Below are 144179 nucleotides of genomic sequence, written 5' to 3'. Positions count from 1 at the left end.
GCATTGTCCCTTTTAAAGACGAGGGAACTAAGATTCAGAGAGGTTAAGTAACTCATCCAAGGTCACACAGTCATTCATGGCAGAGTTGGGCTTGGCCAAGTGGGCTGGCTTCAGATTTTGTGCTCTTAGCCCTGCTTAGGTAGGGACAGCTGTGAGCTATTAGCACTCCAGCTATCACAGCAGCTGCAGGGTGAGTGCACCAGCCAGCAAAAAGGACCTGAGAAAAGCCCTAGCAGCATCCACTGCAAGGAATGTGGAGAGCTGCATACTGATCCTTACATGTTTCTGCCCCGAAGTGATACGTATCGCTTCCAGTCATATTCCATTGGTCAAAACAAGTCATATGGTCACATCGAACATCAAAGGTTCTGGGTCCAGACGAAAGAAACCTACAAATACTGGTGAGTAGCACTAATGTCTGGTGAGCATTATTAATATAAAGGGAAAAGTGTCTTCTTAAAAGTCTAGAAGTACTTGGTTCATATTGAGATGGAAGTTGAGAAAATAATTATCATATGATTATAGAAAAATGTAAAAATTATTATAGCAATAACTGAATAAGTGAATATCCAGTGGGAAAAAGACAGTCTCTTCAATGGTGTTGGGGAAACTGGACAGCTACCTGCAGAAGAATGAAACTGGACCACCTCCTTACACCACACACAAAAATAAACTCAAAATGGATTAAAGACCTAAATGTAAACCTGAAACCATAAAAATCCTAGAAGAGAGCACAGGCAGTAATTTCTCTGACATTGGCTGTAGCAACATTTTTCTAGATATGTCTTCTGAGGCAAGGGACATAAAAGCAAAAATGAATTATTGGGCTACAACAAAATAAAAACCTTCTGCACAGCAAAGGAAACAATCAACAAAACTAAAAGGCAACCTACCAAATGGGAGAAGATACTTGCAAATGACATACCTGATAAAGGTTTAGTATCCAAAATATATAAAGAATTGATGCAACTCAACACCCAAAAAACAATCCAATTTAAAAATGGGCAGAAGATATGAACAGACATTTCTCCAAAGAAGATACAGATGGCCAAAAGACACATGAAAAGATGTTTAATATCACTTATCATCAGGGAAATGCAAATCAAAACTACAATGAAAGATCACCTCACACCTGTCAGAATGGCTAAAATCAAAAACACAAGAAACAAGTGTTGGCAAGGACGTGGAGAAAAAGGAACCCTCTTGCACTGTCGGTGGGAAGGCAAATCGGTGCAGTCACTATGGAATACAGTAGGGAAGTTCCTCAAAAAACTAAAAATAGAACTATCCTATGATCCAGAAATCACACTACTTGGTATTTAACCCAAGAATACAAAAACACGAATTCAAAGGGATACATGCACCCCTATGTTTATAGCAGCATTATTTATAATAGCCAAGCTATGGAAACAGTCCAAGTGTCCTTCGATAGATGAATGGATAAAGAAAAGGTGGTATATATATATATATATATATATACAATGGGATATTATTCAGCCATAAAAACGAATGAAATCTTGCCATTTATAACAACATGGATGGATCTAGAGAGTATAATGCTAAGCACAATAAGTCTAAGAAAGACAAATACCAGATGATCTCACTCATATGTGGAATTTAAGAAACAAACAAACCAGCAGAAAAAAAAGGGTGGGGGGAGAGAGAGAGAGACACCAAGAAACAGATTCTTTTTTCAAAAAGATTTTATTTATTCATTTGAGAGAGACAGAGCACAAGTAGGGAGAGAGGCAGAGGGAGAGGGAGAAGCTCCTGGGCTGAGCTGGGAGCCCAAAATAGTGCTCAATCCCAGGACCTAGAGATCATGACCTGAGCCAAAAGCAGACGCTTAACAAACTGAGCCTCCCAGGCACCCCAAGAAACAGACTCTTAACTATAGAGAATAAACCAATGGTTACCGGAGGGGAGGTGGGTGGGGGGATGGGGAAATAGGGGATGGGGATTAAAGAGTGCACTTAGCATGATAAAAAAAGAAATAAATAAAATGAAAAAAGGTCTAGAAACATTTGGTTTATATTGAGACGGAAGTTGATATAATAATGATTATATGATTATATAAAAACAATAATTATATTAATAGTTGTTGCTATAATTTTTAACAGTTTTAACAATCCTCTTCCTGAAATATCTACAAGTTCCATCACTTATTAATTATGTGACTGTCTAACATGACAACCATTCCAAGTTGCCCAGGAATGAGAGTTTCCAAAGACAGGGGACTTGGCATGCTGAAATCGGAAAAGTCCAGGGCAAACCAGGACACTTGGTCCTCTTACCTTTGACAAGTCTCTTAACCTCTCTCAGCCCATTTTTTACATTTGTAATATGGTAGATAATAAGTCTGTATATGTAAAGACACACTCCCTGCGTATTCCTTGTACATAGTAAATTCATTACATTCTGGTGATATTGCTTTTGTTGTTGTTGTTGTTAAACTCCCAACAGCTGGTTGAAATAAAGGTCATTCTTTCTGCTTTATAGATGAAGACACTGAACCCTCAGCAGGAAATGAGTCACTCATGGTGCACAAGTGCAGGTTCACGCTTGTTCTTTGGGCTGCAGGGCCAGCCACTGCCCTCTGGCCTGCCCTGCCAGGGTCCTGCCAGCAGGAAGGTGCTCTTGGGTTCAAGCCCCTCTCAGACCCCAGGGGGAAGTGTTTTCTTGTGGCATCCTGATGGTCTCCCGCTCTGTGATTCACACCTCCCGAGGGAAGCTTGCACATGTGCTCTTGTTCTCGCATCTATGGGAAATGACTCTTGCTATTGGATTTAGAAACCTGGGTGTGTGGGTAGTGACTTCTCTGAAAAACTTCTCCCGGAGAAATGGGCACTTTCCTTCAGGTAGTGATGAATTATAGTTCCCCCGGAAGGAAGAGTCACCACCAGAGCTTAGAAAGCCCAAGTGCCTGGCAAAGACCTTCCATCACAATCATTCCACGGCTATCCCCAACAACCCACGAGGAGGCAGAACAGCCACCACCTCCTTCATTCCAGATAGGGAAGGTCAAGCCCAGGGGGTGAAGTGACTCCCAAAAACACCTTACCAGAGTTCTCTCAAAGTCAGATCCTCAGATGGCACTACAGAAGTCACCTTCTGCTAGGGGGACCAGCCATCCTGATTTGCCTGAGACTGTCCCAGTTTGGGCAGTTAAAGTCATCAATTAAAAGGACACCCCCAGGCCTGGGCAAACCAGGATGGTTGGTCTACAGCTTCCCTGAGTGCCCCAAATGACCTCCCTTATCCTGTTAAGTAAATTTATATGCATCCTGTGCTTCCCTTTTGTAGCACTCATCACAGCTGTAATTAAGCAATCAATTGGGAAATTTGTGATTTAATTTTGTCTTGTCCACTAGACAATAGTTTTAGGCAGGCATCGATCAAATCTGCACCCCTTGCTCCTAGTCCGTTACATTATGCAGAATAGTCTCTCAATAGATCTTTCTCAAATAAATGAATGACTACATGAATAAATGAATTAATTAATTAATTAATTGCTCAGTAAATATTATGTAAGAATAACTATTAACCACCCTTGCTCAGATTGGCATTTCCCAAAATGTCTTCCTTCCAGGGGTTGTTAAGAATAGTTACAAAAAATAATGGTTTCCTGGGTGAAATAAGCATCAGAATTCCAGGTTAAACCAAATTAATCAGGTTTTGTTATTTTTCAGGGACCTTTGCATTTACTGAGTGAAGTACATACTATGTTTTCCAAATAGTTTAACCATGAACGCTTTTAGCAAAGAGCATTCAGGGGACTTAGGCTCTACAGAGCCTCTTTTGAGAAATGCTGGACTAGATAACTAAGCACGAATACTTGCTGCCAACTCCAGTTCTAGTCTCCTCTGACGCTGCAGTGTTATTACTGTTGTCACTGATGACATTGTCGTTCCTTGCTGACCATTAAGAGAAAGCGGAGGATAAGCCCCACCACCCTCACTACAAGCTCTGATTCTCCAAACGCCCATATCTTCACCTACAAGGCAAACTAACACTTCATAAGAATAAATCACTATGCCATGCTAGCTTGTTTCCCCAAAATACTGGTGAGGGTTGACAAAGCTATTCCAGCTTTCTTTTCCCAAAGCTCCCATATCCAACCCCCACCCGCCCCCCACCCCCGCCAGTCACAAGCCCATGATCCCTACTGGATAATGGAAGGCAACTCTTTGGATATCCTGTTAGGATGCTGTTGAAGACATTTCTCTAGCTAAAAACTGAGGGCTCAGTGCAAGGTAGCCAGATTCCTACGTGGTTTAGCAGCCTCCCTGGTCATTATCCACAAGTAATGACTGATCAGTCTCCTAGAGCCTGCTGAAGGAGAAAAATCAAAGAAGGGGTTTGCTTAGCTGTCATGAATACTAAAAAACCAGTAGCAAGAGGGGAGATGGGGAGGAATACCACCTGCTCCTGAGGGGATGAAATAATGGTGCATTTCAAAGTACATTTAAAACTGTTTTGAAATACATCAGCCAATGACTGGGTACAAAGTTATTTGTTAAAATGAAAAATAAGTAGAGAGTTAATCAACTTTTCAATCTCAGAACAGGCATGAAGGTAGACTTTCCTGCTACATGCCAGTTCTATTCTTTATATATTCATGTATTAATTTATTCTTTCATTCAACAAATATTTATTGAAGACTGATTAGATGTTGGGCACTATGCTAGCCACGGGAAACACAATGGTCAAAACAGGAACACCACCTCTTTCTTCACAGATCCTAGAGATTAGTGAAGGGGAATGTAAACAATCAAGTAAACAAACTGAGACAAGTGCCATAAAGAAAAAGAAAGATACGTGGTGCTAGTGACTAATGTATGACAGGGTGATATGACCTACTACAAGCAATCAGGGAAGGCTTTCTTGGGGAGGTGACATTTGGGCTGGGATCTAAAGAGTGAGCAAAAAGTTTCTCATTTAAACCTTGCAAGGTTTGGAAGATTTATAGGAATTCTAATACCACATATCAGGATGATTTTGGCTGTGAGTAGCAGAAAACTCAACTGAAAAATGACAAGCAAAAGGAAATTTATCTTGAACAATACGTAAAGTGAAGGAAGCACACTTTCTGGGTTGCTCCATAAAGTGGCTTAACAATGTCATCCAGAACTAGGCTTTCTTATCTCTCTGCCCTGCCATCTTCCTCAGGGTTTGGGTTTGTCCTTTTGTACACCGTGCAGCCTCCTACTTTGGCTATTCCAGCTCCAGGCATCACATGAGAGACAACATTTTGAGGCAGATTCGTGAGTGTTTCTTTCACCGAGGCTCCTTTTCCATTGAAGAAATCCATTCCCAAAGCCCCCAGCAGACATCCCCCTCCTGCTTCATGGGCCCGAATTTCATCCCATGCCCTTCCCTAAAACAATTGCTGGCAAGAGGAAAGGAATTACTGCGATCAGCTTCGACCAACACGAACCCACTGGAGGCTTCAACTCCCTCCCTAGAAGTTTGTGATTGCTCAACATCTGAACAAAAACGGGATTCTATTAGCAAAGTGGAAGACAGGAATTTTGCCCATAATCAATTTTACGTTTAGAAAATTGATATCGAAGAGTTAAACAATTTGTCTCACAATATTTTATATTGGAGCACAGGTAAACCTGATCCCAAATTCATGTTTTATTTTGTTTGGCGTCCATCTTGAAGGATGCAGTGAGGACTAGACCAGATCCAGAGCAGGGCGAATAGGATGATGTCCGAGGTTGTGCCGAAGATGTGGGGCTGGTCCTGGTGTTGAGTCTGCAGGTGAAGGAGCCCCAGTTACGGGAAGCGACAAGAAGTGGGGAACAGGAGGGCCAAACACATTTTAACGGGGGAAACTTGGGGACAAGAAACATGAACAGAAGAAACTACTATAATAGGGTCTCAGAAATGAGGCCAAGTCACAGCTAGGAGAGTGGAGGCACGAGCAGCCAAGCTAAGTGCCTGAGTAGAAGCCCGTGTAATCCCCCCTCTCAGTGCTGGGCTGCACAGCTGCCTCAGCTGGGAGGACGAGAGGGCTAGAGGAGGAGCGGGCAGGGCAGATCGTGAGGACAGTTCAAAGGTAAGCCATCGACACTTATACTCAGGGGAAAAGAAAGAGAATCCATCAAAAGAAACAGAAAGGGATGGTTAGGTGAAAAAAGAATAGGAATAGTGTAGAAGGCAAAGCAAGACTTTCATAGGAAAGCAATAGTTAAATCGAGGTCTGGCATAAAGTACGAGTAAGAATACACTTGGATGTATCCATGCATGTATGAATGAATAAATGACTGAATGAATGATCAAATATAGGAAAAAGGCCAGACAAAATGCAAGATATATATATATATATATATATATATATATATATATATATATATATATATATATATATATCAGAGGATGAATACAGGGGCTCTGAGTCTCCAGGGTTTGGGATCCAAAGAAGGAGATGAAAGGTCATTGAAGATGAATGGTAAATCTCAGCACTTGGCTCCTTTTGAACATGAACATCAGTGAGAATCAGGTTACTCCCCCACCCCTACTCCCATTTTCCAGATACAGCTGCAGAGGCAGGCTCTGCTGCCTTCCCACCCCTTACAGAATGCAGATGAGCCCTGTGACAGACTGGCCAGGCTCCTTGGAGCAAAGCTTATATTTTTTCAAATGATACAACACCAAGCAGATGGAACCCACCAGGATGAGTAAGAATTAGATCGAAGAGACCATCAAATACCAATTTCCTAAACTAAGGGGTTATCTTGGAGGAGTCCTTGTGTTCCATCCTTGGATGGTTTTCAGGCACATGCGTGTTCTGAAATCCTAGGGATGCTGAGGTCAAAGACAAGGGACTTCAATTCTTCAAACATGCCCCCTTCATCACCCAATCTCATGCTTTTTAGTTCATGCTGTCCTTTCCAAGTGAAATGTCTGCAGACCTCAAATTCATCTGTCTCCAAAAAAAGACAACTTCCTGAAGCCAGGCTGCCTTCTTACAGATCCCCTCACTTAAGGCAGCTGGTTTTTCCCACAACTCATTCCACTACATATTTATTTGCTAATCTGCTTTCTCTCTAGCCCAAGATTATTTTCAGACAGAAATTATACCCATTTCTTATCTGTATCTGCAGTGACTTGCATACCACTTGAATAAACTAAGTGCTCAAAGTAGGTGTATTGATTGAAGTACATATGACTTATGAGAAGTAAGTAACAATGAATGACAGAATTAACAAATAAGGGATACACAAATGAGTAAATGAGAGTGAGTGAGGAATTAGTGAATAAAAAGTAAATGAGTGATTTCTGGCTCTAGTCAAGATGGAGTGCGCACGCTCTACTCTGCCCCACTCCTGGTGAAAGCAAATGAAACCCCAGACAGCAAGCATGGGGCAGCTCTCTGAGGACTCTGAAAAGTAAACAGTAGTAGGCAAATCTGCAAAGAAGTGCCAAACTGGTGCTGAATTTGCTGTTGATTTTTTCTCCAGTCTTGCCCTGCCCAGACTAAAAGGCAGTCCAAAATCTAGACCCATGCACTGGATGAACATAAAAGAAGCTCCTTCTAATTCTGGTTCAAAGACTGGTTTCCCACAGCAGGAGCTAGAGCTTAATTCCTCTCCCCTCAAGGGTGGGCTGGCTTTAGTGACTCATTTCCAAAGAACAGACTATAGGAAGGGGGGAAAAAGTAATTTGACAGTGGAGGACTTTGGCAGACAGTACTGTAAGCAAGTGATCCAGGTTAATATGCAGTGATAAGTCAGGTAGGAGTCCTGTACCCCTGATATAATACCATGAGAAGGACCTTCACCTGTGCAACCCCAGTCTACCACCAGAAAATATCAGGCAAATACAAATTGAGAGATATTTTACAAAGGACCTAGACTAGCACTCATCGAGGTCAGGAAAAACAAGGAAAGCCTGGGAAACTGTACAAATCAGAGAAGACCAAAGAGGCATGATCTCTAAATGTAATGTGGGATCCTGAATTCGATCCCAGAAGAGAAAACAGACATTAGTGGAGAAATTGGTAGATCCAAATAAAGTCTGTAATTTGGTTAATAGTATTTACCAGTGTTAATTTCCTAGTTTTGACAAATGTACCATGGTATTGTATGAAGTTAATATGAAGGAAAGCTGAGTGAAGGATATATGAGTAATCTCTGAAAATCTAAAATTATCCCAAAATAAAAAGTACGTTTTTAATTAAAAACAAAGAAAAAAAAGATACCATACAAATACTAATCATAAGAAAGCTGGAGGGGATAGATTCCTATCAAAGTAGAAACATGGATAAGAAAAACTACCAGAGATAGAGATCATGATGATAAAAGGGGGCAATAAAAAACAAAAGATAGGGCTCCTGGGTGGCTCAGATGGTTAAGCAACTGCCTTCGGCTCGGGTCATGATCCCAGGGTCCTGGGATCAAGTTCCGCATCGGGCTCCCGGCTCCCTGGGAGCCAGCTTCTCCCTCTGCCTCTCTCTCTCTCTCTCTCTCTCACTGTCTCTCATGAATAAATAAATAAAATCTTTAAAAAAAAGATAAACTAAAGTCTGGAAGAAAATATGTGCAACTCACATATCCAAAAAGGATTTCTACTCAGAATATATAAAGAAGTCTTAAACCTCCAACAGCAAGGAAACAAATGACCAATTAAAAAGTGAACAAAACATTGGGTCAGAGAAATGACTTTCTACCCCAAGATTGAACCGTAAGGTAGACTATCAACTTTGGGTGATTGTGATGTGTCAGTCTCGCTTCATTCATTGTAACAGACACACCTCTTTGGTGGGGGATAGTGATAAAAAACAGGCTGTGCATGTGTGGGGGCAGGGAGTATATGCGAAATCTCTAACTTTCTCTCAATTTTATTTTAAACCTAAAACTGCTCTAAAAAAATTGAATCCATATATATATATATATATGAATTTGTATACATGTGTGTATGTATATATATATATTTGAATATACACTTCACCAAAGAAGCTATGCATATGGCAAATAAGCACATGAAACATCATCAGCCTTTAGGAAAATGCAAATTAAAACCACAATGAGATACCACTACACCCCTATGAGCATGATATCGTAGTCTATTTGGACTGCTATAACAAAATTTATATATACTGAATGGCTTATAAACAACAGAAATTCATTTCTGACAGCTCTGGAGGCTGGAAGTTCAAGATCAGGGTACCAGCATAGTTTGGATGAGGGCCTGCTTCCTAGTTGATAGCTGACACCTTCCCTCTGTGTCCTTACATGATGGACAGAGACAAGGGGAGCTTTCTAGGGTCACTTTTATAAGGGCATTAATCTCATTCATGAGAACTGTGCTCTCATGACCTAATCATCTCTCAGAGAGCCCACCTACTAAAATCACATCAGGCATTAGGATTTCAACATATGAATTTGGAGGGACATAAACATACAGACCATAGCAAATGGCTCCGTTTTTCTAAAAAATAAATGACAAAACCAGATGTTGACAAGGACATAGAGCAGCTGGAATTTTCACTGATTGCTGGTGGAAATGCAGAATGGTCCGGCCACTCTGCAAAGCAGTCCACAGTTTCTTACAAAGTGAAGCCTACAATTACCACATGATCCATGAAGTGCCACTCCCAGGTATTTGCAATAGAGAAATAAAAACATGCTCATCCAAAAACGTGCACATACATGTTATCACAACTCTATTCATCATTACCTAAGCCAGGAAATGACGTGGAAAGGATGCACAATTCGTGGTATAGCCATACAAGGGGATACTGCTCAGCAGCTAAAAACACACGACAGGGATGAATGTCAAAAACATTATGCTAAGTGAAAGAAAACAGTCTCTAAAGGCTACCTGCTGTATGATTCCCTTTATATGACATTCTGAAAAAGGCAAAACTGCAGCGACTGAGAACCCTGGGGTTAGAGGTGGGAGGAAGGCTTGACCACAAAGGGGCACGAGGGAGTTTCTGGAGGGATAAACCGCTCTGTGTTTGGATTGTGGAGTGTGGTTACATAAATCTATACATGTATTAAAACTCCTAGAACTGTAAACCCAGAAAAAGAAAGCCAGTTTGACTGTATGTAAACTTATATAATAATAATAATAATAATAATAATAATAATAATAAATGTATTCATCTTTCCAAGTGTTTGCTCCCACTATCCCCTCTCAGAAAGGACTTTTTCCCCTCCTCTCAGCGTATCTGAATCTACAGCCATTTCCACTAATCACCTGGAATCCCACCTCTCAAGATTCTCGTCTGTGTGCATCTCAGCTGTCCCTCGTGACCTGAGGCATGCTGCAGAAACTTTAGGAAGACCGGGTGCAGTAAGCCAGCCTGGAGCCAGCTCTTCTTACCTCCCCCAGGTGGCTCTCCACGACGACTGCTTGTCAGTGTGGCAGCTTCCCTCATGTTCTATTTCCATCAAGAAAGAGAAACCCACTGGAGCCTGCCAGGGTCAAAAGTTCTGGAGGATTGTGCTCAGAGGTCTCAGGGAACTTGACAGGAAATCAAGCACAGCTAGTCCCCAGGGAAACTGAGGTGTGGCCGCCAGCTCACAGGACCTGCAGGTCTCTGCTTTTCTTCCTGGGTCTGTCCATTATTCAGACCTTTCCTTCTTTTTTCTGCCTGCACATCTGCTGGTACGGGTCCCCTCAATCCTCCAGCTGCGGGTCCATGGAAACGTTCCTGCTCCGGGGCCTACCACATACTGGCAGCAGTCTCTCCAAGTTTCCAACTCCAAACTTGGGGGAAATAAATCAGTTGGCTCCGCTCAACATTTTAAGTCTGCCACACAATTCTGGGCTGGGGTGACGTGCCCGCCTCTGGCTCAGGAAGCAGTCTGGTGAAGTAGAGGGTCAAATGGACCATGAGCTCCTCCTTCCAGAGCCTGTGGCCAGGGCAGGCACTTTGAAAAGTGCCCCTTGAAGTCATTCACCACAATGTTGAGCTATTGATAGACAAAAGCCCCACGGGCACAAAGTCAAAACCATGCATCCAGCTGCAGGGACAACTGCAGTGGTGGGGCAGCCAAGGAAGCCTCCATATTAAGACACAGTGACCAGAAGCACCTTTCAGACGAGCCAGAGCCAGAGGATTCAGGGAGGGTGAGCCCAGGAGGCCTGCTGCAGGAGTCGCTGACCCAGACTCCAAGTTCACCTTGAGCAAAGGTGGCCACAGCGACACGGAGCAGCTTTGCTGACAGCTGAAGGGGCTGGCTAGGGAAGGGAGCGGGAGGGCAGATCTGTGAGGGGCAAGCAGGCGCCGGGGCCGGAAAGGAGAGGAAACCAGAGTTTGAGGGGCACACCCCCTGCTTTCAGAGTGACAGCCTCCTCCTCCCCACGACCTCGGGACCCTCTGTTCTCACCCACATCTTGATGGAGAGGCTGCCGCCTTGTCACCTCTGGCACAGACTTTTCTGAGACTTCATGCTGCCTGCTCCCAGACACCATGATCCTCCAGACCCAGTCTGTGACAGTCAAGTGCTATCCTCCTTTCTGGGGAAAGGAGATATTTTGTAATCCACTCTTCCCACCTTCAAATATTCGTTTGTTCTGTAAAACTCCAATCCTCTCCTTCCCTACCACCTCATGATCTCTACAACGTGATATCCAAAACTGATATAAAAAAAAGGATGAATGCTATTCTGTTTAATTCTTCATGAGTTTGCTGGGAAATCTCAGGCTGGTTATTCAAACATTCTGTTCCCTCCTACCTGTCCTTCCTCAAAAAAAAAAAAAAAAGAAGCCACATTATATCCCCTAATTTGATATCTGTCACCCAACAGAGAGCTGATTCTGAAGCTGCGGTCAAACAAGAGGGTGGGTGTGGGTGACTCCTTCCTCCCCTGCTCTACGCCAGGCATTGTGAGGTCAATCAAAGCAGAGGAATGTCCCCAAAGGGATGGCCCTTCTTTTTACATCAGAAGCCCACAGCATGGATTCTGGAGTCAAACAGTCTTGGGCAGGAGGACCCTGGCTCGGTTTCTATTCACTGCATGACTTTGGGCAGGTTAAATAACTCTTCTGTGCCTCGCATTTGTCTTCTGCAAAACAGGCATATGTATCTTTCTTGCTTCTGGGGGGATGAAATGACATAGGGCTGGAAAATATTCCACGTTATGCTTAATACCTCTATTGTTCAATTTTCTTTCCTTCTCCTAATAAGGGCAACACTGTGAGAGGGTCGCATAGAGGAGAAAAACTGATTTCAAACAAAGATTGGGATCCTTGGGTCCCTAGTAATCAGATTAGGGAACTGAGCACAGAAAGGTTTAAAAAAGCATCCAAGGCCACACAACTAGTAAATAGCTCAGCTGGGATTAGAACCCAGTGTGGCTCCACAGTCTATGTTCATATCATAGTGTCTTCCTGATCCATCTGAGAATGAATGCTGGAAGTGGGAAGATAATTTAATAGGCTAGTAAAGAATCCAGAAGTACATTAATGGTGGTCCAGAGCACCGCAGGCATGGCTGGGGTGGAGGAGTCTGAGGACGAGGTAAGATGGGAGACGGAAGGACCGATGGGGATTTCTATTTCACAAGCCTGGGGCTGGTTTTTGGCATGTGTAATTTAGGGCCAGACAGCCAGGTTTGGAGAAAGATGTGACACAAATGATCTTAAAAATATCCACTAAATCACCAAATGCTAAATTCCTGCTATATATGAGCACCCCCCATTAGGCCATAAGTATGATTCAGAAGCACCTGAGCAGCTGCTTTTTTCAATCCCAGCACTTAGACCTCACCACAGACAATTAAGTCACTATCTCTTATAGTGAGGTTGTAGGCACTGTTATTTTTTTAAAAGCACCCCAGGTGATTCTTATATGCAGCCAGGATTGAGGCCACTGAAATTCATTAGCTCATCTAATCCTCAAGGCATCCCTCTGAGGTTCTATTATTATTGTCCCAGAGAGGCTCAGGAACAGCTAAGAAGGAGCAGAGCCAGGGTTCAAACTTTACTTTATGTAACTTCAAAGTCCATACTTTTAGCTACCATGTAAGCTTAGAGCTTAAAGAGGTTTTCAGGATTGCCATGTCCAATCCCCTCCCGTTTTGCAGAGGAGAAAACTGAGGTTCAGGGATGGAAAGTGAATTGCCAGAGGTCAGCCACACCCGTGGCATCAGAGTCCAGACTACCTGTGTCTCCGGACCCCTGGCCCAGAGCTCACTGTGCTCCCAGCCATGACTCCTTCTGTTTTACACTGGGATATTGATCTAGAGAAGAAGTAGCAAGGAGGGGAAAAACAAAAACAAAAACAACCCAGTGCTGGGTCAGAGTGTCAGACATCGCTCTCTCGCTCCCAGGACTGGAAAGACAGACGCTGCATAACAGGGAGGAAACCAGGAAGGGAGCCCCACCAGACAACCCTCACCCCACCACCTCTTCATGTCTGCACAACAGCTCCTGCTCAGTGACAGCCAAACCCCTTATTAAGCGGCCTGTGCCTTCTTGTCTCCTGCCCTCGATGAACTTACACCACTCATGTTGTAGGGATTAGGGGAAAAAAATCCCTCCACCCTGAGGCAGAACAGTAACAACATGGAAGCTGACTGGGAAGGCAGTTCATCGTGCTGGCTTGAAAAATAACGAAGGTGACATTTAGGGGGCTGCTCTGGCCTCCCTGTCACTGAGCCTCATCATTAATTTAACCATCTCTGTTACAGACAAACTTTCTAGTCAGCCTTGGAGGGATGAGGAAGAGGGCTTCTTGTCCTCTGTGGCCCATTAGAGATGTAGGGGGCTTCTCTCCCTCGGTGCCCCCAGTCACCTGAAATCGAGTCTCTGTCCAATTCCTGGCTCCAATGACATTTCTGCAGGAGAGCATAATTGGCTGCTGTTGATGAGAGGAGAAAATACGAGATGCGCACAGGAAGGAGGGGTCTGCTAAACATCAATGTTCTGCCCAGTGGATAGATACCATTTATCAAATGCCCACAATGGACTGCTCACTCATTTGTACATCCATTCTTTCATTCAACAATTAACTACAGGGGCCTCTTTTGTGCCAGGCGCTGTGACAATTGCTGAATACGCTGTGGTGAGCCAAACTGGGATGGTCCCTGCCTTCCTATAGCTTACAGTTTGGTACTATGCCGCCCAGTATGGTGGCCCCTCACCATGCGTGGCTACTTAAATTTAAACTGATCTTAATTAAATACAATGAAAAATTCAATTCCTCATTTCTATGAGCCACATTAAAGTGCTCAATAGATACATGTGGCTAGCGGCTACCATAATGGAGAGACAGGAAACACTTCCACCATCACAGAAACTTCTATTGGACAGCACTGGTTTAGTGGGACAGGTGGACACTTCACATATCTTCCTGCATCTAGTCCTCATAGAACCTTTTGAGGTGGATGTTGGTTCCCTATTTTAGAGAGGAGGGAACAGTGATCACCTGGTGAGCTGTGGAGCCAGGGATTGTTCTACTCTAAAACCTATAAGTAAATGAGAGGAACCAGGATCAAAGCTGCAGGTAGAAAGGCAAAGTAGTTTAGAGCATATGGCTTGCAGTGTGACCTATGTTTAAATACTAATGTGGGCCAGTTGTTTCTTTAACCTCTCTGAGCCCTGGTTTATTCATCATGTGGGGGTAATCATATGGTCTTCACTTCATATGCTGGTAGAGATGAGTGGCAGGATAGCGTAGGTGCGCACATCCTTAGAATGGGATGACTGCTAAATATTCGGTAGCCGCTGTTGTTTTGGATGAGGAAATTGAGCTCTAAACAAGGGAGGTAGCAACACTGGTTTGGCACCAGAAACAGGCAAGAAAATCAGAAATCATTTGTTTTAGAAAACTCAAGAAAGCAAAAATTAAAATCAGTAAGGAAAAAAGAAAGCGGGCCTAGGATTTTGAACTTTTTTTTAAAGATTTTGTTTATTTTTATTTTATTTGAGAGAGAGAGAGAATGAGAGATAGAGAGCACAAGAGGGAAGAGGGTCAAAGGGAGAAGCAGACTCCCTGCTGAGCAGGGAGTCCAATGCGGGACTCAATCCCGGGACTCCAGGATCATGACCTGAGCCGAAGGCAGTCGCTTAACCAACTGAGCCACCCAGGCGCCCAATTTTGAACATTTTATTATGTATCATTTTCTGTGTAACGAATTACCCAAAAATTCAGTGCCTTAAAACAACAAATATTATTATCTTCTAGTTTCTGAGGGTCATGAATTTGGAAGCACTTGAGCTGGGTGGTTCTGGCTCAGGATCTCTTACAAGGTTACAGCCAAGCTATTGGCTGGGCTGCATTATCTGAAGGCTCGACTCAGGCAGGAGAATCAACTTGTAAAAAGACTTAATCACAAGGCTGTTGGCAGAAGGCCTTGGTTTCTCTCTGACTGTTGGCTGGTCATGTTGGATATTTGCCATATGGGCCTCTACACAAGGCTCCCTCAGTGTTCTTAAGACATGGAAGCTGACTTTCCCCATGGCAATTACCCAAGGGGGAGAGACAGCAAATGAGAAAGAATCACAGTTGCTTTTTTTTTTAATAATACAGTCTCATGAATGACATACCATCACTTCTGCCATATTCTAGCTTATTAAAATCAAGTCACTAGATCCAGCCCACTCTGGACCAAGAGATGAGCCAAGCTCCACATCTTAAAAAGAGAAATATCAAAGAATTTGTGGACATACGTTAAAACTATCACAAGTATGAACTGGGCTGAGTGCCCAGAGCTCTCTTCAAACAGAATGCATAGATGGATCAACCAGAGTTAAAGACACAAAATCTAGGAGAGGAAAAGATGGTGGAGGAGTAGGGGACCCTATTACAACCAGTCCCCAGAATTGAGCTGGATATCTATCAGACCACTCTGAACACCCAGAAAATCAGCCTGAGGTATAAGAAGATATATCTGGATCTCTACAAACAGAATATCGCAGGTGGTTGGTTTCAAGGTATGAAGCAGGGAGCCGTGATTCCACGGGCACATATCTGAAGATAAACAGAAGGGGGAGGGAGCTGTGGCGATCCTACACCACTAGTGAGTGATAGCCTCCTGCACTGGGGATGGGGCACAGACTCGCAGACTGGTAGCGGTGGGGAAAGGACTTTAGGGCAGCCCCCCAGACTGAAACCCGGAGTGGCAAGCCACTTGAGCGAACTGGGGGCAGCTGACGGTTTTCGAAGCACAAAGACATGAGACATGTCTTTGAACAAGCACACGTCTGTGCTTTGAACAAGACATGTCTGAACCAAGCACAAAGCACAGAGACATGCCCTGACCTGGAGGCAAGGACTGGGAGCACTGCTGAGGGGCGCACAACTCAGGATGCTGCAGTTTTTAGCAGCATAGACAGAAATGGAGATAGTGAGGCCTGGAGAGCTCACTGAAGAACAGACTGTGATCTCTATGTTCTGAAGCAGAGGGTTGGAAATGGTCTCTTCTGCTCTGGCTCTCGGAAGAGACATGGAACACCACCAGGGAAAGTCACCAGAGAACAAAAGTCCCAAAAAAACGGTTTTCACTGAGTCCATCCTCCCCCACACTGGACAGGGCAACTATGCCCAAACAGGGTTGCCTGAGTAACAGCACGGCAGGCCCCTCCCCGAGAAGACAGGCTGGGAAAACAAGAGGCCTAAGGTCCCTAGAAAACAGGTGTGTCTTGCTTGGGTTGTGGTCAATAATTTGGACTCTGTACATTCCCTCAACCACCCCTCAACAGAATGACTAGGAGGAGGAACCCCCAAAATAGGAAAGACTCAGAGATTGTGACTTCTGCCACAGATTTACAAATAGATACAGATACAACCAAGTTGTCGCAAACGGAATTCAGGGTAGCAGTTGTGAAGACAATAGCTAGAATAGAGAAATTGATTAATGGCAACATAGAGTCTCTAAGGGCAGAAATGAAAGCTGAACTGGCAGAACTTAAAAATGCTATCAATGAGATCAATCTAATCTAGATAATCTAACAGCTAGGGTAAGCAAGGCAGAAGAACGAATTAGTGATCTAGAAGGCCAACTGATAGAAAAGAAGGAAAAAGAGGAGGTCAGGGAGAAAAAAACTCAAAATCCATGAAAACAGAATCAGAGAAATAAATGACACAATGAAACATTCCAATGTCAGAATTATTGGGATCCCTGAGGAGGTGGAGAGAGAGAGAGGACTAGAAGACATATTTGAGCAAATCGTAGCTGAGAACTTCCCTAATCTGGGGAATGAAACAAACATTCGTGTCCTAGAGGCAGAGAGGACCCCTCCCAAGATCAAGGAAAACAGGCCAATGCCCCGGCATGTAATAGTAAAACTCTCAAATCTTAGAACCAAGGAAACCATCTTAAGGGCAGTTAGGGGGAAGAGATTCCTTACCTACAGAGGGAAGAACATCAGATGACATCAGACCTATCCACAGAGACCTGGCAAGCCAGAAAGGGCTGGCAAGACATATTCATGGTACTAAACAAGAAGAACATGCAACCAAGAATACTTTATACAGCAAGGCTGTCATTTAGAATGGATGGAGAGATACAGAGCTTCCAGGACTGGCAGAAACTGAAAGAATGTGTGACTGCTAAGCTGGCCCTGCAAGAAATATTAAGAGGGTTCTATAAAAGGAGAAAGACCCCAAGAGTGATACAGAATAGAAATTACAGGGACAATCTATAGAAACAAGGACTTCACTGGCAACATGATGACAATAAATTCATATCTTTCAATAATCACTATCAACGTGAATGGCCTAAATGCTCCCATAAAATGGCACAGGGATGCAAATTGGATAAAAAGACAGGACCCATCCATATGCTGTCTATAAGAGACTCATTTTGAACCTAAAGATACATCCAGACTGAGGGTGAAGGGATGGAGATCCATCTTCCATGCCAACAGGCCTCAAAAGAAAGCTGGAGTAGCAATTCTTATATCAGACAATTTAGATTTTAAACTAAAGGCTGTAGTTAGAGACACAGAAGGACACTATATCATTCTTAAAGGGTCTATCCAACAAGAAGATCTAACAATTGTAAATATCTGTGCCCCCAACATGGGAGCAGCCATCTACATAAGCCAACTGTTAACCAAAATAGTCATATTGATAATAATATGTTACCTGTAGGAGACCTCAATACTCCACTCTCAGCAACAGACAGATCATCTAAGCAGAAAATCAACAAAGAAACAAGAGCTTTGAATGACACACTGGACCAGATGGACTTCATAGATACATAGAGACATTCTACCCTAAAACAACAAAATACTCATTCTTCTCGTGCGCACATGGAACTTTCTCCAGAATAAACCACAAACAGGTTCACAAATCAGGTCTCAACTGATACCAAAAGACTGAGATTATTCCCTGCATATTCTCAGACCATAGTGCTTTAAAACTGGAACTCAAACACAACAAAAAATTTGGAAGAAATTCAAACACTGGAAGCTAAAGACCACTCTGCTCAAGAATGTTTGAGTCAACCAGGAAATCAAAGAAGAACTTAAACAATTCATGGAAACCATGAGAATGAAAACATATTGGTCCGCAACGTATGAAATACGGGAAAGGCGGTCCTAAGGGGGAAATACATAGCCATCCAAGCCTCACTCAACAAAATAGAAAAATCCTGAATTCACCAACTCCAACTAACTTTACACCTTAAAGAACGAGAGAAAAAGCAACAAACAATGCCTAAGTCATGCATTAGAAGAGAAATAATTAAGATTAGAGCAGAGATCAATGCATTAGAAACTAGAAACACAATAGATCAGATCAATGAAACTAGAAGCAGGTTCTTTGAAAGAATTAATAAAATCGATAAACCACTGGTCAGACTTATCCAAAAGAAAAGAGAAAGGGCCCAAATTAATAAAATTATGCATGAAAGGGGAGAGATCATGACTAACACCAAGGAAATAGAAACAATTACTAGAAATTATTATCAACAACTATATGCCAATAAATTAAGCAACCTGGAAGAAATGGATGCCTTCCTGGAAACCTATAAACTACCAAGATTGAAACAGGAAGAAATTGACAACCTCAATAGACCAATAACCAGTTAACGAGATTGAAGCAATGATCAAAAACCTCCTAAAAAACAAGAGTCCAGGACCCAATGGATACCCTGGGGAATTCTACCAAACATTCAAAGAAGAAATAATACCTATTCTGAAGCTGTTTCAAAAAATAGAAACAGAAGGAAAGCTTCCAGACTCATTCTTTGAGGCCAGCATTACCTTAATCCCCAAACGAGGCAAAGACCCCATCAAAAAGGAGAATTTCAGACCAATATCCCTGATGAATATGGATTCCAAAATTCTCAACAAAATCCTAGCTAATAGGATCCAACAGTACATTAAAAGGATCATCCACCACGACCAAGTGGAATTTATCCCCGGGATGCAAGTGTGCTTTGACATTCGCAAATCAATCAATGTGATAGAACACATTAATAAGAGGAGAGAAGAACCATATGGTCCTCTCAATTGATGCAAAAAAAGCATTTGACAAAATACAGCATCCTTTCCTGTTTAAAACTCCTCAGAATATAGGGATAGAGTGAACATTCCTCAAATTCATAAAATCCACCTATGAAAAACCCACAGCAAATATCATCCTCAATGGGGAAAAGCTGAGAGCATTTCCCTTAAGATCAGGAACACAACAAGGATGCTCACTCTCACCACTATTATTCAACATAGTACTAGAAGTCCTAGCAACAGCAATCAGACAACAAAAAGAAATAAAAGGTATTCAAATTGGCAAAGAAGAAGTAAAACTCTCTCTTTTCGCAGACGACATGATACTTTATGTGGGAACCCAAAAGACTCCACCCCCAAATTACTAAAACTCATATAGCCATTCAGTAATGTGGCAGGATACAAAATCAATGCACAGAAATCAGCTGCTTTCTTATACACTAACAACGCAACTGTAGAAAGAGAAATTAGAGAATCAACTCCATTTACAGTAGCACCAGAAAACCATAAGATACTTCAGAATAAACCTAACCAAAGAGGTAAAGGATCTATACTCTAGGAACTACAGAACACTCCTGAAAGAAATTGAAGAAGACACAAAAAGATGGAAAAACATTCCATGCTCATGGATTGGAAGAATAAACATTGTTAAAATGTCTATGCTATCCAGAGCAGTCTATACCTTCAATGCCATCCCGATCAAAGTTCCAATGACATTTTTTAAAGTGCTGGAACAAACAATCCTAAAATTTGTATGGAATCAGAAAAGACCCCCGAATCACCAAGGAAATGTTGAAAAAAATAAAAAAACAAAGCTGGGGACACCACGTTGCCAGATTTCAAGCTATATTACAAAGCAATGATCACCAAGACAGCTTGGTACTGGCACAAAAACAGACACATAGACCAACGGAACAGAATAGAGAGCCCAGATATAGACCCTCAACTCTATGGTCAAATAATCTTTGACAAACCAGGAAAAAATATGGAATGGAAAAAAGACAGTCTCTTCAATAAATGGTGCTGGGAAAATTGGACAGCTATATACAGAAGAATGAAACTCGACCATTCTCTAACACCATACACAAAGATAAACTCAAAATGGATGAAAGACCTCAATGTGAGACAGGAATTCATCAAAATTCTAGAGGAGAACATAGGCAGTAACCTCTTTGACATTGGCCACAGCAACTTCTTTCAAGATACATCTCCAAAGGCTAGTGAAACAAAAGCCAAAATGAACTTTTGGGACTTCATCAAAATAAAAATCTTCTGCACAGCAAAGGAAAATAGTCAACAAAACAAAGAGGCAACCCACGGAATGGGAGAAGATTTTTGCAAATGACACTACAGACAAAGCACTGATTTCCAAGATGTATAAAGAACTTCTCAAACTCAACACCCACAAAACAAATAATCAAGCCAAAAAATGGGCAGAAGACATGAACAGACACTTCTCCAGAGAAGACATACAAAAGGCAAACAGACACATGAAAAAAGTTTCATCATCATTAGCCATCAGGGAAATTTAAATCAAAACCACATTTAGATACCACCTTACACCAGTTAGAATGGCAGAAATTGACAAGGCAAGAAACAACAAGTGTTGGTGAGGATGTGGAGAAAGGGGAACCCTCTTACACTGTTGGTGGGAATGCAAGTTGGTACAGCCACTTTGGAAAACAGTGTGGAGATTCCTCAAGAAATTAAAAATAGTGCTATCCTATGACCCAGCAATTGCACTACTGGGTATTTACCCCAAAGACATGGATGAAGTGAAAAGAAGGGCCATATCACCCCAATGTTCATAGCAGCAATGTCCGCAATAGCCAAATTGTGGAAAGAGCCGAGATGCCCTTCAACAGATGAATGGATATAGAAGATGTGGTCCATATATACAATGGAATATTACTCAGCCATCAGAAAGGATGAATACTTTTACATCAACACAGATGGGACTGGAGGAGATTATGCCAAGTGAAATAAGTCAAGCAGAGAGTCGACTATCATATGGTTTCACTCATTTGTGGAACATAAGGAATAGCATGGAGGACATTAGGAGAAGGAAGGGAAAAATGAAGGGGGGGAAATTGGAGGGAGAGATGAACCATGAGAGACTATGGACTCTGAGAAACAAACTGAGGGTCTTAGAGGGAGGGTGGTGGGGGGATGGGTTAGCCCGGTGATGGGTATTAAGGAGGGCATGTACTGCATGGAGCACTGGGTTTTATATGAAAACAAGGAATTATGGATCACTACATCAAAAACTGATGATGTATTATATAGTGACTAACATAAAATAAAATGAAATAAAATAAGAAAAATTTTAAAAAAGGAAAAAAAATAGAAGTTCTAGTTATAAAAAAAAAAAAAGACACAAAATCTACATACATAAACATCACTTTACCATCCAGGAGCTTGAGTCAGGTCTAGGAGGGTAGCGAAAGGCCTGACCTTATCAGATGAAGAAATTAGCACCAGTGGGAAATACCAGCAGTACATGTTTATGTGGGGCAGGGTAGGAAGGGCACATCATCTGTATTGTAATAGGATATGAACTTATTGTGCAGGCCTTTCTCCTAATTGGGGCATTGTGTTCATGGAAGAACCACCAGAAAGACCAACACAGAAACACTTCCAAAATTATACTGTTTTATTTCTGGCCAGAATTATCTTCTCTGAATCCATCTCCTTTCTTTCACTTGGCCTCAGGTTGAGTAGCAGAGAACCGGAAGGAAGGAATCAATATTCATTGAACATTTACCATACCATTTTATTTATTTCTCATAATTATTCTATCAGATAGGTGTCAAGGGTACATTATTAAAATATGGTGCCCTCCCACTTGAGTATGTAGCTGTCCATAGTCCTGAATCTCATTCTCTAGCACAGTGGTCTCCAAAATGAGGTTGACCTACCCAGACAGCATGCACAATGATTCATGGAAGCTTTGGGGGAAAAAATATATTAGCCCTCTATTTATATATTTAAATATAAAATAAGTAAAATATTAAGGTTTACTAAGGTGTAACATACAGATGGACACCGCTGCTGTGATATCCTATTTGTTACCTATTCTCTGTGAGGGATCCTGAGGAAACTGTAAGTGTCTTACAATGAAGAAGGGCTACCTATGGAGTCCTCATTCAATTCTTGGTTTTCAGTATTTCATGGTTTATTTTAGTTGGCATATGCACAGTTAAGTGGATTTACAGATTATGTTATCTGAATTACTAGAGCTAGGTGAAGATAATGAAAATCTTCTATACCAAATAGAGGTTCACTAGTTATCCCAAAGCTAAGTGGTTGAGGGAGTTGTCTAAAGTAAAGATGGGGCGCCTGGGTGGCTCAGTTGGTTAAGCGACTGCCTTCGGCTCAGGTCATGATCCTGGAGTCCCGGGATCGAGTCCCACATCGGGCTCCCTGCTCAGCAGGGAGTCTGCTTCTCCCTCTGACCCTCTTCCCTCTCGTGCTCTCTATCTCTCAGTCTCTCTCAAATAAATAAATAAAATCTTTAAAAAAAAAAAAAAAATAAAGTAAAGATGAGATATGCAAATGTTTTTCAAAAAGTCAAGAGTTTGCAACATTTTTGCAAACATTTTCTGTGATGAAACCAGCTATCGGTAGTCTTTTACAGCTTAGACAATGATTAAATTCAACCTCTGGTATAAATTAAACATTGGACTAGATCTTTGAATAACTATCTCAGAAAGTGTTAAACCAAGATTTTCAAAAACATAATATTTTAGTGTGAACAAACATTTTTGTCTCATTAATAATTTTTAAATTATTGTTTATTTTTATCTCATGCTTTTTTAAAAAAGCCCCATCTTAGAAATCTCCATTTGTATATGTCTCATGCATAAAGTACTAGTAGAGAAGTAACAATATAATTTGTGAACAAAGCGATATGCATCCACTGGTACTAGATGCTCAAAATTTCCAAGGCCAATAGAGGCTCGTGATCAAAAAAGATTAACCTAGAAACCAGTTGTTTCTCCTAAAGTGGTTGAGACTTGCACTCATTCTCATAAAAGAATTCTAAATAAGAAAAAGACAAGGTGGGTGAGAAAGGAGAGACCAAGGATGGAGATACATCACAGATGGAGGCTTTGGAAGGCCATAGCTCCTCAGGGATTGGCAAAGAGAAAGCAAGATTTGTTCTTAAGTTGTTTTCACATAAGCACAATAACTAAGGACAAAACCACAACCAACTCTTGTTAAACTACTAAGTAGCTAAAAGAGTCCGAAGATGTACCTCCAGTGACACAGAGGCAGGCAAGCATCAAGATGAGCAATGGTGGTCCTGTGAGAGCCCCAATAGAGTGCCCATGAAGAGAATGAAGTCTCTCTGCAGCTGAGTTATTCCAAAGAGCTCCTGGTTTTTCTCTGTTCTTATTTTCTATCCTGATGAGAAATGTGCTGATTTCCACCCTGTCTCAGGGCAAATAGAACTTTGACGTACAGTTCACAATTTACGTAACTGATATCATATACTTCTGCCGGCTGTATCGTGTTTCTGACAATTATAAATACTGCTTTCCTCACTCGGAGGTGTTGTGGGGGATCTGTGATCACTCTCCTGTGCCTTGATGCTCCAGTTACAGGTGCTATGGTTTCCATCGGACACTGCAGGGAAGCGAACCAAGACTCAGACAGGTATGTTACTTGCCCAAGGACACAAAAGGGGTAAATGGCAGAAGCAGGATTTGAACCCAGGTCAATCTTAGGAAGTACCTTAACTAAATTCTCTTCCATATCTTAGGTGTCTCCAGCCTGGATCCCCTCGATCCCAAGGCATCTCAATCAGTAGCAATGTTTGGGAGGTCCAGGGTACCCCAAATTATTTTCAAAACTTCAAAAGTCTCATAGAAATGGCATAAGGCAAGCTATTTCTTTAAAAAAATATATTTATTTATTTACTTATTTGAGGGGGGGAGAGGCAGAGGGAGAGAGAAGCTCAAGCAGACTCCATGCTGAGCACAGAGACTGACACGGGGCTCAATCCCATGACCCTGAGATCATGACCTGAGCCACAGCCAAGAGTCAGAGGCTTAACCTACTGAGCCACCCAGGTGCCCCAAGATAAGCTATTTCTTAATGATTATAATGAATAAAATCTTTTAAGGGTGGAGTCAGCAATGTATGAAAATCCTATATGTGGTCATTGGTGGTCAGAGCATGGGGAGTCATTGCTTTAGATTTTTACCCAAAAGACAAATACCCTGTGCCAAGTCCCTTTAACTGCATACAGCACCTGACACAGCCAGACTGCTTACCAGGTAGGTGACCTCAATCTGTTCACATGACCTTACTGTGCTTCAGTTTCCTCCCTGTAAAATAAGAATGACGACAGACCTACCTCTTAGTAATACCATAAGAATTTTTTAAAAATTGAAACATGCAAATTACTTAGAACAAGGGCCTGACACACAGTAGAAAGTCAGTGACAGCTATTTTTGCTGTTTTGGCCTCGCTGTCCTCGTCTGTAGAATGGACTTAACACCACCTTTCCCATAGGCTTATTGTAAAACTCAAATGCCTTACAAGCAGAGCAGGCTCTGAAGATGGGAGCGTGTGCTGTAATTTTTACTCTTATGACTCACACACGAAACAAGTCTAAGAACAGCATATTCCAGCCGGGAAATTAAAAGCTTTGTTCCTTCGGAGTCAGAGCGTGCCCCTGTATAGATCAATGTTGCTGAAGCAAAGAGAGAGATTTAATTACCTCAAGCCTTAGTGCCTTCCCTGCTGAGAGCAAAGAGTGCCTGGTGAGAGGAGTGGCTGAATGTGGAGGTGACAGGCCAGCATGTGGCACCTGGGGAACCCCGGACCACAAGTTCTGGCTCTGTTCCTAGGGCCAGACAACCTGGAAAAGGCAGAGCTGGCCCCAAGGAGAAGGTGGGAGCCTGTGTCTTCCATGCTGTGACGGAATCTTCCTTGGGAGGAGTAGGTTACAGCTCCCTTCCTTGCCCTTCCACACATGCGTGTGTCTCCACGTAAGTGCATGTGGAGCTGGGTTTGCACACACTGGTATCCACATGTGGAGGGGGATGTGCACCACAGACCCAGTCTCAGTGGCACATGGTCACGTGAACATTTGAGAGTCTTGTGCGTACCCGTACCTGTGCATCTGGGCATGCCTGTTGTGTATAAAAACATGAGTGGGTTTGCACGTGGGCCCTTTGCCCCCAAGGGCACAAGTGCGTGTCTCTGTCTCTGCTCTTGGCCCACTGGACCCATCTGTGTAAGTCCCCAGCTTCACAGGTATAAATGAGTCTGTACCTGCACTTGACGTGTGTCTCAGGAGTGCCCAAGAATCTGAGACAGGGCAGACTGTGGAGCTGCCCATGGGACATCTGTGGAGCGGGCTCTGGAAGATTCTGGGTGGATGCCCTAAAGCTAGGAAGAGGCAAGTTTAGAAGAGAGAAACTGAGCTCACAGCTGGAGGGGTCAAGGAAGTGTGGATACTAAGTGAGAGGAGATGCAGAGCCTGGGCTGTGGGGAGGAGAGAACAGGGAAGAACACAATGCAGAAATAGGGAAGCAAAGCATCTGGCTAACAAATCCATAGCCACTGGTGGCAAAGACAGGAGAGCTGGTTTTTGTTTTTTTAAACAGAGTTGTCTCCTTAAAAATGGTGTCATCCCAGCTGCACCAGGCACATGTATAGAAGGTATCAGCTTGAGTGATGTCATACACGCATGGAGTCTGTATTTGCACAGGGCTTTTCTAGAGCTTGACATATGATGGGATTGCATCTCAAGAATGTTGGCACTTAGTACCTACTGTGTACATGAGGTGTTTGGGAGGAATTAGAATGAAGTGGAATCATGTTCTTATATTCTAAATGGAGGAATGAAACATGCAATGCAAAGAAAAACTATAAGCAACATAAAAAAGGTGGGTAGGAATTCTAATTTCTAGATTTGTGTTCCAGTCTGAACTCTGCCTTTTACTAGCTGTGTGGTCTTGGGAAAGTTATTTAACTTCTCCGAGTTTCATTTCCCTCATCAATAAGATGAGATGGTAACACCAACATCACTAGGTTGTTGTGAGAATTACAGGAAGTAATGTATATAAAGTCAACTAATGAACTATAAAGTACAAAGCAAATGTGGTAGATGTGGGCTTGGTCAGGCAGGCTCCCTGGAGGAGGAAGGAGCAAGGCTCACCCCTTCCGCAAGAGAGGATGTGAGCAATCCTAAATTCCCACACCTTAGTAGGCTCCAAATACCTGCTCTCGCAAAACCTTAAATGTCAGGTCAGAAGAGTTTCCTTAGAACACAAATAGAACCCCTCATGTTACACAGGCAGAAACAGACTCAGGAGGGTTTATCCAGAAGTTTCTAGGAGAGCTAATATGCTGTGAGGCACTGTGCCATACTCTTGCACACGTTCTGAGCCCTGCTGATTGCCAGAGCTTCTGTTTGCTGACACAGCACCTTTTACAAATAAGAAAAGAGCCCTTCTCTGGGTAGGTGCAGCTCAATGATGCCCAGTTTAGCAAGCTGTCAGCAACTCTGTGTGAATGCAAATTAGAACAGTGTGCCTCCTTCAGGCAGACACAGTGACCCTGAGCACACTGCATGGCATCCAGAGCATGAGCAAGATGGCAGCCTCACTCCCCTCTCAGGTAGACGCCCTGTGAGACCATGCAGGATGACCCTGTGTCTGAGCCTTGCGAGGGTTGGGATGAGGCAGCATGCCAAGCTCTGAAGATGCATCAGTGAACAGGACACTGCTCCCACCACACAGGAACTCTCAGTTTAGTGGAGGAAATGACAGCAATGAGGAAATTGCAACCAGTCATTGTGAAAAGTTCCATGGGAGAGGAGACTGCAGGATCAAAGGACCCCAAACCAAGCCTCAGGGTCAGGAGAAGCTTTGCAGAGACATGGACAAAGGGTCAAGGACAGAGTGAAGCTCCAGTGAGTCTGGCATTTGTAGGGGTACATAAAGGGTTTTTACATTTTGATGCAGCCTTGTCAATCCAATGCATTGAAACAGCCTCTGAATCAAAATGGCTCCATTAAAATAATAATGGATAATGCTTATTAAGCATTCACCATGTATTTTAATTCATTCACTCCTACAACAATCCTACGAGATAGGAAATGCTATCATCCACATTTTCAGATGAGGAAACCGGGGGGTCAGGTACCCAGCCGGTAAGTGGCAGAGCTGGGGGGATGGCTCCAAGCTACCCTCCTTACTACCTTACACCACCTCTGCTCAGATGTGTTTCCCCTGTTGCAACTCAGGAATAGGGACCAAAGGAGAGCTGGACTTTGGGATGAAAGACCTAGGGCGGCATGGTGGCCTCAAGAACGTGCCTCTTGGATGTCCAACTTCAGACAGTATAACTGACCAATGGTGCCACCAACTGCTCTTGGAAACTAGGCACCGCCTTTGCACCATGCTTGCCCCTCACCTCTCCCTGCCAGTGGCCGAGCCAGGGAGGGACACTCATGCAGGGCCACTCCTGGAAGACTCAGCTCTCTCACAGGCAACTTTATCTCAAGGACTCGCAGGCAGACTTGCCAAACCTAGCACTGTCTAAGACATTTCCTCCCAACCTTCCTTCACCCTCTCCCTCACTCGGGGTCAGATCAGCATCACAGACTACAGCTCACCCGGCCTTCCCTGGCCTCCCCCTCATTTTCTCTCACAGGTGGTTACCCTTCTGGATGTCTGCACATGTGATCCTGTCTCAGTTTCTGCTCTCTGCCTTCTCAGAGGACCTGGCCTCACACAGCTAGGGGTGAGTAGGTCTAAGTAGAAGCAAAGTGGGTGCCCAGGAAAGGTCCCTGAAGCCTAGGATCCTGAACCTGGAGGGCAGATGAGAGGGATACTCCAGGAGGATGCCCAAATGGTTGTCATGTAAAGCCCTGACACTTTACTTTCCCATCTTCAGACTTCAGAGAGGCTATTCTTTCTTAAAGGAACCATTTCCCTCCCCTGCCACACACCCTCTCTTGCCTTCACCTGGGTTTACCTGGGTCTCATCTGGAGATCATTTTTTCTAGAAAGACTTGACACCTTCTCTGGGTGATGCGCCACGTCTTCGTTCTGCCACTGCCCCCTGACCGTCCCCTATTATGCAACTCACCCCACAGCACTGGCAACCTGCTTATGGCAACCTGGACAACCTCTGTCTGCCCTGGTAGGTGGGGAGCTCTTTGAGGGCTGAGTATGTGCTGTTTATCACTGTATTCTGGTGTTTGTCGCAGCAGCACCTGCAAGGTAGGAGTGTTGGATGGAAGAGTGGCCTCCCAGCAGATAGACACATCCTGCCTCCTGCAAAACAGACACCTGACCTGGATGCAGAGCCCCACGGTGGACAACTGAGACCACCAAGACTTTTGTGTGAACCTGGCCCTGCTCACTGGCCGCTGGGTGGTTCTGGTGGCTCTCCACTTTGCCAAGCTTCCCAGTGTCTTTCTCTGTAGAAAGGGGTGATGATGCCCAACTCTCTGAGTGGGGAAGACTGAGAGTAAAACACATGATGCTGTTGATAAAGTGGCTGGTAAAGTAACAGGAAGTCAAGTATGTCAGCCCCTCCAGCCTGGCCCCAGAGGCACGTCACTGCAGATCCCACGCACACGTGCAGTGGGGCTCAGACCAGGGCTCAGTGCCTTCCTGGCCACGTGGAAGCCCTTGGTTATGTGTGCTCTGCCGTCTCCTCCACCTGCCTGCCTTCTCTCTTGACAATCCCGTTTTCTCATCTCCTGATTATTAAACACACAATAATATATATACTGCTCCCCTGCTACTGTCATAGCCAATGTGGATTCTGAAATAAGGAGTTGACCATCTTCCTTCTTAAAGCTCATGGTCCAGCAAGGGCTGGGAGAGGGAGAGAGTAGAATCAAGCACAAAAATAAGTAATTGCTGCTCAGGGCAGGACCAGCCACGAGAGACGAAGCCCCAGCTGCTGGCAGGTGACAACACGGATCCCCGATTTTCCATGAAAGCCAGTTCCAAATCATTTTAATATTTTTTTTCAAAAGAGGCCCTGGGTTGGGTGTGATTTAATATGTATTAATTTTTTATGGAATGCTTCAGGCATATAAAAGGTGTAAGTACAATGCACAACCATGTACCCATGATCCAGCTTAAAACAGGAAACCTGATTGCCTTCTCCTTTCTTTATCCCCAGTGGTCACCTCTCTCCTGAATTTGGTGCTTATCATTTCCTGGTGTGTCTTTTATACTTTTATTGCATGTGTGCGTATCTACAAACAAGGTATCACCTTGTTTTACACATTCACTTTTTTGCCTTCCAGGTATTTATTTCCATCCTTTTGCCTTTTTTCAAATGAAGTTCTCCTACACATTTTTAAAACTGTATATAAACGTTACACACTGCATGTATCACTCTGCACCATTTTTTTGGGTTTTGCTCAACATTATATTTTTGAGATGTTTCGGTGTTGATACCTATATCTCTAAGACCTTCATTTTCATTGCTCTATAGTATTCCATTCCATGACAATATCGCCCCATTGATCTGTTTTCCCGGCAGTAGACAGTGGGTTGAGGAAACAGAATCACTAAGTCTGTCCTCCCTTAGAGCTCTCCAAGGAGCAGACACTGAGATGGGATCAGATGTGCAAGAGAGTCATTGGGGAAACATGTGAGTGATGAGGAGTGGGGTAGGTGGGAGTAGGAAGGGAGAGCCTTCAGACCACAGTGCAGGGGAGCAGGGAGGAAGGAGGATGGAATCAGAAGAGCTTCTGACTGTAGCACAGTTCTAAGAGGCTCAGCAAGGCCAACAGGAAGTCCCTGAGCAAAAGTCGCCCATTCCAAGTACCTCACGGGAGGCAGGAGTGGCCCAGCTCAGCCCTGGCACCCCTGCTGTGCTCAGTCACCTGCTGGGGGCAGTCCAGGTTAAGCATCAGTGGTGGATCTGGAGTAGTGGCAGCGGGAGCATTGGTCTCCCGTGTTCCCCAGAATGGGTTCTCTTAAGGAGGGGAGGGGTCTGAGTGGTGTCACACCTTTCATGACTGCCATACTGTAAACGAGCAGAGAGGAGGTAGATTCTTACTCTGTCTGGCAGACTTTCATTCATTCATTCATTCATTCATTCATTCATTCACTCATCCACTACCTTTGGAAAAAAAGTGAGATGTTCAAGAAGGCCATCATAGAAGGGTCATTAATGATGGGTCCTGAGGGACTGTTTCAAACATCACTGCTGGAACCAGCAATCTCAGTAAGCACTTCCATTGATTTCTTGGTGATTACATGGAGCTCGGCTGCCAGGGATCTACAGTTAAGGTTACAAGAGGCTCTGTGCTAAGGTTCTAGAGTCAAGCAGACCTACATTTCATTCTCTTCTCTGTCACCTGGTCATTTATACAAGTCATTTCACTGCTATAGATCTCACTCATCTCATCTGTAAAATGAGGATAACCAGACCTATCTCATAGAATTGTTATGGGGACTAAAAGAGATGCTATAAGCACAGTGTTTTGTACACATAGTAGGTGATTTCAAAAGCCTTAGTTCATTCTCCTGTCCCTCTAGGTCATTGTTAGAGATAATTTTTGGATGCAATATATTTTCTCAAATTGAGAAATATTAAAAAACTTAGAACCCTAGCTCTGCAAACTCCAGATATCTATAGCAATCGGGGTGAATCAAAATGATGTCCACGGAACCTTCTTATTCATACCCATCACTCTTTCTAAAGCAGCATTTGTGATTAATCTCACTCTAGGGCTAAATCGGTCCCAAGCGTTTCCAAGGCACTTGATAAAGAAGCTCTCTGATTTATAGCAAACACCATTATTGAGCGGTGGCAGAGAGAGGCCATTGGGGGATTTATCTTGCTGGAAACTCTGTCTATTGGAGCCATTTCTTCTATTTTCCTGGATAAGAGCTCAATTTATTTCAAAATAGATGAATGGGATCCTTTTTTTGCTCCCTTGGTGGGGTAGGAAGGAGAGAGAAGTTGCACAAATTTTAAAAATAAAGAATAATACTTAATATTTTAAATTTGGAATGCTCTTTACAGCTTACACAGACATCAGGATTCAAAAGAAGGCTAGGCACATAGTAGGTCCTCAATAAATGTTTGTGGAAGTGTATCATCATCTTCTTTAATCCACACAGTGGCCCTGTGAAGTACACCAAGTCCATTCTTCCCATCTGGCAAAGGAGGAAGCTGAAGTTCCCAGCTAAGGAACAGCCAGCTAGGACTCTGACACAGACCAAGACCTGAGCTTTACCAGCCACCACACCACGACCCCCAGCAGTCCAGGAGCAGAGTTATTATGCCCATTCTCTGAGCACAAATGCCTGAGTCACTTGCTCAGAGTGAAAATCTGGTCAGCTAAGGCTGCAACTTCTTTTTCACCTGGTCTTTGGGTTCATTTGGTTCTACTCCAGAACATATTTATGGAACATTTGCCTCTTAGAGTCCATCTTCCGTACTTTGTCTGCTCAGAGACTGACTCTCTTCCCCAACAACGCTTATAGATAGTCACCTTCGCTTGAACATTTCCAGTGACAGAGAGCTCTCTACCCAGTGGAACTGTCCACTATTGAGAGCTCTTCTCACTTGATTGGGCTAGTATATTGCCCTGGAATGTAATTCCCTGGACGTTAGTTGGACTTGGCTCCGGCAGAATAGTAGCAGTGAAAAGCTTAGGCTCAGGCAGACCTGGCTTAAAGCATAGCCATTCCACTTACTAACTCTGTGACATTGTTATTTAACTGTAAAATGTATTATTTAACTCATAAAATGGAAAATGGAAAATGGAACCAGTAATATTTTATCAGCAGGAATTCGTTTGGGTGCAAGTAAGAAAATAATTAATAGTGGCATAAACAATAAAGACATTTAATTATCTCACTTCACAAAAAGTTTCAAGGGAGGCAGTGCCGGTGTTGGCTCAGCAACAAGGTGATATTAGGGTTCTTGGTTGGTATCTTCATGAGTCTCAGGTTTGTGAGAAGGCCACAGCAGCAACAAACATCATATCTTAACACAGTACTTGCAAAGCAGAAATGGAAGACACCAGTTACAAAAAAAAAAAAAAAAGATAGCCTTCATGTGGCCTCTCTCTTATCAGGGAGGGAAATATTTGCCATCTCCAGAAAATATTACATGTTCCTTTATTCCTCATTGACCAGATCTGGTCACATGCCTAACTCCTAGAGCAATCACTGTCTCTGGGGGATAATGTTGCCTTGATTGACTTAAATAATCATGATTTATCCCCTTGGGCAGGGCACAGCCACCAAAACAGAACAAAGTTTTGCTAGAAAGGTAGAGGAAGAACAGCTGTTGGCCGGGCAGCAACAGTATTGGAGTTGAGGATAAAAGGGAAGAACATATGCCAAGTGTTTAGTATAGTCTCTCACACGTTTTACTGTGTTAACTATAATTGCCTACTATTGTTATAAACGTTAATAAAAGTATCCAATTTCTCTCTGACCATCTCCTCTCCCAGCTAGAACTTGAGTTCACTGTAAATTATGTTCTACCTTGATGGTCATGCTCCCTGACAGAAAGGATAAAGGGGTCATAATAGATAGAGCTGCCTTGTTGCACAACTATACTGGGTGTTATCTACATTGTTCTGTGGGTGGATGGCGCCCCCTGGAGGTGTGCGGTTTATACCTTGTGTGCCCATTCGATTCAGTACTAATAGGAGTAAAATAATTACTTCTGTGTCATTTGTCTTCACATACCATCTTCTCCCAGAAGTGGTCCCCCTGTCCTTGGTATATTTGATCCCAACATAACCTTTAGTTTTAGGGTTTTGTTTTTTTTTTTTTAGTTTTAATTTTTAGCTTTTTTAGTTGCTTTGTTTTATTTTTATCATAATTACTTTTTCTAAGTCTCACTTCGAAAATTAGCCTGATTCAACATCTTGTCAACATCTTGGATAAAAGAGGAAGTTCCCTTCAAGGGAGAAAGTCAATGATCAGTCATAGTCATTTAACTTGACCCTGGGAGCTCTATCTGCCCTTCATATGTCAGTGGGGCCTAGGGTGAGGAGGGCTCTCTGACTCTACTAGGACATTTGAAATAGTTCAAGGAGAGAGATCTCGCCAGCAGAGGGCCAAGAAACCACAGTGGGTAATGCCTCATTAATACCTACTGTTACCTTGAGTAGAAAACAAATGACTTTGTTGAAAAATACTCATATATTTGACTCTTGACATTCTCTGCCTTACAAAAGAATCTCTTAATTTGAGGCCTGGCCTCAAAGAAATGAACTTCCTCTCAGATTTTGGTCCCAAACTTTCCTTTGTTTTTTTTTGGTTTTTTGTTTGTTTGTTTGTTTTTGTTTTTTTAAAGATTTTATTTATTTATTTGAGAGAGAGAATGAGAGAAAGAGAGAGAGAGAGAGCACATGAGAGGGGGGAGGGGCAGAGGGAGAAGCAGACTCCCTGCCGAGCAGGAAGCCCGATGCGGGACTCGATCCCGGGACTCCAGGATCGTGACCTGAGCCGAAGGCAGTCGTTTAACCAACTGAGCCACCCAGGCACCCCCCAAACTTTCCTTTGTAAACCATCTTCAGAAGTAAGTGGACCATAAGCCACAAAGTTGAGAGGGAAAGAGAAATAGCAAGGAGGGATAAGTTACCAAGTGCCAAGCACCTACATGCACAAACCCACTGCCTTCTCACACGTGTTCTGGGAGGCAAATACTACCAAATATTTGGTAGGAGTAAAATTAGTCCTAGGAGAGTGAAATAATTAATCTAAGGACTATCTGGTTCAACAGACATTTCTCTACATCACACTGTTTTTTTGTGCACTGTATACCAACCATCCAGCCAAAGGGCCAACATACTACCACCTAACACCTCCAGATGGCACCAATCTGGGGCCCAAAAGCTTGGAAGGGCTAGGTAGTCCAAACCGTGATGTCTACGTGAGGTCACTGAGGCTCTCTGGGCTTTGATTTCTTCATTCCTATATACAGTGGGACAATCATAGCCACCTCACAGAATTGCTGCAGGAATCAAATATGTCAAGTGCTTTGGGGGCCTGGTTTGTATGAGGCTTCAGCAATGAATGGTCACTCTTATTATTGCTCTGGTTACTGATCTTATTGTCTGTAACTTGATATTGGTAAGCCCTAATGACCACGCTCCAGAACAATCCAACCCCAATGCCCTCTGCAGAATAAGTTTGAGTGCTGCTAAGTAGGCCTCCCCAAGACTGGCTTGTCTTTGCAGCCTGCCTTTCCTTCACATTTTCACTCCTGACAGATTTCTGTGCTCTGGACGAGGCCGTTGAGTGGTAACTCTGCAATCTGTTCCGGCTGTTAAATAAACTTCTCCTGCTCCCGGACAAGCTGTCACATGTGTGTAAATACCACTTTATGCCTGAACTATGATTTCCAAGTCAAAACTCCCACTGTATGGGTGGCTATTAGGGTCACTCCAGATCCAGAGCCCATGAATCACAGATAATAGGTTCAAACTGAGAGGCTGCTCTGGGAATTGACTGTGTGGCCTGAAGGAGGGATGATTAGCTATTGTACTTACGCATGTTTATGGCTACTCTGGGCATCTGAGGATCACTGTCCACATCACCATCATTAGAAGAGGTAACACTATGAAGGGACAATATGCAACTCATGCCCACTACGGTCGTTTACAGGGCCCATTTATAGCTGATAGTTGACTTAAGACTTTCTCAAAACGGGGGCGCCTAGGTGGCTCAGTCGTTAAGCGTCTGCCATCAGCTCAGGTCATGATCCCGGAGTCCTGGGATCGAGCCCCGCATCGGGCTCCCTGCTCGGTGGGAAGCCTGCTTCTCCCTCTCCCACTCCCCCTGCTTGTGTTCCCTCTCTCGATGTGTCTCTGTCAAACAAATACAATCTTAAAAAAAAAAAAAAAGACTTTCTCAAAACGATCCCCAGAGATAGGGATTATTAGAATCATTTGTGAAGCAAACATGGGCCAGTTACTTTACCTCTCTGAACTTCAGTTTCTTCACCTGTTAAGCGGGGTTGTTATGGGGAGTCAATAATAACAAGTTTGACAGTGAACTTCACAGTTTGGTTTCCCCTCAAAGCAGGCCCTGAGGCAGACACTAAGGTAGGGTAGGTGGGCACCAGGTCATTTGGCAGCCATCTCGGGGAAGCACATGCAAAGAAGTGGGTGAAGAGAGAGGGAAGGGAGAGAAGCCTATAGAGTCTGCGTTAATGGGTGGTTTAAAGTTCTGGGCAATGCGGGAGCCCAGTCCCACCCGCTGACAAACTGGACCACACCCTAGAATCATCCCAAAAGAATGAGACATTTACTCACTGATGCTGATCCCCTGGATGTGGGACACCCTGAAGGAGTTAAACCCCCTGTTCTTCTGGGGTACCCCTGCTGGTGATGGAACAAAATCATGTGGTGCCACAGAAACCCCTCAGTAGATAAGGAAGCAGCCAGGTGAGAACGACGCTGGAAACTACCCCACCCCCGGCAGGTGAGCTTGGGTGGGCCGAGGGGATGGGGGTGGGGCCTCCCAGGTGGTCCTGACACGCACTCTTGATACACATACCTCCTACATGGTGGTAAATGGCTGAGCCTCGGGCATATATTTGGACCTCCCACCCATCCCCTGTGAAGCCCCAACTGTTACTACCTCCATTTTCCAGAGGAAGAAAATTGAGCCTTAGAGAGTAAAGTGACTTACTCAGAATGAGCCGGCCCCAAATCCAGCTGTCTCACTGCAGATGCTGAGCTCTTAAGGGCAAGCCTAAGAAGAACATTAGCCTGCTCGATAGACCAGTAGACCGGAAGACTCGCACCGTGAGGAGTTTGCCCGACAATTTTGAGAGGCGATGCTAGTCACTATTCTATTCTTATACTGATCGAAGAGACCCATCTGGAGCAGTGCTTTGGATCAAGAGTAAGAAAGATTACTGCCACAGAGCTCCAGCCCCGGGTCCTTCCCGGGCCGAGGGCAGGCTTGCCATGCAATGTGGCTGGCGCATTATTTGTCTCCACAGCATTCCAGGGGCTTGTTCCATCATGCAGCCAGTGAGGAAGGCAGGATCTGAAGCCCACTCTTCAGACCTCAAATGGGGTTTCCTAAACTAGTTCCCCTGACAAGGAAGAGTTGGGTCTTTGTGATCAGCTCCGGTCAAAGCTAGTGACCCAAATGACTTTAGGTAGTCCTAGAGTCAAATAAGTCCACGATTTCTGATGGGGATAAGGGCTATGAAGATAAATAAAGCAGAGAATAGGGTCAGTGAGTGAGTGAAGGGTAAAGAACTGGCAGGACTTTTCTGTACCTGCCATGGAGTGTTTGTGGGTGGCGCTCAGGTTTATGGGACCCTGGGAACTGGGAGGAGCTGATATAAACATACCCCCAGTACATGAGGGAGGCTTTCCCTTCAATAACTCCTATTGCTCACTTGTTTGTATTCATTCATTCATTCTTTCAGTCTTTGGACTTGAAGTCAGTGAGTACTTACTTTGTGCTGATTTGTGTTCCTGAGGACTGCTGGGCCCTTGTTATGGACTCCTTTCATTTAGCTGGTTGGCTCACTGCAGGTGTTGAGAGATGGTGTTGAGCGGGGGAGACCATGGAAAGTGTCAGGGATCATGGAGCAGGAGAAAAGGTTTGGGCCCTAAAACAAAGGAAGACCCCAAATAAATGTTTCCCGCATTGCCCTGACAGTTGCTCTCATTTGCCATGTCCCAGACAAAGCAAGTGAAAGTCAGTAAAAGCTTGAGTATCACAAACTTAGTTGAATTCCTAGGCTATCTGTGTGACCTTGGCCAAGTTACACAGTCCTGTGAGCCTCCATTTCCCTGTCAATCGGGAAAATAACCCGTGCCTTGAGGAGGTGCTGTGAGAATTAAACAGAGAGACAGAGAGAGGATGTGGTGTCTTGCCTTTATCAGGGCTCACCAAACATGAATTTCCATTCTCTCAGTCCATAATCTGGAGGATGGGCTGGCCGGGAAGAGGCTGATGTAAGCATCAGAAAGTAGAAATTGATGGAAACCAGATACATTCTCTAGACCAAGGTCATTATAGGATTAATAGAATAACTGGGATAAATACACACACACACACACACACACACACACACACACACTCATAAACCAGACTAAAACAAAACATGGTACAAAGAGGCTTCCCTTCATCTCACACATCTTCAATTCTGTGTTGTACTAGATCAGGCAAATGGCCATCCTTTTGGAAATGACCTCTCCTAACTAATAATCTTACAGCCCAGATTAAGACAATGCTAGAATATAAGATCAGCAGGGGTATAGCAGTTTGGGTGCTGTACAAAGCTTACACACATTACTATATTCAAAACCCATAATAATCCTGGGAAGAAATCAGGGCAGATGTTACTATCCCATGCCGCCCCCCTCAAAAATAAGACTAGTCATATTGCCCTTGATTCTCTCAAGACTACTATAACGTTAGAGGAATAGTTGTAGAAAAAGCCAAATTCAACTTGTTTGTTTCTGTACAAAAACAATAATTACTTTAAAGAAATATATCCTTAAATATAGAACAACAGAACCTTTAAGTGGATAATCCATCATCCCTAACCCACAAAAATATGGTTCTACTTTGATATATTGGTCAAAACTAATACATGCCAATTTTACTTTCTTTTATAGTCTGAAGAGAAAAACAATCTGACTTTAGACCCACGTTGCTCAGGATGAGGTCCCAGGCTCCTCGTGGTCCGCAAAGATGGTATTGGGCATCTGCCAGCTATGCTTAGTATTTGAAAGAGCCTAACTAAAAACTTTATATTTTCTCTCACATAATTAGACCACCCTGACTAATTAAAATCACAAATTTTTCTTTTGGCTGGAATTTTGATAATAGCAGAGATCACATGATGATCAGAGGTCCTGATTGGTCTTTGATGATATCACAGAAATTCTGAGACATGGAAGCAGGACCACACTGTGACTTCCACCCCATGCCCAACGAACTCAACTTCTAAACAGCTAGCACAGCAAGAAGCTCTGGTCATGAGCCTGGACCCTCCACCCCTTCAAGACAGAACTCTGCTGTCAAAGTCCATGCACACAGTCAAGCCAGGTAAAAGGAGTCCTTGATGACTAAAAGGCTGGGAGTCACTGGCCTACCTTTGGAGGCTACTGGTTTTCTGATAGAAATTCGGGGGTTAACTGTGAAGGGGTATACACTGATAGGGCTCTTTCCAGTAATGAAGTGAGAGGTATTTCTCACCACAGATTAAGGAATTCTTGAGGCTCTAATAAAACACAATATAAGATGATTAACAGGAATTTTATCCCTCATGTATATGAATATACTTAAAATATTTTTACCACCTGTCATAGAGTATTAAAATGAATGCTATTAAGAGAAAGGAGGGTATTGGCCCCGCTGCTCAGAAGTGAGGGGTGAAGGGAGATGAGTTTTCATCGCCACTTCCTTTATGAGATCTGCCAACTAAAGTGGCAGTAACTGGATGAAGAGCACAGACTTTGGAGTCAGAAGATGAGGGTTGGATTCTCATTTCTGCCATAATGAGCTGAGTAGTGCTGGGCACACAGTTGCTTAATTATCTCTGAGCTTCGGTTTCCAGATGAAAAATGTAGGTAATACCTCCCTCTCCAAAGAATGTGGTATTGCTGAAGGAGCACTGGGTTACAACTCAGGATTGCCTTCCTTCTCATCCCAGTTCAACCATTTACTTGAAGTGCATCCTTGGATAACTTGCCTAATCCCTCCAAGGCTTAGTCTTCTCTCATAGGCCGGTTTTGAGGATAAGAGATACTTCAGGTTGTAAATGATAAAGCCAATATAATAATGCAAATTCACTACCATATCAACATAGAACTTACGCTACATTGTTTTTGCTCAGGTTAAATATCACTTGGGACCAAATCTACAAAGAATTATCTTGTCTCTTTGCCTCCTGAAAGAGGATAAATGTAATAGGTTTTTATTCCAGCTACTTAGTAGAGCCTGTGGCTCTATGCTAGCCGCTCTGTTTGAATGGCGTGGACTATAACCATCCTCAGCTCCAGCCAGTGAGGATTATCCCATCCCCTGTGCTGGTTACCAGTGCAGTTAGCACTGAGGTTCTGTTTCAATAGTTGTGAGGTGAGCCACTCTTCCCAACTGGATGTGAATGAAGCATATAGCTCTGGCAGCTACTGGCAGCCATCTTGACACCAGTAGGGAAGAGTGAAGCCAGAGCTGAGAAAAATCACGGTGAAAAAGAAACACTGCTCTGATGATATCATGATCCTCTGGACTAAATCATGTCCAAAGCTAGTGTATTTCTGGGCTTTTTTGTTAGGGGAGGCAATAAATTTTCTTGAGTTTCAGGTTTGTTTTTTTCTGTTCTTGCAAGTAAAATAATCTTAGAAAATATATCATGTAACACTGAGTAAATTTCATTAACCCTCTAAACATCAGTTTCCTGGTCTATAATTGGGGGTGGGGTGGGGTGGGTAATAGAATACCTATCACATATGGGGCTGCAGTGAGGTTCAACAGTGCTTGAAAAATGCTTAGCACAGTGCTTGGTACAAAGTAAGCATTCAATAAATTGTGGCTATTTTCATTATGTTTGGAGCTCTACGCATTTTGCTAAATGCTTTCAGTACGTCATTTGCCTTAATCATCATGTCAGCCTATGAGGTAAGATCTCTTATCCTCATTTTACAAATGAATAAATGAGGGTAAGAGAGCTGAAGTGACTTAATTATCTTTGTAGCCAGGGTCCTATGGCTACAAAGAGGCAGAGATTTCATAAAGTATCTTTCTTATTTTTCATTATCCTTTGACTAGATGATGTTGAGTGTATGGTATTAGTAAAATACTAACTGAATACTCATAATGTGCCAAAAATTATTAGGTACTAGAGACATAGCAGTAAATATACATATTCTCTTTGAGTTTAGTTTTAGAGGGTGGTCCTACAACTACCCAGATTACAGGAGAGATTAGATTGAATTTGTGCCTTGTATTTATTGGCATCATGCTCCTAACCACTGAGCAACTAGCCAATGACACCGAAATCCTCTGGTGAAAAACCCTGACACTATGGTATGCAATTAAATGCATAAGTTAGAGAGGTCTTCTCTATATACAACTTAGAGCATACGTATACATATTACATTCCAACTGCTATTTAATTTCTCTTAAAACCCTGAGCTGAAATGTAACATTTCTTTTACATTTATTGATCTCATGGTTTAAAAAATCTTTTTCATATGCGCTATAAAGGTATTCTCTCTATATTTTCTCTGCTCTAACATGTCAACTTGTATATGTTTCCTAGGAAGTCTGAACAGTACAATTAGATGTGATAATGGGATGGAAGGAAAAGGAGACTAGGGCCTCCACTACACTATTTTTTTAGGAAATTTACAGGGAAATCTAACGGTGTGCTTTACTATTTACCCCTAGATGACATTCTCCAAATGTCTTTACATGTTAAGGAGTGTCTTTGACAGTACTGCAATCGCTAGGAGTGTGAACGACTAGGAGAACAGTTCATTTGAACCTCCTCCTTATGAGTGTTGTCTTGTGTGCAGATCAAGAAATTCCTCACCAGCAATCTCCAGGAAGCCTGAAAAATTTAAAGAGCCCCTGAAATTCTCTTAACAACTAGGTAAATATTGTGTCTAAGGAAATGTGTCAGGACACATCCCAAATGAGAAGTCACCGGCTTTCAAAGGCAGGGGGAGAGGTTGTACTCTCCTAACCTGCCTCACCCAAGCTTTTCATGTAGTTTGCGAGAGAAGGGTCTGAGAGGAGGAAAGCCATCCTGCAGGTAAGTGATCCTGATTTTATTAGATTTTTACCTGTACTGAAGCCATACATGAGGAAACTAACATGCACCTGAGGATGGCGTTGGTTCCCTCTGATAGCTCAGCCTTAGATACCTTCGAGTTGTGGAGATGGAGAGACATGCAGTCAGACCTAGGTTTGCTCTTTCTAGCTGAGTGGCACTGGGTGTACTACGTAACCTCTCCAATCCAGGTTCTCACTGGGAAAGGAGACTGCTGCAACCTACTTCATGGGGTCTGGGAATAATGGGCCCAACTCCGAGTAGACACTCAATAAATGATCGTTTCTTTCCCCTTTAATTCTTAAGAAACTATGTAATATAATGTGTTTCAAGAAAAATGTCCCTCAACATCACTAGACTTCACCAGTTTGGGAGTACAAATAATTTTATACAAATAATACATTTTAGAAATTTATTTCCAGACTAATATAATACAGTAACGTCTGAGTACCACCAGGGATGTGTCTTGTGCTCCCTGACCCATCTTCTTCCAGCCTTTTGCTCATGTCGGCTGCCCAAGGGGGTCCAGTTGGGGGCGACACCTTCCCTTGCCCCTCCTGGTGGTTCCCTCAATAAGAACAGGGTAGTTGCCTTCTCTGAGAACTCCGGAGATTCCCAAAGCATAGTATTGTGAAGGAGCCAAGATGACACAACTTTCTGTCAGGACTTCAGAACATCAGCGGCACACTGGGTCTGCAAGGAAATGACCCTCTCTTACCATTTTGTTTCTCACTTTGTCGCCCGGACCACGACGAGCGCTACTTTTGCCTCCTATGAAAACAGCTTCTTTAGCTTCTGCCTACGTATCCCTTTTTCCCTCAGGGTCCATAAGCGAGGAGCAGGAAACTCTCCATCCCACGGTCCCCTGTTCCACATAATCCTATCCCAGGGCAAATCAATTTCTGCAAACAGATGCTTTAGATTGTCAGCTTCCCAGTTCATCATAACCACCCAGACTCTGAACCCCAGTTTAGGCTCGGCTGGAACTCTCTCCACATTAAGAATTACTGCACATTCCGATTTCTCATCCACTAGAGGTCTGCCTTCCAAATGAAAAGCAAGTATGAGACAGAGTAAAATGTGTAATATAAATTTATTCTGTGACATTTTCCTCATTGAAGATACTTTAAAATAGATTAAAATACATCAATATTTCATGAAAATACCTAGAAGAATTTAGATAATACTTGTAATATACATGATTTGACCCTGAATATACATTTTTTTATTTCAAACATCATTTTTAAAAAAATAACATAAAAATGGTAACGAATGCTACATTCTTCATATATCCCATGTCTCATAAATTTTAATTCAACTGCCAGTTCTTTTCTCAACTATATATGTTAAGGGTATTTGCTTCTGTTGTTGAATGGTGAGAGTTTCCATTTTCTGTTTCTCAGCAGTGATTTTTAGGTCTTCTTTCTCCGATTCTTCCAGGAAATGCTTCATGCTGAGTTTGAATAGTAATCGAGGGTCTGGTCCAGAAAGTGGTGGGCAATTACAGATCTCTCTAATTTTAAGAGCCTATAAATAAAGAATACAATATATATATTTATATATTTATAAACAAAATATATATATATAAAATATATTTAATGTATTTATACATTTAAATTTATTAAAATTATTCCAGTAATTCCTAATATGCTCTTTGTAAAACAATGAAATATAAGAATATATTCTCTATTTTTGGAATAAAAGGTATCTTAATTATAATACATGAAAGAGAACCATACAGAAATTCATGGTACATAGTTACATTTTCATTATTTGTTCACATAGTAAGATATTTGAAACAAACAAATCTGCAGTGACTGCCCGATGTCCTACTGGGGATAAACAAGCCTTCTTAGAGGTGTCTCTATGATTTCAGTCAAATAAGGCCTGTGAGAATACCCATCCAGATTTAAAAAGATTAAGACTCAGAAACAAAAACAATAGCATACAGAAATGTGAACATACTGAAAAAAGACACACATAACTAGGGCAGTCTGAGGAAGCACGGGTGCTAATAACCCAGAAAGGTAAGCAAATCAAAACCATAATTTTTAATTCCAGGAAAAATAAAATGCTATAGGAAAAGTAATCACAGTCTACAACATGGGTCAGCTGTGACTGGTGTTTACAGTTTTAAAAGCACTGAATCTTGATCTACCCCAAATCACAACTCAATACTGGGAAGAGGGAGGGTTGGATCATGTGTGTGCACAGAGTGTGCCAGTGATAAGGGGAACCTTAGTTTTCATCCTCTACAGGGGAAAGTAAATTGGTAATGCCTAAAACTGAAAAGTTAGGAAGTAGCAATAGAAGTATGTTTGTTATGTAGATACAGTGGGAAATGCCAAAAGAATCATTTAAGAGAGGTGAAGATGGTTACCCTTAAAAAACTGAGGGCAGGGTAGGGGGACTGCTGCTTTACATAAGTAGACTTGGAGACCTAGATGATTCTTTAAAGTGGCTACATAAATGACTTTTAAGACACAAAAACTAATAGAAAATTTTTAAGGAAAAAACATTTTATATCTAAGGAGGGGTTAAAAGAAAGATATTTAGGGGAGGGACCTCGTTTAATTTTTTATGACTTCCCTTGACATGCATCACTATAAAAAAGTTAGAAGTAAAAAGCAGGGAAGGAGACAGTGTTTGTGGGGATAGTAAAATTTTGGAAAGATTAGCCCAGCGAGGTCTCACTGATAAAATAATGATGGTGGTGGGGAGGGGGTGCTGCTTGGAGGGGGGCTCAGGGAGGAGGGAAGGAGGCGGGGAGAGCTGAAGGACATGAAGGAAGAGGTCACATGGATACCTGGAAGAAGAGCGTTCCAAGAAGCACCACAAGGACCTGAGATGGAAGCACGCCTGGACTGTTCTGGAACAGTGAGGAAGCTAGTGCAGCTGGAGCCAGGCAGGGGAGGGGCAGGAGCAGATTATGGAGGATCTCATGTGCCATGGTAAGGATTTTAGGTTTTACCATGAGTGGGCCTCCCCTGATATTTGTGGGGTCCATGGCAAGAATGTAATTGGAGGCTCAGATACCAAGTGTTTAAATATCTAAAAGCAGTTAAGTCAAGCTAATAAACTACTATAGTGGCTCAGTCGGTTAAGCATCTGCCTTTGGCTCAGGTCATGATCCTGGGGTCCTGGGATCAAGCCCCACATTGGGCTCCATGCTCAGCGGGGACCCTGCTTCTCCCTCTGCCTCTCCCCCTGCTTGTGCTCTCTCTCTCAAATGAATAAATAAAATCTTTAAAAAAAAATAAACTACTATAAAAAAAATGTTCTATTCCCCTACTTTGAGGAATACACATTCAAAATGACCCTGAAGGCTGGGTCCAAAATTAGAATTCTTGAATTCTGCAACGTGTAAGGTTGCAGGGAGCCTGCCCACCTCCTGCCACTGACCTACGGTCCACTCCCTTCTCCTCCCATCCCTGGCTTAGTGGGCACTGTGAGGGGCCTTGTGTGCATGTATCCAAGGGAAGCGATCCACACAGGCCCCAGAAGCAGGCTCAAAGGTGTTTGGGCAAGGAATTCCATTATCCCAAATACCCAGAGTGCACTGATAGGGGCACAGGTTCTTAGGAATATTCCTTCAAGTTCCACAGGAGAGGAAGGCATGCAGCCAGAGGCAAACCAGAAAAAGGTCTTCTAAATGGATGAGAGGCCATGGAAGAAGCTTGGATCTAGGAACACTTCTGATTCTGAAGGAGGTTATGAGTTACCAAAATAACTAATGAGGAAAAAGCATTAAAGTGAAATTCTGTGGTGACAGGGCCCTATCTGATTTTCTTTGTACCTCACAATCATCCACTGAGCATTAAAAAAAATTTCATTAAACTGAAAAATCAAGAAAATGTTTCACAACTATAGCACTGAAGTAAACAGGAAGTCAGAGCCTCAGCTAAATGGCACCCTACTGTCTGAACCCAGCTACCTTTGAGAGTAGAAGCTATCAAGCTTTACACTGAGACATCAAGCACAGACTGAGACTGCCCTGGGAAAATGGGGACACACAGGCTACTCTTGCTTTAACTCCTTTACAGCCATGGTGACGTCCTTTTCCAAGGAGAAGCTGCTATGTGATGCCTACTTTATCCATGCCTAAGACGTTCACTGGGGTCAGTAAAGGGGCAAGTGTGGAGTCCAGCAGGTAACAGCAGGTACGTCTGAGTGTAGCAAAGAGAAATGCAAAGCAGCAAACAAAGGGAAAAGCAGAATGCTATCAAATCTTTTATATTCAGCAAAAGCTCTTCTCTCTCCCCTAAGTTCTTTTTCAGTATTTTTACATTCAGCCAATATTTATAGAACACCACACTGAGTGAGGTGCTAAGCACACATCAGTCTGAATAAATACTCTTGATCCCTGCCCTCACACAATTTACTTTGCATTTCCCCATTATGGGGCATTTGAATTGTTTCCATCGTTTTGTTTTATTTTATTTGGCTTTAATAAATTACCCTATAGGGGAGCCTGGGTGAATCAGTCTGTTAAACGTCTGCCTTCGGCTCAGGTCATGATCTCAGGATCCTGAGATCCAGCCCCGTGTCAGCTCCCTGCTCAACGGAAGCCTGCTTCTCCCTCTCCCTCTGCCCCTCCCCACCACTCCCCCTTCTTCCCTCTCAAATGAATTTTTTTAAAGATTTTATTTTATTTATTTGACAGAGAGAGACACAGTGAGAGAGGGAACACAAGCAGGGGTAGTGGGAGAGGGAGAAGCAGGCCTCCCGTGGAGCAGGGAGCCCAATGCGGGGCTTGATCCCAGGATGCCGGGATCACGACCTGAGCCGAAGGCAGACGCTTAACAACTGAGTCACCCAGGCGCCTTCAAATAAATTAAAATGTTTTTTAAAATTACCCTATGAAAATCTTTGCTTAAAGAATAAATGTTATAACTTCCATTTGGGTTTACTTGAAGTACACCCCCCAAAACAGAATGACCTGAACAGAGTATAATTTTAGTTTATATAGGACCAGACTGCTTTCTATCAGAAAGGCTTTACCAGTTTATAATGTCTTCAGCATACAGGCCTACCTAAGTTATTCATAATCAGTACAACATAAGATTTAATGATTTTTATCTAGATAACCATATCATTTCAAACCTCAGAATCCTTATAAATCATCAGCTACAGTTTACAGATTGAGCAAATTGAACCCCAAAAAGGTTGTGACTGGCAAGGAACAAAAAATTGCTTGGCAAACATTTTTTTTGCAGCTTTATTCACAACTGCCAAAACTTGGAGCAACCAAATGTCCTTCAGTAGGTGAATGGATAAATAATCTGTGTTACATCTAGACAGTGGAATATTGAGTGCTAAGAAGAAATGATCTATCAAGCTATGAAAACACATGAAGGAAACTTAAATGCATATTTTAAGCAAAAAAAAAAATCTGTCTAGAAAAGCTATATAGCGTATGATTCCTACTATAAACATAACATTTTGGAAAAGGCAAACTATGGAGATACTAAAAAGATCCATGGTTGTCGGGGCTAAGCAGGGAGAGAGGGACAAATAGGTAGAGTATTTTTAGGGCAATGAAACTACTCTGTATGACACTGTAATGGTGAATACAAGTCATTATATTTGTCAAAACCCACAGAATATACACCAAGAGTGAAGCCTAATATAAACTAGGGACTTTGGGTCATAAAGATGGGTCAGTGTAGGTTCATCTTTTATAATAAATGCACCACTCTGGTGCAGGACTTTGACAGTGGGGGAAACTGAGCAGAGGCAAGGGGTATATATTTCTCCTGTACCTTCCAAGAAATTTTGCTGTGAACCTAAAATTGCTCTTAAAAATAGTCTAATTAAAAAAAAGTTAAGGGGGCATAGAAGTAAAAAGACTTAGAAAAAAAGGGATTAGAACCCACTTCTGTTGTTTTTGTTTTTGATGCTTTTACATTACAGTGCTTTTGTATTCATTTTTTTTGCACCATATTTTAAGTAAATCTTTTACTTAAAAAAATGTGCTCTTGAGATGTCTAAGCTATGCTTCATTGCTAGAGAAACTGTATGTTCTTCATAAAGGTTTTCTCTTAATATTTTTACATGTGTGAATTGTTTCTCTCAAACTATTTGTCAAAACAAAATTCTAGGGGCACCTGGGTGGCTCAGTCATTAAGCGTCTGCCTTCGGCTCAGGTCATGGTCCCCATGATCCCAGGTCCTGGGATTGAGTCTTGCATCGGGCTCCCTGCTCAGCAGGGAATCTGCTTCTCCCTCTGCCTGCTGCTCTCCCTGCTTGTGCTCGTGCGCGCGCGCTCTCTCTGACAAATAAATAAATAAAATATCTAAAAAAATAAAACTATTTCTTTAAAAAAAATCTATTACAGACCATACACATTTCTATCAAATCTTCATCTACTCTGCATAGTAAGATTTTATCACATACGTTGGTAAATTTTTATTTTTTACTTTCCTTTCCACATTTATTACATTTCATGGTGTCAACATCTTTTATTTTTATAAATTCAAATCTATCTTATTAAATGCAATTATTAGTGTATTATGCTAAGTGAAATAAGTCAACCAGAGAAAGACAATCATCATAAGGTTTCACTCATATGTGGAATATAAGATATAGGGCAGAGGATCATAGGGGAAGGGAGGGAAAACTGAATGGGAAGAAATCAGAGAGGGAGACAAACCATGAGACACTCTTGACTCCAGGAAACAAACTGAGGGTTGCTGGAGGGGAGGTGGGTGGAAGGATGGGGTAAACGGGTGATGGGCATTAAGGAGGGCATTTGATGTGATGAGCCCTGGGTGTTATACACAACTAATGAACCACTGAACCCTACATCAAAAACTAATGATGATACACAACCTAACCCTACACCTAAAGGAGCTAGAGACAAAACAGCAAATAAAGCCTAAACCCAGCAGGAGAAGAGAAATAATAAAGATCAGAGCAGAAATCAATGAAATAGAAATCAAAAGAACAGTAGAACAGATCAACGAAACTAGGAGCTGGTTCTTTGAAAGAATTAACAAGATTGATAAACCCCTGGCCAGACTTATCAAAAAGAAAAGAGAAATGACCCAAATCAACAAAATCATGAATGAAAGAGGAGAGATCACAACCAACACCAAAGAAATACAAACAATTATAAGAACATACTATGAGCAACTCTATGCCAGCAAATTAGATAACCTGGAAGAAATGGATGCATTCCTAGAGAGGTATCAACTACCAAAATTGAACCAGGAAGACACAGAAAACCTGAACAGACCTATAACCACTAAGGAAATTGAAGCAGTCATCAAAAATCTCCCAACAAACAAAAGCTCAGGGCCAGATGGCTTCCCAGGGAAACTCTACCAAACATTTAAAGAAGAATTAATACCTATTCTCCTGAAGCTGTTCCAAAAAATAGAAATGGAAGGAAAACTTCCACACTCATTTTATGAGGCCAGCATTACCTTGATCCCAAAACCAAAGACCCCATCAAAAAGGAGAATTACAGACCAATATCCTTAATGTACATGGATGCAAAAATTCTCACCAAAATACTAGCCAATAGGATCCAACAGTACATTAAAAGGATTATTCACCATGACCAAGTGGGATTTATCCCTGGGCTGCAAGGTTGGTTCAATATCCGCAATTCAATCAACGTGACACAATATATTAACAAAAGAAAGAACAAGAATCATATGATCGTCCCAATAGATGCAGAGAAAGCATTTGACAAAGTACAGCATCCCTTCTTGATCAAAACTCTTCAAAGTATAGGGATAGAGGGTACCTACCTCAATATCATAAAAGTCATTTATGAGAAACCTACAGCGAATATCATTCTCAATGGGGAAAAACTGAGAGCTTTCCCCCTAAGGTCAGGAATGCAGCAGGGATGTCCACTCTCACCACTGCTATTCAACATAGTATTAGAAGTCCTAGCCACAGAAATCAGACAACAAAAAGAAATCAAAGGCATCCAAATCGGCAAGGAGGAAGTCAAACTCTCACTCTTTGCAGATGATATAATACTTTATGTGGAAAATCCAAAAGACTCCACCCCAAAACTGCTAGAACTCATACAGGAATTCAGTAAAGTGGCAGGATATAAAATAAATGCACAGAAATCAGTGGCATTCCTATACACCAACAACAAGACAGAAGAGAGAACAATTAAGGAGTCGATCCCATTTACAATTGCACCCAAAACCGTAAGACACCTAGGAATAAATCTAACCAAAGAGGCACAGGATCTGTACTCAGAAAACTATAAAATATTCATGAAAGAAATTGAGGAAGACACAAAGAAATGGAAAAACGTTCCATGCTCATGGATTGGAAGAACAAACATTGTGAAGATGTCAATGATACCTAGAGCAATCTACACATTCAATGCAATCCCCATCAAAATACCATCCACTTTTTTCAAAGAAATGGAACAAATAATCCTAAAATCTGCATGGAACCAGAAAAGACCCCGAATAGCCAGAGGAATGTTGAAAAAGAAAACCAAAGCTGGCGGCATCACAATTCCGGACTTCCAGCTCTATTACAAAGCTGTCATCATCAAGACAGTATGGTACTGGCACAAAAACAGACACATCGATTGATGGAACAGAATCGAGAGCCCAGAAATGGACCCTCAACTCGATGGTCAACTCATCTTTGACAAAGCAGGAAAGAATGTCCAATGGAAAAAAGACAGTCTCTTCAACAAATGGTGTTGGGAAAATTGGACAGCCACCTGCAGAAGAATGAAACTGGACCATTTCCTTACACCACACACAAAAATAGACTCCAAATGGTTGAAAGACCTAGATGTGCGACAGGAGTCCATCAAAATCCTAAAGGAAAACACAGGTAGCAACCTCTTCGACCTCAGCCGCAGCAAATTCTTCCTAGAAACATTGCCAAAGGCAAGGGAAGCAAGGGCAAAAATGAACTTTTGGGATTTCATCAAGATAAAAAGCTTTTGCAAAGCAAATGAAACAGTCCACAAAACCAAAAGACAACCGACAGAATGGGAGAAAATATTTGCAAATGACATATCAGATAAAGGGCTAGTATCCAAAATCTATAAAGAACTTATCAAACTCAACACCCAAAGAACAAATAATCCAATCAAGAAATGGGCAGAAGACATGAGCAGACATTTTTCCAAAGAAGACATCCAAATGGCCAACAGACACATGAAAAAGTGCTCCACATAGCTTGGCATCAGGGAAATCCAAATCAAAACCTCAATGAGATACCACCTCACACGAGTTAGAATGGCTAAAATTAAGTCAGGAAACAGATGTTGGCGGGGATGTGGAGAAAGGGGAACCCTCCTACACTCTTGGTGGGAATGCAAGCTGGTGCAACCACTCTGGAAAACAGTAATGGAGGTTCCTCAAACAGTTGAAAATAGAGCTACCATACGATCCAGCAATTGCACTACCGGGTATTTACCACAAAGATACAAATGTAGGGATCCGAAGGGGTACGTGCACCCCAATGTTTATAGCAGCAATGTCCACAATAGCCAAACTGTGGAAAGAGCCAAGATGTCCATCGACAGATGAATGGATAAAGAAGATGTGGTATATATACACAATGGAATATTATGCAGCCATCAAAAGGAATGAGATCTTGCCATTTGCAACGACATGGATGGAACTGGAGGGTGTTATGCTGAGTGAAATAAGTCAATCAGAGAAAGACATGTATCATATGACCTCACTGATATGAGGAATTCTTAATCTCAGGAAACAAACTGAGGGTTTCTAGAGTGGTGGGGGGTGGCAGGGAGGGGGTGGCTGGGTGATAGACATTGGGGAGGGTATGTGCTGTGGTGAGCGCTGTGAATTGTGCAAGACTGTTGAATCACAGATCTGTACCTGAAACAAATAATGCAATATATGTTAAGAAAAAAAAAAAGAAGATAGCAGAAGGGGAAGAATGAAGGGGGCGAAATCGGAGGGGGAGACGAACTATGAGAGATGATGGACTCTGAAAAACAAACTGAGGGTTCTATAGGGGAGGGGGCTGGGGGGATGGGTTAGCCTGGTGATGGGTATTAAAGAGGGCACATTCTGCTTGGAGCACTGGGTATCATGAAGAAACAATGAAGCATGGAACACTACATTAAAAACTAATGATGTAATATATGGTGATTAACATAACAATAAAAATTTTAAAAAAACTAATGATGTACTACATGTTGGTTATTGAATTTAAATTAAAAAAAGATGCTAACAAATAAATGATACTTTTTAACCAGGTGAAAAAAAATAAACGAACTTATTAAATATCTCCTTAAAAGTGAGCAACATTTTCCCACTACACAACTAAAATATGCCTTTTCGTTGCCTTTACTTTGTTTTCTGCATTTAACTTTATGCACTACACATAACAGGTACTTAATAAATGCATGCTGAATTTTAAAGAAACACCTATAGAACACAAGCTATGAATAAATCATTATGATAAATGTCACAGGGAAAACACTGAGTTGAGAGTCTAGGAGAAAGCAAGAATGTACTCTAATAGCAAAAACATACAGTTCCCAAAAGAGAATCCCAAGGAAGACCAGAGTTAAATATGGAATTGGCCAGCCTACAGATTCCCACTAGAAGTAAAAGAAACGAATGTATACTGTTCACTTTCTATGTCCCTTCAACTGTGCCAGGTATTTTATTTATGTTATCTCTGTTGGTGTTATGGTAGGAAGCAGTACTGAAATTTTTAACCCAGTATTATTTTACTTCTCTTGCCTATTATGACCTATCATGCAAATCATGTAACGAATATTCATTAAGCAAACTGTCACAGGCACTAGGGAGACAGCAGTGAACAAGGGCCTTACATTCTGCAAGGAGGAGACAGACAATAAACAAGCAGTAAACAAGATCAATTTAGTTAAGTACATGAAGAAACAAAACCGTGAACTTTGTTAGAGAACAACTGCACAGAAGAAGGGCTATTTGAGACTGGGGGAATCAAGGAAAGTCTCCGAAGGCAGATGGTGTTTGGGTAACAAGAGCTGAAGGAAGAATATTTCAGGCAGAGAAGTCAGCAAGTAGAGGAGCGGTGAGTAGGAAACAAGCTCAGTGTGAGACAACTGGACTCAAGGAAAACCTGGGGAAGAGGGACATGTGAAAAAGTTGGAGAAGGAAGCAGTGGCCAAATTACCTGACTTAAAGACAGCAGGGAGTTTGGATTTTTATTCTGAATTCGAGAGATGCCACCAAAAGGTCTTACACAGGGAAACGACATTTAAAAGATCATTCCGGCTACTGTACTGCAAACAGGCTGTTGTTAGGGGATGAGGTGAAAAACAACAGGAATATTAAAATATGAGATGACTGCAGTTAATCCAGGCGAGGGATGATGGTGGTGGAGAAGGGGCAGTAGACAAGATCTTCTTGTGGGTAGGATATAGAGAAGGAATCAAAAATGAGTCCTGAGTTCCTTCCTCTGTGTTAACAGCACTGCCTTTATTCCGCTACCCATGTATCTGAGGATAATTTACTTGCTCCGAGTAAATAATTATTGTTACCTAGTACTGTACTGTTTGCTGGTTAATGACCCCAGTCTATAAATTCTTTTAAAAGTGGTATTCTTATCAATTTGTCAAAACAAAGTGTTCATAAAATGAATCAGATAATTAACAATGTCCCTTTATTTTGAAGCTAGAGTTGATTATTCATTGAATAACTGTTCTTTAAACTTCTGAAAAATTCTCCATCAGGGCTAGGTGCTCTTTTCTTTGCTAATTTGTTATGACTCTGGGTTTCTGATACAGTTGTTTTTATTTATTTGATTTAATTATACCTTACCTCTTCAAAAATTAATTTGAGGAGGTACATTCTAGTTACAATTTCTACTTCTAGCTTTACCACTTTGGCAATTCTCTCTCACACACACAACACAAACACAGGCACGCACACACTTTAATTACTTCTGATTTTGACCTGAGCCATTAATTAATATCTACCTAAAAATAATATTCTCAAGTATTTTGGTTTTCCTGCATGTTAATTATCATAGCTCTTCTCCTGACCCTATTTACCTTTTATTCTTTGTCTAAATAAATGACTTAATAATTTTCACTTTGACAAAATTTCTGAAACAACCAACTATTATAATTTTGTTTATTTCTGCTTAATTTTATTTTCCCTGTCTGGGGCACATTATGTGTATCAATTTCATTTCTCTTTTTCTAATATAGACATTTAAATTGGTAAAGTATTTTTTTTACATATAGGTTTGACAGCAATCCATGAAAATACAACTACAACCACTACAAATTTTTTTTATTCTATTAAGCTCTTATTGTTATGGATTTCTTGTCTTATACATATAAGAATTTTATTTTAATTTCCATGTGGCTGCCCATATTTTAATTTTTGTTATATTAATTTTAATATATTATGTTCTGATAGTTTGAACCATAACATTTTTATATTAAGTATACATATTTTTGTTCAAGTTAATTTTCTGAAAGATGTATGTACATTTGGAAAAAAAATACATCTTTTTCCTAGCATTTAGTTTTTTGTGTCAGTTGAATCTTATTTATCACACTTTGAACTCAATTCTTTATTAGTTCCTTATCTGTGGTTTTCTAAAAATAGCAGGGTGCAAGCTAGAATCACAATCATATATAAACAGAATAAACTACAAATTCTATCTAATTCTTGATCATCTGGATTCTGTAAGGAGAACTCTAGCTACTAAGTACTTTACTGATATATTGTTCTATGTGTTCCATGTGTTAAGGGATCTTCTATCTTCAAAGAAAGAAAAGTGGGTTTGGCTAGATAGCATCCCAAAGTGTATTACTTCCAGTGGTTTTTTGTTTATTTCTTTTACCCTGAATTCTTACACTTCTCCAAAATATAAAAGGTAAGATCTAAAGTCATTCTTACTCATATGCATCTTTATATTTTCTCTTTACACTTGGCAGCTTATAAAATCCTATCTTTGCAATGAAGATTAAACACTTGGCAAATTTAAATATCTAGGCATTGTCATTTCAGGGCATCTCAGGCATGATGCTCTGGGGTTCTAAAAACCCATCTTGAGAAATGTTACCTAAATCAAACATGTTATAGAAACCACAGTCAAAGAAATTAAGACATAAATGAAAGTACTGGTGTTTTCTACTGTTCTATGTAGCTTGATTTCATGTTTTCTCAGTGTTCTTCCATTTTTCAGACTTTTTTTAGCTTTGGGTGTTTTAATTTGGCTGTGCTATGTTCCTTTATCTCCAGCATCAATGAGTCTTTGCTCTGGGGCATCAATTCTGTTCTTCACAGCCTCCAATGAAAGTTTTACAGCTTGTCTGCTGTATTCACAAGTTTAGCAATTTTCTGGAACGGATGTATCTTACATTTGTAAAGTCATTCTTTCTTCTTCTGTCACTTTCAATGTAGTTAAATCAGCCTTCTCATGCCAGCTTCAGGGGGCACCTAGGCTGTCCTCTCCAATGTAGGAAAGCTTTTAAATTATACCTGAGTTTGTTTTTTTTTTTAGATTTTTTTACTCTTTGAAGCTTATCTAACTGGAAGAAAATGGGCATTTCAGAGGCTTTTTGTTGTTGTTATTGTTAGATTTAGTTTGGATGAAGGTTTTTGTGGTGTTATTAGTTAAGGACGCTCATACACAAAATGTCTATTAAATACAATTACCTATGATCATCTTTCAACTCTTATTAAAATCATTCTGATTTTTTAAAAATCTCTCCCATCTACCTCTTACATCTACTCTTGCATAGGAGAAAAATGTGGCTGCAACATCGTTTCTTCCATTAGATTTAATTTGGCTGGTCTGAGTTCCTTCTTCACTGTTCTATATAGATTCCTCCTGAAGATGCACACACAGGTTAGCCTTTTGAGACAGAGGACAATGATAGTTCCCCTCAATCAAAGAAACTTCTCAGGTTGCTGAAAAACTGGATATTTATGGAGTGCTAAATCATTACCCTACAACCACTTGCTGGCCAGACGAGGGAAAACCATATTGACAAAGGAAGGGGGCAGGCCATCACCATTCAAACCCCTGATCAAATGTGGCATCACTAAATGTGAGCAGCCAGATCAACAGAATCCTGATGTAAAACAATATGAAGCATAGCTGCACAGCCTATAAAATATTCTTGCCAAAATTTAACTTCTGTTTACAGGTATACAGAGAAACAACTATTAAAAAAAAAAAGAGAGAGAGAGAGAGAGAGAAACAGGCCCAAAATAGACTCAATTGTGGTAAGCCCCACATCAGCAAACCAAGACTTAACAGCTAACCTAACTGCAGTTTCAACCTCTTCCAAAATGGAATCTTAAACCAGTAAATCTGGAATTTCCCAGTCAGCATTTACTGAGGTAATCTGCCAGATAGACCCCTTCCATCCCACAAAGAAAGATGAGGTAACTCCTCTTTCCTTGTCCCTGCCCCTTACTGCTTACAAAAGTCTCTCATTTTATTCAATTTTTTGGAGCTCCTTTCTATTGCTAGAAGGATGCTGCCCAATTCACAAACTGCTGAATAAAACCAATTTGGTCTTTAAATTTACTCAGTTGAATTTTGTTTTTTAACACAAGTTAGATGATATCACAAAAAAGCAATCACATAAATCTAGAATGCGAGGCTACATTTATTCAACAAGTCAACAGCATGTTTAAAAACAAACAAAAACAAAGGGAGGGGGCGCTGTTCTGAAGTCAAAGAGACAAGGGACAAAATAATCAAATGCAACACATGGATTTGATGGATCAGAATTTGAATAAACCAACAGTAAAACTATATTTTGAGACAGAAAAATCTGCATATAGACAGGATATTTATTTTTAATAAGGAATTACTATAAATTTTCTTAGGAATAATAGTCTAACTGTGGATGAAAATGGTACTACTTTCTAAAATACATATTGGAGGAACTGGGGAGAAAGCCCTCATGTCTGGCATTTACATTAAAATTCTAATGGGAAAAAATAAGAGGAGATTCAAATGAAGCAAGTTACAAAACGGTTGATACTAATGAATGTGAGTGGAAAATGAGGATTCGTTAAATTATTCAAATTATTCTCTATCTTTACATGTGTTTTTAAGATTTATAATAAAAAATTCTTTTAAAGATGTTTTTCCTCTCTATCCTCCATTTTCCTGTCATTTCTGCATTTCTGTGACTTCATTCTTGATTTTATATCTATACCTTTAGTTCAAAATAATTCATGAAAGGTTTAAATGTTTTTCCTTGAAGGGGTGCAGAAAAAGTCTCCCTAAAATGTGCCATTTGGGCACATGGACTATTTTGAGTTGAAGGCAATAAACCCCTGTGGGCTCAAGAGAAGATTTTGCTCCTCTCTTAACTACCTAGAAGAATATAAATTGGGGGGTCTTTCCCAGAATAAGAGTTATTACCAGAAATAAATTTTATCTGAGTGACCCATCTGTATGAAAGAGCAAACATCTCATTACCAAACATCTGCTCTTCTTCTTACTGCCCTGGTGAATTGCTCTCCTCCCCTTTGAAGCCCCAGGGCCTTACCCCATTCCTTAGCGCAGAATGGCATATATACTTCATTTTACCTGTCTTTGAACCTCTCATGTATGTGGTGTTCCCATATGTACAAAATTAAAGTTTTCTCCTGTTAATCTATCTCATGTCAATTTAATTTAGACCAGCCAGAAGAACCTTTGAAGGGTAGATAAAAATGTTTTCTTCCCAACATCCTGAAAAAATGAAACCAATCCCTTTATACCCGACTTGAAGCTCTCTCCCTTAATTTCTATAGGCAAGCATACACTCTAAAAAAAAAAAAAAAAAAAGCCTAGGATTTTAACTAACCTCAATCAAAAACTCATTAGAAACAAATTTAACAGGAATGAATGAGAACAGTAGTTCGTTACTTTAAGAGAAAGAAAAGAAATACAATAAGGATAATGGCTACGTGGCTAATTACAAATAACAAAACAAAAACTTCTATTTATATATTAGCCTTACAGGATGATTTTAGTGTCTTTACTTGAAAGGCAAATGGATGACAACAGAAAATAAAAACAAGAAACTGTGAAAGACTTTGAAATGGGCAAAAAAGAACACTGGATATCCTATCAAGTGCATCCTTGAGTGTCACCTCTGCCTTTCAAGGCCTTAGAGCTGTTTTACAACTCCATAATCTGCAGAAAACTAATAACAATGCAAATAATACAAGTCTGCAGAAATGTAAGCGAACTGTCTGGTGGAATGCAAATTGATCACTGCCTCATGAATAGATCAGTTTTCCATCTGTCTGTAAAGTCGGTTCAGCATTCCTGATTGTCTATATACCTATGGTTCTGAAATTCTCCCGTGAGCTAGCTGTAACACATTACTGGCTCTCTCAGTAATAATAAGTTAAAGAAAATCTCAGATATTGTTCATCTTATACTTGTGTAAGTCACGATTTTACCTTTAAAAATGTTTTCCCTCTAATTCATTTCATTTCCTTTTATAAACTGCAATGGAAATTGGAATCTGACTAGTTTTTGAAGTGGTCTAAAAAAGTTACTTATTTAAATAACTAAAAATTTTAATAAACACAAAAAATTTAAAAATTAAGTCCATCTTGACACATGTCAATTTTCCTCTAGAATGATAAATAAGAAAAAGTTTTCAAATAAATTTTATAATCAACCACTCCTGACACAGGAGAACAATATATTATGAAATGGCTGTTTTTATTCCCAATAACAACCGAAGTATTTATGAAACTGCTGGTACACATCAGGATTCTTCTAGGCACTCCCTATCAAGTAAAATAGCAATTACTTATTCATAAAAAATAAAACCACAGTAATTCGGTTTAAAAAAAGAAAAAAAAAAACAGGAGAAAAAAATTAATGGCCAGAGAAGCTTCATAATTAGATTAAAAGCTTCCTTTGAAAGTAGAAACCAAGTCATTTCAAGAGAAAAAAAAAAAATCAACTCCATTTTTAACACATTTTTCTAAAAATATCATACTTTTCTTTCCCCCTAAAAGCAATTTATTCTAATAGTCCATTCACTTCAGCCTCAAGTAGATACACATCACATGCACCATAATATTTTTTTAAGGTTTTAGACAATGTTACTGTCAGGCTTCCTGGCTTTATATGATTCAGAGGCCAATTCAATTACAGTAGCTGCTATGATATTTGCCTTTTCCTCAACACTCTCCATGTCAGACAAAATGAAATTCTGTAAGGTGAACAGTGTACGTTTGTGTACACTGGCCAACAACGACATTTCACTTCAATGTGAAATACTCATATTTTCTACTCATGAGATGTATAATATTAATGATTTATGCATTTACTTTGTCCAATTATAAATGCATAAGAATGATTTACAAGATCTCAACCCCCAGATTCCTGAAAGTTTAAAGAATTCAAGATAAAATGAGATTAAAATGAATGCATTTACAGCCTGCCAGTATCTATAAAAACTGAATGCAGTAAATTTGAACACCAAGATTTAAAAAACAGTTTACAAATAAGGCTGGCGTTGAAAGTTCTAAGAGTCATTTAAAAATAAATCCGATTCAAGATTATTATTATAACATAACCCTAAACAACAGTAAGGCCAAATTAAATATTTTTCCTATACATTCTATCTTTCCCCATTTCCTTCCCCCAACCAAGAAAAGGATGGCAGAGAGTAAGTCAGTGAGAGAAACAGAAAATAAAAAATTCAGTCTAAATGCTTCCAGTTGTAAAATAAATCTTTCAAGTAAATTTCTGTCCTGGGTTATCATACCATTTCCTTTATTCACATCAGTTCATCCATATTTTATAACAATCTTTGTAGAAAGAAAGTTAAATAAGGGATCTCTTTCAAGGACAACTTATGTTATAAATAAATTTAAAATCTGAACAGTGTTAAGTATAATTTTAAAACTGTCATACAATTAAACATCAACAGGTTGATTTAACATCTGCTCTTCAATTTTTCACCCAAGTCGTTATGGTAACCAGAATGCGTGGAATATTTGTTTCCTAAATTTAACTGATTATTTCAAGTAAATAAAATTATAGCATATCATCTTATTAACTACAAATATTATTAATACTATAACCCTATATTTATCATTTTTAAATGCTGGTGGATTGCAGGATTATATTTAACGAGGTATTCATGCATGCTTTATCTCAGAATACACATTAAAAAATAGCAAAGGTAGAGTTTTTTCTACCTTGGGGGCATTTTCTTGATTTTAAAAGCAAAACAAAACAAGGAACTAACTAGTTTATTTTCTGAACAACATACTATATTAAAATACTTCAAAATTAGATGATTTTAGTGCTTTTTAGAGGAGCTATAGATCACATCCTCTCCAAACATAAGTCAATCCTGTTACTCCTCTAGTGCTCTGCTCCAAACTTTCCACTGGTGTCCCATCTGTGACCAAAAGCCAAAGTCCTTACCCTGGCTTCAAAACCCACACTCTCCACTTTCCGTTGCTTACCTCATCCAGCCACATTGGTCTCCTTGCTGTCAAATACACCAGGCTCACTCCGACCTCAAGGCCTGGTACTTACTATTTCTTCTGCCTGGAAGGGTGTTCGCCTAGGAAGTCACATGGCTCATTCTTTCATTTATTTCATTCTTCCTTCAAATACCATCTTCTCAGTGAAACCTTCTCTGACTAACGCCATTTCAAACAGCTGTTCCAGGACCTTGACCACCTCTGCTCACACATTACCTACCCACTATGGACTGGACTGTTCCCCCCTACCCCAGATTCTTAGGTTGAAGCCTTAACCTCCAATGTGATGACAGTATTTGGAGATGGGGTTTTGGGAGGTAATTTAGGTTTAGAAGAGGTTATGAGGGTGGAGCCCTCATGAAAAGATTAACATGCCCTTATAAGAAAAGGCCAAGTGTAGTATCTGTTCTTATCAGTTTAGTAAGAAAAGGAAGAGACACCAACACACTCACTCTCTCCACCAGGTGAGGACACAATGTTTTAGAAGACAGCCATCTGCAAGCCAGAAAGACCTCACCAGAAACTGAATCTGCCAGAAAATTACTAGACTTCTAGCATTCAGAATTATGAAAAAATTAATTGCTACTGCTTAAGCCAGAACCTTGACCTTGGACTTCTACCCTTCAGAGCTCTGAAAAAATAAATTTCTGTTGCTTAAGCCACCCAGTCTCTGGTATTTTGCTATAGCACCCCAAGCTAACACATTGTTCTTCCTTTATTTTCCTCATTAACACTCATTACTGACTAGTATACAATATATCAGTGATCTATTCTATACATTACTAATTAATGCTATTTACTGTCTGTCTCCCTTTACTGCATAAGCTTCATGAGGACAGGGATTTTTGTGTATTTTGTTCACAACACTTGTAACACCTACGGTCTGGCATAACACATGATCAATAAATATTTGTTGAATGCACCAAGTATAGATGTAAAATACCTTAAATCTTGATATGCTATGGTACGAAATAATACATTTCTTTGATGATATTCAGGGAATCCAGTAAGAAATAAAAAATACACAATCTTCAATAAGTTTTTTAAAAAAATCAAAATTATCAAGATTTATCATAGAACCAAAGAATCTTACTTTCCTGATTTTCTTGATCTTTTCTCCTCCTATAAATCTGATTTACTACAGGCTCAATCTTCTTCCTACTGATTAAATATGTAAAGTACATTATACTGTTACCTCTGTCCAGGATCTTTTTCTCTGTTTACTTCCTAAGTGAACTCATCTACTCTGCTTCAACTATCACCTTTTTCAGGTGACTCTGAAATCCTCATCTCTTGCCTAGATTTCTCTGTGTTCTGGTGCTATATTCTCAACAACCTTTGAGATGTACATCAATTCAGGCATACTGTCAAGAGCTTTAGGTAGAATATAACACTGTATTCACGTAAGTGGAGGGAAAAAAAACCTTAAATAAAATTTAACTACAACAACCAAAAAAGTAGTCCTTAGTAGTAGTCTATAGACTCACATAATTCTATATATTGCCTGAGGAATCACTTTGTTTCATTATAGAAATTAGAATGGTAGGGAATTCCAATCCCCCTCATGCTTATCACTACTTGACATTCTAATTAACAGTATACTCTTGCACTATCAGCTTCACTTCAACCACTGAATTATTCCCAATATTGTAGTAGAGTTTTATTGCTTTCAAATTGAATTTAATCACTTGGGGGGAAAATGTAAGAAATTATACGAGGTTTTCAAATTAAGTTTCTGAACTAGGATAGTTTATTTTTAGAAGAAAAAAAAAATCTCCCAGTGTTTTTCATCATTGGTTCCCAAATAACATATTTGTTTTTCCAACCACTTTTCCTCATACTCACTAATCAATTCATTATTATTTTAAAGACTTCTCTAAAGCACATTTTTTACAGAATTTAGGACAAGCTTCAGATGAAAGGTGACTAGAATTCATTATCCAGCTTAAGCAAGTCATATATTTTTAGAATTTCACTGAGCAAAAATGCAAAGAAAGGAAATTCTAGAAGAAAACCATGTGATTATTAGGACTTACGAGATAGGCTAAACTTGCCAGGGCAGTAGAAGGCCCCTGGGTCGTAGGTATCACTGAGAAGACTCTCAGAGCCAGTGAGCTTCCATACACATCAATTACTAACACAATGTAATCCCAGTCCCATGTTGCCCTTTTAAGACGAATGATTACTATAAATTATATCAAGTAAATTTCATGGTTATTTCTTTCTCAAATATTTTTTTCTTCAAATTAGAGGAGTATAAATGAAATATATTTAGGGAAGGTCTGAAGAACCCACGTCTAGCTATCCCCAATGCTCATGAAAGGTACAAAGTATGCCGAAGCTGTCGACAAATTCTGTTATCATTCCTTTCAAAATATATCCAAAATCTGACCACTTCCCTCACTCTCTTCTGTCTCCATAATGTCTTACTAGGATTTTTGCAAGAGCCTCCTAAATAGTCTCCCTGATTCCACCCTTGCCCCACTACAGTCCACTCTCCACAGAGGAGCCCCAGTGCTCACTATAAAACACATGAGTCCGGTCAATTCACTCCTCTGCTGTTCACACCAGACTGAGTGATGACGGAACTAGCTTCCCTCATCACTTGAAATAAAAGACCTTACAATGGTTTAGAAGACCCTTCATGTCTGGTCCCTCTACATCTCAACCATTCTCCCCTCCTCCCTTACTCCATTCCACCTCCATGTCTTCCTGGCTATTCTCTGGACACATCAAACATACTCTCACTCTAGGTCCTGTGCACTTGCTACTTCCTCAGCCTAAAAGACTCCCTCCATATATTCACAGGATTTGCTCCAGGGCTTTTCCAGATTCTATTCAGTGAGGCTCTCCTTGACACATGAACACAGTCTAGTAAACCTTCTCGGCTGCCCAGCCCTCTCTACTACTTTTAACCTGCTCTATATTTCCCCCTCATGCTTATCACTACTTGACATACTACATATATGTTTGTTTGTTTATTATTTGAATTATCTCATTAAAATGTTAGCTCCAAAAAAGCAAAAACTGTTTTGTTTTGTCCTTGCTCACCCGGCCACATGATACAGAATAGTAGATTAGAAATGAGTATAAACAAATACTGATCACATAAACAAATGAAGGAATCTTGCGATTGTTTCTCATTCCAAACTAGATGCCGGCTATTATTCCTTCAAATTGCATACCACTACATTTTTACTTTTCTTATAAGTCATATTCCCTGTTGTATTAAGAATCAATCTGTACTTATCTTAGCATGAAATTATCAAGAACCATGTCTTATTTCTCTTTGTACCCCTGTACTTACTAGCATCATTTCTTTCTTATAATAGGAACCCAGTGTATCTTAAGCTGAATTTGAAGTCATACTGAAAGATAACTTTTATAATACACCTGGATCCCTTTTTATCCATTAGCAAACAGACCAATACCAAATCTTAAATTCCTAAAGAATATTCTGCTTTTATAACCAATCAACTAATTTAATTCAAGTGAAATAAAGAGAGATGTAGCCTGGCTTAGACATGCCTGACATCCATCTTGTACTGATGTGATAACTACAGAAAACATTTTGAATGAAGTCAAAAGATTTTCAGAACATAGTAAAAACTACTTGAGAGAAAGCTGCTTTTTAACTTGATCCATTAAATTCTACCAAAAAAGAAAGAATGCCACACAGCACATGCTTTATAAATAAATAACCAAAAAGCAAAATAATACAAAGAGATTTTTTTCTAAGAAAACAAATTCCAGCATCATTATCGAAATTAATAATTGACCCAAAAATTTTGCACAGTTCATTAACTGATATTTTTTAATAATTTTTATTTTAATCACCATACATTACATCATTGGTTTTTGATGTAGTGTTCCATGATTCATTGTTTGTGCATAACACCCAGTGCTCCACGCAGAATGTGCCCTCTGTAATACCCATCACCAGGCTAACCCATCTCCCCATCCCCCTCCCCTACAGAACCCTCAGTTTGTTTTTCAGAGTCCATCGTCTCTCATGGTTCATCTCCCCCTCTGACTTACTCCCCTTCATTCTTCGCCTCCTGTTATCTTTTTTTTTCTTAACATATATTGCATTATTTGTTTCAGAAGTACAGATCCGTGATTCATCAGTCTTGTACAATTCACAGTGCCCACCATAGCACATACCCTCCCCAATGTCTATCACCCAGCCACCCAATCCTTCCCACCCCCCACCACTCCAACAACTCTCAGTTTGTTTCCTGAGATTAAGAATTCCTCATATCAGTGAGGTCATATGATACATGTCTTTCTCTGATTGACTTATTTCACTCAGCATAACACCCTCCAGTTCCATCCACGTCATTGCAAATGGCAAGATCTCATTCCTTTTGATGGCTGCATAATATTCCATTGTGTATATTTACCACATCTTCTTTATCCATTCATCTGTCCATGGACATCTTGGCTCTTTCCACAGTTTGGCTATTGTGGACATTGCTGCTATAAACATTGGGGTGCACGTACCCCTTCGGATCCCTACATTTGTACCTTTGTGGTAAATACCCAGTAGTGCAATTGCTGGATCGTATGGTAGCTCTATTTTCAACTGTTTGAGGAACCTCCATACTGTTTTCCAGAGTGGCTGCACCAGCTTGCATTCCCACCAACAGTGTAGGAGGGTTCCCCTTTCTCTACATCCCCACCAACATCTGTCGTTTCCTGACTTGTTAATTTTAGCCATTCCGACTGGTGTGAGGTGGTATCTCATTGAGGTTTTGATTTGGATTTCCCTGATGCCCAGCGATGTGGAGCACTTTTTCATGTGTCTCTTGGCCATTTGGATGTCTTCTTTGGAAAAATGTCTGCTCATGTCTTCTGCCCGTTTCTTAATTGGATTATTTGTTCTTTGGCTGTTGAGTTTGATAAGTTCTTTATAGATTTTGGATACTAGCCCTTTATCTGATATGTCATTTGCAAATATTTTCTCCCATTCTGTCGGTTGTCTTTTGGTTTTGTGGACTGTTTCTTTTGCCGTGCAAAAAATTTTTATCTTGATGAAATCCCAATAGTTCATTTTTGCCCTGGCTTCCCTTGCCTTTGGCAATGTTTCTAGGAAGAAGTTGCTGTGGCTGAGGTCGAAGAGGTTGCTGCCTGTGTTCTCCTTTAGGATTTTGATGGACTCCTGTCTCACGTTTAGATCTTTCAAACATTTGGAGTCTATTTTTGTGTGTGATGTAAGGAAATGGCCCAGTTTCATTCTTCTGCAGGTGGCTGTCCAATTTTCCCAACACCATTTGTTGAAGAGACTGTCTTTTTTCCATTGGACATTCTTTCCTGCTTTGTCAAAGATGAGTTGACCATCGAGTTGAGGGTCCATTTCTGGGCTCTCGATTCTGTTCCATCAATCGATGTGTCTGTTTTTGTGCCAGTACCATACTGTCTTGATGATGACAGCTTTGTAATAGAGCTGGAAGTCCGGAATTGTGATGCCGCCAGCTTTGGTTTTCTTTTTCAATATTCCTCTGGGTATTCGGGGTCTCTTCTGGTTCCATACAAATTTTAGGATTATTTGTTCCATTTCCTTGAAAAAGGTGGATGGTATTTTGATGGGGATTGCATTGAATGTGTAGATTGCTCTAGGTAGTACTGACATCTTCACAATGTTTATTCTTCCAATCCATGAGCATGGAACGTTTTTCCATTTCTTTGTGTCTTCTTCAATTTCTTTCATGAGTATTTTATAGTTTTCTGAGTACAGATCCTTTGCCTTTTTGGTTAAATTTATTCCTAGGTATCTTATGGTTTTGGGTGCAACTGTAAATGGGATCGACTCCTTGATTTGTCTCTCTTCTGTCTTGTTGTTGGTGCATAGGAATGCCACTGATTTCTGTGCATTTGTTTTATATCCTGCTACTTTACTGAATTCCTGTATGAGTTCTAGCAGTTTGGGGGTGGAGTCTTTTGGGTTTTCCACATACAGTATCATATCATCTGCAAAGAGTGAGAGTTTGACTTCCTCCTTGCCGATTTGGATGCCTTTGATTTCTTTTTGTTGCCTGATTGCTGTGGCTAGGACTTCTAATACTATGTTGAATAGCAGTGGTGATAGTGGACATCCCTGCCGCGTTCCTGACCTTAGGGGAAAAGCTCTCAGCTTTTCCCCATTGAGAATGATATTGGCTGTAGGTTTTTCATAGATGGCTTTTATGATATTGAGGTATGTACCCTCTATCCCTATACTCTGAAGAGTTTTGATCAAGAAGGGATGCTGTACTTTGTCAAATGCTTTTTCTGCAACTATTGAGAGGATCATATGATTCTTGTTCTTTCTTTTGTTAATGTATTGTATCACGTTGATTGATTTGCGGATGTTGAACCATCCTTGCAGCCCAGAGATAAATCCCATTTGGTGGTGGTGAATAATCCTTTTAATGTACTGTTGGATCCTATTGGCTAGAATTTTGGTGAGAATTTTTGCATCCATGTTCATCAAGGATATTAGTCTGTAATTCTCCTTTTTGATGGGGTCTTTGTCTGGTTTTGGGATCAAGGTAATGCTGGCCTCATAAAATGAGTTTGGAAGTTTTCCTTCCATTTCTATTTTTTGGAACAGTTTCAGGAGAATAGGTATTAATTCTTCTTTAAATGTCTCATAGAATTCCCCTGGGAAGCCATCTGGCCCTGGGCCTTTTGTTTGTTGGGAGATTTTTGATGACTGCTTCAATTTCCTTAGTGGCTATAGGTCTGTTCAGGTTTTCTATTTCTTCCCGGCTAGTTGATACATCTCTAGGAATGCACCCATTTCTTCCAGGTTATCTAATTTGCTGGCATAGAGTTGCTCATAATATGTTCTTAGAATTGTTTGTATTTCTTTGGTGTTGGTTGTGATCTCTCCTCCTTCATTCATGATTTTGTTGATTTGGGTCCTTTCTCTTTTCTTTTTGAAAAGTCTGGCCAAAGATTTATCAATCTTGTTAATTCTTTCAAAGAACCAGCTCCTAGTTTTGTTGATCTGTTCTACTGTTCTTTTGGTTTCTATTTCATTGATTTCTGCTCTGATCTTTAGTATTTCTCTTCTCCTGCTGGGTTTAGGCTTTATTTCCTGTTCTTTCTCAGCTCCTTTAGGTGTAGGCTTAGGTTGTGTATTTGAGACCTTTCTTGTTTCTTGAGAAAGGCTTGGATTGCTATATACTTTCCTCTCAGGACTGCCTTTGCTGTATCCCAAAGATTTGGAACACTTGTGTTTTCATTTTCATTGGTTTCCATGAGTTTTTTTAATTCTTCTCTAATTTCCTGGTTGACCCATTCATTCTTTAGTAGGATGCTCTTTAGCCTCCATGTATTTGAGTTCTTTCCGACTTTCCTCTTGTGATTGAGTTCTAGTTTCAAAGCATTGTGGTCTGAAAATATGCAGGGAATAATCCCAATCTTTTGGTACCGGTTGAGACCTGATTTGTGACCTAGGATGTGATCAATTCTGGAGAATGTTCCATGGGCACTAGAGAAGAATGTGTATTCCGTCGCTTTGGGATGGAATGTTCTGAATATGTCTGTGAAGTCCATTTGGTCCAGTGTGTCATTTAAAGTCTTTATTTCCTTGTTGATCTATTGCTTAGATGATCTGTCCATTTCAATTAGGGGGGTGTTAAAGTCCCCCACTATTATTGTATTGCTGTCAATGTGTTTCTTCGCTTTTGTTATTAATTGCCTTATATAATTGGCTGCTCCCACGTTAGGGGCATAGATATTTACAATTGTTAGATCTTCTTGTTGGATAGACCCTTTAAGTAGGATATAGTGTCCTTCTTCATCTCTTATTATAGTCTTTGTTTTAAAATCTAATTTGTCTGATATAAGGATTGCCACCCCAGCTTTCTTTTGGTGTCCATGAGCATGGTAAATGGTTTTCCACCCCTTCACTTTCAATGTGGGGGTGTCTTTGGGTCTAAAATGAGTCTCTTGCAGACAGCATATCGATGGGTCTTGTTTTTTAATCCAATCTGATAGCCTGTGTCTTTTGATTGGGGCATTGAGCCCATTTACATTCAGGGTAACTACTGAAAGGTATGAATTTAGTGCCATTGTATTGCCTGTAAGGTGACTGTTACTGTATATTATCTGTGTTCCTTTCTGATCTATGGTGCTTTTAGGCTCCCTTTTTGCTTAGAGGACCCCTTTCAATATATCTTGTAGGGCTGGTTTTGTGTTTGTAAATTCCTTTAGTTTTTTTTTGTCCTGGAAGCTTTTTATCTCTCCTTCTATTTTCAATGAGAGCCTAGCTAGATAAAGTATTCTTGGCTGCATATTTTTCTCGTTTAGTGCTCTGAAGATATCATGCCAGTCCTTTCTGGCCTGCCAGGTCTCTGTGGATAGGTCTGTTGCCAATCTAATGTTTCTACCATTGTAGGTTACATATCTCTTCTCCCGAGCTGCTTTCAGGATTTTCTCTTTGTCTCTGAGACTCGTAAGTTTTACTATTAGATGTCGGGGTGTTGACCTATTTTTATTGATTTTGAGAGGGGTTCTCTGTGCCTCCTGGATTTGGATGCCTGTTTCCTTCCCCAAATTAGGGACGTTCTCTGCTATTATTTGCTCCAATATACCTTCTGCCCCTCTCTCTCTTTCTTCTTCTTCTGGGATCCCAATTATTCTAATGTTGTTTCGTCTTATCGCATGCTTATCTCTCGAATTCTGCCCTCGTGATCCTGTAGTTGTTTCTCTCTCTTCTCAACCTCTTTATTTTCCATCATTTGGTCTTCTATATCGCTGATTCTTTCTTCTGCCTTATTAATCCTAGCAGTTAGTGCCCCCATTTTTGATTGCACCTCATTAATAGCCTTTTTGATTTCGACTTGGTTAGATTTTAGTTCTTTTATTTCTCTAGAAAGGGTTTCTCTAATAACTTCCACACTTTTTTCAAGCCCAGCTAGTATCTTTAAAGTCATGATTTTGAACTCTAGGTCCGACATCGTACTAATGTGAGTATTGAGTAGGTCCCTGGCAGACGGTACTACCTCTTGTTCTTTTTGCTGAGGTGATTTTTTCCTCTTGTCATTGTGTCCAGAGGAGAATAGATGAATGAGAGAACAGAATGCTAACAGGTTAACAACGTCTCTAGCAAATATACTCTATACAAATCAGAAAAGACGTGAAACCAGGGGACAAGAAAGGGAAAGAAAGAAGGGAAAAAAAAAAAAGGAAAAAGAAAAAGATAAAAACAAATAAAAACAGAACAAAACAAAAAAAAACAGTATATGATCAAATATGATCAGGCTAGTGCATAGATCAGTGCCACACACTAGCTTTTGGGCATATTTTGGTCTGTTAGAAGAAAGCGCCTGCTAAAATTTTAAGGGAAGAAAGACTTATATGTGTACAAAATAAGGGTTGATACAATGAAGGGATTGAAGATGACTGTAAAGATGAAAATTATAAAAGATTTTATAAAAGGAATTGATAAGATAGAAGTTGTTTTTAAAAAGAAAGAAGATTTAAAAAGAAAAAGAAAAACGAAAAAAAAGAAAAAAAAGGGAGAGAATGTGATCAGGCAGGAGAATAGAACAAAGCCATACACTAGTGATTTAGGGTATATTTTGATCTGTTAGAAGAAATTGTATCTCAAAATTTTAAAGAGAGAACAACTTATATATATATGCCAAAAATAAGGGTAACTACTATGAAGGGATAAAAATATGACTCTAAAAATGAAAAATAAAAAGTTTTTTTTAAAAAGGGATTAATAAGATGTTTGAAAAAGGGAAAAAGAAAAATTCAAAAAAAACAGTTAAAAAATTAACTTTGAAAAACTAATGAATTATGGTAAAAAAGCCATGAATTCTATGTGCAGTATTCCCCTAGCACTGGAGTTCTCCTTGATCGGTAAACTTGGTCTTGGCTTGCTAGCTGTTCCTGCTGATCTTCTGGGGGAGGGGCCTGTTGCTGTGGTTTCCAAATGTCTTTGCCGGAGGCGCAATTGCCCGCCCTTGTGAGTCCGTGCTAAGCAAGCTGCTCCGGTTTGCTCTCAGGAGCTTTTGTTCCCTGCAAGCTCTCGGTACAGCTTTGGAGGACCAGGGTGAAAATGGTGGCCTCCCAATCTCTGCCCGGAGGAGCTGAGAACTCGGGGCCCCACTCCTCAGTGCGCCCCCAGAGAAAAGCAGTCACTCCCGTCTCCCTGGTCTCCGGCCGCACTCCGTGCTCACCCGGTCTGTGATGGAGCGTTTCTATGTCTGGCACCCGACCCCGTGTGGAGTCTCCAAACCCAGCAGATCTCTGCGGTGCGCTCCCGCGCCGCTCCTCCCGGGGGAGGAAGGGGAGTCTCCCCAGCCCTGCTGCTTGTTGGGTCCCTGCTGGAGGAGCAGTGGCCTGACTGGACCGCGGATCACAGTTTATGGCAACCCCGAGCTGAGAGCCTGCGCCTCGGCTCCGTCTCTGCAGCCAGCTTCCCCGCTCCGATACCTGGGAGCTCTGCCACACTCAGACACCCCCGGTCTTTCTGTGACCCAGAGGGTCCTGAGACCACACTGTCCCGCGAGGGTTCCACCCCCAGCTTAGCCACTGGAACGACATCCCTCAGTGGAGCCGACTTCTAAAAGTTCCGATTTTGTGCTCCGCGGCTCTATCACTTGCCAGAAGCGGCCGATGGAGGTCCCCTCCCCCGCCGTCTATCCTCCCGAATATCGCCTCGGATTCACTTCTCCGCACGTCCTACCTTCCAGAAAGTGGTCGCTTTTCTGTTCAGAGTGTTGTTACTATTCTTATCTTCAATCTCCTGTTGAGTTCGTAGGTGTTCAGAATGGTTTGATCCCTATTCAGCTGAATTCCTGAGACCAGACGAAATCCAGGTCTCCTACCCCTCCACCATCTTGCTCCGCCAACTGATATTTTTAACAAGCTTTTTAACAAAGGTTAAATCACCAAGAAAAGACTAAATTATGATCAATATGTATGAAAAATACATACTTTGAGTTTTAGACTTTTGCCAAATCAGTTAAAATTAAAAGGTATGATTCTAAAAAGGTTAAACTTTCACCATCAAGAAAAGTCAACGAAACAGCAATTTATTCCCCAAGACTTGTGGACAAGCAGGATTTTTACTTTTCAGTCAAATCCTTTAAAAACCAAGAATCCATAATTATAGTGATCAAAACATTTGATAGGCTAGACTAGAACTCTCTTTTTCCAAGCACAAGAAGCAACTACATTAAAAATAAATGTTGGTTAAGCGACTGCCTTTGGCTCGGGTCGTGATCCTGGAGTCCCAGGATCGAGTCCCACATCGGGCTCCCTGCTCAGCAGGGAGTCTGCTTCTCCCTCTGACCCTCCCCCCTCTCATGCTCTCTCTCTCTCATTCTCTCTCTCAAATAGATAAATAAAATCTTTTAAAAAAATAAATAAATAAATGATACAGTAAAAACAATGTCTTGCCTTATACAGCGTTAGCTAACCTGAGGTATGAGTCTATCCAAGTGCTCAGCTCGATTTCCATGAGAAGGGTGTGTGGATAACCATTCTGGCAACTTGGGATGGCCTTGTAGGCTATCTGCAAATTCCATCTGCTGCCAAAACACTGAACTGGCTCTGACATCCACACAAGCCTAAAACCAGAATTTAAAAAAAAAAAAAAGAGCTTAGTTATGAGAACATTTTTTAAAATTTAAATCATTACATTTTAAAACTATTTTCTATCATTATTTGCAAATGACATATCTGATAAAAGGCTAGTATCCAAAATGTAAAAAGAACTTCTAAAATTCAACATCCAAAAAACAAATAATCCAATTAAAAATGGGCAGAAGACATGAACAGAGATTTATTTCTTCAAAGAATACATACAGACGGCCAACAGACACACGAAAAGATGCTCATCATCACAGCATTAGGGAAATGCAAATCAAACCTACAATGAGATACCACCTCACACCTGTCAGAATGGCTAAAATCAAAAACACAAGAAACATCATGTACTGACAAGGATGTGGAGAAAAAGGAACCCTCGTGCACCATTGGTGGGAATGCAAAGTGGTGTAGCCACTGTGGAAAACTGTATGGAGGTTCCTCAAATAGTTAAAAATAGAACTACCCTACAATCCTTCAATTGCACTACTGGATATTTACTCAAAAAATACAAGAATACTAATTCAAAGGGATATATGCACCCCTATGTTTATAGCAGCATTATTTATAATAGCCAAGATATGGAAGCAGCCCAAGTGTCCACTGATCAATGAATGGATAAAGATGTGGTTTAATACACACACACAATGCAGTATTACTGAGTCATCAGAAAGAACGAAATCTTGCCATTTGCAGTGACATGGATGGAGTTAGACAGCATAATGCTAAGTGAAATAAGTCAGAGAAAGACACCATAGGATTTCACTCACATGCAATTTAAGAAACAAAACAAACAAGGAAAGGGAAAAAAAAATAAGAGAAAGACAAACCAAGAAACAGACTCTTAACTACAGAGAACAAACTAATGATTACCAGAGGTAAGGAGGGTGGGGGGAAGGGTGAAATAGGTGATGGGGTAAGGAGTGCACTTATCATGATGAGCACTGGGTGTTGTATGGAACTGCTGAATCACTAAATTGTACATCTGAAACCAGTAGAACTCTGTATGTTAACTAGAATAAAATAACAAAAAAAAAGCAACAAGAAACAAAAAATAAGTTATTGCAATGAAAAAAATATTTTCTTGCATTTTTATAAAAGTAGAATGTGCTCATTGCTTTAAAAAAAACTCATACGATATGGTATTAGAGAAGCCCAAAACTCTCCCTATACAGCACTCACAGATAATCCCACTCCCAAAGATAACCCACTATTTTCAGTATGACAGGTAATAAGAACATGTATTGAAGGCAAAAATCTTCCACACAAATTAATATTTTGTTTTCATAAAAATATGGATTTAAAATCTCATCTATTATTAAACTGTACTATAGAAATTTTATTCTTAATCTATACCACTAGAATAATTATAAGATTTCAAAGAAATGAAATTATATTTTTGTTACATTTTTAATGTTCATATCAATTTATCTACTTTTCCTCAGTGTGTGTGCTAAAGAACATATTTAAGTCACTCAAAATACCTTATAAAAGTATATCTTTTTTTAACAAATAGGATACATACGTCTGGAAACGTGTGTATAATTCCATCAGTCATATACATATACTTATCTACACAAAGAATATTTCTGGAAGGCAATTTAAGAAACCGTTAATAGTAGTAGCTACCCTAAGAGTATAAGTGGGGTGTTTGATGATGGAGAAGGAGAACTTTTATTTCTGAATTATATAAACTATATTATTTTTATAATATAACTACTTCTAAATCCTATATAGGGTGATTAAGTAAATATTATAATCATGTTCAATTTATTGACATTTCTAATTTTTTCTATGAGAAGTGACTGGATAAAGTGATTATATTTCCCAACTAGTTTACTTTTGAGTAAGACAATTAAGAAAAACTTACACCGTACTGACTAAAATGTGCTATCAAAGAGCCTTAATGTGCTTTCAGCTTTAAAACCATGAGATTGTAACACACAAAAAGGCAAATACACAATATCATGCTGATCTAGTCAACATCCATGCCACTCTTTAACACACACCATTAAAATATTTTCAAATGCTGGGAAAATGAGAAGAAAAAATAATTTGAAATCCAAGTAAATTTTACTCAATGTTTAAAACAATTATTTTTATTGTGGTAAAATGCATATAACATAAAATTTGCCATCTTAACCATTTTTAAGTGTACAGTTCACTGGTATTAAATACATTCCCATTGTTGTGCAGCCACTACCACCAAGCATCCCCATAGCTCATTTCGTAAAACTGAAACTCTGTATCTATTAAACAATTAATTCCCCATTCTCCTCTCACCCCTGTCCTGGGTGACCACCATTACAAATTCTGTCTTTATGATTCTAACTACTCTAAGTACCTCATACAAGTGAAATCATACAGTATTTGTCTTCTTGTGACCGGTTTACTTCACTTAGCATAACATCCTCAAGGTTCATCCAGTATTATAGCATATTGCAGAATTTCCTTCCTTTTTAAGACTGAACAAAATCTCTTATGTCTACACATTTTGCTTATCCATTCATTGGTCAATGGACACTTGGGTTGCTTTCACATTTTAGCTACTGTGAATAACGCTGCTATGAACATGGGTATACAAATACCTTTTTGAGGCCCTGCTTTCAATTCTTTTAGGAATATATCCAGAAAGGGAGCTGCTGGGTCATATGGTAACTGAATTTTATTTTTTGTGTGTGTGAAACTACCATACCATTTTCACAATGGCTTACCATTTACATTCCTACCAACAATGCACAAGAGTTCAAATTTCTTCACGTTTTCACCATTTGTTAATTTGTTATTTTGATAGTAGCCATCCTAATGAGTATGAGGTATTATAGTTTTTCTTTATTTTTTGTTATGTTAATCACCATATATTACATCATTAGTTTTTGATGTAGTGTTCCATGATTCATTGTTTGTGCATAACACCCAGTGCTTCATGCAGAATGTGCCCTCTTTAATACCCATCACCAGGCTAACCCATCCCCCTACCCTTCTCCCCTCTAGAACCCTCAGTTTGTTTTTCAGAGTCCATCGTCTCTCCTGGTTCGTCTCCCCCTCTGATTTACCCCCCTTCATTCTTCCCCTCCTGCTATCTTCTTTTCTTTTTTCTTAACATATGTTGCATTATTTCAGAAGTACAGATCTGTGATTCAACAGTCTTGCCCAATTCACAGCGCTCACCATAGCACATACCCTACCCAATGTCTATCACCCAGCCACCCCATCCCTCCCACCCCCTACCACTCCAGCAACACTCAGTTTGTTGCCTGAGATTAAGAATTCCTCATTTCAGTGAGGTCATATGATACATGTCTTTCTCTGACTGACTTATTTCACTTAGCATAACACCCTCCAGTTCCATCCACGTCGTTGCAAATGGCAAGATCCCATTCCTTTTGATGGCTGCATAATATTCCATTGTGTATATATACCACATCTTCTTTATCCATTCATCTGTCCATGGACATCTTGGCTCTTTCCACAGTTTGGCTATTGTGGACATTGCTGCTATAAACATTGGGGTGCACGTACCCCTTCGGATCCCTACATTTGTACCTTTGTGGTAAATACCCAGTAGTGCAATTGCTGGATCGTATGGTAGCTCTATTTTTCAACTGTTTGAGGAACCTCCATACTGTTTTCCAGAGTGGTTGCACCAGCTTGCATTCCCACCAACAGTGTAGGAAGGTTCCCCTTTCTCCACATCCTCACCAACATCTGTCGTTTCCTGACTTGTTAATTAACAAGTCTGGTCTATATGTCTTTTATGTTAATACCACAGTTTTGATTACTGTAGCTGTGTAGCAAGTTTTGAAATCTGAAGTGTGAGTCCTCCAGTTTTATTCTTTTTCAAGATTGTTTTGGCTACTCTGGTCCTTTAAGACTGCATATGAATTTTAGGTTTAGTTTTTCTATTTCTACCAAAAAAAAACAAACAAAAAAAGTCACCGGGATTTTCATAGGGATTGTATGGAATCTATAGATCACTTTGGGTACTACTGACATTTTTAAAATATTAAGTTTTCCAGTCAGTGAACATAGGATCTTTCTATTTCTTTATGTCTTGTTTCAGCAATGAATTTTTAGTTATCACTGTGTAGGTCCTTCACCTCCTTGGTTAATTCCCAAATCTTTTATTCTTCAAGTTATTGTAAATGGAATTGTTTTTATAATTTCCTTTTCAAATTGTTGTGTATAGAAATGAATTTTTGAGTGTTGACACTGTACCCTGATACTTCGCTGAATTAATTTATTAAGTTCAAACAGCCATTTTTCAAGTCTTTAGGGTTTCCTACACATAAGATCGTATCATCTGCAAACAAAGATAATTTTACTTCTACCTCTCTTTAATGTGGGTAACTATTACTTCTTTTTCTTGCTCTGACTACAAACTTCCAGTACTATGTTGAACAGAAGTGAAAGTGGGAATCCTTGCCTTGTCCCTGAACTTACAGAAAAAGCTTTTGGTCTTTTACCACTGAGTATGATGTTTGTTGTGGGTTTTTCATATATGGCTTTTATGATGTTGATGTAGCTTCCTTCCATTCCTATTTCATTATTTTAATCATGAAAGGGTGTTAAATACTCTCAAAAAAATTTTCACATCAATTGAAATGATCATGTGGGTTTTTTTCTCCCCTTCCTTTTGTTAGGTGTGGCATATTACACTGATTAAGTTTTATATGCTGAACCATTCTGGCATTCCAGGAATAAATCTCCCTTGGTTATGGTGCATATCCTTTTAAAATGCTACTGAACTCTGTTTGCTAGTATTTAGCTGGGGATTTCTGCATCTATGTTTTTAAGGGATATTGGTCTATAGTTTGCTTGGAGTGTCTCTGTCTTTCTATCAGGGTTATGCTGACTTCAAAGAATGAGTTAGAAAATATTCAGTCTTCTGGGAAAGTTTGAGAATTGATATTAATTCATCTTTACATGGTTGGTAGAATCTACCAGGGATGCTGTCAGACTTTATTCTTAGTTAGATATTGATTACTGATTCAATCTCGTTACTAGTTATAGGTCTATTCAAATTTTCCATTTCTTCATGATTTAGTACTGGTTAAGGTTTTGTGTTTCTGGGAATTTGTCCATTTCATCTAGATTATCCAATGTTTGGCATGCAATTGTTCATAGTACTTTCTTATACTCCTTTTATTCCTATAGAATCATTAGTAATCTCTGCACTTTCATTTCTGATTTCAGTAATTTGAGTCTTCTTTACTTTTTTCTTAGTTCAGCTAGCTCAAGTTTTGGCAATTTTGTTGATCTTTTAAAAGAACAAATCTTGATTTTAATGATTCTCCTCTAATTGTTTATCTAGTCTCTATTTCATTTATCTCTGCTCTAATCTTTACTATTTCCTTCATTTTACTAGTTTTGGGTGTAGTACTTTTTCTAATCCATTAATTTGTAAGTTAAGCTGTTCATCTGAAATCTTTGTTTTTTAATGTAAGCATTTATAGCTATAAATTTCATACTCAGCACTGCTTTCACTGCATCTCCTAACTTTCTGTATGTTGTTTTTGTTTTCATCCATTTCTAGTTTTTATTAAATTCCTGTAATTTCTTCTTCAATCCATTAGCTATTTAAAAGTATACCATTTGGGGGCACCTGGCTGGCTTAGTCAGAAGAGCATGACACTCTTGATCTCGGGGCTATAGGTTTGAGCCCCACATTAGGTGCAGAGATTACTTAAAAAAATAAAAATCTTAAAAAAATAAAAAATAAAGTATACTGTTTAATTTCCACTATTTTGTGAACTTTCCACTTTTACTTCTCTTATTTATTTCTAACTTCATTCCACTGTGGTCAGAGAATATACACTGAATGATATATACCTTAATATACAAGAATTTGTGGCCTAACATATCCTGGAAAATGTCCCATATGCCCTTGAGAAGAATGTGTACATTCTGTTGTTTTGGAATAGAGAATTCTGTAATATTCTCTTAGATCTAGTTGGTTTACTGCATTAAGTCCTTTATTTCTTTATCTTCTATCTGGTTGTTCTATCCATTACTCTGGGTAAAGCTACTAAAGTCTCCAACTATTATTACAGAACTGTCTATTTCTTCCTTCAGTCCTGTTAGTTTTTGCTTCATATATTTTGATAGTATGCAATTAGGTACATGAATCTTTATAAATGTTATGTCTTCTTGTTGTTTGAAACCTTTATTACTATATAATGCCATTTTTTGTCTCTTGTAATCTTTCTTAATAAAGGTCTATTTTGTCTGTTATTAGTATAGCCATTCCTACTCTCTATTGGTTACTATTTACACGGAATACCTTTTTTCATCCTATCACTCTCAACCTGCTTAAGTCCTTGGGTCACAAATTAGTCTACTATAGACAGCATATAGTTGGGTCATGTATTTTTATCCATTCTAGCAATCTCTGTCTTTTGACTGGAAAGTTAATCCATTTATATTTAAAGTGATTAATGATAAAGAGGGACTTACTTCTATGACTATGCTAATCGTTTTCTATATGCCCTCTACCTTTTTTGCCCTCATTTCCTACATTACTGTCTTCTTTGTTGACTTTTTGTAGTGAAATGTTTAAATTCTTTTCTCATTTCCTTGTGTGCGTATTCTATATCTATTTTCTCTGTAGTTACTATGGGGATTACATTTAAAAACCTAAGTTTATAAAACTCTACTTTGAATTTATACCAGCTCACCTTCAGTAACATATAAAAACTCTCCTCCTTCACAGCTCTGTCCCCATTCTCTTCAGTCTCTAATATAACAAAATTACATTACATATAACAAAATTATAACCAAAAAATAATTAAAAAAATAATTCTTTTAAATGCATTAGTCTCCTAAATTACATAGAAAACAAGATTTGGAGTTACAACCTAACCTTACAGTAATACTAGCTTGTATACTAATAGTTTTTTTCTTTAAAGGTATTTCTTAAACTGTGCAGAAACAAAAAAGTATAGTTACAAACAACTGTTACAAAAATACTAGCTTTTGAAATTGTCCATATATTTACCTTTACTAAGATCTTTATTTCTCCATAAAGCTTTGAGTTACTATCTCATATCCATTCATTTCACCTGTGGGACTCCCTTGAGCATCTTTTGCAGAGCAGTTCTGGTGGTCATGAACTCCCTCAACTTTTGTTAAACTGAGAATGTCTTCATTTCTTCCTCACTTTTGAAAAAGTTTTGCTGGACATAGGATTCTTGGTGACAGTTTTATTATTTTATAGCACTCTCAATGTAACAAACACTGTCTTCTGGACCAATGTTTCTGATGAGAAATCTGCTCATAATCTTAGTGCAGATCCCTTGAATGTGATGATTCACTTCTCTCTCGCTACTTCCAGGATTTGCTCTGTCTTTGGCTTTTTAAAGTTTGATTATAACATATTTCAGTGTGGGTCTCCCTGGTTCATCTTTCTTGAAGTTCACTGAGCTTCTTGGACATTTATATTTATGTATTTCAACAAATTTGGGAAGTTTTCACCCACTATTTCTTGAAATGTTCTCTCTGCCCCTTTCTCTCTTCTCCTTCTGGGACTCCCACGTTGCATATGTTGGTCCTCTTGATCATGTCCCCCAGGTCTCTTAAATCCATCTTTTTCTTCTGTTCCTCAACTTTGGTAATTTCCATTGTCCTAACTTCAGGTTCACTGATTATTTCTTCTGCCTGTGAAATCTCCCTTTGAATCTGTCTAGACTTTTGTTGTATTTTTCAGTTCTAAAATTTCTTGTTAGTTTTTTGGGGGGGTTCTATTGTTATACTGATATTTTCATTTTGTTCATAATCACCTTCTTGACTTACACTTTCCCTTAGTTCTTTAAGCATCTTTAAGACAGTTCTTTTAAAGTCATTGTCTAGTATGTCTGCCATTAGATATTCTTAAGGAACAGTTTCTACTAATTTTTTTCCTATGAATAGGCCATACTTTCCAGTTTCTTACATGCCTGTCCTTTTTACTGAACAATGGGCATCTGAATCTAGTAATGTAACTCTGGATATCAGATTCTACCCCTTCTACAGAGTTTGCTATTTTTGTTATTGTTTTGTTACTGGTTTTTTGTTTTTTTGTTTTTTACTTTTAATGCTTTCTCTGTACCTAAGGTAAGCCTGAGACATAAATATAATGTCTCCTCAGGATTTTTCTGGGCATGTGCAGTCACTTTCTAATTCTCCCCAAATATGCAGTTTCAAAAGTCCTAGTCTTTAGTACCTAGCTTCCCTCACCAAAAAGTGAAGTGGGGAGGTGGTGGGAGAGGAATATTACCAGATATTTAAGTCCCCTGGAAGTCACTTCAGCCAGAGGAGCAGGGTTTGCTATAATAGGGAGAGGTACAAAACAATGGCTGACCACCTGTATGCACCTAATGATCAAAAGCAGTATTCAGTGACCAGAGCACAGATCACTGATATTTGGAGGACAGGGACCTTTTTGCTTACCCTGTAGTCTATCTGGGGAGACAAATCCCTGGTGCTTCCTACTCCATTATCAGAATTGCAACATAATTCTTTAAGACCTCTGAGTACTCTAAATTAAAAAGAAACCAAGGTATTTTGCCCTATTGTACATATATAGACAGACATGTATACATGTTTATAAATATGAATATATGACAAACATAAATATGTGACCCATGTCTATACGTGTATATCTATATATGTGTAAGATACATATATAACGTATGAGTGAGCTTGTGTGTGTGTATATCCACACATAAATAATTATTTGATACAAACACAGAAGTATGTCCTTCAATAGCAGGTCAACATATTCATAATAATATAAATACAAGCTGAGACAAGCAAGATATTCTTCTAAGATAATTCATAAAAATATGAGTTGAAAGAATTTTAACTGAAATAATAAGTTACTACTTTAAAAAGCACAGCCCATATAACAGCTCAAAAAAAACCTCTGAAAACTGTAAGATAAACATTTCAATAGATATTACAAATTCAGGAATTACCTACTATGAAGGATTCTGCTACACATACCAAAACAATATCCAGTATTTTTTCACATTAAAAATGTTATCAAGGGCATCTGGGTGGCTCAGTCCATTAACCGTCCACCTCTTGATTGTGGCTCAGGTCATAATCTCAGTCATGAGATCGAGCCCCACCTTGGGCTCCACACTGAGCATGGAGCCCACTTAAGATTCTCTCTCTCCCTCTCCCTTTGCCCCCTCCTCTCCACTTGCATGCTCTCTCACTCTCTAAAATAAAATAAAAAATGTTAATTAAAAGTGAAATAAAGTACTTCCCTCTTCAATCTCTTAAAAAACACAGAAGGCAATCTTTAAAGCAATATTTGATATGCAGAAATAGAAAAAAATTATCCCAGAGTGAAAAATATTCCAAACTTAAAAATATTCTAAAAGGACCGAATGTATCTGCTTTAATAGTAAGATAAAGGTATTGAAGTGTGTCTATACTTCCAAAACCCAATTCAAAGAACCACTTTGTTTTCAAAAGGGGTATTTTATTTCTATTTTTCTAATTTATGAAAAATAAATGACAGGGTACCAGTAAAATACTGGAATAAGAAGTACTGGACGCTTCTTTCACCATAAACACACTGATTTAAAAATACACAAATTCCCTTTCTGAGAAATCCAGAAACTAGCTCAGAGACTTCTGCACCTTGGGCAACTATGAAACCAGACACATCAAAGCCAGTAGGAAAATTAGGGACATCCCCTTGCCATAATCCCTCCCCTCAACACGGTACCATACAACTGGAAGGAAACCTCAGTTCCCAGCTTCTCCCTAGTGAGGGAAAGAAATGGACCATGTATCCAACATTCCAACTTTTCCGGGGCTGCCCAAGGAACTGGCTTCTGTCTTATCTCAGAGCACTGACAATATGCAGCACATGCTAGGCCTGGAGGCCAGTGAGAATAGGATAGCCCTCTGAACTAGCACACAAACAACTGCAAAAGCCCCACCCTTAGCTCAACACAGAGTGAGTGGCAAAATTCCCCAGATCCGAGATTCTCCTACCTGGGGAGGAAAGAAAGTGAACCATATGTTTAACATTCCAACATTCTGGGAGATGCCTGAGAAACTGCCTACTATCTCACCTATCTCAGAGCAATGATGGGACCTGGTATACATTATTTAATTTGCGGGGGGGGGGGGGCGGGGAACAGAGAGAGAGAGAGAGAATCCTTTTTCTTTTCCTTTTTTTTTTTTTTGGTAGTGTTCCATGATTCACTGTTTGTGTATAACACCCAGTACTCCATGCAATACATGCCCTCCTTAATATCCATGACTGGGCTAACCCATCCCCCCAGCCCACCCCCTCTAAAACCCTCAGTTTGTTTCTCAGAGTCCATAGTCTCTCAAGGGTTGTCTCCCCTTCCAATTTCCCCCTTCATTTTTCCCTTCCTTCTCCTAATGTCCTCCATGCTATTCCTTATGGTTCCACAGATAAGTGAAACCATATGATAGTTGACTCTCTGCTTGACTTATTTCACTTAGCATAATCTCCTCCAGTCCCATCCATGTTGATGCAGAAGTTAGATATTCATCCTTGCTGATGGCTGAGTAATTTTCCATTGTATATATGGACCACATCTTCTTTATCCATTCATCTGTTGAAGGGCATCTCAGCTCTTTCCACAGTTTGGCTACTGCGGACATTGCTCCTATGAACACTGGGGTGCATATGGCCCTTCTTTTCACTACATCTGTGTCTTTGGGGTAAATACCCAGTAGTGCAATTGCTGGGTCATAGGATAGCCCTATTTTTAATTTCTTGAAGAACCTCCACACTGTTTTCCAAAGTGGCTGTACCAACTTGCATTCCCACCGACACTATAAGAGGGTTCCCCTTTCTCCACAACCTCTCCAACATTTCTTTCTTGCCTTGTCAATTTTTGCCATTCTAACTGGTGTAAGGTGGTATCTCAGTGTGGTTCTGATTTGAATTTCCCTGATGGCTAATGATGATGAACATTTTTCATGTGTCTGTTTGCCATTTGTATGTCTTCTTTGGAGAAGTGTCTGTTCACATCTTCTGCCCATTTTTTTTACTTGTTTGTGGGTGTTGAGTTTGAGAAGTTCTTTATGGATCTTGGAAATCAGCGCTTTGTCTGTAGTGTCATTTGCAAAAAGCTTCTCCCATTTCATGGGTTGCCTCTTTGTTTTGTTGACTGTTTCCTTTCTGTGCAGAAGCTTGTTATCTTGATGAAGTCTCAAAAATTCATTTTCGCTTTTGTTTCCCTTGCCTTTGGAGACATGCCTTGAAAGACGTTGCTGTGGCCAATGTCAAAGAGGTTACTGCCTATGTTCTCCTCTAGGATTTTGATGAATTCCTGTCTCACATTGAGGTCTTTCATCCATTTTGAGTTTATCTTTGTGTATGGTGTTAGAGAATGGTCGAGTTTCATTCTTCCGTATATAGCTGTCCAATTTTCCCAGCACCATTTATTGAAGAGACTGTCTTTTTCTCCATTGGGTATTTTTTCCTGATTTGTCGAAGATTAGTTGACCATAGAGTTGAGGGTCCATATTTGGACTCTCTATTCTGTTCCATTGGTCTATGTGTCTGTTTTTGTGCCAGTGACATGCTTTCTTGGTGATCACAGCTTTGTAATATAGCTTGAAATCAGGCAATATGATGCCCCCAGCTTTGTTTTTTTCCCACATTTCCTCGGTGATTCGGGTTTTTTTCTGATTCCATACAAATTTTAGGATTGTTTGTTCCAGCACTTTGAAAAATGCCATTGGTATTTTGATTGGGATGGCGTTGAAGGTACAGATTGCTCTGGGTAGCATAGACATCTTAACAATGATTATTCTCCTGATCCATGAGCATGGAATGTTTTTCCATCTTTTTGTGTCTTCTTCAATTTCATTCGTAAGTGTTCTCTAGTTCCTATAGATCCTTTTCCTCTTTGGTTAGGTTTATTCCAAGGTATCTTATGGATTTTGGTGCTATTGTAAATGGAGTCGATTCTCTAATTTCTCTTTCTACAGTTACACTGTTAGTGTTTAAGAAAGCAACTCATTTCTGTGCATTGATTTTTGTATCCTGCCACATTACTGAATTGCTGTATGAGTTCTAGTAATTCGGGGGTGGAGTCTTTTGGGTTTCCACATAAAGTATCATGTCATCTGTGAATAGAGAGAGTTTTACTTCTTCTTTGCCAATTTGAATACCTTTTATTTTTTTGTTATCTGATTGCTGTTGCCAGGACTCCTCGTACTAGAATAATAGTGGCGAGAGTGGGCATCCTTGTCATGTTCCTGATCTTAAGGGAAAGGCTCTCAGCTTTTCCTCATTGAGGATGATATTTGCTGTGGGTTTTTCATAGGTGGATTTTATGAAATTGAGGAATATTCCCTCTATCCCTATAATCTGAGGAGTTTTAATCAGGAAAGGATGCTGTATTTTGTCAAATGCTTTTTTTGCATCAATTGAGAGGACCATATGGTTCTTCTCTCTCCTCTTATTAATGTGTTCTATCACATTGATTGATTTGTGAATGCTGAACCACCCTTGCATCCTGGGGATAAATCCCATTTGGTCGTGGTGGATGATCCTTTTAATGTATTGTTGGATCCTATTAGCTAGGATTTTGTTGAGAATTTTGGAATCCATATTCATCAGGGATATTGGTCTGAAATTCTCCTTTTTGATGGGGTCTTTGCCTCGTTTGGGGATTAAGGTAATGCTGGCCTCAAAGAATGAGTCTGGAAGCTTTCCTTCTGTTTCTATTTTTTGAAACAGCTTCAGAATAGGTATTATTTCTTCTTTGAATGTTTGGTAGAATTCCCCAGGGTATCCATTGGGTCCTGGACTCTTGTTTTTTAGGAGGTTTTTGATCATTGCTTCAATCTCGTTACTGGTTATTGGTCTATTGAGGTTGTCAATTTCTTCCTGTTTCAATCTTGGTAGTTTATAGGTTTCCAGGAAGGCAACCATTTCTTCCAGGTTGCTTAATTTATTGGCATAATTGCTGATAATAATTTCTGATGATTTTTCTATTTCCTTGGTGTTAGTCATGATCTCTCCTCTTTCATTCAAAATTTTATTAATTTGGGTCCTTTCTCTTTTCTTTTGGATAAGTCTGACCAGTGGTTTATCGATCTTATTAATTCTTTCAAGGAACCAGCTTCTAGTTTCGTTGATCTGCTCTACTGTATTCCTGGTTTCTAATTCATTGATCTCTGCTCTAATCTTATTTCTCTTCTAATGCATGGCTTAGGCATCGTTTGTTGCTTTTTCTCTAGTTCTTTAAGGTGTAAAGTTAGTTGGTGAATTCGGGATTTTTCTGTTTTGTTGAGCGAGGCTTGGATGGCTATGTATTTCCCCCTTAGGATCGCCTTTGCCATATTCCAGAGGTTGTGGACCGATGTGTTTTTGTTCTCATTGGTTTCCATGAATTGTTTTAAGTTCTTCTTTGATTTCCTGGTTGACACAAACATCTTGAACAGAGTGGTCTTTAGTTTCCAAGTGTTTGAATTTCTTCCAAATTTTTTCTTGTAATTGAGTTCCAGTTTTAAAGCACTATGGTCTGATAATATGAGGGAATAATCTCAATCTTTTGGTATCGGTTGAGACCTGATTTGTGATCCAGTATGCGGTCTATTCTGGAGAAAGTTCCGAGTGCGCTAGCAAAGAATGAGTATTCTGTTGTTTTAGGGTGGAATATTCTGTATATATCTATGAGGTCTATCTGGTCCAGTGTGTCATTCAAATCTCGTTTCATCATTGATTTTCTGCTTAGATGATCCGTCTATTGCTGAGAGTGGAGTATTGAGGTCTCTTACAATTAACGTATTATTATTAATATGACTATTTTTGTTAACAGTTGGCTTATATAGTTGGCTGCTCCCATGTTGGGGGGCGTAAATATTTACAATTGTTAGATCTTGTTGGATAGACTCTTTAAGAATGATATAGTGTCCTTCTGTGTCTCTATCAACAGTCTTTAGCTTAAAATCTAATTTGTCTGATACAAGAATTGCTATCCCAGCTTTCTTGTGAGGTCTGTTGGCATGGAAGATGGATCTCCATCCCTTCACCCTCAGTCTGGATGTATCTTTAGGTTCAGAATGAGTCTCTTGTAGACAGCATATGGATGGGTCCTGTCTTTTTATCCAATCTTCAACCTTGTGCCGTTTTATGGGAGAGCATTTAGGCTGTCCACGTTGAGAGTGATTATTAAAAGATATGAATTTATTATCATCAGGTTGCCAGTGAAGTCCTTGTTTCTATAGACTGACTCTGTAATTTCTGTTCTATATCACTCTTGGGGTCTTTCTCCTTTTATAGAACCCCCTTAATATTTCTTGCAGGGTCGGCTTAGTGGTCACATATTCTTTCAGTTTCTGCTAGTCCTGGAAGCTCTGTATCTCTCCGTCCATTCTAAATGACAGCCTTGCCATATAAAGTATTCTTGGCTGCATGCTCTTCTCGTTTAGTACCCTGAATATGTCTTGCCAGCCCTCTCTGGCTTGCCAGGTCTCTGTGGATAGTTCTGACGTTATTCTGATATTCCTCCCTCTGTACGTAAGGAATCTCTTCCCCTTAACTGCCCTTAAGATGGTTTCCTTGGTTCTAAGCTTTGTGAGTTTTACTATTACATGCCGGGGCATTGGTCTGTTCTCCTTGATCTTGGGAGGGGTCCTCTCTGCCTCTAGGACACGAATGTTTGTTTCATTCCCCAGATTAGGGAAGTTCTCAGACGATTTGCTCAAATATATCTTCTAGTCCTCTCTCTCTCTCCGCCCCCTCAGGGATCCCAATAATTCTGACACTGGAATGTTTCATGGCATCATTTATTTTTCTAATTCTGTTTTCATGGATTTTAAGCTGTTTCTTCCAGGCCTCCTCGTGTTCCCTCTTTTCTAAGAGATAGAGAATCTTAAGCAGACTCCATGCCCAGTGCAGAGCCCAACACAGGGCTCAATCTCACTACCATGAGATCATGACCTGAGCCAAAATCAAGTTGGACGCCTAACCGAGTGAGCCACCCAGGATCCCCAAGGACCTGGAATACTTTAGATGTCTGGGTTCCACTAAGAACAAAGACAGGGGGTTGGACTGGCACAAAGGTTTGAGAGGTCCACAAAATCTCTGGCTGGGCTAATTGGTAAGGATCCTCTTCTGTACAAGGCCAGTCCACAAGGACTGGAAAAGTTGGTTGTTTTTCAGTGTAAAGATACCAACTCAGAGTCAAGAAAAATGAATAGCCAGGGAAACTGGTCCCAAAGGAGAAAGAAGATTGAATCAGGAATAAAACATCTACCAAAAAAGAGAAGTCCAGAACCAGATGGCTTCACAAATGAATTCTACCAGACATTTAAAGAAGAATTAACACCAATTCTTGTCAAATTCACACAAAAAAGTTGACAGAGGGAACACTTCCAAAATCATTTTGCGAAGTCAGCATTATCCTGATATCAAAGCCAGACAAAGACACTAAGAAAACTACACACCCAATATACTGAAAAACACAGATTCAAAATCCCTCAACAAAATACTAGCAAACCAAACCCAACAGCACACTGAGAGAATTGTACAACAGGGAGAGCAGGGGGAAAAATGGCAGAGTAGGAAGATCCTAAAATTATCTCCCGCCATGGATATATCAAAGCAACAACTACTGCCAACTCACTGTGAAAATGACCTGAAGACTGGCAGAACAAATCTTCCACAGCTAATGGCATAAAGAGAAGGCCACAACAAGAAATGAAGGAGGGACTTAGACACCACAAGGAAGCAAATCTCTGGCACAGCAACCAGTGAGGAGGAGAAATAATAACAAGTATGGAAGAGGAAGGGGATTAGGCCTAATACAGGGCACTTCCAGGCCTAAGGACCTGAACCAAGAAGACAAATCCCCATAATATCTAGCTTTGAAAATCAATGGGGCTTAACTCCAAGGGAGCCAGAAGGCTACAGGAAACCAAGTCTCTGTGCTTAAAAGGCCAATCCACTATGTTGCTCAGTCAGAGACCGAGCACAGAAGCACCAATTTGAAAAGTCTTTGTTAAACATGAAGGAGATTTATTGTCTAACTTTAGGATGTATGCAAGAGAGGCAGGAATCTGCAGATTTCTCTGGGAACAGAAGTGATGATAGGCTCCATTCTTCTTGCCCTCCTTTAGCCTAGCTAGCAGGATGCTTGCAGAAGCCAGTTCTGACACCCCCCATCACCTTGCTAGCACCATTTTCCCCATTGCAGCATTTCCCTATAGACCCATCCCAGCAGGCACCACTCCGAAGCAGCACAAGCCCTGCCACATGGTAAATAGCCAGGCCAGGAGCAGTGCACCGCTAAAGTGACTCCTGACTAGAGGAGGGTAGAAGCAAATGCCACCCTCCAGCATGCCTACAGTATCTAGAGCTAGGTTTACGCCCTCCCACCAATGCACCCACAACAATCACAGCAGAGAGCTAGGTTGAGGGCTGGCCTTATCCACCAGCATACCCACAGTGACTAGAGCCAATCCTCAGCCAGCTGCACCAGCGGCAAGCCATGTCCACCAGTGTGTCCACAGTAGTTTCAGCCAGTCATTGCTGACAGGCAGGCAAAAGGCCAGCTCCAGACACCAAGACATCCTCAGTACTCACAACCAAGCCACAACAGGAGAGTGCATACAGCTCACACAGGTGATACCCATGGAGCACCTGTTTCTGGCGACCAGGAGGGATTGAGCTACTGGGAACTACATGACACCTTTCACATAACACTACTACTTTCAAGACCAAGAGACATATCTGACCTAGTTAATACACAGAAACAAACACAGAGAGTCAGACAAAATGAGAAGACTGAGGAATATGTTCCAAACAAAAGAACAAAATAAAAAGAGCTATATGAATGGAGATAAGTAATCTATCTTATATGATACAGTTCAAAGTAATGGTCATAAAGATATTCACCACGCTTAAGAGAAAAATGGATAAATTCACTGAGAACTTCAATGAAAATAGAAAATATAAAAAAGAGCCAATCAGAGCTGAAGCATACAATAACTGAAATGAAAAAAACACTAGAAGGAATCAAAAGCAGATCAGAAGATGCAGAAGAACAGATCAGAGATCTGGAAGACTGGATAATGGAAAGCAACCAAGCTGAACAGGAAAATGAAAAAATAATTTAAAAATGAAGATATGGCACAAAAAAAGACATGTAGATCAATGGAAAATAAAGGAAAGCCCAGAAATAAACCTGTGTTTATATGGTCAATTAATCTATGACAAAGGAGGAAAAAATATACAATGGAGAAAAGATAGTCTCTTCAATAAATGGTGCTGAGAAAACTGGACAGCAAGATGCAAAAGAATGAAACTGTACCACTTTCTAATACCATACACAAAAGTAAACTCAAAATGGATTAAAGACCTAAATGTGAGACCTGAAAACATAAAAATCCTGTAAGAGAACACAGGCAGTGATTTAATATTGGCCACAGCAATATTTTTCTAGGTATGTCTCCTAAGGCAAGGGAAACAAAAGCAAAAACAAACTACTGGGACTACATTAACACAGAAAGCTTTTGTATAGAGGAGGATACCATTAACAAACCAAAAACTCAACCTACTGAATGGGAGAAGATATTTACAAATGATATACCTGATAAGGGGTAAATATCCAAAATATATAAAGAACTTATACAACTCAACACTGAAAAACCCCCAAACAATCCAATTAAAAAACGGGCAGAGGACGTGAACAGACCTTTATCCAAAGAAGACATATAAATGGTCAACAAACACATGCAAAACTGTTCAACATCACTAATCATCAGTGAAATACAAAAAGAAAGCACAACGACATACCACCACATACCTTTAAGAAAGGCTAAAATAAATCAAGAAATAACAAGTGTTGGTGAGGATGTGGAGTAAAAGGAACCCTCATGCACTGCTGGTGGGAATACAAATTGGTGCAGCCACTGTGGAAAACAGTATAAAGGTTTCTCAAAAAATTAAAAATAGAAATACCATATTATCTAATAATTCTACTAGGTATTTATGCAAAGAAAACAAAAATGCTAATTTGAAAAGATATATGCACCCTATGTTTGCAGCCCAAGTGTCCATCAGTAGATAAATGGATAAAGAAAATGTGATATATATACACAACGGAATATTACACAGACTTAAGAAAGGATGAAACCTTGCTATTTGTGACAATCCAGAAAGGCCTAGAGGGTACCACGCTAAGTGAAAAAAGTCAGATTGAGAGAGACAAATACCATATAATTTCACTTAATGTGGAATCTAAAACAAATGAATAAATAAACAAAAAGCAGAATCAGATCTGCAAATACAGATAACAACCTGATGGTTGCTGGAGGAAAGTAGGTAGAGGAATAAACAACATGGACGAAGGAGAATGAGGGATATAAGCTTCCAATTATGGAATGAATAAGTCACAGGAATAAAAGGCACAGCACATGAAATACAGTCAGGGCTACTGTAAGAGCACTGTATAATGACAGATTGTAGCTACATTTGTGGTGGGCACGGCATAACACATAGATATTGAATCACTATGTTGTACACCTAAAACTAATACAACATTGTGCATCAACTGTACTCAAATTAAAAAATTAAAAATTAAAAAGTTTTAAAATGAGGGTAAGTTAAGGCACTTCTGGAACAACATTAAGCATACTAATATTTGCATTATAGGGGTCCCAGAAGGAGAAGAGAGAGAGAAAGGGACAGAAAACTTGCTTGAAGAAATAATAGCTAAAAACTTCCCGAAGCTAGGTAAGGAAACAGACATTCAGGTACAGGAAGCCAAGGGAGCCCCAAACAAGATGAACTCAAGGAGGTGCACCAAGACAAATAATAATTAAAATTAAAAGATAAAGAGAGAATCTTAGAAGCTTCAAAAGAAAAGCAAACAGTTACATACAAGGACTAGGCCAGAAGAAAGTAGTATTATATATTCAAAATGCTAAAAAGAAAATACCTACAACCGGGAATATTCTACTTGGCAAGGTTATCATTCAGAAATGGAGTGATAAAGAATTTCCCAGACAAACAGAAGCTCATCACCACTAAAGAGGCCTTGCAAAAAATATTGAATAGTCTTCTTTAAGTGGAAAACAAAAGGCCACAACTAGAAGAAAGTTATGGAAGAAAAAAATTTTACTGGTAAAAATAAACATATACTTAATAAGCATACATCTATATGTTGCTTATAAAAGACTCACTTCAGGCCTAAAGACACATAAAGACTGACAGTAAAGGGATAGAAAAGATACTCCATGCAAAAGTAAGCAAAAAAAAAAAAAAAAAAAAAAAATTGGTTACCAATACTTATGTTAGACAAAACAGACTCTAAACCAGAAAGTGTAATAAGAGACAAAGGAGGGCATTACATAATGATAAAGAGGTAAGTCCAATAAGAGGATGTAACAGTTGTAAATATCTATGCACTCAACATAGGACATATAGAATGGGGAAAAGGTAGTCTCTTCAACAAATGATGCTGGACGGCTACATGCAAAAGAATGAGACTGGACCACTTTCTTATGGCATATACAAAAATAAACTCAAAATGGATTAAAGACCTAAATACAAGACTTGAAACCATAAAACTCCTTCAAGAAAACATAGGCAGCAATCTCCTTTATATCAGCCTTAGCAATATTGTTCTGGATATGTCTCCTCCAAGGAAATCAAAGGCAAAAATACACTACTGAGATGGCATCAAACTGAGAAGCTTTTTCACAGTATAGGAAACCATCAGCAAAATGAAAAGGTAACCTACTAAATGGAGAAGATAATTCCAAATGATATAACTGATAAGGGGTTAATATCCAAAGTCTATGAAGAACTCATACAATGCAACACCAAAAAAAATCCAATTAACAAAAATGCAGAGGATGTGAAAATATATTTTTCCATAGAAGACATACAAATGGTCAACAGACACATGAAAAGATGCTCAACATCACTAATCATCAAGGAAATGCAAATTAAAACCACTAGATATCACCTCACACCAGTTAGAAGGGTAGTATCACAAAGACAAGAAATAACACATGTTGGCAAAGGTGTGAAGAAGAGGAAACCCTCGTGCACTGTTGGTGGCAATGTAAGCTGGTGCAACTACTATGAAAAACAGTATAAAGGTTCCTAAAAAAATAAAAATAGAGATACCATATGACTCAGTAATTTCACTTCTGGGGATTTACTCAAAAAAAAAAAATGAAAACACTAATTCACAATAGACAAGATATAGAAGCAACTTAAATGTCCATCAACAGATGAATAAAGACGATATGGTATATATACACAGTGGAATATTACTCAACCATAAAAAGAATTAAATCTTGCCATTCATGGCAACATGGATGGACTTAGAGGATGTTATGCTAAGCGAACTAAGTCAGACAGAGAAACACAAATACCGTGATTTCACTTAATACAGAATCTATAAAACAAAACAAATGAACAAATAACAACAACAAAAAACAGAAACAGACTCATAAATACACAGAACTGATGGTTGCCAGTGGGGAAGGATTGGAGGAATAGGAAAAATAGATGAATAGGTACAAAATTCCAGTTATAAATAAGTCACGAAGATGAAAAGTACAGTATAGGGAATAATATATATATATTATATATATATATAATATAATAATAATAGTCAATAATATTGTAATAACTTTGAATGGTGACAGATTATAATTACACTTATCACGATGAGCACTGTGTAATGTATACAATCGTTGAATCACTATGTTGTATGCCTGAAATTAACGTCGACTATACTTCAGTTAAATTTTTTTAATTTTAAAAATTATACTCTGCCTGAAAAAACAAATCATACACTATGACTAAGATTTACTTCTAGGATGCAAGGCTGATTCACCATACAAAAATAAAGTAATGCAATACACTATGTTAAAACAAAATGAAGGATAAAACTTACATGATCACCTCAATAGATACAGAAAAAGCATCTGATAAACTTCAACACCTTTTCATTTAAAAAACAAAAGTCAACAAACTAGGAATAGAAGGCAATTACTTTAACATAATAAAAGCCATATATGAAAAAAAACCCTAGCAAACAACATACTCAATGGTGAAAAACAAAATTTTTCCTCTAAGATCAAGAACACTCTTGTCACTTCTATTCAACACGGTACCAGAACTAGCAACAGCAATTACGCAAAAAGAAGAAAAAGTACACAAATCAGGAAAAAAAGAAGTAAAATTATCTCAGTTTGCAGATGGCATGATCTTATATGTAGAAAACACATCTAAAGATGCCACAGAAGAAAACTGCTGGAATAAATGAATTCACCAAAGTTGCAGGTTACAAAATCAACATATAAAACATATAAAATTCAGTTGTGTTTCTATACACTTAATAACAAACTATCTGAAAATAATCGAACTTAGCATCAACACAATAAAATACTTAGGAATAAACTAAAAGGATCAAAGACTTACCTACTACAAACTATAAAACAATGATCAAAGAAATGAAAGAACATACAAATAAATTCAAAGATACCCTGTGCTCATGGATTGGAAGACTTAATGTTGTTAAAATCCCCATGGTACTCAAAGCAATACAATACAATTTCTACCAATAGCCCAACGGCAATTTTTACAGGAACAGAAAAAACAATCCTAGGGGTGCCTGGGTGGCTCAGTTGGTTAAGTGGCTGCCTTTGGCTTGGGTCATGATCCCGGGGTCCTGGGATCGAGCCCCACATGTCAAGCTCCCTGTTCAACGGGGAACCTGTTTCTCCCTCTCCCTCTGCCCCCCTCTCGTGCTCTCTCACTATCTCAAATATATAAAATCTTTCTTTAAAAAAATCCTAAAATTCACAAAGAACCACAAAAGATCCCCAAAAGGCAAAATAATCTTAAGAAAGAAGAAGATAGGTAGAGGCATCATACTTCCTGATTTTAAAATATATTACAAAGCTACAATAATTAAAACAGAATGATACTGGCACAAAGACAGACATACAGACCATCTGAACAGAATAAAGCCCAGAAATAAACTTAAGCATATCCAGTCAAGTGATCTTTGACAAAAGTGCCAAAAAATATACAATGGGCAAAGGCTAGTCGCTTCATTAAACAGTGTTGGGAAAACTGGGTATCAACATGTAAAACAATGAAAGTGGACCCTCACTTTACACCACAGACAAAAATCAAATCAAAATGAATTAAAACCTTAAACATAGAACCTGAAACATGTGAAACTCCTCAAAGAAAACAGGGGAAAAAACTTCATGACACTGGTCTTGGCAATGATTTCTTGGAAATGACACCCAAAGCACAAGCAACAAAAGCAAAACCTGACACATGGGACTACATCAAACTGAAAAGCTTCTGCACAATAAAGCAAATAATTAACAGAGTGAAAAGGCAACCTACAGGATGGGAGAAAATATTTGCATATCATACAACTAATAAGGGGTTAATATTTAATACATAGAACCCTTACAACTCAATAACAAAAAATAAAAAACAAATAAAACGATTGAAATTGGGCAAAAAACTTAGACAGTCCTCCAAAAACAATATACAAATGACCAATAGGTATATTTAGAAATCTCATCACTAATCATCAGGGTAAAGGAAATCAAAACTACAATGAGAGATCACCACACATCTGTCAGAAAGGCTAGGATTTAATAAGTAAGTGTTAGTGAGAACACAGAGAAAAGTGGAACCCTAGTACACTATCAGTGGGAATGTAAAACAGTACAGCCACTACAGAATACACTATGTAGGTTTCTCAAAAAGCTAAAAATAGAACTATTATATGATCCAGCATTCCCACTCATGGGTACTTATATAAAGGAACTGAAAGCAGGATCTCAAAGAGATATCAGCACTCTTATGGTCACTGCAGCATTATTCATAACAACCAAGATGTGGGAACAATCTAAACGTCCATCAGTGGAAAAATGGATAAAGAAAAGTAGTATATACATACAGTGAAATATTACTCAGTTTCTAATCCTGCCATATGCACAATATGGATGAACTTTGAGGACACTATGCTAAGTGAAATAAACCTAGTCACAAAAGGACAAATACAGCATGATTCCACTTATGTGAGGCATTTAAAATAGTCAAACTCATATAAGCAGAGGGTAGATGGTGGTTGCCAGGAGCTGGGAATAGGGAGATACGAAGTTGCTGTTCAAAAGGTAGAAAGTTTCAGTTGTACAAGATGAATAAATTCTAAAGATCTGCTGTACCACACCATGCCTATAGTTAACAGTACTGTATTATACACTTACAAATATGTTAAGATGGTAGATCTCATGTTAAATATTCTTGCTACAATAAAAAAAGATAAAATGATAATTATAGATCAAAACAGAAATATTTAGAAAATAAATATTCAGCCCATCACAAGCCTAACTCACTTGCCTCAATACAAACTATGGCAGGGGTGCCTGTGTGGCTCAGTTGGTTGAGTGTCCAACTCTTGATTCTGGCTCAGGTCATGACCTCAGGGTCCTAGGACCTAGCCCTGTGTCAGGCTCTGCATTTGGCATGAAGTCTGCTTGAGATTCTCTCCCTCTCCCTCTGCCCCTCCCCCTACTTGCGTGCTCTCTTCTCCCTCTCTAAAATAAATAAAATCTTTAAAAAATAATTATGGCAAAGTAAGGAACTTGTGTTTACCAAGTGTCTGCAAGTACATTGAGAAAAGGTGGGATAATTTCTAGACAAGGTTTTCTTCTTAAAATAGAACTAGTAACGGTCAGAGTTGACCAGTGAAAAATAAGAAAATATGTCTCAGTGAAATACATTGGTCCTGGAATACTTTTTGAGGCATTAATACTGGGACAATGGGAAGAGCAAAAACAGAAAGACTGGGTTCAAAATACCACTTATTTTATTTAACCTAATAATCACTTACATGGAACTAAATGCCAGGTATTATTCTAAGCGTAAGACAAATATCAACTCACTGAGTCATCATAACAAACTTCTGAGGTAAGTACTATTATTACACTCATTTTACAGATCAGAGGAAGAAACCAAGGCCCACAGAAGTCAAGTAATTTGTTGAAAGTAACATAACTAGTATGTGACAGAGTCAGGATTTAAACACAAGTAGAATGATTGAAATGTTTGTGACTTTGGGCCAATAACTTAGTCTCCAGGAGTCTCAAATTCATCTGTAAAAATGAAATGAAAGCAGGGGATCATTAGGATTAAATGTGATAACTCTTGTAAAGTAGTCAGTCTAGATCCAGAACACAGTGTATACTATTTCTACTCTTACCTTCCGCTGGTGAGCAGCCAATATTGCAGGATGTTAGGTTTGGTGGTAAGTGATGATATCACAAATTTACAACTATAGAAGGATTTAGTTTAATTCAGCCTATAGTATCAACATGCATGAATATGCATTAAGGGACATATTAATCGAAAAACAATTTGCTACTATTCAATTAGAAACTCAGTGGGATATGATAGTCATAAGAGTACAATAGAAGAGCTATATTCTTATATCTGAACATTTTCCAACGCCAAAACAATGCCAGAAAAAAAAAATGTACAAATAAATCCAGACCGAGTATATCCTACCTATAGCCAAAATTTTCATTAAAAATGTAACAAAAGCATCTCTGAATTTTGCTTTCTATCCACATAGACTCTCCAACAAAACTCCTGCCAGCCATAACCTAAGAGGTAAAGTCTGACATTAACAGTTCTGAGTCATTTTTCGGAATGCCATTAACAGCTTACGCTTGTCTCAGTCCTTGTGACATCCTCTCCTATAGTTCCCAAAGACAAGTGGTAGGGAAAATAGTCGTCAGAGATAATACTAGGACTATAGCAGAAGGGTAGTTGGACTCCTAGAGGTAGAAGAATACACTGAGGCTATTTTAAGATATGATTTAAAGGGACCAAACAGATTCTTAAAAATGGTGATCTTAGGGGCAGTGTGGCAGAAAACCAAAATTGTTCTGGTGCATTAAGATATTACAGAAAGTTCCACTTCAGAAACAAATGCACTTTTATCATAGGAGGGAAAAGTCTTACTATCTGTGAGACCTTTGGCAGGTTACTTAGTTTCTCTATCCCTGAGTTTCATCTATAAGATGAGGATAATAACATCTATACTTCACAGGGTTGTTATGAAAACTACAGAGTTAACCCATGCAAACAGACCAGTGCCCTGCACATAGAGATGTTACTTAACATTACTGCCAGTGTTGTCAATGTCATCACCACTGTCACCATCATCTGCCAGGAAACTGGTTCTCCCAGTCTCTCACTTCAATACATTCATTTTCCCAATACCTCTGATGGCATCACTCACTAAAGCTCACTTTACAGTGGAACCAACATTTTCCGTCAATACTTAAAAATTGCTCTTTTCCAACTGAACGTGACATAGTCTTGAGATGGTTTCAGCTAAACCAATTTCATTATCTGCCATTCCCTCCCATTAAAAACAAAACAAAACCAAAAACCCTTGACTTACCAAAACTATTTTATATGCCCTAACAAGGAAAAACAGGAAGACTTGCTTCATTTTGTAAATTCATTTCATTTTAAAGTTTTTTGCATCTTTTGACTGATGTCAATCTTTTGATTGATGTCAATCATGTCAGTTCATCAATCAATAAAGTTTTAATAAACTTTCATGTACAAATTTTTCCCTATCCTAAAGTTTTATCATAGAGTCAACATTTAGAGCTAAAAATCATTGCAACTAAAAAATGAACTGAATACACGACATTCCGTCTCATTTGTCTAGGTGATACAATGAGGCTCAAATAAGATGTAATACATGATATATGCTTTATGAAAATTTACATAACACACCTAGTAAATGAGATGTTTTCCCCATTTACTGATTTTTATCCTTAAATCACTAAGCAAAGCACCTAAGGTATTAACCTAAATAGAATACAAAAACAGTCAGTTTGCTATGACAAGGGCTGAGATTACCAACCTGGGAAACTCTGAGACCTGGACATGGGCTCTTCCTAACTAGGTGCATTTTATGGGACAAATCACTTCACCTCTTTGGACCCTAATTTCCTTATCTGTAAAAGGAGAATGTAGATTAGATTATCTCCAACTTTCCTTCCTGCTCCAAAAGTCTATGATTTTAACCTATTACTTACAGAAATTTTAGAATTTTGATTTTATTTCTGTGATGAAAGTAGATTCTGTTTATTACCTATTTCTGTCACTAGATGGTGCTATCTGCATAGTTATTCAGGCTACTTGAAGAAACCTGGCAGCATCTCTCAACAGGAACACTTAACAAACTTTGGGACTCTCCAGGCCATTATAGGGTATTTAAGATCTCTGTCCCCATCCCCCACCACCGCATGACCATTAAACACCAGCAATCTCTTCTACCCTAATCACTGTGACAATCACAATCATATACAGTGCCCTACTAAAAGGCTGCTCCTGCGTTAAAACCACTGAAACAAAATTAGTTTCCTTTTTCATATTTAAGAAACAGATACTAAAAAATAAAAATGATTTGGCTGTTAGTGAAACCAGTCATCTATATAAATGGCTGTAAAGTGTCAAGTTATCTTTACAGTGACAAATGAATACACACACACACACACAAAATCAAATAATTTGATTGTCAGCTGGTAACTGGACATCTAGTTATTATTCTGTGGGTAAATCACACCTTAGTCCAACCAGTTTTTACCAACCCTATATTAGTCTTTCTGATAATTTATATAATGATAAACTAAATGTCTTATAAATGAAAAATTAAAACTATAAAAATATACAAAATAAACTCACACCCAATAACAAAGCACAACGAGAGAGCACTCTAAGGGAGGCAAGCTGCCTATTTTCAAAGAGGCCTCCTGAGTAACTTGATTTTAATGAATTTTCCATATCCTGTTTAGTCGTGGCCTTAAAATCTCATAACTCTAAGGGGACAGCACATGACCAATAGATCCATCTCACAGGAACAGTTCCCATTAACCAAGGTCACAAGACTGATATAAAAGCAGAATATCAACTTATTAATGTGTGGCCATAACTATAACTGCCCAAACTACCAAGGGCACAGGGCATCTGCATCCTCAAGTCATCATGTTCTTTCTCTTTTAGCATGATACAAAGGAAGCCAAGTTATAATGAGAAGGTTGCCTAATAAGGACAGAATTAGGAATAAGATAATTGCATTCTGTGATTTGAATATTAAATGTCAAGAAGTCAAGAAAGTCTGATCCATCAATGTCTAAAAAGAGGATATAAGCCACAATTAAGAATCAAGTATAGGACATGCAAAATCACCCTTTGAGGTAGGTACTCTCATTATTCCCATTTTTCAGACTAGAAAAGAGACTTAGAAAGGTTAAGTAATTTGCTTACAATCGCGGGAAAGAGACAAGAGGTCAAACACAGGTCAGCCTGACTCTGGAGTCCAAGATCCCAACCACTATGCTGGATAAGATAATAAAATCCTCACAATTGCTAACAAGTCTCTACCTTTCAGTTTTATCTCTTGACATTGGTGCCCTTGAACTCTACATTTTAGCACACTGAATTTTTAACTCTTGGACCAAGCAATCATTAGTTTTGCCTTTGAACACGCTGTCCGCCATGTCAAAAACATCCCCCATCAACATCTTCACCAGGATAATTACTACTTAGCTTTCAGATGTCTGCTGTAAATATCTTTTTCTCAGTCTAATCCAAGTTCTCATCCCTGGCTAATGTCACATTTCTGCTCTCCTTTTTCAGGGGATCCTGTGTATCTCTATCACAATGCTTTAAACTACAAAAATTGTTTATTGAATGTCTCTGCTTTTTACTTAAATTCTGACCTCCATATATTGTGTATCCCTACATCCTGGAAGATGGTACATACACATTAAATATACATTGAATTAATAAATGGAAATCAACATAATAGGTCAGAGAAGGGCTATGTATATCAATTTAAAAGATCTAGGTCTCAAAGATGTCTTCTAATAGCATGTATTAACAAATATGAAAAAGAATATGCCAATCAAAAGCAGAATCTGAAAAATCATGGCAAATGCTGGCCAGTGTCCACTTAAGTCTTACCTTGAGAAAGTGAATATCCTAGCTGACTGGACCTCATTATTATTTATGACAAAGTGGAGGGAAATATGATTGGACCCAATGAAAACTGTAATGAGGCTGACACAGAAGTTCAGGTAAAATGCTAATGGTATAGATAGAAACATATTGAGATATATTTTATAGATATAACTACTGACACTTGGTGAAAGATTCCATGTGAATGATTAAGAAGGAAGTTCTAAGGAGGACTCCAGATTTTTTCCAAAAGCAACTGAATAGAAAGTGGTGTATTTATTGGGGAAAGGAAGACTAGAAGTAGTCTGAGGGAAAAATCAAGGATATACTGAATATATTAGGCTTGAGATACTTGTGAAATAGAGGAAATAACAGGCAGATATTTGTTTTTTTGTTTTGTTTTTAATTTTTTGACTGTAGCTGAAACACAGGCATACATTTAAATATAAGTGATTTAGAAGATTAGTGCTCCTAGGACTTTAACTGTATTAATTCTACAATATAGGTCCAATTACTATTCCTATCCTATAGATGAGGAGAACTGAGGTATAGAAAGGATAAAAACTCACCCAGGATCACAGAGCTAGTACTCTAGAGCTGGCAAAGCAGATTCTCAAACTTAGGCAGCCAAGTTCCTGAGCTTGCTCATTATCACTAAACTACACTGCTTCTTTGGCAGCTGACTGATACCCCCACACCATGGGGACTCCAGAAAGGTTCTGTATTTGATACTCAAGGTAAAAGGGCTGAGGTGTAAGATTCAAATAGAATTAAAGAAGAGTCTCCACAATGAATGGGATAACCCCATCTCCCTCTCCCTTTCTAACCCTTAAATAATAGCCAGTTTTACAGGATTCTTCTGCAAAGACACTTGAACAGCCACAGAGAAAGGGCCTATATATATTCCATGTAGAAGTTCCCAAAGAGAGAGCTAGCTCCCTGCCCTATCATCTTACAGTGGAGTCCACTATCCCAACCTAGGTATACAGAGCTTCTGAAAAGTATCTTAGTGCCTTCTTATAAAATATGGACAATCATGAGTTACAAATTTGGGGATGTATATACTTCCATCCATGAGACTAACTGGTACTGGATTTGTCCTCCCACCACAAATAACCATGAAACTGGACAGACTACATGAGGCAAACATTTTCAGGTACTGGACAAAAGGAAAAATAAGACAGTGATTCTTGAGAGGAAGAGAAACACTGTGTAGTACTAGCGATCCCCAGATTTGCCCCTCCTCTCTGCCTGGAGGTAGTTTCCTGACCATAATGTAAATGGGTAGAACCCAAGCAGAACATGGTAAGTTTGGCTAAGCTAAGGAGTTAGAAGATAAGACTTTAGGGCTGCAAGGAGTAGTTGGAATTTGTGGGTTAAGGTATTAGAAAGAAGCTCACCCCAGAAATTGGCAGTTTCCTCGGGGGTACCTTAAACTAGATTTCATTAAAATTAAAAATGTTTGCTCTACAAAAACAAAACAAAAAAACAAAACACACATACACACAACTTTGTTAAGAAAAGATGAGCCACGGATAAGGAATAAGCATTTTCAAATCACATATCCAACAAATGACTGTATCCAGAATACGTAAAAAACACTCCAAAGTCAATAGTAAGAAAACAAACAATTCTATTAGAGTGTGGAGGGAAAAAAAAACTGAACAATACTTAACCAAGAAGGAATATAAATAGCAAATAAGCACATAAAAACATTAGTCGGGTTATAAAAGATTAAATCTTCCATAACAAGAAATCAATCGTCTAAACCTAATGAGTCAAGAAATTACAAAATAAACAGATTATGTGGAAATACAGAGGTAAACAGCTAAAGAAGTTAAGGTGACTTTCACTTCTGGGGTATAAGGCAAAGGGGCAGTAAGGGCTGATATTTCCCAGTATGAGTTTACAATACTAAACAACAATGAAATATGTATCTAATCACACAATATATACATATTTTTAAAGGGGAGTATGGTTAATAGTGTCAAATGCTACTAAGAGAAAGAACAAGATAAAGGTAGAAAAGCATGCATGGGATATGACAACATGGAGACAACAAGTTGATCTTGAGAAATGTAACTGTGGTAGAGGGATAAGACCAGAAACAAAACTGGAGCAACAGACTTTGAAATCATACACACTTGGGTTTGAATCATGGTTTTACCATTTTGTACCTGTAAGAAGGTAACTTAACCTATAAGGGCTTCAGTTCCTTTATCAATAATGATACTAATCACTACTTCACAGAGTTACTAAAGGATTAGATCAGACAACACATATATCATACTAAGCACAGTATTAGAATATATTGTTAAATGACAGATAATGGCGTTATCATCTAAACAGGTGATATCACAGAATAAATGGTAGTATCAATATAATATCTGAGGTTCTAATAGTGTTCCTCCCTTTTGATAGGAAATAAATACCTGTACTCAGACACGGCATTTTTATATTCTAAGTGTTCCAGAGGTGCCTGGGTGACTCAGTCGGTTAAGTGTCTGCCTTTGCTCAGGTCATTATTTCAGGGTCCTGGGCTGGAGTCCTGCATCAGGCTCCCTGCTCAGCAGGGAGTCTGCTTCTCCCTCTGCCTCCCCCTACTTGTGCTCATGCTCTATCTCTCTCAGATAAATAAATAAAATCTTAAAAAAAAAAAGAACTATATATCCTAAGTGCTCCATAGCAAAGATATTACCCTGATCACTATGCATTCAAGACTTAACATCTGCAGCAGTATCGTTTTCTCCTTTGAACCAAGTATGATATCACAACTGGCAAAAGGTCACCTCGTCCACAACACAATAGTTAGATGTGCTTTAGAAAATGAAATGATAGTTATATCTACCCAGATATACTCTCTTAAAAAATAGATGGCTTGCAATATCAATATTTACTAATCTAATTTCTTTCTTTCTTAAATAAAACAGAAAATTTAATTTACCAAGCCACCCAAAAACATAAAACTAGCATTTGATCACTCAAAGTAATAATTCCCAAACCTGCCTAGATAGCAGAATCACTTGGAAGTTCCTAAACATATTCAGATCCAGGGTTTCGTCATCTAGCTACTGATTCAGAATTTCCAAGAGTGGGGCCTAGAATATGTATTTTTAAACTCTACCCAGGAAAATATTTTAAAAAAGGCAATCTGCAAAAGAAGAAATAAAATAGTCAATAAAAATGAATAATATTCTCAACTTTACTACTAGGCAAAAAAAATGCATTTTTAAAAGCAATGAGATTCCATTTTTTGTCCAAATTAACAAAAACTAAAGATACTGAAAACAGTGCTGATGTAGGTATTTAAAAAAGGGTATTCTGATATGTCATTGGTTAAGATTTGCCATAACATTCTGTAATAACTGGGAGTATCTTTTAAAAATAAACATAGCAATGCCAGCAATCCCACCCTACTGCTATAAAAGTGCAAGGAACATAAGGATAGGTGTATATGGATGCCAACTACAGAATTATTTGCAATTTAAACAATGACAAAAAACCCTGGAAATAACCCAAAAGTATGCAGATACATAATTAAATGAATTATTGACATTACAGAATATTAGGTAGCTATTAAAAAGACTAAGTTAGAGACTTCCTCTTCTAGCAGTGACAGAGTAAATAATTACAGCAGAACAATGTTCCTATCAAACACAATTAGAAAATCTAATAGGTGAAGAGGATTAAGAGGTAAAAACTTTCAGTTATACAATAAATAAGTCATGGGGATATAATGTACAGCAGAGGGAATATAGCCAATAATATTGTAATAACTTTGGTGACAGATGGTAAGCACACTTACCATGGGGATTATTTTGTAATGTATAAAAATATTGACTCAATATGATGTATACCTGAAACTAAAAGGATATTGTATGCCAATTATACTTCAATAAAAAAAATTAGAAAATCTGGATAAAATATAAATAGTATTTGTTCAAAGGTATTGGAGAGTTACCAAGTCAGCCAAGAGTAGAAAAGCCAAAATCCCAGGAAGAAGGAAAGCTAAAGGAGGTGAGTCTGATCTGTGTGTTGCTCTTGCTTTCAGTGAAATCTGTTAAATTCTAAGCACTGAAGAGCCAGAGGCTGAGAATATAAGCAGAACTCAAAAGAAATCCAAGCAGAAAGAGGTGACTAAGGAGAGTTTTCAGCTGTTTAGCAGGACTAGAGAGCCAAACTTACAAGTCAGGCTTGATAAGGCAGCCAAACTTGAGAAGCTAAGATTTGAAAGATAGGAGGGCAAAGACACCACCGGATGCCAGTTCACCAAGGCGTCTTATCGATTCTTAAGCTGCACAGGGCACTTTTTTAAACAAAAAGTGGATGAAAACTGAACAGAGATTTCAACAGTCTCATGGTGCTGGCAGGTCAAAAACTGAAGTTCAAAAACCACTACAGAGAAGGAACTTAGTAAATACTCCATACCTTCAGCAGACTTCCCTGAACAGCAATACTCATGAATGAAGGTGAAGTAGAGGTAAATTAGAACTTATGAAGACCCAACTCAGGCTCTGACTGACTGAAATAATCTGCTCTCTTCTAGTTGTCCTCTAGACTAAAGGGAGAATCCCCTATAATGGAAGAAACTATCAGAGCCAATAGTACTGTTTATATGAAATGTCCAGAATTCAATAAAAAATGAGCAAGCATACCAAGAAACAAGACCAAAGGCAAAAAAACAGAAAATAGAAACAGACCCAGAGATAACGAAATTAGAGTTAAAAAACATGGATGTTTAAAAAACAATTATGATTAACATAATCAAGAATATATGAATTATAACAAAACAGAGAATTTCACCAGAGAACTGAAATTTTTAAGAGAATCAAATGGAAATTCTAGAATGGAAAAATACAATAACTAAAATTTAAAAGTCAAAGATAAGTTTAATGGCAGAATGGACACAGTTGAAAGTAAGATTAGTGAGCTACAAGACAGTGACAGAAAATACACATGCTGAAATGTGTGTTATCTGTGGGAAAGAACCACAAGACAGATCTGCTAAAACCAAGAACTAATAGTTAAATTATTTTAATCTTAGGTATTGGCATATCCCAATAATCTGTACTATTCTAGGGTGTGACAGTTTAGGAGTGAACACAGTTTGAACTTATTCGTGTTTAGAGGGTATCTGAAATTGAGAACTAGGCAGATCCATCTACTCAGACCCTAAACATGGCCCTAAATAAACTGCTTAAAGAAACTGGATCCCAAATATTACAGCTGGTGAATTTCTGAAGCATGTCCATATTCAAGTGGAATCAAAGAAGCCAAACTAAAAGAACTGTGGACTGAGCAAAACATCTTTTTAAAGATTCATTTATTTATTTTGAGAGAGAGAGAGAGTGCATGAGCAGGGGGGAAAAGGTCGGGAGGGGAAGGGCAGAGGGAGAGGGAGCGAGAATCTCAAGCAGACTCCCCACTGAGCCCTGTATGGGGCTTGATCCCACAACCCTGAGATCATGACCTGAGCTGAAGTCAAGACAAAACTTTTTTAAAAAAGGGCTACCTTGAAGATTATCACTTAAACTTTAGAAGAACTAAGGTGATTGCCAGTAGAAGGAATCACAACATGTGAAACTCCTTAAATAAAACTGTATTAACTTTTCAATAAATAAACAAAATATAGCTGTAGAATGCAGTGTCTCACATTAAAAATATAGTAAAGGTAACAAACTGATGGTTGCCAGCGGAGATGGGCATGAAGGGGCAGCAAAATAGGTGAAGGAGCAGGAAATATAGGCTTCCAGTTATGGAATGAATAAGCCACAGGATGAAAGGTACAGCATACGGAACACAATCAATGTCACAGCATTGCATGGTGACAGACGGTAGCTACACTTAACGGTGAGCATAACATATGGAGTTGTCAAATCCCTGTTTTGTACACATGGAACTAATGTAATATTGTGTGTCAACTATACTTCAGTAAAAAAAACACAAAATGTAAATATAGATATATATGTAAATTAAAAAACTTTATACCAGTAATGTTGAGAATTTAAACAAAACATACATTTCTAGATGTTCTAACTTATATAAACTGATACAAAACTGGGGCGCCTGGGTGGCTCAGTTGGTTAAGCCTCCAACTTTCAATTTCAGGTCAGGTCATGATCTCAGGGTCAGAAGATCCAGCCCCACATCAGGCTCTACGCTCAGCACGGAGCCTGCTTCTTTCCCTCTCTCCCTCTGCCTCTCCCCTCATTCATTCACTCTCTATTAAAAAACAAACAAACAAAAAACCTGACACAAAACAAAAATGTGAATAGTTCTGTATCTGTTAAAAAGACTGAATCCATAATTAAAGACCATCCCACAAAAAAATCTGTAGGCCCATATAGCTTTACCCATGAAATCTCCAAACATTTAAAAAATAAGTATCACTAATATTACACAAACTCTTCCAAAGGAAAAAAAAAAAAACAAAAAACACTTCTCAACTCATTTTATGAGGCCAGCATAATCTTAATACCAAAACATGACAGGATATCACAAGAAAAGAAAATTCCAAGCTGGTATCTCTTATGAAGCTAAGCTAAACGTTAGCAAACCAACTTCAGTAATATATTGAAAGGATAATATAATTGATAAAATTGGTTTATTTCAAAAATAACAAGTTGTCCGAATGTGTAAAATAAAAATCAATGTAGTTTGCCACATTAGCAGATTAAAGGAGAAAAATTATATAGTCATCAATACAAAAAAATGAATTTGATAAAATTTAACAGTTACTCATAATTTTAAAGAAATCTCTTGGCATATTAGAAATAGAAGAGCAACTCTTCTAAAAAGTCAGATTTAAAAAAAAAAAAACCTTAGACCCCAGAATGGTGAAATACTGAATGCTCTCCCCCTAACATCATGAAGAAACAAAAGTGCTCTCCACTCACCCTCAACATTGTACTGAAGTTTCTGCCCATTGCAATAAGGTAAAAAAAAGAAAGTACATAGATTGGAAAGGAAGAACTAAAGCTGTCATTATTCACAGGCAACACAAATGTGTATAAATAAAATCTAAAAGAATCTACATAATATTAGAATAAGTGACTTTAGCAAGGTTGTTGGATACAAGTTCATTTATAAAAAACAAACTGCACTTTTATATATGATCAAGTTTATTTTTTGTTTTTTTTGTTTTGTTTTGTTTTGTTTAAGATTTTATTTGTTTATTTGAGAGAGAGAGAATGAGAGACAGAGAGCACGAGAGGGAAGAGAGTGAGAGGGAGAAGCAGACTCCCTGCTGAGCAGGGAGCCCGATGCGGGACTCGATCCCGGGACTCCAGGATCATGACCTGAGCCGAAGGCAGTCACTTAACCAACTGAGCCACCCAGGCGCCCCAAGTTTATTTTTTGAATGACACTTCACGATAACATCAAAAAAGTCAAACACTTAGCAGTACATTTAACAAAAGATGTGTAAATCCTATACACACACAATATTTGAAAATAACACTGAAATTATATCTAAATAAATGGACAAATAAATCACTCATGGGCTGGAAGACTCAATATTATTGACAGTAGTCAATTGTCCCCAAATTCACACAATTCCAATCAAAATCCCAAGCATGTTTTTGTACAGGCGTGTAATTTGATAAACTGATTCTGACATTTATATGGAAAGGAAAGGGACTAAGACTAGCCAAGTCAATCTTGCACAACCACACTGGGGGACAGAAGTTATCAGATATCACAGCTTACTACAAAGATATAGTGACAATGTGGTATTGGCTCAAAGACAGATAACAGGCCAATAGAATACAATAGGGAGTCCAGAAATAGACTTCTCTATAGCCTCCCATATTTATGACAAAAAGACACTGAAGTATAGTGGAGAAAAGATAACTCTTCAATAAACAGGGCTGAGGCTATTAGATACCCACATGGGAAAGAAATTATCTTAACCTCTTCTGTGTAGTATATTTTTAAAAGGTAATAAAATAATAAGCTTTTTGAAAATAAAACAGTAACAATTTATTGAAAATAGGCAAAGATTTCTTAACCAGAACACAAAACACACATATTAAAAGGATAATTTCATAGACTATAGTACAGGAAATTAGGAAACTGTGCCAATCTGTGGCCCACTATTTGGGAACCTCTTAATCTACAGTCAGATAATTCACTCAATTCTCATTATACAACATTCACATAACTACTTTTGTTTTTGTGAATGAGTAATATCTTCATTTATGAAATTAAATCTATAAAACTCATAATAACTTCAAATAATAGTGATTTCTAATAGCTAGGACTTTTAATAACTACTGGAAACTCAATAAAGAACCAAGTACAATTTGAATTTAATGTACAAAGTGGCATTGTTTTTACTCATTTTTAAAAATGCAGTTTTACTTCTAATATTAAATTCTACTAATAATGCTCAGTTATCACAGATGATAAAAACAGCAGTCAGGCATGCAGTGCCCTGTAAAGGAGACATGAGCAAAAGCCAACTTAAATCATGGTGAAGGCTCAGAGCTGCCCTCTGTGGCTAGCAAAGGTCAGTCATTTGCTGCAACAAAAATAATCTCAAAGACACAAAGTAATAAGCCTGTTCTTCTGTTTACTTAAATTGTAAAAATTCAGGTGGTTCATCTAGGATCATAGCTACAATAGAACAAACCTTTCTCTGAGTGGGGAAAAACAATTATACATTATTTTACTAAAAAAAGCCCCCTTAGATCAACAAAAAAAGGAGAGGAGTAAAATAAAGATAGTATATCAGCTTCTAGAGTACACAAATTTAAAAAGGTATTAATGAAAAATTTCATACAGTCCAACTCTCATTCTCTGCTCATGCCACAGCTCATTAAGACAACGTACATTTATCTTTCACTGTGTGAAGGGCACTGTTTTCTCAACTACCAAGCATTTTACCTTTGCAGCAAGCTGTAATCCAATTTTGTCAGCTTCAGCCTCCAATGTTCTACTGTACGGTCTATCAAACATATACTAAGAAGAAATAAGAAAGAGAAGCTCCATTAGCATATTTATTTCACAGTAAAAGGAGTAACAAAGTGCAATTTTTAAAATTAATTTCATGGAGCATCTAGGATAAAGTTTTTATGCTTTCCATGATTAACATTTAAAGAACACCATGACATAAAACACAAATTGCAGCCTTTATTTCCTCCATCACAGATTAATATTTTAAAAACATGAAAAGAATATTAAAAAAATTATGCCTACAGACTTCTGGACAGTCTATAGTATCACATGAAGTACAGCAATCCCCCTTATCCATGGTTTCACTTTCCATGGTTTGAGTTACCCGCAGATGGTCCTTCTAACACATGGTCAGGTCTATAGTAGCCTAATGCTACACCACAACGCCTACGTCATTTACCTATCTTCATCCCATCACATAGGTATTTTAGCATCTCACATCATCACAAGAAGGTGAGTACATACAATAAGACTTTGAGAGAGGCCACACGTAACTTTTTTTACAGTATGTTGTTATAATTGCTCTATTTTATTATTAGTTATTATTGTTAATCTCTTATTGTGCTTAACTTATAAACTTCATCACAGATATGTATGTACAGGAAAAAACATGGTATATATAGGATTTGATACTATCTGAGGCTTGAGGCCTATCCACTAGGGGTCTTAAATATATCCCACCCTCCCCCCCACCCCATGGATAATGGGGGAGGAGTACTACTGTTCAAGTATCCCCCACTTTCCAAAAGTTTGCCTCACACTACTTTGCTTTTAGAAAAGACTTACATTAGTACCTGTTTTCACTAACCAGAAGAAATCCAAAGAGTATGTTTGCTTTTATGAAAAAAGCCTAAAAGCCAAGTGACATAACACAAACTTTCAGAAAGCAGGGGATATCTGCACTTCTATTTTCCCAATTACAATCTCTACCTACCGTGTAGAGGATCCCCTAAGAAAGCTCATTAAAGCAAGTTTTTAATATGGCCAAGGAACATTTTGATCTTGCAGTTTTAAAAGACAATTGAAAAAATATAGCTAGATAATAACCACTGACACTACTAGAGAATTTATTTCAGTTAGAAAATTAACCATAGAGCAGAATTTTCTTTCTTTGATAAATTATCTTAATTCCACCTTTCCTAAGTATTGATTAGTTAGGGAAATGAAATTTTCTTCCAACCTCAATAAAAAAAATACAAATAGATATCGTAATTTTAACTTTCTTAATTACTTGTATTTATGTGAATGCTTTCCAGTTAAATTCTAATTTTCAGTAAGTACTAAAATTTATAGATGGCTCAATAGGCAGGACTTTTGAGAACAGAGTTATTAATAGAGGAAACACTTTTTCAGAGGTAGCTACATGTCAGTGATGTCTAGAAATAATATAATCAATCTGATCCGCAGCACATGACTACTAGATATGACTTTCCTCCTTCTCGATCATGTCTTTTCTAGGTTGCTGAACATACCATATCATGTCTTCACTCTTAATGAGCAATCTGCCAGGGTCCCTCAAGTCTACTGATAGCATAACTGGTTAAAAACATTGGCTTTAAAAGGACAGAAATTTACACTCAAGTCCAAATGCTGACACTTACTAACTGTGAACTCTTGGCTAATTGTTTAACCCCTCTAAGCCCAGTAGCATCATATGTAAAATGGAGTAGCAATAGCACCAACCTCCTAGGGTTATAGACAGGATAAAATGAGCAAATAATAATAGCTCCTATTTAATGAGTCCTTACTTTGCACTAGGTACTGTGCTAAATGCTTTATAATCACTGGTTCTCAACTGGATATGATTTTGTCTCCCAGGGACATTTGGAAATGTTTGGAGACTTTTTTTTTTTTTTTTTGGGGAGAGAGAGAGTGCATGCAGGTGGTGTAGGGGCAGAGGGAGAGACAGAATCTTAAGCAGGCTTCACACCCAGCACAGAGCCTGATGTGGGGCTCAATCTCACGACACTGAGATCATGACTGGTGGTGAGATCATGCCCGAACCGATCGGGATCAAGAGTTGAACACTTAACCAACTGAGCCACCAGGCACCCCTGGAGACATTTCTGATTGTCACAACTGTGGGGGAGGGAGGAGGGGGGTGAAAATGCTACTGGCATCTAGTGGGTATAGGTCAGATGTTTAGAGTAGATGTTTAGAGCTAAATATCCTGCAATACACGTGACAATTTCCCACAAGAATTATCTAGTCCAAAATGTCAATAGTGCTTAGATTGAGGGATCCTACTTTAAAATGCATCATTAAACCCATAATAGTTCTTTTGAGTTAGCCAGTATTATGCCAATTTACAGATGAAGAAACAGACCTATAATTGGTGAAGTAATCTACCCAAGTTCTGTAGAATTTAGGTCTAACAGAGCCTAAATTCAAATATAGGTCCATCTATTCACAGCTGTATTCTTAACCCCTATACATAATTAAACTACAGTGTTCATCCTAGCGCCTAACATATGGTGAGTACTCAATAAATCTTAGCTACTATAATTATTACAAATAGCTTTCAAAAACCATACCTAGTAGCACTCTATGAGGGCTGCTATATTATACCCCAATCTTTTAAGATTAAAAAATAGGATTCCCTGATAGTTACGTGAAGGCCTGTTTCTTCTTTTCTCTGGCAAATGAATGTCAGCAATTCCCACTCCTTTATGACTTCACTATCAATATCCCCTCCTGCTCTCCAATCATAAGAAGCAAGGCTTTCTAGAGAAACATTTCCTTGTCACCAAAATTACTGGGGAAGCCTTGATTTAGGGAAAAAGGGTTCAAAGAGAAGTAATCCCTACTTTATTTTTAGTTTAATTTTTAAAGAATTATATGAAGTAGCAGGATTCATCAAGTATTTCAAGGGAGAAACAGCCACAAGTTATCTTTCTTATGACAAAATCTTCAGATTACAGAAAAAAGCTATATACTGATAAATGGGTAAAAAACTACATTAACTCCTTTGACTTCCCAGAATATCAGTAACAGAAATAAAATTCAAAATATGAGATCCTGTAACCTAAGTAATAACCATTCTTTTTTTTTCCTTTTAAGAACCTTTATTTCAATATAAATGCAGCCAGACAATATGGTAACACCAAATAAAAGACTTAGTTATCCAATTTCAAAAGCAATTTGTCTCAAAGAATTTTACACATTAGATTTAAACAGCACCCAGATGGCCCAATGATGGGTGCTCCACAAATCATTAAATAAACAAATAAGATTGTTCCTGAATCACCACACCTCCCAGGACAAGAGGAAATATGTGAAGATGTAAAATAAAATAATTAATCATAGTTAACAAAGCAATTATCAAGATTGCAAGACCTACTTTCAGTAGTTCAATGTTTTGAACAAAATGAGGACCTCAATAAATTTTACAACGATTATCATTATACATAAGTACTAAAATGAAAGTTAACAAACACCTAATAAGATTATCCTTTCGTTATTTTCCAGGTAGTTTTATTTTAACTGGGAGTAAGGAGATGAGGGTGGTGAAGCAGTTTCAGCAACACGGTGCCCATAAAAGTTCACAGGTTTTAAGAGTTCCCCATCAGAATGCAAATATTTGGGGAAAGGGAGAGTCATAATAAGTACACCAGTCACTATGAGAGACAAAACTGAAAAGTCTGAAGGTAAAGTGACAAAAGGAAAGAAAGGATTTGTGACCATGTTTTCTCTCCTTAAGACCAATGATTATGTCCCCCCTTCACAATATTATGTTAGCCAAAAGTTGCCAAGCCCTGATAACACATCTACCCTCCATCATTTAAAAGATGTAGTATTTTCTAATTTGAATGCTCGTTATTAAGAATATCCCCTAAAGGAATGCCTGGGTGGTTCAACTGGTTAAGCCGCTGACTCTTGGTCTCAGCTCAGGTCATGGTCTCATGGGTAAGGTTGAACCCCGAGGGCTCCACACTCAGTAGGGAATCTGCTTCTCTCTCTCCCTCTCCTTCTGCCCCCTCACCCTGCTGATGCCTGTGCGTGTGTGTATGTGTGCGTGTGCTCTCTATGGAATAAATAAATCTTTAAAAAAAAAAAAAAGAATATCCCCTAAAAATGAGAAAACATAAGACACTAAAATTTAGTAGCTGTATTTCATGGTATGTGAAAACATCCCTGGTATCTGTTACTTTATAGTAATATTTAAAATATCCTCATCACAGGCCATTACAAATTCTACTTACTGTCTCACACTTACCTCCTGCAGTTTAGACTGTATCCACTGGCCCAAAAGTGCCAAACTATCTCGAGGGCAAATGGCCCAAATCATTGTGAGAAAAATCAGACCTAGGAAATCCAATAAATGAACCAAGCTAGCCTTTTCTGCCTGAGAATAATCAAAATAATGAAAATTACATTTAATAAATTAAGAGTATATACCAAAAAAATTAAAAGACAGTATACACCTATATTTTCTAGTTCATCATGTGTAATCACATTAAATAATTTACATGTTTAACTGACCTTCACCAACTAAAATCATATTCTTTTTCTTCTGTGTGCTTTAATTCATTCCATCCCTTACTTACATATTTGCTTACGTGTATATACATTCACTCATTCATTTACTGAGCCACCTAACATCATTTAGACACAGTGACAAGTTCATAGATAGGAATGTATATTCTTACATGAATATATAACAATGTATGCTTTTTATATTAGCAAGCATAATAATCTTGTGAAATAGGTACAATTATCCCCATTTTATAAAGAAACTAAGATGAGGAGAAGCTAAGAGGTGCCAAATTTCACAGAGCTATTAGTAAAAGGACAAGGAATCAAACCCAGGAAGTTTTAGTTTCTAATGTAGTCATTAATTTTTAAAGCAAACAAATGTGCTTATTATGCTTATACCTTTGAACAGACTAAATACTACTGAACATATGAAAGAGTTAAAACATGAAAAATTCAGAAAAAGATTAGAAATTTATTTGAAATAAAAGTCTTTTGGACTTTATGACCTAACATATAAAGTATGATTCATTTATGTAAGTTTGCAATTTTATCACTCTGGTATTTCTCACTAGGAAATCAAGTTCTATGAAGTTTTTATATTTATTTATAGCAGTAACCAATTTTACTTAAAATAGTTGTTTTGAGTGGTAATTTCTAAATACAAGTTTAACACACTGGATTGTTCATTGTTCCCTACTAAAGCTGATTAATAAATGTTAATGTAATGCTGACACTGACAGTGTAGGAATCATTACCTGAACGTATGAAACTTGGCTGACAACTAAAAATAATCACATAGAACACTTCTCTTAACGGTATAATCTGCCCTCACAAAGCATTGCTTTATTATACGAACTGTGTGTCATGAAAAACAATTATGGAATTATTTTAGCACAAAAGAATATAACTACAAATGAAAAAGTCATTACTGAAGAGAAAAACCTTATTATTTATTAAGGAATAAAATTGCTATTACAGAGTTTTAGAAAACTAAAAAAATTTTTTAAATATGTATTTGTGGAACAAAGAAAACAACATTAAAAGCTACATCAAATCAAAATGGAGACTGCTAAAAGAGAAAATACAGTACTGATAATGTATAAGACCTCTACAAAAAAATATTAATAACTATTTTCAACTTTTAAGACTATTTTCTTTTTATATCTTATCTAATTAGCATTCCTGTGCTGACAGAGATGACAACAATATGCTGAATGAGGCACTGAACTAAAGGCCAGAAAAGTAAAGGCACAGAATATGAACCTCTTAAATGCTAAAAATGACCAAAATTGATTGATTTTGCAGTTATGAAGCCCTCTCTTGAAAGACAATCTATTTCGGTTGCTTAGATTTATTTTTGTATATATCTGTTCAAGGAAAATGTTTTTTATATTTTTCTGTAACTCAGAAGAAATAAAGGAGATAATTACTATTTGTGCTTCAGAAAAGCACAACTGTGGCCCACCTCCATTTATTAATACTTTAAGGAATAGACAGAATTTGAGATGACTTTTAGAGAGATTAATAACATTATCATTTCCATTTAAAATTAGTATTACTTGCATTTCCAACATAGCATTTCACGATCCTTTCACTATTTACCTTCATTTTTTCAATTAGGAAATATACATCTCTCTAATGTGGACAAAACAGACATACTTATTTTTAATGAATAAAAATAAATATATGAGTAAACAAATACATTAGTTTTTTGGATTCATACCAAGTCAAACAGATGTGTATTCACAGGAATATAAATCAACCTGAATTCTATGATCCATTATAAAAAAGTGCTGCCAATAATCAGGTAACTGTGGTAAAAGGAAGCAGTGTTGGATTTGCAAACACAAGAACTTTGTTAAAGTCCCAATTTGCCAGTTGGCCACATTACTCATGTTACTTAAGAGTAATTACTTAATGAGGATGGTATTAAAAATATGATTGAGAAGCTATGTATTTAAAAGCTTAGCAAACTGTAAAATGGCAAACTATCATTATTATTACTCTGCATTAATTATATATGGCATATCATTCCACAGATTTTCAGAGATGCTCCAAGCCATCCTCTGAGAATGAATAAAAAAGCAAGAAAACTGATTTACTTACTTAAATAGTAATATCACTTTCATATAGTTAATTTTCTGAACAGATTACAAGCGTGTTAATAATTATGGAAAGTTTAAAATCTAATTTGAAATAATTAGAGGTTGAGAATAATTACTTTTTAGCAAAAGAGACAGGTGATAACAACAGTATTTAAGAGAAATACTAATTATTCAGGTATCAAATACTAAAGACCATAAAAATTCTCACAACCAATCATATTTTTTCAAACAATAGAATAAGTCAATTATTAAATCTAAAATTCCATCTTTTAAGGAAAAAGAAAACTGAAAAGATTCGGTTTTAAAAGATTTAACTTGCTAACTTCAAAGCCGTATTCCAAGAACTGAACATTCATTCTAGGTACTTACAGCATGCCCAAGTACTGCGTGTGCTATTTCATGGCCCAGAAGGAAGGAAAGTTGATGGCTATCAGTTACACTATTTAAAAGCCCAGTGAAGATAAACACTTGTCCATTCTGCACCATAAAGAAAATAATGTAAGTGGAACACCTTAAAAAAACAAGGACATTAAATTGAACAATTAAACATAGGTGTGAGAACTTCCACTTACTGGAAGCACGAAGGCATTTACATCTGGAGAATCAACCACATGAATAATCCAATTGATCTCAGAGATCCCTGGGATATCTTTATTGCATTCAATCAAATGATTAACCACCTCTTTAACCATTAGGTATCGGCCATCCTTCTCAGTGAGCATATCATTTTTAAATTCCTCCATCCACTGAAAGATTAAAAAGTCATCTTTATTTTTTTTTAAGTCATCTTTATTTTAAAAGAGTTGTAGCTCTACAAAATGTTTATATTGCTTCATGAAAAATTATATGACTACTTACTGTGGAACATTTTAATTTTTAATTATGTAAAAATCTACATATACTAAACACTCAAATCCTTAAATTTGAATTATTCATGCAAAGGCAATGTGGTTTCTCACAAATGGAATGAATTCTAATAACTAAGATTTTTCATATAAATTGGTTGAAATAAAACTTTCATCTTTTCTATTAGCCTATAAACAAATAAAACACTTAAATATGATTTCTACTTTCCTAAATATTTTGGAAAACAAAACATTGCCTAGGGAACAAAGATTTCACATACAGAAATACAATACAAAATTACTCTAACACACTGAAAAAAACACCCTATACTTAATAAAAAAAAAACTTCTACCAAAAAAGGATACTTCATTAATTTTAAAGTTTTATTCACACAGAATCAAAGGAAATTACTGAAATTTTAGGACTAGTGGGCATGTCAGTTTCTCTACACTATGTTGAGTAAGACTAGCCACCATATGAAGACACTTTTCTGGAGCTATGTTCATGAGAAACCCTTCCAAATGTAGGAAAATTAAAAATGTTCTGAAAATATTACTTTAATTTCCATAAAAGGTATAACTCCTTTCACATATGGATCAAGAAGTTTATAACCTTCCCTGAGATGTTTTTATAGAATTGTAATCTGAAATAGTCTTTAAAATCAACAGCATTTTTAAAAAGCACAAGTCACCAATGTAAACTGAAACAACAAAAAAATTAGTATATTAATCCTTCTGAAGTAGACAAAACAAGCAAAATTATATATAATAATAGCACTTTATAATATCTCTATAAGACCATGTGCTTGAAATTTTGTATCAAGCAGGTTATTACATTTGTAGGTTAAAAAATAAAAATATATACAAAGATATATATAATCTTTCAAAGCTTCTAAATGATATGAACGGTAAAAGCAATAATAATTTAACCCTAGGCCTGCCTCAATCTTTCCAGAACATTTTCCTCAAACTTGCTTCAGACAAGACTATCCTAAAAAATACCTCCAATCTCTGTATAAATTCTACTAGAAGAGATGTATCTTATCTTTACTAGGAACAACATTTTTAGTGAAAAAACATTGTTATTTCTTTTTTAATGGTAACTTTCCACCAACAAACTCAGAATCTTAACTGAACTAAAAAGATATAAAGATTTAGCCATGCCAAAACTGTCAAGTGAGACTATGAGACTTTAAATCAACAAATACTAACAGCATATACTATGTGTGTGCTAAGAACTGGAAAAAGAGAATCTGTCAAGAAACATGCTAGTGGGATAAAAGGCTTAACTTACCTTGTACTTGCTAAGGAGTTAAGGTTTCTGAACTCCAACTTTATTTTGCATTCAAAAAATATAATAAATTGTCAAAAATGATGTTTTAGAAAAAAAATCCTATTCTACATTACTTTCAAGGTACAAAATTCTATTACATACCTACTTATCCAAAAAAATATATACTAAGCACCACTTTGTACATTGTGCTAGTACTTAAGATAAAATGATAAAACAGGGTCTGTGTTCCCATAGAGCTTAGGCTAACAAAGGAGACAGATCAGCAAATAAATAATTACGCAAATAATTATGTTACCCTCATGATAAGTGATTTGAAGAAAGAAAACAGTATGCAAAGACAAAATAAAAGTAGGAGACCTGACCCCAGTAGAGCCAAGCACTGTACACAAATACAAATGAGCTCATTCATAATTTAGTTTGTATGAAGGATACCCCCTAGAGCCTAATGTAGCCAACCTACCTAACCCAGCCTGGATAATCAAGGAAGGCTTTCCTGAGAAAGTAACATTTAAGGTGACATGTGATGAGCAGGAGTTAGCTGGGTGAATGAGAAGAAAAGCAAGGTAGGCAGGAGGAATACTATGTATGAAAAGTTTGAGGCCTTTTGGGAAATGTTAATTTTCTATCAAAGACTAACATAAAAAAGTAGTGCATCTTTCATACTTAAGAAACTCTCCTGCTTTGAGTATTATATTAAGCAATCTAATTATAAACAATTCTTACTACTTACTGCTTCATATTCCAGTTCTGATAAAAGTCTGAAATGTTCTTTCCCCAATAATAGTAGCTTGCTCCTTCCTGTGACAGGACTCACTTCCAGGTGAGTAAAATAAAATACTACAAAGAGCAATCCAAAACTACTGAAACAAAGGAGTAACTTCCATTTATTCTTTCTTAAACTTTCTTTAAATAGTTCCTTCTTGTTAGGAGGAAGTGCCTGCCACCATTTCCTTATGCCCCTAGAGCAAAAAGAAAATTCAAAGTTCTGACAATAGTATCAGCACATATCACCAAAACTTAATCTCATGCTAGGATTTTATGTCATCAAACACTGCAATTTTTGTGATATATTTCTCTGTATAGATGAATTTTTTCAATTATAAAATTCTTAGCTAAAATGAAAAAGTAATCAATTATATAGAACTATAGTTAAAAATTCTAATGTTCATTTAAATTTTCTTCAGTTATTTTAAAGGTGAACACTAAATGAGTAGCTATTTTACACAACTTCCATTAATTAACATTTATTGACTGTTTACCACATGCAAACTGCTATTCAAATTGTTATACATGTCATCTCATTTAACCTTCACAATAACCCCATTACAGAAGAGAAAACTGAGACAAAGAGAAGTGAAGCAACTTGCCCAAGGTTGCAGAAGTGATAAGGGAAAACCAGGCAAGGAAGAAAGTGTGATCCCAGAGTCTGAGCACTCAACCACTTAGTAGGGATAAACTGGCCCAGTAAACATCTGAGGGGATTACAGTACAACAATCTATACCTTTAACCACGATCCTCCCTACTGCTCATCAGACTTCTGGCACAATCTGCCAGGACTTTAGCAAGGTACAAAGGTAACTACCTCAGCGTTGATTTTAGAAGTAAATTTTGCTCACCAGCAAAAAGTCCACTACCCCCTCAAGAACATGACAAAGGAGAGGTAATAAGAACATAAACACTGTAAATAAGGAAATGAGAGACTGTATGGTTAACAAATGAGGAGGTCTACTTTCTACCAGGCAACAATACTCTGCTGGTTATTGGGGTTCACAGACATTTTGAGAAGCATTGTTTTCAACACTGGGACAAAATTTTTCCTCATAAGTTCATCTGTGAAATCACAACAAAAATTTAAGATATATACATCATTCTCTTGACACAATTCACCTTATAAAATAACTTCAATTTATCTTAATTTTATTAAGTGACACACCTAAAATGCCTCAAAGTGTTTCAACCTGAAGAAACTTAGGCCAGACTTATTTCCTATTTAAAACTTTATCTGACTTATTATTCTTTGCTTAAAAGTATGAAAACATGAAAGAAAATGTTGTTAAAATAGTAACAAAAACAAAAAGGTAAAAATAATTATTAAAAAGTATGAAAAAGAGCCGTTGGCCTAAGAACTTGGGCTGAGCTGTGACAAAGATTCTCTCTCTTCCACCAGACTCTGCTCAGGCTTTTTTCAACTAGGCCTCACCTTTAGACTTCTGTATTTCTCTTTGTTGTCCAGTTTCAGCAAGAATCCTGCTAAATCAGTTTACCCAAAATCCCCCATCCTCCATATCTGATCACCCTCAGTATCTGATCAGATTCCTCATCATTCACCAGCCCCCAAGTGATATCTGACCACCCTCACCTGCCTTCAGCAAGAAGCCTAGTAGGGTCAGGTTAGGGAGAATCCCCCCCTTACTCCTAATGTTTCCTCTTAGTAATTTTCCATCCACCAAACCTCACCCTCCTCCTTGGCTATAAATTCCCACTTGCCCATGCTGTATTCAAAATTAACTCTGGTTCTATACTTAGGTCTCTCTTCCCCTACTGCAAAAGTCCTGCATAAAATCTGTATTTACTGCTTTAACTGTTGTCTAGCTCTGGTTTTCTCTGACAGCCATTTCTTACATCAAGAGTTAACACAGCTGTATTTTTTCCTGGGTGCCAATGTCAAGTCATAAGGAACACAATACATTAGAAAGTACAAGTTCTCAACTTCTGATAGAAAGAAAATCGGTTTGGTTAGTATGGGAGTCGGAGGGCTAGAAGGGCCTTCACAGTCATCAAAGGTAAGAAAGCTTTATGAGGAGACAATGCCTAACTTTACCTTTCTTCAATAAATGGAGCAAATAAGAGAAAACAAGATTATTTATGGGGAGAGGTTTAAATTAAATATAAGGTACTATTTAGCTATAAAAACATATTATGATGGACTACCCAAGAGAAAATAACAAAGATGTGTTGGAAATAGAATAATTAATAAATACTAGTTAAGCATTAACTTGGCTAGGAATGAGCCCATTCTTAAATAAGTAAAGTTCTTCAGTTTCATGACCCATTGCCTCAGATTCCGTAACTAAACACATATGTTTGTAAGTACTGCTCTTACACACAAACTATGACCAACATTTCTCATTCTTGCAATCATAAACATAAGATCTTTTAAAAAAGTATCTATATAATTTTTTAAAGATCATATTTTTATACTATAATATGCAGTAAATTGGGGCACCTGAGTGGCTCAGTCGGTTAATGATTCAACTCTTGATTTCGGCTCAGGTCATGATCTCAGGATTGTGAGGCTCACAGATCTCAGGCTCCGTGCTCAGTATGGAGTGTACTTAGGATTCTCTTCCTTTCCCTCTGCCCCTCCCCCTGCACTAGTTGTGTGTGTGTGTGTGTGTGTGTGTGTGTGTGTGTGTGTGTGTGTGTGTGTCTCTCTCAATAAGTAAATAAATAAAATCTTAAAAAATATGCAGTAAATCATCTCAAGATTACTAAATCATTAACAAAACTGGGTAGACCCAACTGTTTAGAAACTTAATTTTGAGCTAAATATGGGTGGGAAATCTAACAAGTTTTCATTAAAAGTATAATTTTATAAATACCTTTGAATATAAAAGTTTATTTTTTTTTTAAAGCTTTTTACCTGCCTACAATGATTGCGAATAGTTTCTGCACTGGTTTAAGAATTATCAACAAGAGAGGAACCGGAGCAGCTTGAAACCGAGGAGAAGTGTGGAAACTCCTGATGTCTCTTTCATGAAGACAGTTTAGAGGATGCAATAGTGAAAGGGCAGGAACTCCTGTAACTTCTTTTATCAGTAGCTGTCTTGAAAAAGAGTCATTCCACACAGAACATTTTGGGGTAACCATCCCAATTTCCTTATATCTCGTGCTCAAGAGGCATCCTGGTCTTTTTTTACTAAAAGTCTTACAGAAATAAAAATTTTCAGGAAGAAAAGTCAACCTATCACACTGATTTACTCCCAGACCCTGATACTTATTAACTATATGATTAATTTGTACTTGATGACAGTCTGGTGAGGTGACAGCTAGTGTGTTACATTTTCTCCAGTTGGCCAACACATGAAATCGGAAGAAAACACAGTTTCTAGTAGCAGACTGCAGTCCATAGATGAAATTCATCTTTCTTCTCCTTATCTGGAACACAAAAAAAAATAAGTTATAAATATCTCTGGAAAATACTTATTTACAAAACTGGGAACAAAACACTTAAGAAAGAGGTGTGTCAATCATTCTTCCCTTGATATATCTCAGACTGAATTACCTTAGGTTTCTACCACCACCCCCACAGCAACACCCCTCAACAATACAAACCAAACAGCTTTTCCTTTTTTTTTTTTTTAACTCTACAACACATACTTTAGAAGCTTGGATTTTTTCTTCGTTTTTTAGTTTTAGTTGGGGGAAATCTTTTTATTTTAACAGCTAAATTATTGGGAAATAAGAAATGGGTTAAGCAAAAATAACAGTAGGTTTTAGCAACTGGCAGTAAGTAAGGGGAAAAGCATGTAATGGAACAGTAAAATCTAAGTTTCAAAATGTATTTTTTAAAATACAAATCTGATCCGTTCAAATATAATCCTCGTACTACTGATTGGGGTCAAGATGGAATAAGAGGAACCAGACTTATCCTCTCACTGAAAACTGAAAAAAAAAAAAAAAAACAGAATAAATGAAACAATGGTTCCAACACTCATCAGTGTTGGAACTCATCAGTGTTGGAATTTGGAAACAATGTTTCCAATGGAAAACAAATGTGATGAGCCCTACAATTGCCCCAGCTTCCTGCCTGGACAGTTTCTAGGCCACTATGTAGAGAGGGGAAACCTAGCACAGCCCAACAATGTTCCTAAATTGGAGAGATGAAGCCGGGAGCTCAAGTAGGCCACAGTAACTAGACCCCACAGAGCAGAGTACAAGAGAAGACAGAACTGTACAGAGAAAGAACTCCAGAAGGTGTTACACAAGGAAATCTGTCTGGTGTACTCAGATGAGTTCTAAACAGGGCACTCACATGAGGGAAGTCCCTAGAGATGGGAAAGAATCACCTGACAGTATTAGAGGAGCAATATTCAGGGCTCATGGAGGGCAGAGTAGAGTGTCTATATCTACCCTTCAAAGTGGAAAACCTTTGAATTCATGGGACATTGGGTAGAGTACTCAGAAGGTTTTGCCTCATTAGAGAAAAATTAGTCCTAGACTAAAAGCTACTTTGGCCCTACCCAACAAAGATTAAAAGCAAGACTCAAAAAAAAAAAAAAAAAAAGATCAAACTGTTTCTAAGGAACTTAACCACATTCTACAAAAAAGCTCAAAAACAGTTAAAAGAATATAAAAATATCCACCACTCAGCAAGGTATAATTTATAATTAAAAATTACCAGGCAGCAAAAAGGCAGGATATGTGAACCATAATTAGGAAAAATATTAATAAAAACTCACTCCTAAATAACATGAATGACAGCATTGATAGATATTAAAATAGTTATTACAACTATATTCCATGTGTAAGAACTTAAAATCTGAGAATGTTATGTAGAGACGTAGAATATGTTTTTTTAAAAAGACCTATACTGAACATCTAAACAAGAAAAGTACAAAGTCTTCGATGAAAATTACACTGGATGACAGCAGATTAGATATTGTAACAATGAAATAAAGACCTGTAAACCTGACATATCAATAGAAACCAAGAAAACCAAAATAAAAAAACCAAGGGAAAAAAAAAGGCACAGAGCATCAGAGAGGTGTAGGATAACTCAAATGGCCTAAAATATGTATAAGTGGAGTCCCCGAAAAGAGGGGAGGGCTGGTAGAACAAAAAAAAAAAAAAAAAAAACTTGAAAAAATAATGGCCATTTTCCAAATTTCGTGAAAACTGTAATCCCACAAATCCAAGAAATTTAAAAAGCCACACACACAGTAAACACAAAGGAAACTTATTTCAGGACATATCCTAATCAAATTTCCTAAAACTAGTGGAAGAGAAAATCTTAAATTTGACATCTTTGATGAAATGGACCAATTCCTTGAAAAACACAAACTACCAAAGCTACCTCAGAAAGAGATGGATATATCTGAAGAGCCCTATATCTATTTTTTTAATTGAACTTGCAGTTAAAAACCTTCCCGCAAAGAAAGCTCCCAGCTCAAATAGCTTCACTGGGCAAGTCTATCAAACATTTAAGGAAGAATTAATAATAATTCTATTCAAATTCTCCAGGAAACTGAAAAGAAATTAACAGTTTGCATTTTATTCCATAAGATCTGCATTACTGTGATACTAAAGCCAGAAAAAAAAATAACAAGACTATAGAGTAATATCTCTCATGAACATAGATACAAAACAATATTTTAGAAAATCGAATTCAACAATATATAAAAAGACTACATCATGACCAGCTGAGATGTGTCCCAGGAATGTAAGGTTGAGTAAAAATTCATGAATCAATGTAATCCACCCTATTTATTGAAAAAGAAACACCACATGATCATCCTGATACAGAAAAAGCATTTGATAAAATCCCACATCCAACCCTGATAAAAAAAAAACCCTCAGTAGGGTGCCTGGGTGGCTCAGTGGTTAAGTATCTGCCTTCGGCTCAGGTCATGATCCCAGGGTCCTGGGATCGAGTCCCACATCAGGCTCCCTCCTCGGCAGGAAGCCTGCTCTCCCTCTCCCACTCCCCCTGCCTGTGTTCCTGCTCTGTCTCTGTCTCTGCCAAATAAATAAATAAAATCTTTAAAAAAAAAAACTCAGTAAACTAGGACATCTATAGAAAACTATAACCAACAGCATATTTATAGGTGAAAGACTATACTTTCCTCCTAAGATCAGGACTGAGGCAAGGATGCTTGCTCTCACCACTTAAATTCAATACTGTACTGGAGATCCTAGTCAACACAATAGAATGAATAAATGCCTAACTAAATGGCATCCAGACAAGAAACATAGAAGCTAAATGGTCTTTATGCCTACATAACATGATCATCTATTTAAAAAACCCAAACATATCACAGTTAGTTAGGGGGCAGGATACAAAAGCAATATACAAAAGCAATTTTATCTCTAATTACTATCAAGTGATAGAAGCCAGACCCTACTCCCTCCCAAAAAGTTCATACTCTAGGATTCCAGCTCTATAATATAAACTGTAGAAAATGCAAAATAATTTATAGTTACAGAGAGATCAATGGTTGCCTGAGGATGGGAAGGTAAAGATCAGGAAAGGGATTATAAAGTTTTGGAGGTAATGAATACGTTCACTATTTTGATTGTGGTGTTAGTTTCATAGATGTACACATGTCAAAACTTATCATAATTCTAAGCTGTATACTATACAGCTTAAATAGGTACAATTTATATCAATTAAGCTATTTTTCAAAAGATACTAAAAAGAGACAACAATAAAATGCAATGTGTGAACTCTGATTAGATCTTAGTTTGAAAAAAAAAACAGCTTCAGAAGACAACTGGGACTCTTGGGGGAGTCTGCATATGGATTTGCTTTCAGGTTATTTTAGGTATGTACTGCTTATTAGATGACAATGATGTGGTTATGTAGGGGAATATCTCATACCTGAGTACTTGCTCAAGTATCTCTTTATGATGAATAAAACTCACTTTCAAGTTGAATATACACACACACACACACACACACACACAAAGCCAATGCAGTAAAACACTAACCATCATATCTAAGTCACAGTTACATATGTGTTCATTAAAATTTTTTTTCAATTTTTCTGCTTCAAAATCTTCATAATAAAAGTTGGAGGAAAATATATAAATCTAACTCAAACTAGACTAATACAATACTATCTAGAAAGATGCTTCAGAACATCAGTTTTAAAAATAAAATTTAAAAAATTAAATTAAATTTAAAAAAGAACATCAGTTTTAATGAACCGTATTACCAAACTATTTGAAAGTCACTCAAAATTTTTATATACTTTATATATTCTATCCTTGCATCATTAACATATATTAATATATGTTAACCTTATATATAATGTTATAAATAAAGGGCATGCTAAGTAACCATTTACTCCAAGTTAACCTTTTGGAATTACTATCCATTTTAAATCAGAGTCCAGACTTGATACATAATAATCTGATGTTATTAACAAGATACTTTTAGGTTTTGGGGGGCTTTTTTGAACCAAGCTGAAAGTAGTAAAATAACTGAAGCCTAGAAATCATTTCAAATTAGTACCTGAGTAGCTAGTAAGGTTCTTCATTGGTTAGGTGGCTTGAGAGTTACAGATGCAGCATAAAATCCAGTCCCTGCCCTCATGGATATTACCAAGTTAAGGGGGGAAATGTATCTAAGTAAGACTATTAAGGGATAATAGAATACAGTTCCTCATTAAGTATTATGCACTATATGAATTTTTTTTCACTTTAAATTTTTTATTGTTATGTTAATCACCATACATTACATCATTAGTTTTTGATGTAGTGTTCCATGATTCATTGTTTGTGCATAATATCCAGTGCTCCACGCAGAAAGTGCCCTCTTTAATACCCATCACCAGGCTAAACCATCCCCCCACCCCCTCCCCTCTAGAACCCTGTTTGTTTTTCAGAGTCCATCACCTCTCATGGTTTGTCTCCCCCTCCGATTTCCCCCTCTTCATTCTTCCATCTTTTTTTTTTAACATATATTGCATTATTTGTTTCAGAGGTACAGATCTGTGATTCAACAGTCTTGCACAATTCACAGCACTCACCATAGCACATACCCTCCCCCATGTCTATCACCCAGCCACCCCCTCCCTCACCCCCCACCACTCCAGCAACCCTCAGTTTGTTTCCTGAGCTTAAGAATTCCTCATATCAGTGAGGTCATATGATACATGTCTTTCTCTGATTGACTTATTTCACACAGCATAACACCCTCCAGTTCCATCCACGTCGTTGCAAATGGCAAGATCTCATTCCTTTTGATGGCTGCATAATATGCACTATATGAATTTTTAAAAAAGAAAGGAAATCCATGAGTAGCAGAAGAGTTCAAGGCAACTATTATTTTTTATGCCATTGGGGCAGATGCAGAAAATAATTGTTTCGAATGAGAAAGTACACTTAAGGTTTAAAAATAGAAAGTCATTTGCTAGAAGTCAAACTGCAAAAACAACACAAACCTACATTCTTAGATCCTTTACTATAAGAGATAAGCTTCAGACACTCAGCCCGATCACACTCCCTTTATAAGGGCATCCTACAGCCTCAACTTAAGGGACAGGCCCAGACTTTCAATCTTTCCCAGTGACCCCTGTCACTGGCCACAGAGCTAGCAGTGGGAATCTGACACAGAAAAGACTTTTGGTGAGGCAGTATCAGGCAAAAGAATAAGGGCATGTATAAATTGGAGTTATAGTTGGTGCTATGGCAACACAAAGCAATATGCAAGCAAGTACTACAAAAACCTTTGCAAAAGAAGTGGATCAACAGAAAGGACAATGGAATCAATGTGTGGAAAGTAAAAGATCATGAAGCCTCAGGGAGAGAAAAAGAGAGAGGGGGCAAGATTCATACCCTCCTGGTTCCCAAGAGTCTACTGTCCTTCCTAAATGTAACTGAGCTTCATGAGCTTTACTTTCTTCCTGTAACAATTCCCTCTCTTCAGAGGGTTTCTGCATCTTGTAAATAAATGATCTCTGACTTAAGTTACATGGTATAAAACAGTTACACCTTTCATATACAAGCTGATAACATTTTAATATTACACGTGATGCTTATCACGTGATGCTTATTAGAATTAGCTAAGGGTTCCTTCTAGACTTTGCAAACCAAATTCCCAATTCTCAACACTGAATCAGTTCCAGATAATCAGTTCTGGATAATCTCTGCAGTGACTTTACACGTCAATTCTGCCTCCTTAATATCTCAATCTAGCCTTTCCTGGGCTCCGTGGCCTTAGGTTGTTGATTACTATATACCCTCCAATCTCTCCGCCTATTAAACCACCAACTCCTACCCCTACAGTTCATTCCCACCCCCAACAAACTAAACTAAAGCAATCTTTCTAAAATGCAGATCAGACAACAGAATCCTACTACAACTCTCATAAAGTCCTACATCGCTAAATACTATGCAGCCATTTTAAAAAACGGAGATTTGTGTAATGACAAAGAGACACACAAATCTTAAAAATAACAACAAATGCTACCTGCAAAAATTCAGTAGATCAGGAATGGCAAACTCAGATGTGTAAACCAGCGCTGCAAAACAGAAATTTCTGTGATGATGGAAATGTGTCTGCGTTGTCCAATATGCTAGCTCCTACCTATGGCTACTAAGCACCTGAAATGTGGCTGGTGTGACTGAGGAATAGAATTCTTAATGAACTTAATTTTAGTTAATTTGAAACAAAATGGCCATAGGTGACTAGTGGCTACTGTATTCAACAGTGCAAGTTGGTAGGGTCCAGGCAAAGCCATACTGGTGTAAATGCAGATTCATGTCCATCTAAAGAAGGTGCAACAAGTGTAATGGAACCTGAGCTTAGTGTTACCACAGTTCAATATTTTCAAGAAAAGACAGAATTCAAACTTTACCTGAAAGTTATCAGTTTTAAAATGCTGGCCACAAATTAAAAAAAAAAAAAACACAAAAAACTTTTTAACCACCTTGGCCAAACAAACCTACACAAAACCCCATTCAGTTTCTTATCTCTGAATGATGTTATTCATTCATTAAATACTTAATAAGTGCCTCCTACATGCCATACCACATACCACTCTGGATTCTGGAGATACCACAGAAAATAAAGCAGACAAAAATCTCTGCCCAATTTGCAAAAATAGTAATGCTGAAATATGCTAGCAAATATAAATATAAATTAATCTAAACCAAAACGTAGCAAACTATTCATTATGGTTATTTTGAGTGGCAGAATGGTGGATGTAAAGGATTTAGTATTTTCATCTCATGTATTTTTGTGCTGTTTAAATTTTTACAGGATGTATTATAACTCTTGTAAGCCCCAAAACCTATAAAGGCAACTATTTTTGTAATTTCCAATGGTTTCCATGGGCTTCCATAAACTCCTCCATATAGACCAGGCCTCTCACAATGCCACCTCCCACTATTTCTCCAGGCACCTTCCCCCAGCTCTCCTTCACCCATTCCCAAGCTCCAGACCCACTGACTTTCTGATAACCTTCAGAAAAGCTCTCACCTCTATTTCCATGCATATCTATTACACTGCTTAGCTCTGTGATTATGGCAAGCAAACTCTTGCTCATTTCTCATGACTTACGTGAAATCTTTAAAAAATATTCTGACACAGAAGATATAAGCAAAAGCCCCAAACATTACATGAACATAACTAAAAACGTTATTTGTGCCACTGCCAATCAAGTGTCATTTAGAACAGAAACAGTGCCTGAAATTTTACAACCCCTGGTTTATCCTTAAGAAAGGGTAAAGAACTGGTGAAGAAATCTATTTATACATTTCCAAAGAGCCAACACTAGACTACACAGAGCCTAAGAAAGAATCAGGACACAGCCTCTTCGAAGAACTGTAGCAGGTCAACAAACAGCTGGCAAACTTCTAAGATTACTAAACTAATGATGTGAGAAAATTAAACAATTTGGATTGTTAGCCTCTAAGAATATTTCAGATCCTTAATTCTTTAAGTACCATCTCAGAATGAGCAAGTACACCACTCACTGGCACTCAGGGCTGAAGCCTGGAAGACAGTTTTAACAACTCTGCTGAAAATGACTATTTCTTCTCTAGTTTCTATGGAAACAGCTGTCAGATTGGCAAAAATAGAACATGTACTTTAAAATAATCATTCAAGCAAAGTACATCCATGATGGAAGACTTAAAAAATAAAATAAAATAAATTGGAAGGCAACAGACTTGGTTCTTAAGCTTCCAAATGTCAGCCTGCACCTCTTCGCCACGGCTGAGATGATGGATATAAACCTACATCATTTTCGTGAGGGTTACACAAGCACTGGTTGGAGTCACGATAGTTGATCAATCCCTGAATTCCAAATGAGCTATTTTCATCGCCCCGGACTAAAATTTTTCATTGAGGACTGCACGGCACAATAAAACTGTTGCTCCGCTTTACACAGGCAAGTGACATTATTTAAAGAGTATAAAAAGTGCTATTTGTAGACAAGTTTATGAAGAAATTATCACAACTCCCGAGCACTGTTTAGAAAGGAAATGTTCAGTTCTTCATGGCAGGGTTTAGGTAGAAAACTTTTATGTTCTCTACTTTGAGAGTGAGGAGGTAAGAGAGGGACTGCCTCTCGAGTTGCTTTAAGCGGCAAGAGGCGGTTTTTCACAGGTGAAGGTGTCGATGTGAGGCACACCATGCTGCGTTAATTACACTACTTAAAAAAAAGGAGCCGCTAAAGAGAAGGAAAGGCTGAGGGGAGAGGCAGGGAACCAGGGAACCCGGAAACCACATCCACATGCCAACTAGCACCTCCCCGGGGGGGCAGGGGCCCCTGGGGTCCCTGCACTTCACGCCGGGAGGGGAGGGAGGGCTGAGGCTTGACTCTCCCGTACCCCTTTTCCACCCGCCCCTCTCCCCAGACCGCAGACGCCGGCCCTCCCCACTCCCGCCCGGACGCCCCTTCGTCCCTGCCCCCCCAGGCTCCGCCACCCCAACCTGCCCCGCAGTGCTCGCGAGCCCCGCCCGCATCCCGGCGCCCCGCGAAGTCCTCTCACCCCAACTCCCGCACTCTGCCCCCGCCCCTGGGCCCGGCCCAACTCGTAAAAGAAGAGCAAAGGCGTCCCCAAAAGGACAGACCCTAGCAGTGGCGAAAACGTCGACCACTCCTCCGGCCGGACTTTTGCGCAAGCGCACACCCCATCGCAGAAGCCCCGCCTCCTCACTTCCTGCCCTGTGTCCGGGCCCGGGCGCCTTTCGCTCCGCCCACAGCGGGCAGTCGCCACACCCGCCCAGAATCGTCCTCCCCGCGGGCAGCTGACCGGGAGAGCACGGTGGCGCTCTTACGCCCCCGCGTGGCCGGAGGAGGGACGTGGCTCCGGGCTGGACTCTGCCTGGCCCGTCTTCACTTACGTCCTTGGAACCTGATTTGGGGCCTCTGAAGAATGATCCAGGCAAGGCTGTGACGGCTCAAGAGTCTAAGGCAGTGCTGGTCAAAGGGAAAGAGATTCGAGGGCTGCCAAAGGACTAACGTTTCTTGCTTTTGAAGTTGCACTGATAGAAGTAGTCTTTGGAGTGAGAGAATTCTCTGCTTTCACATGACTTCTGGAATGGCACATTTTAAGAAAAATGAAGTAAAACCCGAAGCATCTGGAAGTTAGTTGAAAATAGCTACAAAGCAATGTATCTAGTACGTATCGTTTATGGCACCAAAAAATACTTATCCAAAACCAAGTGCATCTAGGTGCCAGGGATACAGCAGTCAATAAGATAAAGACATGACTTTCATGGGGGCGCCCGGGTGGCTCAGTCGGTTAGGCGTCTGCCTTCAGCTCAGGTCATGACCCCAGGGTCCTGGGATCCAGCCCCACATCGGGCTCCCTGCTCGGCGGGAAGCCTGCTTCTCCCTCTCTCACTCTCCCTGCTTGTGCTTTCTCTCTCGCTGTGTCTCTCTCTGTCAAATAAATAAATAAAATGTTAAAAAAAAAAAAAAGACATGGCTTTCACGGAGCTTGTATCACAGTGAGGAAATCTAGGCACTAAGCAAGCAAACAAGTAAATAAACACGGTCTCAAGATAGTGGTATGATTCTATATTAGCTTGTTAGATTTATATTCTACGCACGATGAAAAACATCTTAAAAGATGTAAACGCTAGAAACAATTTTAGAGGATTATAAGCTTTTACAAGATTATAAGCAATAGTTTCTTTTGCCTTGCTTATTTGTGTTTTCTAATTTGCCTTTTACTTTGAAGGAACTATCCTGGCAGATCCCTGACCACTGGTTCCCTAAAAACTGAAGTGGCTGGTCCCTGAATCTTCATGGGCTTATCTGAAGTGCATGTGTCTTACCAAGTGTTGGAATGTACTAGCTATCTCCTGCTCAGCATGCCTGATGAGCATGCTGCTATCATTATAACAGATAGGGTGGGGTTCTCTGGGATGTCCAGGTGATCCAGATCCTTCTGGACTGTGTTATGACAGATCACCAAGATGGTACAATGACTATCATCAGGCCCACTACATGGTTAAATCCACAGTCTATAAACTGTTCTCCTGGTTTCTGAAGCAGCCAGACTGGCAAATTAAAGGGAGAAATGACAGGGACAACTACTCTGTATCATTTAAGTCTTTAATGGTGGCATTAATCTCTACCATCATCATCCTATCCCCTTGGATGAAATATTGGTTTTGATTTATTATCTCACCTTGGTAGGGAAGGGACATTTTTAGTGGCTTTCAGTTGGTCTTCCCCACCATGAGAACTCAAGGCCAAGGACATAATGTGGAGCTTGTTCTCAATAAACAGTCCCAATGATGCACTCAGGGACTGAGGAAAGACCAGTGGATAGGTCTATGCTCCCATGGACTCATTGTAAGCTGGATATTATCCAGGACTCTGCTTACCACCATTAAGTCCCCACTCTTACAGAGGGACCATGATAACACTTTGGGTTTCTGGGTAACAAGATCTTTTCAGACCCTGCTAAATTTCTGGGTGTTTCTCTTTCCCCAACATAGAGTTAGCTGTGAAAAGGGTCACAGGCCATAGAGTAATCATTGTGGTAAATATTTGTTTCAGGGTTGCAGGGTCCCTCCTAAGGACCCACCCACCTCTTCAGTCGATGGGTTCTGTTGTCTTGGTCTGAAGATTGACTCAGAATCTGAGAATTGAGCAAGAAGCATGACTTTTTTATTAGGGCAACCACCCTCAGACTCCTGCTCCCCAATTCTTGCCTTCTTCTGTTTCTAGATATTAAGCAGCACCCTGCTGGCTGCCCATCTATTTTTCCCCTAGGGACACCTTGTACTATTAAATACCTTTACAGCCCCTGAGGATCAGGTTCCCTGTGCAGACTCTCTTAACTTGCCAGCTATTCTAGTAATTATAGCCCCCAGGCTTCTGGTGGTTAAAGCCACCACCTGGCTTCTATGGCTCCAGGATGCTGTCATTACCAACTGGTATTATTACCAACCCCAGCCCTGTGATTGCTTCTCTTCCCATCATCTCTGGTCTGCAGAAGAGAGCCCCCTCTGAACTTCTCAGTGATGCTGGTACTTCTCTCACTAGTGCATTTCCCATTGCCATTGTGTATGGTCTGTCCCTTGGGCCTCCTGTGGAGCATAACCCTCTGTCTGGTCTTCTGGCTCCACAAGAAATCCTTCCAGCAAACCCACTTCTCTCGGGACCTTATTTTCTTCTTCAACAGTCTGCTAGGTCAATTCAGCTGCCTTCCTCCCTGGAGACTTCCCTTGGCTGAGACTGATATAACCTGCCTCATCCAAGAATATGCCTTCTCCCCAGGAACAGCATGCATCCAGTGACTGATTAATTTAGGAGACACAAAGGCCTGGTTTCTGTGCCTAAATTGAGGACAACCCTGCAAGGCCACCCCAGCTCTGGAGCTCCCCATAAGATTGGCTGAGAAGCACCACTTCTCCCTCTGCCCAATCCTCTGTCCCTTACTTATGGGTGTTGTCCCTGAGGACCCCTTCACCGCACCCCAACAACCCTGCACAGAGACTTATCTCAAAGTCTGTTTCCAGGGAATCCCATCCAAGGTAACTCAGTTTTCTCCAGAGGTAGAAGCTGCCTAGATACAGAAAGACTTTCGATCACACCTCCCAGAGGAAGTACCAGAAACTGAATCCTAAGTTAAAAGGGAGGGTAACTCTGAAGAATTGTGAGGTTCAGCTTGTTTTAAAACTAGGTGCAGACAGTAACTCAACAGACAACTCTGCTGATCTCGATTCAGGTTGAGAGCCAGGCAAGGTGGCCACGGGATTTGATAAGGGTCACACATTTGGTAGGCTGCAATGAACGGGTGGTACCTTGACTGAAGGGAACTTTCATTTTCCTTGAACATGTGCCAGGCCTGATTGTTCCAAATCTTGGAACAGACCAGTTCTGAATCTGAAATGACCCCAGTACAGACAACTGCAGCATCTTCTACTTCAACAAAAACTAGCTCAGCATTTTCTTCATCCACAGGCTTGACTGACTTTACTTCTTCTGGCAACCCAGCCTTTCTTCCCACAGAACATGAACAGGCATGCCTTTAATTTTTTTCCTTTTTTTTTGGCTTGAAGAGAGTAGTCACACCAAGTTCTAGTGTGTTATTTTCATCAATTGCCACCTGGATTTTTAGACTCTAGCTTGCTGAGTGGTCTCCCAGCCTTGGTCTCATGCCTCTTGTCTAAAAAGCAGCCACCTGGCCCCACGTCCTGAAGTTGGGGGCCAAGATGATGCAATATGGGTCCGCGACTGCAAGCCAGGCCCGAGAGGAAGCCTATCACTTTGACACATCCTTTGCTCTTTCCCCAGAGATGAATTCTCCAGGGATTTCAGTTGAGCGCTTTTCTAAGAGTCAGCACAAACTATTATTCCTTTATTGCCAAAGTAAACTATTAATGCCAAGAAAAATAAAACAAAAAAGAGAAAAATACCCTTAACCCACTACCCACAGATAATTAATCACTGTCAACACTCTGATAAGCAACCCTCTTGAAATGCAAGATTAAAATGACTTTAAATATTTTAAACTTTGATAGGATGAAAGATTTCTCACTGTCCTTTTAATGTGCATTCCTTTGATTCCTCAACGACGTAAACATTTTTCCATGCTTATATGCTGTTTGGATTTCTTCTTTGGCAAATATCCTGTCCATGCCCTTAACCCATTTCTCTATCAAATACTCCTTTGCATTTTATTGTCTTGTGAAAGCAATTTATATATTTAAGAATTTTCTGTCATTTATGTAATAAACATTTCCCCTGCTTGGCATTTGTCTTTCAACTTCGTTAATTTATGTATGCTGATACACAAACTTTAAAAAATTTTGATAGAAACAAATCTATCCATCTTTTCATCATGGTTTCTGCCTTTAAGATTGTGTTTATAGTCTATTTCAAGCCCAACATTATATATTTACCAATATTTTCTTCTGGTATTTAATGACTTTGTTCTTTGTTCTTTCTTTATCAGGAATTTATTTCAGTACAAGGTCAGACAGAAAAAATATAACCTAAAATATTTTCTGAATGATCAGGCTAGTGGACACGTGCTGGTGTCGTGCCCATGGGAAGGACCACCAAGGCAACTGCTGTCCCAACAGTTTATTGAATTACCCATCTTTTCCTGACTGACTTGAAGCGTCACTTTGGTATAAACTAAATTCTCTGCTTCTGGAGTTTTCTCTTTTGTTCCTTTGTCTGTTCTAGCACTAGTACATGATGCTAACGTTCTAACTTTACAATATAGATTTCATTTTCAAATACTTTCTGGCTCTTCTTAATATGTTTGACCTTCAGGATGACTTTTAGAAGACTTTTTCAAGTCCTCCCCACCCAAAAATGCACAGGGATATTAATTTTGTTATTGCTGTTTTTAAACTTAAATTAATTTTGAAGACTGTTATACTTCTACAAGGTTAACTCTATCAATCCAAGAAACTTGACATGTGTCTCCATTTAGCCAGGTCTTCTTTTATGTCCCTCCATAAAGTTTTACAGTTTTCTTATATGGGTCAAAGCAGTATATTTTTTAAAGGAACTATAAACTTTGACTTCATAGGATTACAGAATCTCAGAACTGGATGGGACTGAAAAACCATCTTGTCACCCCACCCAGTCTGTTGCTGAGCCCACCTCTCAAACAACCAAAGATATAGGGGTATTTTTGTGTTTGCTTTAACATGATGACATCATACTATATGTATTTTCTGTGACTACCAGTTTATCACTTAAACAACAGGTCTTGTAAAAAGTTCTGTGTCAGTGCATATAAATCAACTTAATCCATTTTGATCACTGCATGGTGTTCTATGAAGATGATATTGCATCATTTAATTTATCATGCCCCTGTCCCTGGACATTTAAGCTATTTCTGTCATTTTGCTGTTACAAATAACTCAGCTTCCAACCTTGAACCCCAAGTAAAATCGAAGTCCCCAAAATTCTACAGCACAAGACCAGTGCCTGCAAAGCACCCCCTCCTCAAAAATCACCACTAGGTGGCACAATGCCTGTTCAAAAAGAGTCTGACTTTCCAGGGTCCTTCAATTCTGTTCAATAAACATTGAACATGCATTATATAGTAGGCACTGGAATTTTTTATACACTAATTTCAATAAAATAAACAAGTTCATTAATTCGAAAACACTTATGGAGTGCACACTACGTGCCTGGCACAGTGTAGGTCTGAGGAGTCCAGGGAAAATTAACAATCCCCTGCTGTTCTAAACTCCAACAATTCCCAAAATGAAACAGGAGTCATTACAACATGGTACCCACTGATTTCTAAGCCCTAGATGAGTCCACATGGTAGACCAAGAGACCAGGATAGTAGATTCTCAAATAATGTGGATAATCACTTAAATGTGTCATGAGATCTCCATGCTTATGTTCCCAGGCTCTCGTACAAGCCATTTTCTCTGTATGAGATGTTGTCTAATTTGGTGTTCCTTCAGAGGGATACCCTGAGACAAGGATTCAAATGCAAGTCATTCACTGGGAGATGATCCCAGGAAGCACCAGTTGGGAAGTAGGGAAGTGAGACAGGGAAGGAAAGGAAGCCAATAAATGATGCATTAACAAACTAGTTACAAATGGGGGCAGATGGAGTGGAGCCCCTCTGATGAATGTGGGACCATGTAACACACACCTCAGAGTTTCCAAACTGAAGGCTGAAGTTGCTGGTCTATTTATCCACTAATTGCGGCTAGTCATTGGTTGAGGGCTGTCCCGGAGATGATTAATTCTCTAGCACTTCCAGCCTCCTTCATGTGCTCCTGGGAGCCCAGAAAAAGCCTCAAGCAAAGGGATTCAGATGCTGGCAGTTGCCAGTTGGACCCGCATGTGCAGAAACATGAGCCAGACACCAACATGCCGGGAGATATGAGTGAGCACTGGTGGCATCTGCTAAGAATGCCTTTTCTACTGTCACCTGGCTGATTTATTTTTCAAAACACAGGGCAGGAATCACCCACGTGGGCAAGTCTTGCTTCTAGAACTTCCTGAAGCGGACCTTCCCTAAGCTGATACCCACCTCCACCTCAGATTTCATCAGTTCTCCCTGATGGATGTTGTCAGAGCCCAGTACTCCCTCACTAGAATGATGTGGAAATGGGGTTTGGAGCTCACGGCCACGAAAGAATCCTTGAGATGTCTTTGGTGCAAAAGGGTGGTTTTTTTAAAGCACCGGGACAGGACCTGTGGGTAGAAAGAGCTGCACTGGGGTCATGAATGGCCAATTATATACAAGTTGGGAGAGGGTTGGGGACAGCGTACGTCTCTAAGAAAATTTGGAAGCAAGGTTTCCATACAAGGACCAAGCAAGGACCCATATAAGCCCCTTCCCCTCGAAGGGGCTAGCTATTATTGGGAAAGGTCATTTATTACCGTCTAATAAAACTTTAGTCGTGAGACCCTTCGGATGTGTATCAGTGGGCAATGTGCTTGGGGGATGATTGCTAACATATATCCTGGGGGAGGTAGAGATAAAGGAAATTTCCAAAGGAATTTTTATATGTGAAACTAGACTCACAGGGTCCTAGGGTGGGGAGGGTGATCAGGATAATGTTAAGCTATGATTGCCTTTTGCCCTTAGCAAAGTGTCAACATTGAGACAGCTGAGCTCTGGGACGAAGGTCACTCTACCTGTTTCAAAGGTTTGTCAATGGGCTGTAGGCAGGAAGGAAATGTAATTTTTTATTTTGCCTCTGTTTCCCACATCAGTAACACTTGCCCCACACTATTGCAACTACCTTTTTAATTGATCATCCAATCCCAACACCACTGATGCATTGACATGTAAGATCTTTGAGGGCAGAAATTGTTTCTTGCTCTATTCCTGTTTCTAGCACAGTGATGCAACATAGCAAATGGCTAATGTCTATTCACTCACAATTTTGCATCTTCATTTGGTTTTCAAAAGTATAGTAAAATAAACGATGACCAAGTGTGTTTTTGTGTAGCTACTAGACAGTTGTAATATGTGCTGATTAATTTTTAGTATAAAAGCTAGTAATTGCTTTTACTTAGGATTTCTTAATGAAATAATAATAATTTTTTAAACTCCCCACGCTGATCAAAGAGAATAATTTGAAGAGGATAATTATACTCACGAAGGATGAAAATTATTACTTTAATAGTATTTAGGAGTCTGATTAGACTAAATAAAGGAAGAACTCAGTTTGCCAGGTCTTTAAGCATTTTCTGAAGATCTGGATTAAAGTCTAAATAATATATCACCATGAACTGTTCTTCCTTTAAATATTTTCTGGGATTTTTTCCTGATTATTAAAATAAATTATAATCATTATGGAAAATTTGGGAAATACATAAAAGCATAGACGGAGACAACAGAAAGCCTTATTCTCCCCATCAATAAATCTTTGCATTTTATTTCTGTGTGCATCCATAAGCAGATACCAGCTCAGATCCCGGCTCCTCCCACAGGGATGCTCCTGCTCTTTCTTACCTTACGCTCCTATGGGGTTTCTGATTTCACTTTTCATGGTTGTTCCCTTTTTATCTCACAGAAACAAAGACATGCCTTTTCCTTGATTTCTACACAAACAACACTGCCCATATGCACACTAGCATAGCCAACTTATACCGAAAATTTGGGGGTCAAGGCAAGGAGGAAATTCACATCACAGGTCCATATACATCATTCATTCATTCAGCAGAAAGAGGCTTTTTAAAAATGCAATATTAGGGGGAGCCTGGGTGGCTCAGTCAGTTAAGCATCCAACTCTTGATTTTGGCTCACGTCATGATCTCAGGGTTGTAAGATCGAGCCCACATAAGGCTCGGTGCTGAGTGTGGAACCTGCTTAAGATTATCCCTCTCTCTCTCCCTCTGCACCCCCTTCTCCTTCTCTTCAAAAAAAAAAAAAAATGGAATATTAGAATTCCTTTCTCAGTCAAGTCCCACAGAACAGTACCCTCCCCCCAAATCCATGTCCACCTGGAACCTGTAAATGTGACCATATTTGGAAATAAGGTCTTTGCAGATATAGTCAAGTTAAGACGAGGCTTTACTAGATTAACATGGGTCCTAATCCAATGACTCTTGACTTCTAAGAAGAGGGAAATTTGGACACAGACACACACTGAGGAAGGACCACCTTCGGAAGGAAGCCGAGATTGAAATTACGCTGCCATGGGCCAGGGAAGACCAAGGATTGCTTCACAACCACCACAAGCTAGAGGTTGCAAAGGATGCTTCCCCAGAGCCTTCGCGGAAAACGTGGCCCTGCTGACACCTTGATTCTCAACAGCTAACCTCCAGAACTGTGAGAAATTGCTTTCTGTTATTTTCAGCCACCAAATTTGTGGTGCTTGATCATGGCAGCTCCAGGAAACTAATAGAGGCTCCAACCCCTGCTAAGTGATCTTTCCTTTCCCCCACCCCCCCAGCTTCCACCCAAAAAATTCCTTCTCAAAGCAATTTAGGTTCTTTTACCCTCCCCCAAGCAAGGGGCCCTTCCTCTACATATGCAAAGGCTCATTCTCAGCTTCACCAAACAGGGAGGCAGGAGGTGGCCTAGGAGGGCTTCCCTTTCTGCTGCCTTGGCAGGCTGCTCAGAGAAAGCTGAGTAGGACAAAGATGATTCCTATCCTGATAAAAATTATACCTTTCTGCTTGAAGATTTAAAAAAAAAAAAAAAAGGAAGAAGAGAGAAAGAGGGGGAAAAAAGCAGATATGGTCAGCTTAGATGTAAGACAGCAAATGGTGCATTTAAAGTAACAAATGTGTTCCCATTTTTCTTTTTTAAAATGGAGTGGGATCATTCTATAGTTTGGTTATTCTCCCCCTGCCCCATATTAGAAAGTCCTCAAAAATTATACTATAACATATACAGATCCACAATCCCTTATTTACAAGTCCAAATTGTTCCAAAAACCAAAAGCTAGTTTGAAAGTTTGGTGCCAGCTCATTTGGCAGCAAAGCTGACCTGAAGTGGCCTAGGGCTATTTTTGGTCTATTTATACCAATTAGTGTGACTATAAATAAGTTTCATGGCAGAAACCTGGACGTGTGGACCGTGCTGCCACAGACCCTCCTGAGGGGGCTAACTAACAGGCACCAAATTATCCTTCTAGAATTCCAAAATTCTGATTTTTGAAACACTCCCTCAAGGAGTTGTGGACCTGTATTTAGGTTCCTTTCAGCCTTCTGCTATTATAAAATTGCTGCAGGGAACACATCTTATACAAGAAACTTTGTGTGCATCACAGTTTTATTTCCTTAACATAAATTCTTTGACATGGAATTAGGAAAGCAAAGAAAATAAACACTTCTAAGGTCCTTGGTGGATGTTGTCAATTTGTTTTCCAGGAAGGTTATACCAATGAACCACCCCCTCATCAGCACTGAATAATACCAGTTGTACTAATTTCACAGAGGAGAATTTTTGCCCCACTTTGCTTTGAATGGCTGTAATTACTGGTGATGTTAGATATATTTTTGAAAAATGGTTATTATCAGGGCGTCTGGCTGGCCCAGTCAGAGGAGCATGCAACTCTTGATCTCGGGGTCGTGAGTTCAAGCCCCCTTTGGGTACGGAGATTTACATAAATAAAATTTTAAAAAAGATATTTGTTATCATTTCTAGGTCCTCTTCTGGAGTCATCTATTTGTAACCTTTGTCCATTTTCGACTGACCTCAGGACCACCTCGTAAAGTTGTTCTGTGTATGAACTGCACCAAGATCAAGGGTGTACAGTGGCCAAAATCAAGTCTGACTCCAATCATCTACCTGTTCACCCTCAACAGAGGAGGGGCACATTTTTCTTCTCACAAAGCTATCTCATGCCTGTGAACTTGGCAAGCCTGCACTGCAAGACTGGGTCCAACTACGTGGGGTGCCTTTTTCTAATTTATCTGCCCAGAGGGGGGGGCGCCCTTTCTAATTTGCACCAAGGTACCTAACTAAGGCCTTGATTAGAGCATTGTTTTTCTAATCAATTTGTCTGTTCTTTATATAGTAAAGCTATTAACTTTTTGCATATCATTTCCTGATGTATTTTCCTTGCTTATTTTTTTGTGTTTGTTCCACTCATAAATTATTTAAATGCGTTCCACATTGCTTTTCATTAACAAAACCTTCATGGAGTTCTAAGTGGCTTTCTTTCTCTTCCTTTTGCTTCTGAATATTATTTTGAGTGGAGAGATATGAGTAGAAGCATATGAGATTTACCTCCTTAAATGGTTAACCCCAGTTGTCAAAGGGACACATTTGGCTCAGTTTAAACTCCCAGGCCAGAGCTAGCTGTGTGGGGAGACATCTATATCCACCTCATCTACCAGCCATTTAATCAGCATTAATTATCGAGCACCTGCTATGTTCCAGGAACTATGCTAGACTTTGAAAATGCAGAGGTGAATAAAAAGGAACAGCCCCGGGCGCCTGGGTGGCTCAGTGGGTTGAGCGACTGCCTTTGCTCGGGTCATGATCCTGGAGTCCCGGGATCGACTCCCACATCGGGCTCCCTGTTCAGCAGGGAGTCGGCTTCTCCCTCTGACCCTCTTCCCTCTCGTGCTCTCTATCTCTCATTCTCTCTCTCTCAAATAAATAAATAAAATCTCTAAAAAAAAAATGTTGCTGTGCACTTAAGAAAAACAAAAAGAAAAAAGAAACAGCCCCTTCCTTCATGGGCTTGCACTGGACACTTTGTATTCAAGTTTAATGTAGCTATTAACAATAGCTGACATTTATGAGCCCTCACAGTGCACCAGGCCCTAGTCTAAGCGCACACCTGGACTAGCACATTTACTTACCTCACCAACCCTTTGAGGAGGTAGGTATACTATTGTCCCTACTTTATAAGTAAGGAAACTGAGGCATGAGAAGTTTAAATAACTGGGTCCAAGATCACACACTGACAAGTAGCTTTGCCAGACAGCCACCTGCCTTCCCACAGCACTCACAGATTAGTCACTTGAGCTGCCTATGCCAACCCTCTCCTTGTTCCCAGACGGTTGCCCCCAAACAACGGGCAGTGGGTGGACAGTAATCACAAATGGCAGACACTCGAGTCTCTCTTAGTCTGAGGCTTTGCTCCTACCAACACTCTCCTCTCCATCTGGTCAGTGGCTCCCAACTTCTGACTTGGTCTCGTCTCCTGGTACCAATCTGGGCTTGTCCTTTTGTCTCCATCCCTCGGTTTGACCCTTCCTGGTTTCCTTCTACAATTCCTTCTCCTCTTTCTGCCCCTGGAGTGCTGGAGCCTTCTGAGGAACAGTGCTAGTTCTCTTTTCAGTCTTTTTACCTTTTCCTAGGCAATCGCATCCCTGTTCGTGGTTTTGAAGTACTACCTATATTCCAGTGCCTTTCAAAACCCGTGTGCCGGTGCCTCCCAAATTCCCAGATCCAGCCCATAAAACACCAGACATCTATATCCAACTCCCAGCTAAATCCTACATGTTTGAAAACCGTACTCATTATTTCACTCTTACCAAAGATGTTCTCAACTTCTGTGTTCTCTGCCACAGGGAAGGAATGGTACCACCAACAGGTTATGAAAGCCAAACACCTAGGAACCATTCTTGACACCCCCCTCCTCCTTACCACCCCATGTTGAATTCATCCCCAAGTCCTATTGATTTTGTATCCTAAGTAACCCTCCAATACGCCCGCTTCTCTCCATCACCACCACTCTCCTATACACCTGCTCTCAGCCCAAACTACCTTTATCTCTCATCTGAGGTTCTTCTTCTTCTGGTCTTCTACTGTTCCCTTACCTCTACTCTTGCCCCTTTTTAGTCTGTTCTCCATACTCCAGCCAGTGATCTTTTTAGAACACAATATGATTATGTCATTCCCTGAAAAATATGCTATCTTTTCAATGATTTCCCTATGCTCTTGTCTGGTGTGGGGTTGAAGCCGTGTTATCAGGGAGGAGGGGGTCCCTTGTTCTTCACACAAAGGTCCTCACCAGCCCCTATCCCATTCCCTGCATGGTGGGGTTAAGTCCAACTAGAAAGGATGCCTCCTTATGCTTGTCTGCACAGAGGACATGCCCTTTGCAAATTTGCATCAGGACCTTTGCACATGCCATTCTCCCTCACCAAAATGCTTCTCTTCAAATAACATCTAGTCATACCTTGCATCTCAGATTTAGTGTCAATTCCTTAAGGATGTGACTCCTGTTAAGATTAGGTCAGAATTCTATATATGCTCGCCTGGGGCTAACAAGGGAATTGAGAGTTAGTAGTCTCCTACTAAGGAGACCAAGTCACATCCAGTGTGGGAGCCCTGAGTGCATAAGGCTTCTGAGGGTTAGAATGAATTAGCTAAGGAATTCCTGCCCCTGTCCTTCCAAGGAGACACGATACGATATGTGGGCAAGCTGAGCTGCCTGCTCTGAAGCCACTGGTTAGCGTGTTCCAACCGTCACTCTGGATCATTGCCATTTCCCTTTTCACCCACCTTGGTTTGTCCTCCTGGCACACAGTGGGCTTGAGAATTTCCCCTGAAACTGAGGACATAGGGCTGTGGTACCTGGAGATGCAGCTCTCCCCAATTCAGTGTACCCTGGCCCCTTCCCCACTCTCACCCTCCCGACAATTCCTTCCTGAAGTCTGTCATAAAAAAAAAGCAACCAAGAAGCCTCTGGTGGTATTTAGCAATGAGAGAGAATGGTTTCAGGAGGGAAATGATGGCTGAACGAGGCCCACCAGGATTCTCTAACGGTTGTAAAAGAAATCCATTAAGTTCCCAAACAGTCCTTTGAGGGATTCTATCTAGGTCCAGAGAATCAGCCTCCCCACTTGTGTCTTCACTACTTGGCGTGGAACATGGGTCTTTACTCTGCAGTGTCATAGAGTGTAGGGGTAAAAGCACAGACTCTGAGGGGGGGTGGCCCTGGGTTTAATTTCAGCTGTCCTCCTTACTAGCCATGGGATTTCTGGCAGGTCATTTATTTTTGCTTCAGTTTCCTCATCAGTAAAACTAGAACAGCAAAACATATTTCATGTTATGGGGTTGTTGTGAAATAAATGAGACAATGAGGATAAAGCTCGTAGGACAGTGCTTGGCATGTCCCATGTCAGAGGGCTGGCTGAGGACAAAGAGCAGGCTGACACCCTGCAACCTCCCCCCACCTCCCACTCCTGGGTGGGATGTGTGATATTCTTCTAGGAAGCTCCCAACTGTCTTAATGGCAACGCCTTCCTAGAAGGAAAAACCACCTGAACTTGACAATGGCAAGGCCTCTGGCATCTTGTAGGTCCTCTTTGACATACGAAAATCCTTTCGAAAACCTCCCTTTTCCTTCCCTCCCCCAACCCCATAGTATATAACCAGCCACCCCTCACGACCCCAACCCCGGTGCAGCAGCTCTTTCTGCCCACGGGTCCTGTCCCCACGCTTTAATAAAACATCCATTTTGCACCAAAGACGTCTCAAGAATTCTTTCTTGGTCATCGGCTCCAGACTCCACCCCACCGAACCTCACCTATATTCCAAAACCCCATCAATTGGTATCCTTTCAAGTCAACACACTTTCCTGAGAGCTTATCAGTTGCCAGGCACCCTGGATGACCCAGTGTGGGTTACAGGATTGATTTCCCCAAGAACCCGTTTCTCCCCCTTGGAAGGGCTTTGTTCAAAAAGGGACAGAGGAGAGGGCCATGAGAGAAAGAGCTCCTCTGTAACTAAACATGAAAATGCACCCTGCCTTACAATTCTCCAGAGGCAGGATGGTATGTCGGTTGACAGCATGGATTGGGTAGACAGAATAATGCCCCGCACCACCAAAGAGGCCCACTCCTAATCTCCAGAATTTGTGAATATGTTACATTATATGGCAAAAAGGGCTTTGCAGATGGGGTTAAGGTTAGAGACCTAGAGATGGGATAATCTTGTCGGGCATTCTGTGGGTGGATTCAGCCTGATCACGAGTCCTCGTGAGGGGGAAACCTTGCCCAGCTGCGGACAGAAAGAGATGAGACAGTGGAAAGATGGTCAGAAGGATGCCTTGTGAGGACTCAGCAGGCCACTGCTGGCTACAAAGATGAAGGATGGGACTAGGAGCTAAGGAAAGCGCTAAAACCCGGGACAGTG

The 144179-nt window shown here is 39.1% G+C and overlaps 1 protein-coding gene across 3 annotated transcripts; it reads right to left on the bottom strand.

Moving 5' to 3' along the window:
• Positions 1-42266: 42266 nt before the first annotated feature.
• On the bottom strand, positions 42267-129815 carry OMA1 (OMA1 zinc metallopeptidase). Of its 3 annotated transcripts, none has more exons than XM_028106952.2 (9): positions 129745-129815; positions 120583-121097; positions 117669-117897; positions 115372-115545; positions 115169-115276; positions 112435-112563; positions 108150-108224; positions 71068-71217; positions 42267-42719 (listed from the first exon to the last, which is right to left on the bottom strand). In XM_028106952.2, the coding sequence occupies exons 2-9, from the start codon at positions 121080-121082 to the stop codon at positions 42507-42509; spliced, it is 1578 nt and encodes a 525-aa protein (XP_027962753.1). In that variant the 5' UTR covers positions 121083-121097; positions 129745-129815; the 3' UTR covers positions 42267-42506. The 3 variants fall into 3 exon arrangements, with proteins under 3 accessions (XP_027962753.1, XP_027962754.1, XP_027962755.1); XM_028106953.1 differs by lacking the exon at positions 129745-129815 and adding an exon at positions 129663-129743; XM_028106954.2 differs by lacking the exons at positions 42267-42719; positions 71068-71217 and adding an exon at positions 95194-95374.
• Between the last annotated feature and the right edge of the window lie 14364 nt (positions 129816-144179).

The sequence above is a fragment of the Eumetopias jubatus genome, unplaced genomic scaffold (genome assembly GCF_037043125.1).
Source record: "Eumetopias jubatus isolate StellerSeaLion01/CBP00866 unplaced genomic scaffold, mEumJub1_p1.0 scaffold_4, whole genome shotgun sequence".
NCBI lineage: Eukaryota > Metazoa > Chordata > Mammalia > Carnivora > Otariidae > Eumetopias > Eumetopias jubatus.
The sequence above is the reverse complement of the archived record's forward strand: the minus strand, read 5'-3'. Positions and strand labels throughout refer to the sequence as shown.

What these genes read in the sequence shown, in the direction of transcription:
- OMA1 (XM_028106952.2), bottom strand. Translation starts at nt 121,082, where the DNA reads ATGAATTTCATCTATGGACTGCAGTCTGCTACTAGAAACTGTGTTTTC. An exon ending in TTCGCAATCATTGTAGGCAG is followed by an intron (nt 117,898 to 120,582) that starts GTAAAAAGCTTT and finishes TTTTTGCTCTAG; the next exon opens with GGGCATAAGGAAATGGTGGC. An exon ending in GATTACAGCTTGCTGCAAAG is followed by an intron (nt 71,218 to 108,149) that starts GTAAAATGCTTG and finishes TTCTGGTTTTAG; the next exon opens with GCTTGTGTGGATGTCAGAGC.